Below are 144,179 nucleotides of genomic sequence, written 5' to 3' on the forward strand. Positions count from 1 at the left end.
ACCTCCAACAAAACATCAGCACAGATCTCAGAGCTGCAGTGAATATACACCCTTTCAGCTCATCACAAGGTGATTATAACACTTTATCTTTAATTGTGTTGTCAATCTGATGCTTTTTATTATAAGGAAACTGAAATGTAAAACTGTATTGTATAATTATATTTATTATTAAATTATAGTATAGTTATAGAATGATGTTAGTTAAGTAAGGGATAATGTAGAGCGAGGCAGTTGTTATAGTGAATACAGCCCCCGACAGGCTGATGTTATTACATGGCTTGGTTGAATTCCAATGTAGAATGTGGTGTGTTATTTCTTGATATCAGCAAACTCAAGACTGCTAAGTGTAACACACCGTTGCCATGAAAAACAAAGCGTTGCTATGGACACAGGATTCTTCTAACCGTAGAGACGGAACAGACTATTTTCTTCAGCGGAAGCAATACAATCGTTCAGAAACATCGTTCTATAACAATAACCTGTATCTCCATATGTTTGCAACAGATATCATGGAAAACAGAATGTAAGAGAAATAAATGCATGGCAGAAGACCTGTGGAGCATCACAAACTGCATACGAACTAAAATATCCAAAAATGGCAAAGAAAGAGGAGGAGACACAAACCACTGATCCAGGAGAGAAACAGACGAGCCTAGTCAGACACAACAGCATTAACAGTGGGAAACCAAACTGTGAGTCTTTATGATCTTTAAGATTAAACACTGTTACACATATTTCATCAACATTTTTCATCTTGATTGATAGTATCTTACTCTTACTAAGTTTGTGAATTCATTATCTATAGTTTCTCGTGAACCAGACAGACATGCAAAGATTGACTCATGATGATTCAGAGACACTCCCTCACCGATCACAGGAAGATGATGAAGAAAGCTCAGTATGGTGCAAGTTATAATGTGTGTGTGTGTGTGTGTGTGTGTGTGTGTGTGTGTGTGTGTGTGTGTGTGTGTCCTATCGTCTAAACCAGCAGACAATTCATCAACATGTTCAGTCAATGATCAAGTAGTGTATATTTTATATTGCTTATATTTTAGTTGTATTAAATATAAACAAATGGCAGTGTTAAAGGGTTAGTTCACCCACAATTCAAAATTGCGCCATCATTTACTCACCCTCATATTGTTCTGAACCTGCATCTGCATGAGGTTTTCATTTTCTGTGGAACTTAAAATAACTTATTTTTTAAAGGATTAGTTCAACTCAAAATGAAAATTTCCTGATAATTTACTATTTCCAAGGAATAGGGCCTTATCTAGCTAAACAATCGGTCATTTTCTAAAAATAAAATAAACTTTTTAACCACAATTGTTTGTCTTGTGCTGGTCTGTGCATTACGTCATCACGCTTTGGATGTGATTTTTCACTGAGCCACTGAAAGTATAGGCCTATATATTGTATGTATATGCATTTTTTATAATAGGCTGTGGTGTTGTGATTTTAAAATGCTTTGTATTATTTTTTCTTTTATCTTATCACAATATATATTTTACTTTGTTACTGTTTATAAGTATACAGCCATTTTATACAGTATTTTATGAATATTGTTCTAAAACTATATAAAAAAAAAAAAAAGTAAATAAATATGTTTTAAAGGGACAATAAGTAGCTTTTTAGGTATTTTATTATCTCAAATCAATATTTTTATTCATAAATATGCCCTCAATGGTGTACAAATACCTATGCCAATGATCAGACTAATCCTCATAAACGAAGAATTTATTATCTTTATATACATGGGACGGGTAGGTCCACAGAGGCTTCCATGTAGTTCCGCCATCTTGAAAAACTATAATAGCAGAGAGGGACAAAAAGTACTAGGCCAACGCGTTTCCACAACGCGTGTTTGTTCAGAACCAGCGTCACGTGACTGAAGCCGAGCAGAAGCAGAGCAGAGAGAGGCGCTTGTCACTGCCGCGGCAAGTTTAACCCTCCTGTTACCCTCAAATCTACCGACATCTTTTACCCACTGGGGTCAATTTGACCCCAGCAATTTAAACCCCCACAATTTGAGTTTTTCCCCAAAGGTTTAAGTCAGGTACTTTATGTTTCTTTGTTGACTACTTAAATAGCCCTTTAAATAAAACACCACCAACCCCCCACCCCCACCCCCACCCCTTATACATCCAGAATACCTATTGCACGACTATGGACAAATTAGCAAATCACTATAAAATGTCACTGATTTATCGAAAATTCAAAAATTATATATATTTTTGGTGTTTTAATAGCTTTTTATTTATTATATTATACAATATATTTTATCAAGGATAGGTTTGGGGTCAATATGACACTCCCATTGATAGTCTCAGGATGCCTCACTGTTGGCACGACACAGGACTCATGGTAGCGTTCACCTTTTCTTCTCTGGACAATCGATTTTCCAGATGTTCTAATCAGATACATTAACTTTGCACCAGTCTTCTGCTGTCCAAATCTTGTACTTCCTGCAGAATTTCAGCCAATATTTGATGTTTTTATTGGAGAGAAGTGGCTTCTTTGCTGCCCTTCTTGACACCAGGTCGTTGTCCAAAAGTCTTGGCCTCGCTGTGTGTGCAGATGCCCTCACACCCACCTGCTGCCAATATTGAGCAGTTCTGCACTGGTGGTGACACGATTCCCTAGCTGATTCCTCAGGAGGAGAAGTTCCTGGTACTTGCTGGACACTCTGGGACATCCTAAAGCCTTCTTCACTGCAGCCGAACCTCTATTCTTGAAGCTCTTGATGATCTGGTAAATGGAGGCCATTTTGATGCAAAGATGATCCTCCATCTTTCTTTGGAGGAAACCATTGCTAACAGAAGAACACAATGATTGGAAGCACTTCTTCCTTCCTTATAGCAATATTGTGCTGATTATATGATTAGTAAAATGATGTTAGCTGATAATTTGGTGCCAAGGACAAAAACAGTGAAATTTGGGGTTTTGTGATAAAGCTTTTTGAAATGATGTAAAATGCCTCTGATCACTCTGCACAATAATCTAGAAAAATGTGAATCAACATCATAACAACTGAAGTTTGAACTGAAACAAATTTCACATTTGGCCACAGCTGTACCCTGTCATTCAAGTGGGAAGTGTCCGGTCGAACAAGGTGATGTTGGTGGCGCATCCGCTGTTCAGCTCCCGCAAAAGGTCCACGTACTCGTAGGAGATGCCCTGTTGTTGTAGAGCGAGCAGTACGGCATTGATCTCTACGCTGTCGAAGGCTTTCTCGTAGTCTACGAAGGCCAGTACCAAGGGCATCTTGTACTTCCGGCAGCATTCGAGCTGTTGGTTCAGCACGTGGATGTGGTCCATTGTGCTGTAGCCAGACCGGAAGCCGGCCTGTTCGGGTGGCTGTTGTTCGTCCAACTGCCTGGCTAGTCGGTTGTACAGCACCTTGGTGAAAACCTTGTACACGGTCGGCAGGAGCCAGATTGGCCGATAATTCCTCAGCTGTTCGCGGTCACCCTTCTGGTACAACAGCACTGTCTTGGCCGTCTTCCATTGATCTGGTGTTCTTCTCTGCGCCATGTAGCGGCTGAAACGGCTGGCCAATGCTGCCCAAAGCATCGGTCCACCCTCTTTGAGCAGCTCGGCCTCGATTCCGTCCAGCCCTGGCGCCCTGTCTTTCTGGATGTTCTGGATCGCATGCCTGACCTCACTGGTCAACACTGACGGCATGGCTGGTATGGCATCGTCCTGCATTTAGGGCGGGTCGACTGGTGTCTTGCTGGCGAACAGGTCCGTATAGAACCCAAAACCCCCCCAAAAAAACTTTGCTAAGAGGTAATTTTCAATTGAGAGAGAGCTCACAAAGCACAAAGAGAAATGGTTTATAAGGCTTCTGTGGAAGCTTTCATACATTTGCTCATCCCCTATATTATGTTTTCCCCTCCCCCACGGCACAAAATATCAAAGTTCTTGCAAGAATTATGTTATCCCTTCCCTGGAAATATATAATTGGCACTGGAAATATCTAATTTCTTGTGAGAATTATGATTCCCCCCTTCATATATCGTGTGAACTATTAGTGGTTCTCGCAATACTTCAAGTAGGCCTATATGGTAATGTCGGGTTAGGGCCCTAAAGCAGAGGGAAGGTTTTTGAAGATCATAAAATCTCAACTTATAATGACCTCAATATCATCCAAAATTAATGTGGGATTTGTGCCTAATCACCAATGTGTGAACAACAAAAAATTTGATATTTCTTATATGTTTTATACAGCAAAATGAGCCTGGGGTCAAATTGACCCCAAAGAACACCGATGCTACAAAAGTACGTACAGAACATTGAAAACCTATCATCATGTTAATTTTATGTTTACCCAGTTGTCCCCATTAAATTAGGAAAAGTCTTTAAATATGAAGCAAAAAAAAAAAAAAATTAAGTATGTATTTAGAGACGTTAAACACTGAATGGGGTCAAATTGACCCCAAAGGTAATAGGAGGGTTAAAAGGCTGCACTGCACGGTTATTTATACTCCGTTCATTCATACATATGAGTCACAGGATAAGGAGTCCTCGTCATCGAAAAAGTCCAAAATAGACCGTAAAAGGAAACGTGACCGGAGATTACAAAAACAAGGGTTAATGTCGGGATAGCTAATGCAGGAGAAAGCTTTCAAAAGAGATGCTGAAGTTGCCTGCTTTCTTCTCGACAGGTAAGTCAATGTTACGGTCTTAATTACAAGCTTATTTTTCATTGCTTGGTTGTGAACTTTATTATATAGATAGTAGAACATTTATAGTTATATCTATTTATCTATTCACAGTAAGTTAAACAGGCTCTTTGATGAATAGCAGCTATTGAGTAAAGTAACGTTAGAGAAGGCACGGATGATGATGATATCTAACAATGCACGTACTTCAAAAATATAACGAATAAAGGCGGCATTACTACTAACTACCATAGTTCATGTTTTTCACAGTCAGTAATTTATACTGTAACATTCTTTTTTTCGTTGATTCAAGTTTCAGTTTGTTTTAAATAACAAACCTGTTCACCCGAAGAAAAACTTGAAGTGCTATTATAAGACTGTCATGATCCTGTTTCTTTCTCACACACACTCACACGTTAGCGCTATTTCCTCATTTACGCACACACCTCCTCATTCATTCACACACTCACACGTTAGCGCTATTTCCTCATTTACGCACACACCTCCTCATTCATTCACACACTCACACGTTAGCGCTATTTCCTCATTTACGCACACACCTCCTCATTCATTCTCACAGCTGTCTATCCTTTACCATTTGCCATCGCTCATTTCCCTCACCTGAATCCCCTTTTCCTCTGATTAGCGTTCCTATTTCTCTTCCCTGTCTATACCTGTCTTTGCCTGAGTATTGCATAATCTCCCTACTGCAGAACGTCGATTTAATCTCTGTTTCTATAATGTCGTGTCGTGTCGTGTCGTGTCCTGTCATAGTCTTGTCAGGTCAGAAGCTGTTTGTGGAGCCGATAGCCTTTGAGAAAGATCAACTGAGTCAGAGATTCGCCGCTTGCCTCTTCTCTCCCACGGGAAACTTCAGCCTGCACCTTTCCTGTTACGGAGCTATCTTCTGAGAATCCCATTTCACCCAGGCTGACTGCTGTTTATGTTTTTTCAACAAGCCGAGACCTTATTTGAACATTTTACTACTGCTTGTAGTTCTAAGTTTCCCTTTGAGAACCCATTCTGTTTATTGAACTCTCTGGCAAGTTTTGCTTCTAATTAAAGTGACTGTTTCTCCGCATCTGCTGTCTGATCCTCTTACCTTCATGACATAAGACATCCTGTCTTTTTGGTACATAACATCTACCGTAGATGCAACGCGCATTTGGAAAAGTGAGGCGCTGGAGAGCATTATTCGTTTGAATGCAAAATACAGTTTCACCACTAGATGGGAGAAATTCCTACTTAGTGTCCCTTTAAATGACATTTCACTATAATAAACATGCACTGCCCCAGAAGAGAATAAACCTGACACTTTAAGAAATGTTTTTAGCGCAATTTTCCACAGGACAAAATTGCGCTTGTTAACTCATGATTTCTGTTCTGTGCGTCTGTGCGCACCAATCTTGCACTTCTATCTACTCCTCAACCAGACCACCTAGAGACTTCGGGTTTTCGGCATTATGTTAAGGAAGGTCTAATCTCGGGAACGCACAAAAAAAAAAATCCAGGAAAAGATTTACTATCTCTTAGTGTTGTGATCCCATGAGGTGAGAAAATTGCGCTAAAACACTCACTGAGTTTTTATTACTTGTTTTAGCTTTTGATTCAATTGTAAAAATAGATATAAGATTTTAAGGTTTTGCACTGTATTTATTGGTATTTATAGAAGGGCATTATGGTGTGATTGAATTTGTACTGTGCTCTATGAAAAAAGGCTTCGTTGAGTTAAACTGCTTTATTTCAAGTTTATCACTAAATCTGGAAAACCGATACAAAACAAACTCTGTAGAGATCTGGGCAAGATCAGACATGCTGATCAGATGTTTACAACACGTCTGCTATGTTGAAAGCCTGATTAACTTTGCTTCTACTTTCAAAAAAAATACATAGAAATGCACTGTCCTGCTGAATCATCCGGTGATGAAACAAGTGAAGTACGTATGAGAGTGTAAAAAATAATTTAAATTGATTTAAACATTTTAAATAGACTATATCAATGACCATTTTGTCATAACCTCTAGTAGGCCTAAATTACATTTTATTTTGTTTAGTTGTCTGTTAAAAAAATAAATAAAAATAAAAATAAAAATTCATGATTCTCAATTTATCCAGAATCATGCATCTGTAGTCTTCCTTTGCCAATTAAATGCTTTTCTTTAAATGGTCAAATTAAATGGCATTAAAAAAGTTTTAGATATAAGATTTTAGGTTTTGTACTGTATCTATTTAGCCTGGCTAACGTCAGACCAAGTCTCAGTTGCTGAATGTCACGCAACAACGTTACAGCCCTCTTACAATTCTACGTTGTTACATTGTTGCGAGCACGTAGACAGCGACGTTGCCATAGCAGAAATGCAACGTGCCAGAGACGTTGCCACAACGTAAATGTGTTTGCTGTGTGACAAGTACATTATGTAGTCCAGTGGTTGTCAAGACACCGTTGGCACAACCTTAAGCAATGGCCCTGAACAATGGTTTAATGTCAACATTTTGACAACACTGTAACAACCTTCACCACACAACGTATTTATAGCAACCTTTTGGCCATGTTGATAAAACGTTGTTAGAAGGTTGGCTACGTTGTGCCAACGTTCTGTGTTTGCTGGGCACCGCATCAAAACGGTACAAAACGTACAAAATTTCGTTTGAAGGAGTATTTCTGTGCCAAAAATTGTCCTTCCGGTTTGTCACAAGTTTCGGAAAGTTTTTTTCGAGTATGGGTCTGTGTGACGTCAGCTGGGGCGGAATTTCCATAGACAGTATAAGAAGGGAATTTCCTTATATGGGTCCTAAGGGCACTTCTCCCGGAAGGTCGCGGGCGCACGCGCAACCGTAGACCAGAGCAAGAGAGCGAAAGCAGTACCTCATCAAAGCGCTGTGCTCGGCTTTAGGGAAGTCAATGTCACCAAAGAAGTGTGTTTTTGGTTGCCAGGGCAAGACAACCCTGCACAGATTCCCAAAGAACCCAGCGTTAAGGGACCAGTGGATGGAGTTTGTTTTTTCAGAGACTGTTTGTTTTTGTGCAAGACTGTTTGTTCCCTGCATTTCGACGATGATTGTTTTATAAACAAAGCCCAGATCGACGGATTTGCAGATCGTCTAATGCTTAAGGATGGAGCAGTCACAATGATAAAGGTTCGCGGTCGCAGGCGGTGAGTAAAACTGCTTCAAATGTCTCTGTGTGTTGTTAGCTCGGCGCGTTAGCACAGCTTTAGCTCCGCCCACACGGCCCGCCTCCAGCCGCTCGTTTTTTTCCGGAAAGACTCGGTACAGCCTATCTTTCTTTTATAAATATAATAAAACTAAAGACGTTTTGGAGATATGAAGGATGCAATACTACTCTATAGGTACTCAAGATTAACCCATTTGTGCCCAAATTTTTCTGAATGGTTTCATGCATATAATCCTGTTAATAGTCCTATGTGAACATGTTCTGCATTTATTTTCCCCAGGTTTTTTTTTTCTTTCTTGAAAATCATATTTGAATGTGCGGCAACTATAGTTGCCGGTGGGCAAATATGTTGTATGCACCCCCTCAATGTAAAATATGAATAGGAGGAGAACATTTGGCATTTATCTCAAAATAACTGCTTTCAACAGATCAATCTTAATTCATAAACAAATTTATTATAAAAGTCGAAGAACATTTGATGCAGACCCAAAAAAATGTATCTAGCTTATAATCTCTTGAATATGAAAACACAACAAACAACAAATCCATTTGCCTTAACCATTGTGCGCTGTTCAGGGTCTTTTTGACCCACATTTCTAACTTTAATTCATGGGGATAACAGGGATAATTTGACATGGTTAAGTGTAAGATTTTTGCCCATCTTTTGGAAAATGCTGTTTTAAAAGTAAAAAAAATCACTTTAACCAGTAGATGGCTGCAGAGCTCTAAATGTACTAAAAGTTTCAAACTAAAAGACATCTTTTCACAAGTTTTTCCAGTTGTATTCATATCTACATATTATGAAATCACAATTATAATAATAAAAGTTACTTTTTGTCAAAGTTTAGGCACTTTTTGTACTGAAAAAAAAAAATCTGTTTTTCAGTTATGTTATATTATGATTAGAATCAAATAAATTTGATCAATGGACAAAATTCATCCTCAAAATCAGAAACAACACAGAAGACACAGACAGAAATAAAGTGGCACACTTTAAATTTGTAGAATTATATGAAAAACAGATATTTGAAATAAATGATAAACTCTAAAAACTCCAACTTTTCTCTTTGTAACATCCTGATCAGGTTTGATTCTAATCATAATGTAACATTATTGAAAAACTGATTTTTTTTTTTCAGTACAAAAACTGCTAAACTTTGACAAAAAGTAACTTTTATTGTTATAATTGTGATTTCATTATATGTAGATATGAATCTAACTGGAAAAACTTGTGAAAAGATGTCTTTTAGTTTGAAACTTTTAGTACATTTAGAGCTCTGCAGCCATCTACTGGTTAAAGTGATTTTTTTTTACTTTTAAAACAGCATTTTCCAAAATTTGGGCAAAAGTCTTACACTAAACCATGTCAAATTATCCATGTTATCCCCATGAATGAAAGTTAGAAATGTGGGTATTTTATAAGGCACATTTTTTATTTTCTTTTTTTTCTTTTTGGAGAATTTTTCTATTATTTTTTTAAACATTTTGTGGAGTAAAAATGTCCAAATGTAGAGTAAAAATATTCATAAACTGAGTAAAATTACATTTGTTTAAAATATATATATATATATATATTGTTACAAAATTACATTTTGTTGCCTGGAGTCTCTCAGACCCCAAACAGCCTGACTGTAAACCGCAAACAAGCGCACAAGGGTTAAAGTTGTGGAACAGTGCAGAACAAAGTGCAGCCATAACAGGGCATTGTGTATCAAAAAGTTAAATGAAAATAAATAAATACAAATAAATAGAATGAAGAAAAAATTATATCTATATAGAGATGTCATTTAAAGGTTTAAGTTATGTTTATGCACTAAACAAGACCAATAAACTTGATTTATTAACCTATTAACACAGTATACCCCATTTCCCCATGATATATGTACTTACAAGGCATTTGCCCACCGGCAACTATAGTTGCCGCTTGGACTTTTGACTAAGTATACAAAAAAACTATAGATCTCTTGTAAGATTTGTTTTGTTTGGATGATTCTAGAGACCTTCATGATTATGTAGATATATATATGTCAACAAAAAATACTTATTAGTAACATGAAAATGACCTTTATTTGGGAGGGTTTGCCTTCGCTATGCTTCCTGGAAGTAGGGGTAGGAAGTTGACAGGCTCATGTGACAGGGAGGAAGTGAATACCTTTTTTTTTCTTCTTGAAATCCTTTATTTGGTTGTTTGCTTGCATGCCATTGAGAAATAAAACATGGACAACCTCTAGAAAAATACTTATAAAAGGAAAATGACAACTATGCACTGCGGCAACTATAGTTGCCGGTGGGCTTAAATGGGTTAACAGGAGATTGAGTGAAAATGAGCATTTCACCCCCCTTTAAATACAAGTACTCCACAGCGACTCTAGGGGTCGCTGTTTGACAAAAACGGAAAGAAAGATGCATAGTGTGCCTTTAACAAAGAGGAGTGGTAATGTCATAGACAAAGACATTTACTACAGGCTTCAGTTCGTGGGTATTTCTGCTCTGTATTTTTTAAGGTATTTAAAACACTTTTATCTTTGTTTTTATTTATTTTTATTTTTATTTTTTTATACTGGACATTGATGTTTGTTTTATAGTGTGACTGAAATGTAAATCTACAACACAAGAATCATTAACAAGAGTTAAACTCTTACTCTAAACTTTATCTATTTTTATCTCTATAAAGCAAAAACAGAACTGAAGTTAACAGTGTGTAAAATGTTTAATGGCAGAAGATGTGGAGCATCACGAACTGCAGGAGAATTAAACATCAGGACAAGAGAAAAATGACAAAGAAAGAGGACGAGATTCAATCTAATGAATGGAGAGATACACCGATCCGGAGACGCGTCAGACACGACAGCATTAACAGTGGAACACCAAACTGTGAGTTTATGATGTTTAAGATGAGACACTGTTATTGTCGTTCTTCTTCTCTGGTGTCTGAATGTCACATCAGTCCTGAACTGTTATTTCATCTGCTATATAAACTGTGCATGAAGATGATCAGATGCTTGTGTTCTAGTTTCTCATGACGGACCTGAAGACTTTCATTCTGATGTTTCAGATGAAGACCCAGAAGAGGTGAGACACACACACTTCATATACTCATTTATATTTATAGAACTGACGCAGATACGTAACATCATCAGAGAGAGTGTTTAGAAAGGTTAGGTTTGTTCCTCGGTGAAGATGGCACCCATAAACAATCACCAAAACTATAGCTTTATTTTCGGGTACATTCGTTTATTTTGTTTTTGATTTTTTTGTGTGGCACAAATCAGCACAGATGAATGGCATAGTTTTGGGGATTATTTGAAGAATGTTACCTTACTGCAGTGGTTCCCAACTCCAGTCCTCGTGACCCACTGCTCTGCACATTTTGTAGGTCTCTCTTATATGACACACTCAGTTCAGTTCATGGAGTCTCTCCTAACGAGCTGATGATCTGGTTCAGGTGTGTTAAATAAGGGAGACATACAAAATGTGCAGAGCAGTGGGTCACGAGGACTGGAGTTGGGAACCACTGCCTTACTGTATGATATTTTTCATGCATCTGTACATCTGCACTACCACAGGAAAAAATTACTTTGGTTCACACTTTTTATAAAAATAATAAAAATAAATAATATTTGTTTACTGAAACAGTTTGTGTTTATGTTTGTGTTGTACTTTAATAACTTGAGGCACATATGATCACACACTCCTTCACATCTGCAGGAATCGTAATGACTGACGTTTCTTGACTAAATCAAACATGAGATTATTATTCTTCATATTTTTCATCTGTCTGCTTTGACAGCATTGCTGGACGATGACATCACTGTTTTCTCCTGATGATTTTGACAACAGAAATGAATCAATCAAAAACTTAGACAATGACTTTCTTCTAGATCTGCTGTACAGAAGAAACAAACTTAGTTGCATTATTTTCCTGTTATCACTGTAAAGCTGATTTGAAACTACCTCTATTGTAAAAAAGCACAATATATAAATAAATAAAGGTGACTTGAGTTGAGCTCCTCGAAGCTTAAAGTACATTTCTTGAATAAAGTTATTTAAAGATTACTCCACTTTACTTTATTTCTCGTGATCCTCTGGAATTGCAACAAGCTGCTGCTGTTGAAACCCTTTGTTATAACCTTCTGTATTCATACATTATATAACAAGAAGTAAAGTTCCTCTTTAATAAACTACATTTAAAATAATCATTTGTACATACATGTGTGTTTGCATAAAACATTAAGATAATAAATGAGATCAGCAAAGCACAATGCAAATCTTTAAACAGCCTTTGGTCTAATGTGAATTACTGGCATTACCCTTCCTCATGAGTCATGACACTGCTGACTGTGTACTGTAAGTTTGTAGTATTGTAATGTTATAAAATTAGAAACGCAGTTTGATATCTTATGTCTTGTGAACCACATTTAGTGAAGATTGACGTCAAAACATCAAGACAACTGATGGAACCAGCAGAACAAATATAAGTAGTAAAAGCCAGTGCTGTATCGTGTGCACATTCACTAACACATGGACCTGATGCTAATGCTTCATTTGCATCTGTTCAATTCATCACTCATTTGTTTAACATTTGTTTAATATGACCTGCTCTTGCTATGGCTATACTTATCCTGAAATGTACCTCAGGTTCGTGAACCAAAAGCTGAGTTTATCCGCTTACAGGTTAGTCTCATAACCTGCGTTCTGGAATACAAGAGTGTGTGAAGAATCAAACAAACACCATCAGACACACACCAGCATGAAACTACAGATACTTCTTCTATAGTGTGTGTTTGTGTGCAGGACTGACTGAAGATGGAGAACAGAAACACAGCTCCGTCTATTCCTCCTGTTAGTGTATTAGCACCACCTACTGCACATCTACACACACACACACACACACACACACACACACACTTTACCCTAAGTAGAAGAGAGCGGAGTACAACCTAACGCTTTTTGACTTTCTCAGTTTGTGTAAATGCACTTAGGTTTCAGAGTATTTATTTTTTCCTGTATTAATTTCACACACGTCTATTACAATAATGTGGTTTTGTTTTATTAATAAAGTGTATACTTTTTTCTTGATTTACCCTGAAAGAATGAAAGTGAAATGTGACAACATGCCCCATAGTGGAGTTCTACAGAGTGAATTCTGTGCCATAATTAAACAAACAAATCCAGCTTTGCAAAGGAAAACTTTACCTGCAAACAAACAGAAAGCAATGTGGAAGTACAACGGACATTTTGAGCAAAAACGCAGAGTAACAAATATGTATTGTGTTTTACAAATATAAATAAATGAGACTAATATTTCACAAATACAAACCATCCTACAAATTGCATGAAAAAATACCAAACCTAGTGCATACAAATGCATATCTGTCTGTTACGATTGGGAGACTTGGCTTTTTATGAGATCTCTCGGCTTTTTATGAGATCTCTCGATTTTCTCTCCAATGTACAGTAGATGGCGCTAAGAAAAGGGGTCAATTTACAGTTTTTCTCAGTCGCTTTGGTGCATTTCTCACATGACTATTTACATTTGCACAACAGTTAGATCAACCTCCACAACATTCAGTCATTTGTGCACATCATAGTAGCAGTTTCTCATTCCTTCCAACAAACTGCAAATGCTTTTGGACATGCATCAATTGCTTTCACACAACTCTCTGCTGTTTTATAACATTATCATTTGCTTATGTCATGTCAGTCAAAATTAACTATACTTGTGAATGCTGAATAGTCATTCCATATAAAACTAATAGTCCTCATTTCATTGCTTGAGTCATTACATACAAAAATGTTGAACTAGTTGTCAAAATCTGTCAAGCTAATTTTACACTTTTTTTTCTTTCTTTTTTTTTTTTCTGAAAATATCTCCTAAATTGAACAATTTCTCTCAGGTGAATCTCAGCTTTCACTGATGAGGAACGTCTGGATGTGCATGAATGATTACAGTATGTTGTATGTTCCAGTATGTACTGCAGTATTGTGTACAGTTGTGCACAGCTCTACCCAAAGGGAGTTTATGTGTGTTGTAAATACTGTAAGGGTGTATTTGTTCTTTTGCACAATGCTGTGAACAAATTAGAATTGCAAAGAGCATATGCAGTAAAAATGTGAAACATACATATTCAGTGTCTTGTACTCAAGTTACCTCACTAAATACAGTAATGTGGAACTTTACTGTATTTCTCAAATGGCTGTGCCAATAGTATATAGTGCTGTCTCGAGCATGTTCAGGCAGTGTCACCGAGATCTGACTTTTATCATTGGAAAACATTTACAGAGTAAACTGTCATAATGAAAACATGACAAAGCCATTTGACTATCTTGTTCATCAATAATGGTGTCAGGACTTTTCATCTTGATGACACTGACACTTTCATTGACATGAATACTTGGCTATAAGCTGAAAGCTCTGCCATCATATGTTGCTTTTTACATTTTTTCAACATCGGACGCGTGCGAAATGACTAAATGAGTGATTATGTCTACACTGAACGAGTCTATTTCTGTCGTTCTCCAGAAATGAATTAATAAAACATTTCATTTAGTTGAAAGTAGGGTTTCGTTTTTCTGTCCATTAAAGGGGTGGTTGATTATGATTTGACTTTTCTAACTGTAGTTAGTGTGTGATGTTGCTGTTTGAGCATAAACAACATCTGCAAAGTAACAACACTCAAAGTTCAAAGTAAAGGGAGATATTTGCTTTTAAAGAAAAAGTTTTTTAAGGACTACAACAAACGGCTAATAGGGACTACACAACATTCCTCCAGGGTTAGTGACATCACCAACCCTGAAATTTACATAAACCCCGCCCCCGGGTTAGTGACATCACATAGTACTGCATATGCTCTTTGCAATTCTAATTTGTTCACCGCATTGTGCAAAAGAAAAAATACACCCTTATTTACAACACACATAAACTCCCTTTGGGTAGAGCTGTGCACAACTGTACACAATACTGCAGTACATACTGGAACTGGACATACATACATAGTACTGTAATCATTCATGCACATCCAGACGTTCCTCTCTGTCTGGCCACATAATTTCATCTACATCCCAGCGAATATCATCTCTTGCTCAATTGCAAATTGTTCAATTTAGGGACATTTTCAGGATTTTTTTTGTTGTTGTTTTTTTTAATGACAGATTCTGACAACTAGTTCAACATTTTTGTATGTAATGACTCAAGCAATGAAATGAGGACTATTAGTTTTATATGGAATGACTATTCAGCATTCACAAGTATAGTTAATTTTGACTGACATGACATAAGCAAATGATAATGTTATAAAACAGCAGAGAGTTGTATGAAAGCAACTGATGCATGTCCAAAAGCATTTGCAGTTTGTTGGAAGGAATGAGAAACTGCTACTATGATGTGCACACATGACTAAATGTTGTGGAGGTTGAACTAACTGTTGTGCAAATGTAAATAGTGATGTGAGAAATGCACCAAAGCCACTGAGAAACACTGTAAAGGGGTGGTTGATTATGATTTGACTTTTCTAACTTTAGTTAGTGTGTAATGTTGCTGTTTGAGCATAAACAACATCTGCAAAGTTATGACGCTCAAAGTTCAGAGCAAAGGGAGATATTTGCTTTTAAAGAAATCGCTTTTTAAGGACTACAACAAACGGCTGGTAGAGACTACACCACATTCCTCCCGGGTTAGTGACATCACCAACCCTAAAATTTACATAAATCCCGCACCCGGGTTAGTGACATCACCAACCCTAAAATTTACATAAACCCCGCCCCCGGAACAGGATTTATAGATTATCATGACAGAATATGCTAATCAATGACTAGAAGACAGTTAAGTCTACATAAGCTACATAAATTCATCAACTAGCATTCAGAAATGTCCTGTTGCTTCTACATGTTGTCACTTCTTCTCGAGTCTCTCCATCATTGTCTTACTCCGGTTTGAACATAAAAGGCTAAACGTTTTTGAAATGTTCAGTGTGTGTCTGTGTGAGGTAATCAGACCTGCTAACACACAAACACACACACACACACACACTAGGGATGAGCACATCGATGCTGCAGTATCGATTTATCGATACTCACAATCTACTTACTTGGTATTGATACCTCTATTGATATTAAAATTATATTAATGATTTCTGCATCACTAAGTGTTTTTGATTCTTTTTTTTTTATGTTTGTGTTCAATGGAAACCACCCCTCCCTGAAATATTTATGAGAAAAGCGAGCGACGTGCCCTACCCACACGTACACGTCATGAACACGACTCGCACCCATCTCACAGTTTCACACCTCTGCATGAACGGAATGGCACTACGGCGGAAAGAAAGCGAAGCGTGGTGTGGTGCTACTTTTCAACGGCAGACAAAAATACTGCAAGATGCAGTAAAGTTTCACACAGCAGCAACACAAGCCACCGCTTTATACATTTGAAACCAACACATCCTGAAACGTATAAAAAGGCTGAACAAAAACAAGTGCATGAATATATCCACATAAAACAACTGACCCTCAATGCATCTTGTAAGGATGGACTTTTACTAAGACTGAATTCAAGAATCCTAACCTGCAATAAAACAATAAAACTCACTAATCTGAAGAAGAGATCTATGGGACAGGGAGCACAACACAACTTCTCCAATCTCGTCTCTTCCCCCCATGCTGAGTTCCTGACTCCTCACACTGTCTTCTCCCCTACAGGTCTCATTCAGTCATGCAAAACACACACACACCTACTGTCTCCAGTTGTTTTATGAGAGGTCAAAATAAATACTTCTGGTGCGAATGATAAAGAAGTTTAATTCCCGCAGCAGCAGAACAGTCAGAACAAAGAAAACAATGCCGGTTCTTCTGATGTGGGAGATGCCCCAATAAAGATAATAGATAACCATTTGTGTTTATCCCCCAATCTCAGGCGTGACCACTTGGGCACGAGAAAGGGTCCAGCAAAAGCTGAATAAATATTTGGGTGCTAGATGTTTATTGTTCTTTTGTTCCACTTGGGTATAAAGGGGATTGGCAAACCACTCAAGGAAGCGTCTGTAGACAGAACTTCCCACACTGTTGCTGTGTGTCTCTATTGCCAGGTATGCTGACTCTTTGAAACTATTTTTGATATTGCATTTTGAATTATGTTTGTATTTTATGCTGATCAGTTATGTATTGTGTATTCTGTTTAATCCTTTTTAATTGATGCTTAATCCTGCCTGGCAAAATAAATGTTACATCTTGATTTATTCTGAAGTATTCTGAAATCATTATTTTAGTAAATTAAAGCAACAACATGGAACTTTTCCTCTGCGGTCGCCCTACAGGTTGGAAGCGGAATTGTCCATTACCGCTGTCGTAAAATGATGTACGGTTACTGTCAACGCATTCTCATCCCCAAATCGTCACTTTTAAACATTCTTCAATATCCGACGCACAAAGCACCCTTAGCGTCAATATGAGACGCTTCGGTTATGGGTAGGTTTAGGTCTGTGGTCGGGTTATGCGTCTCATATGGACGCTAAAGGGTGCTTTGTGCGTCAGATATTGAAGAAATTTTGAAAGCGTCAGTATATGACGACTTGGGATGAGAACGGGCTGTTACTGTATATGAAGCATGCAGGTTTTTTTCATATGGGCATTGATAATATTATTAATCTTCCTCCTTTCATAATTTATACATGTTTAGTAGACTAAACATTTTAACTCAAACATTTGCGATTTGCATGTCGATTGCAATGCTCAAATCTGAACGAGAATGATAGCGATAGCATCCTAACCATTCTAAAACTAGCATGTTAGTGTTTACTAGCTACCAGATTGATAATTCGCTCATCTACTAACGTTAGCTGATTCATGAAGATAAATGGAGGACCAGATAGTTTCCGTAACGTAGCCAGGCAGACAACAGATTAGAAAAACTAAAGATAGTATGCAAGCAATGTACTTACTAGTTCAACAGCATGACGGCCAAGTCAGCATCGGTCTGAGGATAAGCTCACGCCAGCGAGCAAACGCTCGACCAATATTGATCCTCGTCCTGCCTTTCAGTTTATCACTCTCCCTTTTCCTCTTCCGACTCTACTCCGACAAAACCTTGGACTTCTTACGTTTCGCTGCTGCTTCAGCCATGACGAAAACAAACGCGCTGGTTGGCCTGTCACGGCCGAATTTGAGGAAGTGGTGGGCGAAGTGACGTATGCCGTAAAGCAGTCGAATTTTGTAGTTCTTTTTGAGCTCTGGTTACTACCCGCTCCCCGAAGTTACATAGTGCCAGTAAAAGCGATACAGACCCCGTCAGGCTCTGGCAGACGTGTCATTCAACCTATTGTAAGTCGATGTACCATCACAAGGGTCTTGGAAATATATTATGAAGGTTGAAAAACTACATGTTGTTACTTTAAGGAGGCTGGTGCTACCGCAAATCTTAGTTAAGGTAGGTCAAACTAAAGGCGCATGTATGAGCGGAGCAGTAGGCACGTCATCTGAAGACCTTTTGATTTCTCTCTATCACTGATTTAGCAAGTTGTATTGAAATGGCTAAAATAAACTACACTTTTTTGTACAAGTGAGCAGTAGGCAACTGACTTTAGAGGTATTAGCTAACCTTACATCCTCTGACTCAAATCAGAATTAGCAAGTTTGTGTCCGTGAGAAACACGATCCGGCCGACGTGATCTCTATGCAGCATTGGGTCCATAATTAATTAATAACTGAAAGTATGGAAGGTCAAGAATAATAAAAGATCTAAATTAAATCACAATTCATCTTTTGATCAGCTGTTAAGAGAGAAAATCAATAAAAACAAAGAGTCACTTAAAATTTGGAGTCAGATTAAATTATTCATGGAGTCAGAATTAAAATTGGAAATCAACTGTTTAATAAATGAAATTGAATTTCCAGAAGCGCCTGAAAAGACATACACACTGCATTGCCTTCGACCAAGACACCGGACACCGTCGTTGGGCCGGTGATTGGAGCTTACAATCTCAAATTAAAACATAGTAGATTTTATAGAGCTAATCAATATAAATATTGATTTAATAATTATAAAATAATTATTAATAACCGCCATTTTACAGGAATAGTGTTAAAATATTGGTATTTCTAGCTTCACGCTCATAGTTTGGATTATAATACATCACATAGTCATAGTCATAGTCAACTTTATTGTCATTCTACTGTATACATGTATACAGTTGAACGAAATTTCGTTCCGTACAGACCGAGGTGCAACCAATACAAGAATAAACAACAACAACAACATCTGATACACACAATACATAGCAATAGTGAACAATTACAGTAAACAATAAAATAGTGCAATTCAAACATAGCAGAAAGTCATAAAGTCATTAAAGTGACTAATGGTACATTTTTTAATGCCCATTTCATTTAGGTGACAGTCCACAGTCATTTATGGGCTCTTAGTCCTTCATTGGGGGGTGGGGGGTGGGCAGACGACAAATTATGGCAATGAGATGATGAATGGCACCCTGGTATTCATGGCTCTGACAGCTTGAGGGAAAAAACTATTACAATAATAGTTATTACGATAATCTTGCAGTGCGGGTCGTGATGCTGCATAACCTCCTACCAGATGGTAAAGGGACAAACACACTGTGTGAGGGATGGGAGGGGTCCTTTATAATGGCAGAAGCTCTGTGCACAGTCGCACACAGCGTGACTGAAAGATGTCTTGGGTGGGTGTTTTTGGATCTTGGATCCTGTGTTTTATCCACATTAAGAGATAAGTTGTTGTTGTGGCACTAACCTAACAGTAGTTCCACCTCCTCTCTGTATCGTGCTTTGTTGTCACCGCTGATGAGGCCAACTACCGTTGTGTCATCGGCGAACTTAATAATAAGGTTGGATTCAAACTTGGTGGTGCAGTCATGGGTGAGTAGAGTGAACAGCAGTGGGCTCAGTACGCAACCTTGAGGGGCACCTGTGCTCAGCGTGATGGGACCTGATGTTCTGCTGCCGATGCACACGGACTGTGCTCTCTCTGTCAGGAAGTCCAGAATCCAGTTGCAGCTGGGGGTGGGGGTGCTGAGGCCCAGTAGTGAGAGTTTCCTTACTAGCTGCTGGGGGATGATGGTATTAAATGCGGAGCTGAAATCGATGAACAGCATTCTGATATATGCGTCCTTAGTGTCCAGATGTGATAAAGCAGAGTGCAGAGTGTAGGAGATGGCATCATCAGGAGTGTGGTGGGGACGGTATGCGAACTGCAGAGGGTCCAGTGAGGTGGGGAGTATAGATTGAATATGTCTCTTGACCAGACGCTCGAAGCACTTCATCGTGATGGGAGTCAGCGCTACAGGGCGTTAGTCATTGAGACATGTCGCTGCTGACTTCTTCGGCACCGGAATGATGATGGTCTTTTTGAAGCTCGCAGGGACCACAGCCTGGCTCAGGGAGATGTTATAGATGTCTGTAAGAACACCTGTTAGCTGGTCAGCACAGTCCCTGGTATGTTATCCGGACCTGCGGCTTTGCGTGGGTCGACTCTGGATAGTGTCCTCCTCACGTCAGCTGGGTCCAGATACAGCGCCTGCTCTTCAGGGGTGGGTATGGACTTGTATGCCTGCATGCTGTTCATGGCTTCAAACCGTGCATAGAAGTTGTTTAACTTATCTGGAAGGTGGGCATCATTGTCATTGACCTGTGTTGTAACTTTGTAGTCTGTTAGGGCCTGGATACCCTGCCACATACGTCTGGGGTCCTTGGCATCACAGAAGTGGTTGTGTATCTTCTGCGCATACATATGTTTCGCTTTCCTGATGGCCTTGGAGAGCTGAGCCCTTGCTGATCGGAGGAGCCTTCCATCTCCTGACCTGAAGACAGCATCTCTTGCCCTAAGTAGGGCACGGGTCTCTGCTGTCAGCCACAGCTTCTGATTGGCGCGTGTAGTAACAGTCTTTCAACAGTGACATCCTCGATACACTTCTCAATGTACCCAGTCACAGAGTCTGTGTATTCGTCCAAGCTTGTTTGCTGATCGTAGGTGGCTGCTTCCTTAAACATGTCCCAATCTGTGCACTCGAAGCAGTCCTGCAGGGCTGCAACGGCTCCTTCCGGGCCAGACTCTGATGGTCTTTTGTACTGGCCTGGAGCGTTTCAGCACTGGCCTGTACGCTGGAATGAGCAGTACACAGAGGTGGTCTGAGTATCCTAGATGGGGGCGAGGGCTGGCTTTGTATGAGTCTCGGATGTTGGTGTAACATAAGTCCAGCATGTTTTTACCTCTCGTGGCAAAGTTCACATGTTGATAAAACTTTGGTGCTACAGTTTTCAGGTTGGCATGATTGAAATCCCCAGCAACAATAAAAAAAATGTCCGTTTGTTGCCCACTGATGGTGTAATATAGCTCACGCAGCGCCTCGTTAGCATTCGCACTGGGAGGGATAAACACTGCCACTACCATAATAACGGTGAGTGCCCTGGGTAAATAAAACGGCCGGCATTTCACCACTAAAAACTCTAGCTGTGGTGAGCAGTGGGCAGCGACTACAGAGGCATTTACACACCAGTCATTGTTAATATAAACACAGAGCCAGCCACCGCGGGTCTTCCCGGAGGTCCCAGTGTTCCTGTCTGCACAGAACGATGTTCGCCCCTGTAGCTGGATAGCTGTGTCGGGGACGTTGTTTTGCAGCCACGTTTCTGTGAAGATAAACACACTGCAGTTCCTTGTTTCAGACTGAGTAATCAGTCAAAGTCAAAATATCAACACTTACATGTTTAACGTGCTTACCACAGTGAATCAGGGTAAGATAAAACATGTTTCGGAAGAAGGATTGATGATGTATTGACTCATTATTTAAATAGTTCATTTTGAACCAAAAATATGATTTCTGAATTGTGATTTGATTATTAACCCGAATTTTTGTTTCCACTTTATATGATATCAGAAAAATAATCGTGATTTTAACAGTAAAAGACTGTAAAAATGCTACAGTGAAAAACTGTTAATTGGTTAAAAGAAAGTTTCCTTACTATATACGGTAAATAACTGTGATAGATCTAATGGTACATTTAATGTCATTTTACTGTAAAATTGTAAACTGTAAAAAAAATTGCAGACCATAAACTTTTGAACAGTGTATATTGTTGGATAAGTAAAAAATCCTAGATCATAAAAGCATTACAAGTAGTTTCACACAATGGCAACTCTTTACAGTAAGCATGTTCATGTCTGCTCATGTTAACATTACATTAGTTCTCTCATCTCCAGGTCCAAATACTACAATAAAACCATCTGAAAATATGACAGCCAAACAAAATACAGCCTTCCTTATAATGTTTAGGAAACACCTTTTCAAATCCAAAGTAAAAAAAAAAGAAAGAAAAAAAAAAGAGAAAAGAAAAGAAGGGCACACACACAATACACTGGCATTCGTCTCTCTACAAAAGAAATGTTCCACTATATATAATTTAAGGATATTCAAGAAAGCGCTTGTTAGTTCAGTAACTCTCCTAATAACACACACTTTCAACAACACACAATTCAACAACACTGTTCAGTGTGACATTCACCAGCAAGACAGAACTCTCTCTGATGTGGTGTGGAGAAACTCGTGTGTTACATGAGCAAATCACAGCTGAGTCTCTGCAGTGTGGAGAACATGTGCCTTTCCACATGAGCGAATCACAGCAGATCAACATCATGTGACATGTGTTGATGAACTGGGATAAACCAAAGTTCAAAACATCAAGCACATGGCATACTGTATCTCACTCACACACCACATGTAAGCAAAATAAGATATACATCCCGACGCAACAGATTATTAAATGCTGAAGTATAGTTCATGTTAACTAATAACTATTGTTGATGAATGGAACCTTTAGTAAAGTGTAACCCATTATTATTATTTAAAAAGTGTGAATGCTACAAATTTCGACATTTAAAAGAAAAATTAAAAAAATTGTGAGATGTTTTTGACGTGATAATGATGTGAACTATGAAATTATATGTAATAAAATGACTTATTTGTGTCACATTATTGACTCTATTAGCATCTGGTTATATCTTAAAACAGGAGAAATAAATGAATATTTACTGTAGATCAGTTAGTTATGATACACACAACTACAAACACACTAAAGATGAACAACTGAGTAAATACAAAGCATGGATATGAATAAAATAAATAAAGCGAAATACTAAATACAAACACAGCACAGACAAAATACTGTAAATTAACTGTAATTTTTACATTTATTAATTTAGCAGATGCTTTTATCAACAAATGAGAAATATGACAAGTAATTTGCCACAAAGCCACAATATTTATAGTATATAATAGCATGTTTATTAGAACACTATTAGGAGACAAGCAAGAAAAGGAGAAATATAGAGATTTATTTGTTGTTGTTTTAAGCGCCTTGCTGGTTTAATGTGGTGTTGTTCAGTGAAGAGTTTTCAGCATTAACTGGAGTTTTTGAAACTTGTGATCATGGCCTGGGCAGATAATGATGAGAAGTTCTTTTAAATAGCAATATAAGAAAAGAAACAAACAGATTCTTCACTGTCAGTTAAAAACAGGAAGTATTGATGTGGGAGTGTGTGGGCTGAATCACTGTGACTGTGACTGTGACTGAGTTTATTCCATTGTTTATGCAGGACTGGTACTGATCCTGCATCAGAGACTACAGCAGGAGCCAGTGTAGACGGGTTATATATCTCTCAGAGCTGCCGGATATGCTTCCTCTCTTCTGCTCATCACATGGTAATTAAAACACTTTATATTTAATTGTTTTGTAAAGACATTTTTACTAACTCATTTATTTAAATCCAGCCATTTATGTCTCTATTATAGTGAAGCTGAAATGTAAACCTGTATTGCTCAACAATCATTAACTGATGTCAAACTTCACTCTGAACTGAACTACTGTATTCTCTTGAACAGATATTACCAAAGTCAGAATATATGAGAAATTACAGCATGGAGAACATGTGTTGAGCTTCACAAACTACAGGAGAATTACACATGTGGACAAGAGAGAGAGAGAAGAATGGGGAATAAAAAAGGACAAACGTTACAATCTAATGAACCAAAACAGAAAAAGACGCCGAGTCTAGTCAGACGAAACAGCATTAATAGCGGAAAACCAAACTGTGAGTATTTATGTTTAATATTTAATAATGTTTTATATTTAATATTCTGCCGAGCTCCCCTACAACATGTGTGATCAAGTGTAGGCTACACTAATTCATGTTTGCTTCAGCCCCCTTTAAAACATATGAAATTTGTTTAATTTGTCATAATTTCTCCATTTGAACTGAACTTTTTTTTAACTTTGTGTAATGTAATAATTAGTTTACGGTCATTGTGAGGGGACAAGAAACATTAAGAAAGCCGTTTTCATCATATTAGGCACAAGAAGATTAATAGTGAATATGTACATATTGAGAATTAATATAATACAATGTGTAGCTTCAGTAAATAAAAAAAAGCTCAGCTTTAAGAGGGGAAGAGACAGAGCAAGAGAAAAACAAAGAGAAAAAGAGAGTGATGGAGAGAAATAATCACGTCCCACTGACATGGTTTAAATCTTTGTCTGAAAGCTATTGTTATCCAATTATTTGGGGCCTTCAAAAACATGTTAAAATGCACATATGTAGATCAGAAAAATCTACATTCTCTTGGGGAACCCCTGAACTCCCCGACTACCTCACATTGGGGACCTCGGGGATTATAAAACTCTCCCATATGCTAATATGCAGGTTAAAATTAGACCATAAACTAAAATGTTACTTTTTTTTTTTTTTTTTTTTTTTTAAATCATAGCCCTCATTGGGGACTGAGGCACACAAAAATAAAAAAATCACCCCTGCGTATTTCTTATTAAGTTTGTTAAAAATACTCACATTTTGTAGTTTCTGAAACTTGTAAAGTTTTAGCCAATGGCGGCCGCCGGGGGTGGTACGGAAATCGAGAGATGGACACAACACACGTGGAGTGTTGCCTTGACAACAGCTGACGGTATATTTTGAAGAATGGCAGCGGAGTCTCTGAGGACACTGTGCAACCGAACAAGATGACGGCCCCGAAGAAGTTCGACAATTAAGGCTCGAACAGGACGTTTCTGAATGGTTAACGTAATGTCACTTAGATCTATCTTTGTATGTACTGGCAGGGTAGAGTAGTGAGATACGAACGTTATGTGTATACTGATGTATACGATGTGTGATATTCGTGAGAATACGGTATTTTGGGGGAGGAGCATCAGGTGGTGCGAAATGTGAGTGAGGTGAGAGACGGCTGGAGGTTGAGATGAATAAAATGTAAGTTCCTGCAAGTGATGGACTCACGTGTGATTTTCTACAAAGAAAACACGACATGCGATAGTTCATTAAAAAGCAAATAAGTGATCAGATAACATAACTTATTCCGGCGTAATATTGAAAAACATTAGATTATTTATTGTCTTGAATCATATGCATTTGCAGGATGTAAACAGTATTTTATAGGTATTGTGTTACCATTCATCTTCATGCAGTTATAACTATTTATTTTTTTCAGTAACTGTTTTTTCTTCTTAATCAGTAACAGACACCGTTATAAACCATCTACAAAAGTAAGCTAGTATTACCACGTTAACTTTAACACCTGTGTACACAGTTCGTAATAACACAATAACCATAGCGCATTGTTCATTATAAACGTGGGATTATGAATTATATTGAGAACGTCATACATAGAAAACATGCCGTAATGTACTCTGAGTGTAAACCTTAGATGCATTCATCGTGAAGCGTGCCAGCGATTTGCAAAGATTAATATAAAGATTAATATAAAGGTTAATAAAACGTTACACTCACTTCAGTTCTTCTGGAGGTGCAGCAGGAACACGAATAGTTGGTACAGATCCTTTTTTCAGGAGCAGCTTCTTAGCAAAACCAGCTTTACTGACCCTCGTGTGTAAAGCAGTCTGGTGTGTGAAATGATTCGCGCAAACATGAGAGCATTGACGTTGATCGTGGGGAATATTCCCTTCGAAAACAAACTCAGCCACTGCGTCTTCAGCGGTTCGGATTGAGGAACATCAAAATGATGCTGTGTTCCTTATTACACCCGAGAACAGAAGAACACAATCGCTTAGACACTATTCTGCTCATAGACAGTGCTCAAGCGGATCAACAATGGCGGACTATGATTGACAGCTCGCTCACGAGCGAGGGTGGGTCTGTGTTGAAACGCTGCGGTCAATCAACAATCTTGTGACGTCACAAGATCGAACAGCTTGATTTGAGACAGAGGAAAACATATAAGGAGATTTAAAAAAAAAAAAAACACTGAATGTATGTAAATGTATATCCACAACTGTGAGCATTTGGCAGATCTTTCCATCAGTGACACTGATTTATTAATTGTCGCTGTTTGAGCAGGAATTGCTATAATCTGATGTTTGTGTTCTTCATTCACAGTTTCTCATGTTTCACCGATTCATTGTGATGTTTTAGTCACAGAAATGGTGAGAGACACACATCATATACAGAGAAATATTGAAAACTGAAGCAGAAATATGATGTTATATTGATCTTTGTGTTATATTTCTGTATTTCTCCTTTCAGAAAGCATCAGTGTGATTCATCTAACCTGATAAATATTCTCCATCATGTTCCTTTCTCAACATATAATAAGTTCACGGTTCAGACATGCACTGTTACTGTATATAAGATGAATGTGTATGAATGGATTTTATATTTATATAGTACATGTTTGGATTTCATGAATATAGGACATGCTTTCCTGAACACATCTGACCTGAATCTGTGTTTTACAGTAACCTTGATTGTAACCTGACAGAAACTGCTGGTTGTGTGTTAATATGGTCATATAATGCCATTTTTGTACAAGCTAATATGATTCATAGGGTCTAAATTAAAAGTTTGTAATATACTTTAATTAAAAATTCTCATTAGTATTGTAAGAAAACACAAATTTTACCTGGTCAAAAACAGCTCTGTTTTCAGCACGCCGTTTAAGTGCATGTGTCTTTAAATGATAATGAGCTTTGCTCACCCCGCCCCTCTGTTCTGTGGGGCGTTTTGACCTGACACAACCATAGACAGTATATAAACTGGACACAGGAACCCCATAGTTTTCAATGGAGAAAAGTGAAGCAAATTAGAAGCACTTCTTCCTGATGGCTGAGCGACTGCGCAGACTCAAACTGAGCTTGACGACGTGGATGTGACGTGAGCAACCCGTCTGACAGTTGTAAGTCTTCAACTAGCTGTGCCAAGAGAAATCTGAATCATTCCCTTGAGACGGAGAGTGTGAGTAGGAAGTGTCCATGAGCTAGGAGCAGGAGCAACTTTATGACTCTCTATGGGCTTCTCCCTTGACTTTATCGGACTTTATGACTCCACGTCCCCCCGATTGACTGCGAGCTTCTCCTCCTGTCCATACGATAATTTCCAGAGAGTCGCGTGGTTATGACGCAATCGTTAGCCTATTTTTACAAAAACTGCTTCCACGGGGCCATAACGGAAGATACAAGGTAATGGAGCATTTTATACATTGTCGTGTTTTTTAGAAATAAATAATGGACAAATGGAGTCTTCAAACGCCTCAGATGTAAAGTTATTCGCTGTCAAAGTGACGCCAAAATGAATGGGAGTCAATGGGATGCCAACAGCAGGTGAAGGCTTGATAGCCAATGGCGGCCGCCGGGGGTGGTACGGAAATCGAGAGATGGACACAACACACGTGGAGTGTTGCCTTGACAACAGCTGAGGGTATATTTTGAAGAATGGCAGCGGAGTCTCTGAGGACACTGTGCAACCGAACAAGATGACGGCCCCGAAGAAGTTCGACAATTAAGGCTCGAACAGGACGTTTCTGAATGGTTAACGTAATGACACTTAGATCTATCTTTGTATGTACTGGCAGGGTAGAGTAGTGAGATACGAACGTTATGTGTATACTGATGTATACGATGTGTGATATTCGTGAGAATACGGTATTTTGGGGGAGGAGCATCAGGTGGTGCGAAATGTGAGTGAGGTGAGAGACGGCTGGAGGTTGAGATGAATAAAATGTAAGTTCCTGCAAGTGATGGACTCACGTGTGATTTTCTACAAAGAAAACACGACATGCGATAGTTCATTAAAAAGCAAATAAGTGATCAGATAACATAACTTATTCCGGCGTAATATTGAAAAACATTAGATTATTTATTGTCTTGAATCATATGCATTTACAGGATGTAAACAGTATTTTATAGGTATTGTGTTACCATTCATCTTCATGCAGTTATAACTGTTTTTTTTTTTTCAGTAACTGTTTTTTCTTCTTAATCAGTAACAGACACCGTTATAAACCATCTACAAAAGTAAGCTAGTATTACCACGTTAACTTTAACACCTGTGTACACAGTTCGTAATAACACAATAACCATAACGCATTGTTCATTATAAACGTGGGATTATGAATTATATTGAGAACGTCATACATAGAAAACATGCCGTAATGTACTCTGAGTGTAAACCGAATTCATCGTGAAGCGTGCAGCAAGCGATTTGCAAAGATTAATATAAATATTAATATAAAGGTTAATAAAACGTTACACTCACTTCTTCTTCTGGAGGTGCAGCAGGAACACGAGTAGTTGGTACCGTTCCTTTTTTCAGGAGCAGCTTCTTAGCAAAACCAGCTTTATACTGACCCTCGTGTGTAAAGCAGTCTGGTGTGTGAAATGATTCGCGCAAACATGAAAGCATTGACGTTGATCGTGGGGAATATTCCCTTCGAAAACAAACTCAGCCACTGCGTCTTCAGCGGTTCGGATTTAGGAACATCAACATGATGCTGTGTTCCTTATTACACCCAAGAACAGAACACCACACTTGCTTAGACGTCATTCTGCTCATAGACAGTGCTCCAGTATCAACAATGGTGGACTATGATGATTGACAGCTCGCTCACGAGCGAGGGCGGGTCTGTGTTGAAACGCTGCTGTCAATCAACAATCGTGGGAGGGGCGTCCGACCTCTCACTCAAAGTGCAAAACTACATGCCAAATCTTCAAAACCATAAGCTATTTCTCAGCCTTTGACTCAGTTTTCAATTGCATAAAACACTTTTTTCAAAACACTACACACAATTCTCTACCTAAAACACAAAGATCTATCAGGAAGTGACTTGCTTTCCTTTTCCAAACACAACCAATCAAAATGCTACACATATTCACCAGGTCACACAGACATACTCCTCACATGTGCAAACACTAATTGCTTAAATGATTACTAACCAATCACTGCTTTACTGTAGTATAGGCCTAAATAGGTCAAAGGTCAGATTACCTGTTTTGAACAATGGATGCTAACAATGAACAGAGAGCAAGAGGAGTAGGAGGAAGAGGCAGGGGACAACGAGGACAAATACCAAGAAGAGGAGGAGGAGGAGGAGGAGGAGGAAGAGGAAGAGGAAGAAGAGGACGAGGGCAAATAAGAGAAGGAAGGAGAGCCATCTCTGATGAGATTAGAGCAACACTTGTTGATCATGTAATCAACCACGGTTTGACCATGAGAGAGTTTTGACCAACTTGAGTCGATTTACAGTGGCGTCCATAATTCGAACCTTCAGAAATGAGAACAGGTATGCAACTATCTAATGACTATTTTAGCATTATAGTAATGTACTGTAAAATACGTATGACTGCATAGTATTGCATAAACATTTGTAACTCTAAGCCATCCATTTACTGCACTGCATTGAATGAATGAGGCTGGTTATCATGCTGTACTACATTTTTTTTGTAAATGGTTTACAGTTCCTATGCTGAACACATACTGTGTTTGAATTCTGTACAGAGTGGAAAGCCAAAGACATCATCGAGGACGAGGATGCTTGTTTACAGATGTACAAGAGACTGCAATTATAAATATGATTTTGACCAACAATGCAATTAGGATTTGAGAGATAAGAGAGCATATCTTGAATAATGACACCATATTCAACAACATCAATGCTGTAAGCCTGTTGACCATACAACGCATCCTCCAACGGCATCAAGTGACGATGAAACAACTTTACAAGGTGCCATTTGAGAGAAACTCTGAAAGAGTCAAGAATCTGCGACATGACTTTGTAGAGGTATGTATGCAACTCTACAGTACTTCCAATACTTCAGACATACCATATTTACTCATCTGTAAATAATTTTGTCTGTTACAGAGAGTATTGGAGATGGATGCCCATGTAATTCGCCACGAATTTATTTATGTGGATGAGGTTGGCTTCAACCTCACCAAAACCAGGCGCCGTGGACGAAATGTAATAGGACAGAGGGCAATTACCAATGCCCCTGGACAGCGTGGGGGTAATATAACCATGTGTGCTGCCATCACTCAAAACGGGTCCTCCATCACAATGCCACACTGGGTCCATACAACACCGGCCATATACTCACTTTTCTGGATGCAATTCACACAATGCTTGTCCCTGATCCAGATCAGGCGCCTGCTAGATTTGTGGTTATATGGGACAATGTTAGTTTTCACCGGGCTGTTCTGGTCCTAAACTGGTTTGCCACCCATCCACAATTTGTAGTTTTGTACCTACCCCCCATATTCACCTTTTCTAAATCCCATAGAGGAATTCTTCTCAGCCTGGCGCTGGAAAGTGTATGATCGCCAACCCTATGCCCGCATGCCGCTTCTCCAGGCAATGGAGGATGCATGTGGGGACATAGAGGTTGCCTCTGTCCAAGGTTGGATACGCCATGCTAGGAGATACTTCCCTCGATGTTTGGCAAGAGAAAACATATCTTGTGATGTGAACGAAGTATTGTGGCCAGACCCAGCTAGGAGAAGAGATGAAGCTTAGCACTGGGGACTGCCAAGATCAAGAGAGGGAAAGTGTATTTAACATTTTCTCCTCAATTCTTGTTTGAGCAATTATAATACTTTTTAATCTCTATTAAATGAGCTGTAGCAACTATAGCACAATCTCCTTCACTGATGTAGGGTTCTTTTAAAACTGACATGAGCTTTCTGCCATTTCTAGATAAGATCAGACATGAGCAGCTTGTAACACCTCTGGTATGTTATAACCCTGATGAAGAAGTTTACTTCTACACTCAAGAGAAATAATTTTATAAATGTTTAAATATTTAAATATTTTAAAAAGAAATCTATGATGGACTATCACAGCGCTTTGTCTACCATGTCACACCATCTTCAACATTTGTATTCTGTGCCATATTTAGTGCAAGGGACCAGTTACCAGTACAAGAGATTAATACCGGACGACTGAAAGGTCATGTAAGACAAAGACAGATTGAACTTAAATAGTAAAGGTCAAATAAATAAACAAACACTACCAACTGTATATCTATATGTATAGATGAACCAATGCAAATGTTCTGGTGGTAAAAGTGATACAACAAGAAGCAAACACATTTTTAGAAAAGAATAGTGAACTATCTATAATGTCAAATTTCACCACAGATCTTTGAGGAAACAGATTACAGCAGTTTACAGACTCACATTACTTTCTGAAAGAAAAGCACACCTTTAGAGTGATATAAACCCCAATAAACAAATACAAATAAATGGATTCCTCATGAACTTTTAAGCAATTAATAAGACAGTTTGATCATTTTTGTGCCATTGGTTTTAAGTGAATTGTAATCAAACACACCTGATTCAACCCGTGTGATAATGAGCTGATGAGTTGAATCAGGTGTGTTTGATTAGGGAGACAAAGAAAACGTGCAGTGTTGGGGGTACTCCAGGAGCAGGGTTGAAGAACACTGCTCTATTGACACTGCTTTCCAAACAAAAAGTGAAACTGCTTTAGAAATAAATCATCTGAAATGTTTGGGGGAAACCCTGTTGAGCAACCCCTTTTAACCCCTTTTAGCAAGGAAACCCCCACATTAATGATTATGGAAGTCTAAGGAACACCGGAAGTTTCCTTTTCAAATATTTACTGTCCTTTAGGGATGGGGAAATGAAGCCTCATGAATCACTGAGGCTTTCCCCTAACTGTTCCGGGAAAAGATTCAAAGCTTCGAGAGTGTCGAGAACAGCACTGAGAACAGCGCCATCTGGTGCTTATTTAAAATAAAGCAGCCAGAAGCCTGTGTTAGAAGCTCTGGCAGATGAAGCAACCACAACACACTCCATAGTTTCAATGTTATGTGTACAAATAAAAACCTTACATGTTTGTGTTTGTTTTGTTCATTAAATAAATTATTTTACCCATTAAAGTGTGACAATTAAAATATAAAATGAGCTTATATGATTCAATAAGATCTAATGTAGGCCTCCCTCTCTCTCTCTCTCTCTCTCTCTCTCTCTCTCTCTCTCTATACACACATACACAGACACACACACACACACACACACACACACAATTAATAAGGACATTGTCTGATAAAGGATCATCCATTATTAAATGTGCTTATGACACTTGTTACTGATAGTGCTTAACTGTAGGAATGACAGAAAGTTGATAGTTTTAAATTTTTTGTATGATTTTTGACTGTTGCCATTGCCCTTCACCAAACACCAACACCCTCTCCCCTAATCCCACCCTAAATCCAAATACCAACACCAAATTACCTAAAATCACCAAAAAGTGCAAAGATTTTACAAAAACAAAAAGACACAACAACAAAAATAATAGCCTAAGTAGCGAAAAATAAATTTTGCTCATTTAAATGTAATATATTGATTAACTTTCAAAGTACAGCACTCTCCTCACAAACCCATCAACCAGACTGAGGCAACAATGACTCGTTAAATACGATCTGGAGTTCGAGCCTTCTGACACCCAAAGCGAAACGCGCACGTGACTGGAGAGAAAGTGAGGCTTCGTTTGTCATCGATCACATGACTCTAGTAAACCAATACACACCCCGATACGGGGCTTCACTACAAATTGTTTCGCTTGTGTGATACGCGCATCGAAGCTTCAGTGTCATATGTAACATCACTACTGTCCTTTGTAAGGAACCAAAAGTGAAAGCTGGTTACAGCTTTATTGAAAAGCAGATAAAGGTCAAAATAGTCTGTCTGCTGGTCACCAGCCGTCAAGGTGGATGCAGAACTGGATAAAGAAACTGAAATGGACCAGGCTGCACCAGGCGGGGTGAAAGGCAAGGGTATTTGCTTTCAGAAAGTGCACACTGGGAACGACAAGCACTGACTCCACTTGGCAGAAACAGCAGCACAGACTAGCAGGCTTGACACAGGATAACAGGTGATAATTCTCGTCTGACACACACACACACACACACACACAGGACGAAACAGGACAAGATTAAGCAGTGGTAAATCACAATGAAGAGGCGTCTGTAACGGGCATGAACGAACAAACAATAAACCGAAAAGAGGGGAGAAGAACACGAGATCTAAATAGCAAGAGGATCAGGGCAAAGGGGAAACAGGCGATCAGCCCTATACACACACTACGCAAATAACTCAAGGCCCCGCCTCCCCCTCGTGTCAAAGCGCGTCAATCAATGTTTACAATATCGATGAGAAAATGAAGCGGAACTATCCTTCTGGTCACGAAAAGAGAGAGAAAAACACCATAAGAGTTCATTGTGGGAACAGTGATCAGGCAGACTTGTGTTCTCTCCTCTCTCAGTTTGATGTCAGCAAAGAACAGTTAAGTTGATGTGCGTCTCTCTCTAGTCTGTGTCTTGCTTGCTAACACCGGCCACTTCCAGGGCTGTGCTCTGTGACTTTGTGCCTGACAAAAAATTGAGAACGGTATACAACTAGACTATTTATTACGTTTCATAAACGATAAAGGACAACAGTGTTTGTTTATAAACTGCAGCTCGGAAAAGAACCACATTGTGCGTTAACGTGTTCATATGCGCATGCACGAAATTAAACGCGCACTTTCCAGCAGAAACATCTGTGGGGACCAGTACAATATGGCCGTGATGGCACTCCTCATAGTTTTAAAACAAGACGATGATTATAGTCTCTCAGTCAAGGTTTAGTTACAACTCTGCACTAATGCCAGATGGAAAGATAGTTTGTGAACATCTTGTCAACTGGGGCATCGACACAGCGCAGTTTGCTCACTGAATACGGGTTCCTCCATGCCTTTTCGATCTGATTGTATAGATCGGGCAGGAATGGAAGGCTCACGAGAGCTGGAGCGTTATGGCTGGAAAGAAACAAGTCTGCCATGAGTGGTCTCTTCCCTTGCGTGCTCCTACAGCAGCTGAAGCCTCGCTGAGCGCGTTACATAACACTCAACAACTCATCATCCGCGGGGCAGGGAGGCTGTGGGGGATCGGGGATCGTGAGAGATTAACAACTCTCTCAAACTCCTCGGCGAGAAACTCCCTCTGAAACCCTACGGCTCCAGACTGGTACAGATGTCTGTCCCTGTTTTCAAGAACTGATCGTGAAGAAAGTACGTGCTCTGAGCTCAAACAGTAAACGCACAAGCTGTGTGTGTCATCAGGTGTCAAATATCTTAGCTTATCTTATCTCATCAAATAGCCATGAATACCATTTGAAGTTTTAGGTTGAAGCTACAAACAAAACCGTCCCTGAAGAAGAAAAGCTGGTGACGTGTTCTCCAAATTCCCCTTATTTACTTCCGGGTCACACTAGTAGTGACGTCATAGGCTGTCGCCGGCCAATATGATTAGTCGTGATTAGATAAGCGTTTCAGACACCGGTTCACCCGAGGCGTTCCCCAAAGAGTCATCGACGGAGTGTGAGTTCCCTTTCGAAGGGGAACTCCAAAACACAAATCACATGGGGCGTAACGCTTGTGTTTTTGTCTAATAAGAAAAGGTCAAACATATTTATGTATCCATTATGCCATAGTTGGTGTAAAGGCTAGGTCAGAGTGACTGGTCAAAAGTCAAAAATAGATGAAAATAGATATATGAGGTGACAGCTTTAAGAGCTTTAAGAGAATATAGCAGATCTTGCATTATCTCATGTCTGTAGAGATGGACACAGACATATTTTGATACAAAAGTACACCACGTAATCAATTAAAATACACTTCAATCTTACAGCACAGAAGAAATAATCAAACATATCAGAGCATATAGTAGACAATATATGATTAAAGAAATCAATAACATCTAAAATAATAATAATATATTAAGTATAACTAATAAAATAAATAATATGAATAAAGACATTATCATAAACATTGACATTGAAGTGTCATCATTTCCTGGACTTCATGAAGGTTGTGATGGACAGATATGAAAAAAAGTTTTTTAGTGATATTCTGTGGAGGAACTTCAGATAAGAAAAAGAGATTATGCTCTTTTAGAATAGAAATAAAAATATAAATCATAGTATAAAACAGTTAGTATTGAGGTGGGAGTGTGTTGCTTGAATAACTTTGACTTGTGACTGTGACTGTGTATGAGTTTCCAGATATTCCAGTGATTATAATAACTCATGCTGATACTGACATTGAAAGTGAAACTGCATCAGTGTCTATAGTAGAAGCCAGAGGAGGAGTGTAACCTTCACACTGTATAAAAGCTGAGCTGTCTGAGTGGTCTGATCTCAGATCTGCACTGGATGTGTCCTCTCTTCTGCTCATCGCAAGGTAACTAAAACACTTTATATTTAATTGTTTTGTAAAGAGATTTTTATTAATTTATTTAAATCCAGACATTAATGTCTCTATTATAGTGAAACTGAAATGTAAACCTGTATTGCTCAACAATCATTAACTGATGTCAAACTTCACTCTGAACTGAACTACTGTATTCTCTTGAACAGATATTACCAAAGGCAGAATATATGAGGAATTACAGCATGGGAAAATATGTGTTGAGCTTCACAAACTACAGAATAATTAAACGTGACAAGAGAGAAAGAGAAGAATGGGGAACCAAAAGGACAAAACGTTACAATCTAATGAACCAAAACAGAAAAAGACGCCGAGTCAGAAAAAGCAGCATTAATAGCGGAAAACCAAACTGTGAGTATTTATTTCATCATCTTCAGTGTTTCATCTTGTCTGAATGTCTGAATGTGTCACATCAATATATATAATTTCTATATTGGAAAAGCAAGAAGCAAATTACAGTTGTGGTCATGAGTTTATATAGTTATTTTGTTTATTTCACCATATATATATTAAAACATCTTTTAGCAGCCCTCGTGAAATTAAGTTAAGGTCTCTTATGCTTATTTATTTTGTTAATAATACCCACATTTTGTAGATTCTGCAACTTGTAAGTAAATGTATATCCACAACTGTAAGCTTTTGGCAGATCTTTCCATCAGTGACACTGATTTATTAATTGTCGCTGTTTGAGGAATTGCTATAATCTGATGTTTGTGTTCTTCATTCACAGTTTCTCATGTTTCACCGATTCATTGTGATGTTTTAGTCACAGAAAAGGTGAGACACACACAAATACAGAGAAACTGAAGCAGAAATCTGATGTTATATTGATCTTTGTGTTATATTTATATATATTTCTGTGTTTCTCCTTTCAGAAAGCAGCAGTGTGATTCATCTAACCTGATAAATATTCTCCATCATGTTCCTTTTTCAACAAATAATAAGTTCATGGTTCAGACATGCACTGTTACTGTATATAAGATGAATGTGTATGAATGGATTTTATATTTATATAGTACATGTTTGGATTTCATGAATATAGGACATGCTTTCCTGAACACATCTGACCTGAATCTGCGTTTTACAGTAATCTTGATTGTAACCTGACAGAAACTGCTGGTTGTGTGTGTTAATAATCTTTCCTGTAGCTCAAACAGTAGAGTGTTAGCATTAGCGTTAGCGCTTGCGACGCCAAGATCATGGGTTCGATTCCCAGAGAACGCAAGAAATGATAAGAATGAATGTCCTCGCCGGAGGTGATACGAAAAAAAAGTACCTGGAAGCAGGTGCAGGTACAGCTTTTACACAGTGGTAAACCAAACAAAGTGGTAAATGGTATAAATGAGAACATTGGTGCATTGTGGTTTGGCCAAAAGTTTCTCCTAAACCAGGCTCTACAGCCCAAATCAATCACAGGGAGATTAAGCCCTACTGAAACCCCTATAAATAATTGGGGAGGGCAGCAAATAAGAGATGCATAAGTTTATTTGTAATTGCCAGAAAGAAAGAAAGAAAGAAAGAAAGAAAGAAAGAAAGAAAGAAAGAAAGAAAGAAAGAAAGAAAGAAAGAAAGAAAGAAAGAAAGAAAGAAAGAAAGAGATGTGGGTAGGAATGATAAGTCAGTAGGCCTGTGTATTTTCTTCATTCACTGTGACCTATACTGCACTGGATGGCCAATTTCACATGTTTTGTGTATTTTCAAAATACTGTATTTGTATTTAAATAAAAAAAATTTCACACAGTATTTTGTATTTGTATTTTAAATACATTTCCATGTATTTATGCCCATCTCTTCATATAGGGATATTATAATACACTGTAAAAAATGGCTGTGAAATCTACAGTTATTTACTGTAGATTTCACAGTAACATTACTGTATAAGATTTTTACAGTAGAATATTGTAAAGTTTACAGTAAGACCTTAAAAATCACAGTGGTCCAAGCATTACAGTTGAAATCACAGTAGTCAAAGCATTACTGTAAAAAAAAAAAAAAAATCACAATTTAGCCACTATAGTACTGTAAATAGTAAAGTAAACTACTGTAATTTTCCTGTATCTTTCTTTGTACCCCTTTCACATGGACGGCCCCAGCTTATTGTTGTTCAGAATTCATTACCGGAATATGATATAAATACTCGATGGTGAGCTTTAAGTAAAAGTGTAATATTAATAAATTTTATTTTTAAGTGAATACACAAAATACTGTAAATGTAAGTACAGTACCCTTACTGTAAAACCTATTCACAGTAACTTACTGGCAACAATTAGGCAGTAAGTTACTGTAAATAGAACTAAAATCACAGTATTTAATTGTTTTTGATTTCACAGTGTATACATAAAATACTGTAAATGGAAGTACAGTACCCTTACTGTAAAAATTATTCACAGTAACTTACTGGCTAATTGTTGCCAGTAAGTTACTGTAAATTTTACGGTAAATTTTTTACAGTGTAATCATGTAATATAAAGAAAGATATTAAGGCACTGTTACATTATTATATAATACTATATAAATGTTAAAATGTTCACATCTCTCCACATCTAATTCCTAACAACTAGAAAAGACACATTTTCAAAACACAGTTTAACCAATCCTAATCAAACACACCTAAACCAGCGAATCATCTCTTCATGATGACCAGAATCCCGTGTGTTGAGGTGTGGAGATGAACACTGCGTGACTGATCCTTCATCAGCAGAACTGGACACCACTGGCCGACACACTTCTCATGTCTATGCAGTTTTGTGGAAATATAAAAAAATTGCTGAGATACAGTATTCACTCATTTTTCCACTGACATTGTTGAATTTGTAAGGTTGCAGCTCAGTAATGGTTATGAAAATCAAAAGCTCCTTTGATCAGATCTGTGCGCTCTGAGGATGTGAGCTATAATGAAGACTGACATCAAAATGACACTGATGGCACCAGCAGAACATTCACAGCCACAAACACACAGAGCTGTTGAACCTGAGTGTGAAAACACGTCACTTTAGCCCCTTCACACACACAGTCTTTATGGTAAATTACCGCTAGATCATGTGTGTACCAGTAAGGGGAGTTGTAACATTACCGGTTAATTACCAGTGCTCTGTAGATTACCAGTATGATCATGTATGAATCAGATCACGCTGATGTAATCATAAAGCACACTAGGTACCCCTTAAAAAGACTTAGACTCAAGTCCCTTCCGTTGTAAATTGGCCGTAAATGTGGAGCTTTAAGTGATCTCGATCTTGATCATATGATTTACTGAAGTTGTGAGTCGGAAGATGTGCAGAATGTTTCTGTACCTTGAAACTGGAGATCAGCTTTAGGAGCTGAAGCCGTCCTGAGCCGAGATATTAATATTGAGGTTTCCATAAACGTGTTGTGCACCAGATGACCCCTGTGGTGAAACCAAGGAGACTTGTTTTATTTAAAGCAATTGTATTTTTTAATTAAAAACTATATTATAGTATTGAGAATTAAATAGAAATCAATAATGTGTGTGTGTATGATCTTCTTTCATATATATATATGGTATTATTGCATATTAAATATGCAAAATATATATTAATGGTATTAAAAACATGTTAAATATGCTAAATATAATTTGCTATTTTTCTGAGGTTAATTAAACCTGTCGTGTTTTCCTGAGACTGATCTCTGTGTTTAACAAATGGCAAGTGTATATTTAAAAATGACAGTGTTTTAAAGAGTTAGTTCACCCACAGTTCAAAATTGCGCATCATTTACTCACCCTCATATTGTTCTGAACCTGCATCTGGATGAAGTTTTCATTTTCTGTGGAACTTAAAATAACTTAAGAAGAATGTGGATAACCAAACATTTTCTGAACCCTATTGACTTGCAAAGTATAGGCTATAGTAAAAAAAAAAAAAAAAAACACTATGGAAGTCAATGGGGACCAGAATATGTTTGGTTATCCATATTCTTCAAAATAACTTAATTTATGTTCAAAAGAAGAAAGAAACTCGTACAGGTTCAGAACAACTTAATTGAGTAAATGATGACAATTAAAAATTTCGGGTGAACTATAACTTTAAGGCCCATTCATGATAACGATAAAGATATAGCTCTAAAAATGGTTATAAAGACATCACTTTTTCTTTCCAGCTGTTGAACGATGAAAACATTGACAGCCAATCACTTGAGCATTTAAAGTGAAAGACGACAAAACTGCAGAGCTTATAATAAACAGAACAATATTATCATGCTTTGGTGTGGACGCTAGCATAGTTAGGCTTTTACTGTGTATGATGAATGAATTTGATATTTTTAAGTATACTACATCACAGAGAGGCGCAAAATCACTTTCCAGAACCTTCACGTTCACAATTCCTCATTGGTGAATGATCTTCCTAACTATACCAGGAAAGCGAAACTCTGACAGCATTTAAGAAACAGCTGAAAACTCATCTTCGTGAGCACTCATGCTGTGAGCACTCACCGGCGTCCTGCTGATGATGACTTTATTCATTTTTAAATCTTATATGCTTTCTATGTCTTGTATTCCTCCTTGCTCAAGCCTGTACTCTTCTAGTCAGTGTTTGAAACGTTGTATTTAGTCCTGCTGCGAAGTTCGTATTTACGAGGTGGGAAGTCGTGTTTACGACGACAGGTGCGTTCAGGTCATTTTCGCCAGAGTAAGGTTGAGGTGAATACAACAAGACTTATTGTTTAAGATTAAGTGCAGAGGGTGAGCGATGCAGGGAAGGAATGCAGAAGCGGTAATATCTGATTGTGGATATGGTGAAGACTTAGCTGAACAGAAATGATGAATAGCAGGCAGATGACGAAGAGAAAAACCAAGATGAAGATTGCCGATGACGGGAAGAACGGGTACTTCAGGAAGTAGACAGGACTGACAGTACCTCAGGTGAGTAGTCTGTAGCACTTGTCATAGATGAGATCAGACACCGATGAACTGACGATGGAAGTGTTAAATAGTGCTGGATGATGATCAGAGATGATTAGTGACAGGTGACTGTGATCGGTGATTGGGAAGTGCGTACAGGTGAGGGTCAGGGAGGATGATGGGAAATGTAGTGAGGAGGTGGATTAACTGGAAACTGTGACAACTCTATAGCTCTAGAAAATAAAGAACAAATAAAATGTGCATCAGGTGTACTTTTTTTATTTAATTTTATTAATTAATGAAGCCACTGACAACTTTATTGTTACATATTACAATGTTATAATGTCATCATATTCTGTGCAGGCAATAGCTTACTGCGCTGTGAATAGAAAAGCCTGACAACAGCACCTTTAAGTATTGTGGTATTCTGCCATGTTTCTCACTGACACCCCACAACTCGAAAAGATCGGGGCTTAAAGTAAATCCAGAGCTCCCCATGGTATTACGACATTGTCAACTCGTACGATCTATACGAGATGACTTGAACGCACCATATGTCCTCTAGAACACGTCCTCTCATGATGCCACAGCACATTAAAATAAATCGCTTGCTGCATTTCTCATTAAGTCGATATGGACAAAAACATCTCATGAATGAATCTGCTGGAAATGTAAATGTAATGCACATGTTTTTCTAAATAAATCTGATAGTTTTACAGTAAACACAGATATATTCACTGCTTTAATGTTGGATTCTTACATTTTTGGATGCGATTTTTCACTGAGCCACTGAAAGTATATATATTGGGCCCTATTTTAACGATCTGAAACGCAAGTGTCAAAGCGCAAAGCGCAAGTAACTTTGTGGGCGGGTCTCGGGCGCTGTTGCTATTTTCCCGGCGGGATAAATGACTCTTGCGCCTGACGCAAATCTAAAATGTGTTGGTCTGAAGTCGCTTCATTACTCATAGGTGTGGTTTGGGCGTAACGTGAAATAAACCAATCAGAGCGTCATTTCACATTCCCTTTAAGAGCAGGCATGCTTGTTCCATGGCGGATTCCTATCATAACGGCGGATTCGCCAGGCGCACGCCAGGAGCGGTTCACAGCCGAGGAGAGCAACGCTCTCGTCAGGGACGTTGGGGATGGAGAAACACACCCAAATTAACTTCGGTTAAAAAGGCGTATGATAATTTGGGTAAATGTGTAAGCTAGATGTATGCTTTTATAATAAATTGTATATCTATCTATCTATCTATCTATCTATCTATCTATCTATCTATCTATCTATCTATCTATCTATCTATCTATCTATCGTAATAATGTATGATTTGCAAAAATGAAAACTGCTGCTTCTGTGTAGATGAGAGAATCAAAGTGTATGCGCGTTGTGCACACGCTACATTGATTATGGCCAAGCATGCGCCCTTAAAATAGCATATGAATAACATGCACAACGCGCCACTGACTTTAAACTATTTTTTCCTGGTTAGAGGCGCAACTGTTTTCTAAACCTGCAAAATAGCATGAAGGAACGTTTGCGCCGGAACACGCCTCCTTTTTTGCGCTGAACCGCCCCGGGAGCGCAAGTTCATTCCCTAGTTTAGCGACGTGCTTCTGTGGAGGGAAAAGCGCGCTGTGCGCGGGTGCAAAATAGGAATGATACATGCGTCGGTGTACAAAGTCAATTGCGCTGGGTGCAAGATAGGGCCCATTGTATGAATATGTGTATGTATATGTATTTTTATATAATGTGGTGTTGTGATTTTGATATGCTTTGTATTATTATTTTTTTTCTTTCCTTTTAATACATTTCTTATCACAATATAATTTTTTATTTGTTACTGTTTGTAAGTATTCAGCCATTTTAGACAGTATTTTCTAAAATTATAGCAAAAAATAATTGTAAATAAATATGTTTTAAATGACATTTCACTATAATAAATATGCACTGCTCCAGAAGAGAATAAACCTTGACACTTTAAGAAAAAAATCTTTAGCTTTTGAATCAATTGTAAATATAGATATAAGATTTTAGGTTTTGTATACTGTATTTATTGGTATTTATAGAAGGGTATTATTGTGATTGAATTTGTACTGTAAAGCACTTTGGTTCAACTCCTGTTGTTTTCACATGTGCTCTATGAAAAAAGGTTGAGCTGAGTTAAACTGCTTTATTTCATGTTGTAGCCTATCTGTCAATGTGTTTTGATTGAACATGTTTATCACTAAAGCCTCCTGAAAACCGATAGACACAGTCTCTGTAGAAATCTGGACAAGATCAGACATGCAGACCAAATGATGACAACACGTCTGCTATGTTGAAAGTCACCACCATGGAATCTCTTTCTTTTCCCAAATCTTCACTCGCGTCTCACCCATTTTCTAAGGGGATTATAAGCGTTTCTTCCTGGTTCACTTTTAATTAGGCTGATTATATTCGCATCCTTTACTGTGGTAAAGTAGAAAAACACTGTAGGACAGATAGCCTACATTTGTACTTGCATGTCAAATTCTTTTTAACACCGTTTGTCCTTGTTGGTAAAGCATGTTTCACACGCAAGGGTGATTTTAGTTTCACTTTCTCTGGCAGCGCATAATCACACACAGATGGTATCAGTGATTTCAGGCCCAAAAATATTTTATCACATTCATCTAATCTTTCCTAACGATCCGCTAGATGCCGGCCCATAAGCATGCCGTTCAGAGCAACAGTTTGAGCATTTATAAGAATATTAGTAAATCAGAGAGAAGAGCAGATGAACTTTATAAAATATTACTACTAGATTATTAAGGTACCAAGTGTTTTACAGAAATCAAACACAGCTGTATGAATGGAAGCTTGTTTCTGTAGAATAAAAAAAAAGGTACAGTGATTTTTTAATCTAAAAATTTCTTTATTTTTTTCCAACAATTGAATTTTTTCTCTCACTTTTTACATTTTTCTTGGAATTCTGAATTTATATTGCATGCATAGGGGCCGATTTATGTTTCTGCCGGTGGGTGCCCAGTGCCCACACTACATATGTATTTATATATATATCTCGTATATGTTTGCAGGAATTTGAATTAAATTTGCTTAACAAACAGGAGTGGTAATGTCATAGACAAAGACTACAGGCTTCAGTTCGTGGGTATTTCTGCTCGGAGAATCATGAACTGCAGGAGAATTAAACATCAGGAAAAGAGAAAAATGTCAAAGAAAGAGGACGAGATTCAATCTAATGAATGGAGAGATACACCGATCCTGAGACGAGTCAGACGCGACAGCATTAACAGTGGAACACCAAACTGTGAGTTTATGATGTTTAAGATGAGACACTGTTATTGTCGTTCTTCTTCTCTGGTGTCTGAATGTCACATCAGTCCTGAACTATTATTTCATAAACTGTACATGAAGATGATCAGATGTTTGTGTTCTAGTTTCTCATGATGGACCTGAAGACTTTCATTCTGATGTTTCAGATGAAGACCCAGAAGAGGTGAGACACACACACTTCATATACTCATTTATATTAATAGAACTGACGCAGACACGTAATATAATCAGAGAGTGTGCTTTCTCTTTAGAAAGGTTATGTTTGTTCCTCGGTGAAGAAGATGGCACCCATAAAACTAAACAATCACCAAAACTATAGCTTTATTTTCTGATACATTCGTTTATTTTATTGGAATTTTTTTGTGTGGCACAAATCAGCACAGACGAATGGAACAGTTTTGGGGATTCTTTGAAGAATGTTACCTTACAGAATGATACTTTTCATGCATCTGTACATCTGCACTATCACAGGAAAAAATAACATTGGTTCACACTTTTTATAAAAATAAATATAAATAATATTTGTTTACTGAAACAGTTTGTGTTTATGTTTGTGTTGTACTTTAATAACTTGAGGCACATATGATCACACACTCCTTCACATCTGTAGGAATCAGTTATGACTGACGTTTCTTGACTAAATCAAACATGAGCTTATTATTCTTCATATTTTTCATCTGCCTGCTTTGACAGCATTGCTGGACGATGACATCACTGTTTTCTCCTGATGATTTTGACAACAGAAATGAATCAATCGAAAACTTAGACAATGACTTTCTTCTAGATCTGTCAGATGAAATCGTTGTCTGTCTCTCAGAAGAAACAAACTTAGTTGCATTATTTTCCTGTTATCACTGTAAAGCTGCTTTGAAACTATATCTCTATTGTAAAAAGTGCAATATATAAATAAATAAAGGTGACTTGAGTTGAGCTCCTCAAAAGCTTAAAGTACATTTCTTGAATAAAGTTATTTAAAGATTACTCCCATCTCTTTACTTTATTTCTCGTGATCCTCTGGAATTGCAACTAGCTGCTGTTAAAACCCTTTGTTATAACCTTCTGTATTCATACATTATATAACAAGAAGAAGTAAAGTTCCTCTTTAATAAAGTACTTTTAAAATAATCATTTGTACATACATGTGTGTTTGCATAAAACATTAAGGTAATAAATGAGATCAGCAAAGCACAATGCATATCTTTAAACAGCCTTTGCTCTAATGTAAATGACTGGCGTTACCCTTCCTCATGAGTCATGACACTGCTGACTGTGTACTGTAAGTTTGTAGTATTGTAATGTTATAAAATTAGAAACGCAGTTTGAGAACTTCTGTCTTGTGAACCACATTTAGTGAAGACTGACGTCAAATCATCCTGACAACTGATGAACCAGCAGAACAGATATTAGTAGTAATAGCAAGTGCTTTATTGTGTTCACATTCACTCACACATGAACCTGATGCTAATGCTTCATTTGCATCTGTTCGATTCATCACTCATTTGTTTAACATTTGTATAATATGACCTGCTCTTGCTATGGCTGCTTATCCTGAAATGTACCTCAGGTTCGTAAACCGAAAGCTGAGTTTATCCGCTTACAGGTTAGTCTCATAACCTGCGTTCTGGAATACAAGAGTGTGTGAAGAATCAAACAAACACCATCAGACAAACTACAGATACTTCTTCTATAGTGTGTGTTTGTGTGCAGGACTGACTGAAGATGGAGAACAGAAACACAGCTCCGTCTATTCCTCCTGTTAGTGTATTAGCACCACCTACTGTACATCTACACACACACACACACACACACACACACACACTTTACCCTAAGTAGAAGAGAGCGGAGTACAACCTAACGCTTTTTGACTTTCTCGTTTGTGTAAATGCACTTAGGGTTCAGAGTATTTATTTTTTCCTGTATTAATTTCACACACGTCTATTACAATAATGTGGTTTTGTTTTATTAATAAAGTGTATACTTTTTTCTTGATTTACCCTGAAAGAATGAAAGTGAAATGTGACAACATGCCCCATAGTGGAGTTCTACAGAGTGAATTTTGTGCCATAATTAAACAAACAAATCCAGCTTTGCAAAGGAAAACTTTACCTGCAAACAAACAGAAAGCAATGTGGAAGTACAACGGACATTTTGAGCAAAAACGCAGAGTAACAAATATGTATTGTGTTTTACAAATATAAATAAATGAGACTAATATTTCACAAATACAAACCATCCTACAAATTGCATGAAAAAATACCAAACCTAGTGCATACAAATGCATATCTGTCTGTTACGATTGGGAGACTTGGCTTTTTATGAGATCTCTCGGCTTTTTATGAGATCTCTCGGCTCGATTTTCTCTCCAATGTACAGTAGATGGCGCTAAGAAAAGGGGTCAATTTACAGTTTTTCTCAGTCGCTTTGGTGCATTTCTCACATGACTATTTACATTTGCACAACAGTTAGATCAACCTCCACAACATTTAGTCATTTGTGCACATCATAGCAGCAGTTTCTCATTCCTTCCAATAAACTGCAAATGCTTTTGGACATGCATCAATTGCTTTCACACAACTCTCTGCTGTTTTATAACATTATCATTTGCTTATGTCATGTCAGTCAAAATTAACTATACTTCTGAATGCTGAATAGTCACTCCATATAAAACTAATAGTCCTCATTTCATTGCTTGAGTCATTACATACAAAAATGTTGAACTAGTTGTCAGAATCTGTCAAGCAAATTTTACACATTTTTTTAAATCTTTTTTTTTTTCTGAAAATATCTCCTAAATTGAACAATTTCTCTCAGGTGAATCTCAGCTTTCACTGATGAGGAACGTCTGGATGTGCATGAATGATTACAGTACTATGTATGTTGTATGTTCAGTTCCAGTATGTACTGCAGTATTGTGTACAGTTGTGCACAGCTCTACCCAAAGGGAGTTTATGTTTGTTGTAAATAAGGGTGTATTTTTTCTTTTGCACAATGCGGTGAACAAATTAGAATTGCAAAGAGCATATGCAGTAAAAATGTGAAACTTAGATATTCAGTGTCTTGTACTCAGTTACCTCACTAAATACAGTAATGTGTAACTTTACTGTATTTTTCAAATGGCTGTGCAAATAGTATATAGTGCTGTCTCGAGCATGTTCAGGCAGTGTCACCAAGATCTGACTTTTATCATTGGAAAACATTTACAGAGTAAACTGTCATAATGAAAACATGACAAAGCCATTTGACTATCTTGTTCATAAACAATGGTGTCAGGACTTTTCATCTTGATGACACTGACACTTTCATTGACATGAATACTTGCTTTTGAGGAATGAGCTCTCCATTTTGAGCAAGTGACACGCTTTTGCAGGTTATCAACTAGGTTTTGCAGTTTGTACTAATTGTTTTGAGAACTGCATTAACTGTTGTGCAAATGTAAATAGTGATGTGAGAAATGCACCAAAGCGACTGAGAAAAACTGTAATGGACAGAAAAACGAAACCCTCCTATCAACTAAATGAAATGTTCTCATTAATTTCTGGAGAACGACAGAAATAGACTCGTTCAGTGTAGACATAATCACTCATTTAGTCCTTTTGCACGCGTCCGATGTAGAAAAAATGTAAAAAGCAACATGATGGCAGAGCTTTCAGCTTATAGCCAAGTATTCATGTCAATGAAAGTGTCAGTGTCATCAAGATGAAAAGTCCTGACACCATTGTTTATGAACAAGATAGTCAAATGGCTTTGTCATGTTTTCATTATGACAGTTTACTCTGTAAATGTTTTCCAATGCAAAAAAGTCAGATCTTGGTGACACCACCTGAAAATGCTCAAGACAGCACTATACTATTGGCACAGCCATTTGAAAAAGAGGTAACTGGGCACAAGACACTGAATATCTATGTTTCACATTTTTACTGCATATGCTCTTTGCAATTCTAATTTGTTCACAGCATTGTGCAAAAGAAAAAATACACCCTTATTTACAACACACATAAACTCCCTTTGGGTAGAGCTGTGCACAACTGTACACAATACTGCAGTACATACTGGAACTGAACATACAACATACAGTACTGTAATCATTCATGCACATCCAGACGTTCCTCTCTGTCTGGCCACATAATTTCATCTAGCCTACATCACAGCGAATATCATCTCTAGCTCAATTGCAAATTGTTAAATTTAGGGACATTTTCATGAAAAAAAAAACATTTAAAGGTGCTGTATGTAGGATCCAGCGTCCTCTAGCGGTGATGTTTCAGATTGCAACAACAGCGCTCGTGCTCGTGAAAAGCAATAAAGTTACAACTGTAGTCTTTCACATCAGATAACGTTCGCAAATGGTCGGAGTTAGCTGGCGAACTAATGATGTCTAACTTGAGCCAACTAAAGCACAAAATCACAATATATTTTACATGCTTTGAAGTATTGTTAGCTTACCTGTCCAAAAGGATGAAAGCCAACTCAGGGTCTGTTTAAACAAAGCGGAGGTCTCTCCATAATTCAAACGCTCTGCCAATGTTGATCCGTGTTTTCGTGCTGAGTCGATCCGATTGACGTTTGGTCTGACGAGCTTCAGCAGATAATTTTTATTTTTTTTTATTTTTTTTTTTGGGAGTTTGTGTTGTGCTGGAGGCAGGTCGTTTTTTGGTGTTATCAGACTCCATGTCGTTAGCTGCAGTGCCGTCGCAATAGACTGTATATAAAACGGAGAGGCTCGGGAGCGCGCATGCACGTCACATCCGGTGGATTTCGCAGAAAATCCGACCCGGAGACTTCACATAAAAATAGGAATACTGGCCTTCAGAGGTAATAGCAAAACGCGAAAAGTGGATCATTGTAATGTGTGATTACAACCCCTTCACAGACGGGCAATAAAAAAGGATTCATTTTATAAAAAAAGTTACATACAGCACCTTTAAAAAAATGTGTAACATTTGCTTGACAGATTTTGACAACTAATTCAACATTTTTGCATGTAATGACTCAAGCAATGAAATGAGGACTATTAGTTTTATATGGAATGACTATTCGGCATTCACAAGTATAGTTAATTTTGACTGACATAAGCAAATGATAATGTTATAAAACAGCAGAGAGTTGTATGAAAGCAACTGATGCATGTCCAAAAGCATTTGCAGTTTGTTGGAAGGAATGAGAAACTGCTACTATGATGTGCACAAATGACTGAAGGTTCTTAAAATAACATTTATTGGGGTTTCTTCAAAGGTAGCGTGTTTTTTACAGTGACTGGGTGATCATTGTCTACGACAGTGTCCTATACGGAGTCTGGTTATCAGACACATCATCTGGAGCATCTTTATTTATGAATATGACGAGACACACACGGGCGAGTGACGAAAGCTATACACTATTCCCCCGTGAAAACCATCTTGTCAGGTCAAAATATAAACACTTACATGTATAATGTGCTTACCACAGTGAATCAGGGTAAGATAAAACATGTTTCGGAAGAAGGATTGATGATGTATTGACTCATTATTTAAATAGTTCATTTTGAACCAAAAATATGATTTCTGAATTGTGATTTGATTATTAACCCCAATTGCAAAGTTTTTGTTTCCCCTTTATATGATATCAGAGGCCATATGGATTTTCCATTATGTGGTAATGAAACTGTTGACAGATCATTTTTTTCTGTCTATTGACAGTTCCTAAAACCACACATATGAAGTTTATTTTACAAATGTCACTAAAGGTGAAAGATAAACGGCTGATTACTGTAGATTTTCCATAAAACTTATGAATTAATATCTATAAAGTCATTTTTTTTCCAGTATTTTAATAAATTCTGGTTATGGAATTCTTAAAAACAGTAGTGAAATATTATTACAATTTAAAATAATGTTTCATATACAGTAAAGTGTCATTTATTCCTGTGATCAAAGCTGAATTTTCAGCATCATTACTCCAGTCTTCAGTGTCACATGATCCTTCAGAAATCACTCTAATATGGTGATTTATTATCAATGGATACAGTTACAGTTGTGCTGCTTAATATTTTTATTTTTTTTAAACTGTGATACTTTTTTCAGGATTCACTGATGAATAAAAAGAAAAGAAAGAAGAAAAAAAGAACAGCATTCATTCAAAATATAAATCTTTTCTAACTGTCAAGACCACTTGGCTCAATGTAGAATTGACATAGGGGTGACTACATATTTAATTAGAATGCTGGTTTATTAACAAATCATTTACAAAAGTCAGTAAGTGGGAAGCATAAAGGAGAACGGGCAAAGAGCGCCGACCGAAGCCAGCCTCTCGTCGTCAGGCCAGAATAGCAGAAAGAGAGCGCGAGCCACCTGGAAGGCAGGGATTTTAAAGACTCTCTCATCGGTCCACCAATTAGCACGGCACGGCCCACCGCAACAGCTCCACCTAAGCAGCAGTAGGCAATGCAGGCTTGATTACTCACACCGGGTCAAGCCAGGGAGAGACACACCCAGCACTGCATAGCCGGGCGTGACACTAACAATATAAATCTTTACACTTCTTATCAATTTAACACATTCTTGCTGAATAAAAGTATTCTTCTTTCTTCTTTATTTATTTATAAAGCACTATTCCAACAACAATAAGTTGTACCAAAGTGCTGTAGAAACAATTCTAAAATAAAAAACAAAAAAACAAAAAACAAAAAATAAAAATAAAACCCAATAAAACAACATCACAATAAAATCCACATAGTAAAACATAGATGCACAAGAGCTCATCCCTCTACACCTAAAGAGGACATATGAAATAAGTGAATTTTCAAAAGGCTTTTAAAAGAGCCTATAGTCGGAGCAGACCTAATATAAAGTGGTAGCATATTCCACAGCTCAGGGGCAACTACAGCAAAGGCCCTATCACCCCGTTGGTTGTATTTTGTGCGTGGTACAGACAGCACAATCCCTTTCTCAGCAGATCTTAAAGATCTAGAGGGCTTATGGACCTCAAGAAGTTCGGAAAGATATGATGGAGCTAGTCCATTTAAGCTCTTATAGGCATAGACTAGCATTTTAAAATCAACTCTACCTCGAATGGTCAACCAGCCCAGGGAGGCCAAAACAGGAGAGATATGATCATATTTACGGGTCCCTGTCAAAAGTCTGGCTGCAGCATTTTGTACCGCTTGCAGCCGACGTAAAGATGGCTGGGAGACACCAATGTATAATGAATTACAATAATCAAGTCTTGAAAACACAAAAGCATGGATCAACATCTCTAAATCTTTTTTAGTTAGAAACGGCTTCACCTTTGCCACGAGTCTTAAATGAAAGAAAGCAGATTTCACCACTGAGTTTATCTGTTTTTCAAACTTTAAGGAGGAATCCAACATTACCCCAAGATCTTTTACCACTGATGTACAATAGGGGTACAGTTCTCCTAAAATAGGAAGATCACTCAAGGCAGGACCTCCAGCCAGACAAGCTCAGTTTTGCTTTCATTTAAGTGTAGAAAATTATTTGACAACCAAGTTTTTACCTCCTGTAAGCAGACTTTAAGGGAATCCAATGATGATTTAAGGTTTTTACTCATAGGCAAATAAATTTGAGTATCATCTGCAAAAAAGTGAAAGGAAATACCATACTTGCGAAAAATAGACCCTAGTGGTAGCATGTATATATAGGGAAAATAACATTGGCGCAAGAATGGATCCCTGCGGAACACCACAGTCCAATGAAGTAGATGACGAAAAGGTATGTCCTAGATTAACTGAAAACCTTCTGTTTGTCAGAAATGACCTAAACCATTTTAATGCAATACCATGGATGCCTACCACAGTCTCGAGATCGCGAGATTAAGACCCCATGGTCTATAGTATCAAAGGCTGAAGTAAGATCTAATAATAACAGAACAACAGAATGGCCAGAATCCCTAAATAAAAAAAAATATCATTTAAGACTCTTAGGGGGGCAGATTCTGTATTATGCTTGGTTTTAAAGCCAGATTGAAACATTTCAAGTGCCACATTTTGGTCCAAAAAACTCTGCATTTGGTTAAAAACAGATTTTTCCAAAACTTTTGCTAAAAATGGCAACTTAGAAATTGGACGAAAATTAGACAAAACCTCTTGTCCTAAATTTGGCTTTTTGAGAAGAGGCTGGACAACAGCATGTTTCAATGAAAGGGCCACCGTACCGGTAGACAAACTTGTGTTTATAACAGAAAGAATACTAGGCCCAATAATATCAAATGTTTTTTTTTAAAGCCAAGACGGAATCCTATCACCAGGACAGTTTGAGGGTTTCATCTGACCCACAATATCTGTCAATGTGGCAAGGGATAATGGTTCAAAGTATATGAGGTAGTCAGAGCACAGCGGGACGACCAGCGAATCTTGGTTGAGCTTAGCAGTGTCAGACCTAATAGTTTTAATCTTGTCACAGAATTTTTTTTGAAAATGTTCACATAATTCAAAAGATTCCTCAATAAGACCACTCTTAGGGGAATTTATAACAGAATTAACAGTGTTGAATAAAAACTTGGGATTGTGATGATTGTGAGCAATGGCATCTTTTTCTCTTCTATGACTAAGCTTTGATAAGTAGACAAGGATTGTTTAAAAATGTCTAAAGACACTTGAAGACCATCCTTTTTCCACCTTCTCTCCGCCTTTCTACACTCCCGCCTGGAGGCCCGAGTTACTTCATTAAACCAGGGCTGGGGTTTAGGCCTGACAGAGATCTTTCTAATGGGGGCAACCCAAAAAAAAAAAAAAAAAAATGCGGACCATAAACTTTTGGACGGTGTATATTGTTGGATAAGATCTTAATCTTTAAAGTAAAAATCCCAGATCATAAATGCATTACAAGTAGTTTCACACAATGGCAACTCTTTACAGTAAGCATGTTCATGTCTGCTCATGTTAACATTACATTAGTTCTCTCATCTCCAGGTCCAAATACTACAATAAAACCATCTGAAAATATGACAGCCAAACAAAATACAGCCTTCCTTATAATATTTAGAAACACCTTTTCAAATCAAAAGTACAAAAAAAAAAAAAAAAAAGATAAAAGAAGGGCACACACAATAAACTGGCATTCATCTCTCTACAAAAGAAATGTTCCACTAAATATAATTTAAAGATATTCAAGAAAGCGCTTGTTAGTTCAGTAACTCTCTTAACAACACACACTTTTACAGCAGTAATATCTCAACAATACTGTTCAGTGTGACATTCACACCAGCAAGACAGAACGTCCCTCTGAGTCTGCAGTGTGAAGAAACTTGAACCTTTTTATATCTTACATGAGCGAACCACAGCTGAGTCTCTGCAGTGTGAAGAACTTGTGCTTTTCCACATGAGCAGATCACCATCATGTCACATGTGTTGATGAACGGGGATGAACCAAAGTTCAAAACATCAAGCACATGGCATACTGTATCTCACTCACACACCACATGTACATAAGCAAAATAAGATATACGTCCCGACGCAACAGATTATTAAATGCTGAAGTATAGTTCAACTAATAACTATTGTTGATGAATGATTACAGTAAAGTGTAACCCATTATTCTTATTTAAAAAGTGTGAATGTTACAAATTTCAACATTTAAAAGGAAAATGAAATAAAAAATGTACAAAAAAATTGTTTTTGACATGATAATGATCTGAACTATGAAATTATATGGAATAAATTGACTTATTTGTGTCACATTATTGACTCTATTAGCATCTGGTAATATATTAAAACAGGAGAAATAAATCAATATTTACTGTAGATCAGTTAGTTATGATACACAAAATTACGAACACACTAAAGATGAACAACTGAGTAAATACAAAGCATGGATATGAATAAAATAAATACAGCAAAATACTAAATACAAACACAGCACAGACAAAATACTGTAAATTTACTGTAAGATTTACATTTATTAATTTACCAGATGCTTTTATCCACTTACAAATGAGGAATATCACAAGTAATTTTCCACAATATTTATAGTATATAATATCAGGTTTATTAGAAAGCTATTAGGAGACCCGCAAGAGCAGAGGAGAAATATAGAGAGATTTATTTGTTGTTGTTGTAAGTGCTTTTTTGGTTTAATATTGTGTTGTTCAGTAAAGAGTGTCTTCAGCATTTACAGGAGTTTTGGAAACTTGTGATGATCTCAGCAGAGCAGATAATGGTGGCAAGTTCTTTATAAAGAGGAATATGAGAAAAGAAACAAACAGATTCTGCACTTTCAAGGTCATAATAACAGGAAGTATTGTGGGAGTGTGTGGGCTGAATCACTGTGACTGTGACTCTGAGTTATTCCATTGTTTATGCAGGACTGAAACTGATCCAGCATCAGAGACTACAGCAGGAGCCAGTGCTGACGGGTTATGCGGTTTATATCTCTCAGATCTGCCGGATATGCTTCCTCTCCTCTGCTCATCACATGGTAATTAAAACACTTTATATTTAACTGTTTTTTAAAGAGATTTTTATTCCTTAATTAATTTAAATCCAGACATTAATGTCTCTATTATAGTGAAACTGAAATGTAAACCTGTATTGCTCAACAATCATTAACTGATGTCAAACTTCACTCTGAACTGAACTACTGTATTCTCTTGAACAGATATTACCAAAGTCAGAATATATGAGGAATTACAGCATGGAGAACATGTGTTGAGCTTCACAAACTACAGGAGAATTACACATGTGGACAAGAGAGAAAGAGAAGAATGGGGAATAAAAAGGACAAAACGTTACGATCTAATGAACCAAAACAGAAAAAGACACTGAGTCTAGTCAGAAAAAACAGCATTAATAGCGGAAAACCAAACTGTGAGTAATCAGTATTTATGATGTTTAATATTATTATTATTATTATTATTATAACTGTCATATTTCTTCATCAACAGTGTTTCATCTTCTCTGGTGTCTGAATGTGTCACATCAATTCTAAACACTAACTTTTCATTCACTATACAGTATATATATATAGGAAAAGCAACAACTTTGTGGCCATAAGTTTATATGTTGTTTCCCCTTTAAAACATATGAAATTTGTTTAATTTGTCATAATTTCTCCATTTGAACTGAACTTTCTTTGAACTTCGTGTAATGTAATAATTAGTTTACGGTCATTGTGAGGGGACAAAAAACATTAACAAAACCGTTTTCATCATATTAGGCACAAGAAGATTAATAGTGAATATGTACATATTGATAATTAATATAATATAATGTGTAGCTTCGGTAAATTAAAAAAGCTCAGCTTTAAGAGGGGAAGAGACAGAGCAAGAGAAAAACAAAGAGAAAAAGAGTGATGGAGAGAAATAATCTTCGTCCCACTGACATGGTTTAAATCTTTGTTTGAAAGCTATTGTTATCCAATGTTTTGGGCCTTCAAAAATATCTCAAAATGCACATTTGTAGATCAGAAAAATCTACATTCTCTTGGAGAACCCCTGAACTCCCCGAGTACCTCACATTCGGGACCTCAGGGATTATAAAACTCTCCCATATGCTAATATGCAGGTTAAAATTAGATCCTAAACTAAAATGTTACCCTTTTTTTTTTTCTTCTTTTTAATCATAGCCCTCAATGGGGACTGAGGCGCACAAAAATAAAAATCACCCCTGCGTATTCTTATTAATTTCATAAAAAATACTCACATTTTGTAGATTCTGGAACTTGTATGTAAATGTATATCCACAACTGTAAGCTTTTGTCAGATCTTTCCATCGCAGTGACACTGATTTATTAACTGTCGCTGTTTGAGCAGGAATTGCTATAATCTGATGTTTGTGTTCTTCATTCACAGTTTCTCATGTTTCACCGATTCATTGTGATGTTTTAGAGACACAGAAAAGGTGAGACACACAGAGAAATACAGAGAAATGGAGAGAAACTGAAGCAGAAATCTGATGTTATATTGATCTTTTTGTTATATTTCTGTATTTCTCCTTTCAGAAAGCAGCAGTGTGATTCATCTAACCTGATAAATATTCTCCATCATGTTCCTTTCTCAACATATAATAAGTTCATGGTTCAGACACTGTTACTGTATATAAGATGAATGTGTATGAATGGATTTTATATTATATAGTACATGTTTGGATTTCATGAATATAGTACATGCTTCCCTGAACACATCTGACCTGAATCTGAGTTTTACAGTAATCTTGATTGGGGGGGGGGCGCTAATTGGGCTTAAGCCCCGAATGTTTTGTCAAAAGCCCCGAATCTTTTAAGTTTTTTAAAATAACTTCAACTTTGTTTCATTTCCATTGTCTTTCTGACTGGAGCGGCAAAAAATGAAACAAAAGCTCTATTACCGTGCGTGGTGGCAGACGGTAATGCATCGCGCATCACTCAGCTTGTTTGCCAACTGCCAATAAAAACTAACGAAGAAGAATATAAATTTTCTTCTTCGTCGTTGTCATCAGGGGCTGGCGGGCTGTTGTATGTTTCACCGGCGTCGTAGCGAGCTTACTGGCTAACCGGCTGAAGTTAATATGGACGTAACCGAGGGGAGGGGAGTGGGGCTCGTAAAACCAAAACACACATCTTGTATCAAATGGTAAGTTATCTCAGGGCATGTTTTAGAGCTAATCTCGGCACATTATTGGGATAATTGATAATATAGTGATAAAGAAGATTAGAAAGACATGAGAAAGTATATTTCCTCCTCCTGATGACAACAATTCCAAGTACAGATGCATCAATATCGTGGAAAAGTAATTTTTTTCCCCCCATACTTTAATTTAAAAAGCAATTTTTAAATATATTCTACATTCATTACATACAAAGTAAAATATTTCAAGCCTTTTATTGTTTTAATCTTGATGATAAGGGCTTACAGCTCATGGAAATCAAAACTCCAGTACGCCTATATCAAAATGTAGTATTAGAATTTTAGAACAAAGATTTTTTTATACGACCTGACAGCTAATCAGCTAATCAACTCAAAACACCTGCAAAGGTTTCCTGATAATTTAATATGTCATTTTTGTTCTGGTGGTGCAGCACAATGACCTTTTCCACAATATTCAAAATTTGAGATGCGCCTGTAATAATGTAATACACGTATTAGTATTTACGTAATTAAAGGAATTGTTATGGTGAACAGTAATAATGAATAAATAGTAGCAGCAGAGTATTGCTAATTTAATACATTTAATAATAAGTTTTACACGCCACCAGATACCACTGTGTTTATTTTCCCAGACAGTGTATAGATTTTTAGGCATTCTATTGTCTCAAACAGCCTGAAAAATAGTGCATTTAGCTGACGTAAATGGGGAAAAAATCTTCCCGGGGGAGTATGTCCCCGGACCCCCCTAGGTTTGGGCTAAGCCCCGAATGTTTGCATCGTCTGGCTCCGCCCCTGATTGTAACCTGACAGAAACTGCTGGTTGTGTGTTAATATGCTTTCCTGTAGCTCTGACAGTAGAGCGGTACAATGGGTTTCATGGGTTCGATTCCCAGGGAAAGCAAGAACTGATAAAAATGTAAATGTGTACCTTGAAATGCAATGTAAGTCGCTTTGGATAAAAGCGTCTGCCAAATGTGTAAATGTAAATATATTTGACCTGCAACTTTAACAACACAACAGCAATGTTGAAATGTTTTGTATAGTACACTTGTGTATTCAGAGCTTATGACACTATTGGATGAGACCCGGACTGAGCTGATGATGACATCACTGTTTTCTCCAGAGCTGATTTGAACTATTGAACTATAATTGATGATCTTTACACGTTATTAAACCAAACTGAATCAACACTGAACTGAATTCAACTAAAATATTGTATGTCTAAAGCTGATCTACAGCAGATTTGAATTGTGTTTGCATCATTGATCATTGCTGTTTATGACTGTGAAGCTTTAAAACGATCTGTATCTTGTCCTGCAAAGGTGCCAAAACTTTTTAATACAAAGAGACAAAAATCTTTTGTAATTACTTTGTAATTAAAGTAAATGTTGCATCATTTCCAACTATATGATGTGCTATGGGGAACACCATCAGCATAACTGGTGTCTAAAGCAAGTGTAAACACACACAAATAATCATTGGAGTGAGGAAAAGGGGGAGACGCGGTGGCGTACGGCAAAGACTGAAGCAACAAGGCCATCGTCGGATGCCTCTTCCTTCAATCATCCTCGCCAACGTCCCGTCTCTTCGTAATAAAGTGGACAAGCTCCAGGCAAAAGTAAAGTTCCTTGCGGAATATAGAAATGCCTGTCTCCTCGCCCTGACAGAGACGTGGCTTAAAGAACAGGATCCACTCTCTGATCTTGAGCTGGACGGGTTTGGGGAACCTGTCCGTCTTGACAGAGACTCAACAGTGACGGGAAAATCACTCGGTGGAGGCTTATGTCTTATAAATAAGAAATATGCAATACGGTGATCATTAGAGAAACATTGTGTACCTCTGATATAGAACTTTTGTCTGTGTCTTCTTTACGCCCCTTTTATCTGCCCAGGGAATTCCCACAGATATTCGTCACACTTCTTTACATTCACCCGAAGGCTAATGCAGATTTAGCAACTCGGGCTATGGCGAAGTGCGTGCAGCGGCTTCAGTGGATTTCACCTGAAGCACCAAATTTCATCATGGGCGATTTTAATAACGGTAAACCAGGGAAGTCCCTGTGTAACTTTTATCAATATGTCACCTGCACAACACGACGGACCGAAAGTTTGGACCTCTGATAGGGATCCGTCAAAGGTGCTTATAAATCCTACAGCAGAGCTCCACTCGGCATGTATGACCATAACTCTGTTTATTTGGATCCGTCTTACAAACCGGTACTGAAGAGAAACAAGCAGGAACGGAAGTGGGTTCCGGTTTGGTCAGAGGATGCAATCCAGTGTCTACAGGAATGTTACGGCTGCACTGACTGGGATCTATTCAAAAATGAATGTAAGGACATTGATGAGCTCACAGAGACTGTTTCCGCATACATCACCTTCTGTGAGGACTTAGTCATCCCTCGTAAACCCACTTCCATATATCCAAATAATAAACCATGGGTCTCCAAATCTGTCAAAAGCATAATTAATCATCGAAATATTAGTTTCAGTCAAGGTAACATGACTCAATACAAAGTACTTCAAAAACAAGCTAAAAAGGCAAAACTTAATTATAAGGACACAGTTGAGAACATGCTGAGCACAGGTAACTCACGTCCTGCATGGGAGGGGGTGAAAGCCATGATGGGGATGCAGCCTAAGAAGTGTCCGATTTCCCTAAATGACATGTCAGACCTTGCCTCAGCTCAAATGAACTGAACATTTTTTATAATCGTTTTAATATTCAAGATTTTAGTGAGGAGTTGTCAGTTTTTAATAACGTTGCCCCTGGGCAAGGTAAAGTCCAGGTTGACAGAAACAAGGTCCTGACACTCTTCAGAGGTACAGTATAAAGGAAAGGAAAAGTCCCGGCCCCGATGGCATTGGAGGCCGTATATTAAAGAACTGTGCTGAACATCTGGTAGACATTTTTTGTTTTATTTTCAAAATGTCCGTACATCTCCACACTGTTCCTCGCATTTGGAAAGACTCAATTATTGTCCCGGTCCCTAAAAATAAAGCTCCAGAGTCTCTTGATGACTTCAGGCCGGTGGCGCTCACGTCCCTCACTATGAAGACGTTAGAGAAGATTGTGAAGGAAGAACTTTTGAACTCTGTCCAGGATCTACTAGATCCGTTTCAATTTGCCTACAGACCGAACCGGGGAGTGGAAGACGCAGTATGTACTCTTTTTAACCTGATCTATCTTGAGGTTGCAAAGAGCTTTGTGCCGCTGCTTTTTATTGACTTTTCTTCAGTTTTTAATTGCATCCAACCACATATCTTAGCAGGGATTTTAAAGAGTAGCCTACCTTTAATATCAATCCTTGTCTTATCTGTTGGTTGATGAACTTTTTAACTAACAGGTCTCAACGCGTGAGAGTGAATAGTGTTTTATCCGATGTCCTCTTTTCCTCCACTGGTTCCCCACAGGGCTGCGTCCTCTCCGCGATCTTATTTATTTTATATACAAACGCATGCCAAAGCCAGCACACTAGGAGTCATATCATTAAGTTTGCTGACGACTCGGTAATAGTGTCGCTGCTGACACACAAGGACCCTGAGCATGGCGCTATTTTAAATGATTTTACAGAGTGGTGTAACTTAAGTCATCTTTTATTAACATTAACGTGGCAAAAACTAAAGAAATGTTGATCGATTTCAGTCTGCCTAAATGCAGGACAAATAGACAAAAACTCTTTTGTCCCTGCTAGTTTTAATAAGTCAATGTGAGTTGTGGACTTCTGTGTAGTATGTATTTATAGTTTTTTACTGATTGTATGGTTGCTGTTTTGTATAATATGTGTGTTACTTATGTCACATGCTGCTGCACATTGAATCACCCCTCGGGGATAATAAAGACTCCTTGAACCTTGAAACACACACAAATAATCATTGGCGATGCAACCTAAGACGTCACATGTACACTACGCCACGCTGAAGAAAAAGCCCTACTAGACAGAGAATGGAGTGAGCAGCACTTAATTAACTGAATACAGATCCAGACCCAAATTAAAGGCAGGGTAGGTAGGATTTATTAAAAATTAAAGATCCAAATTTGTTAAAACTTTCTATATATATCAATACATAATTAAAATGTAAGAACTCTTAAAAAAAAGAGTATAAAAATCAAGTGACTCTAGACCGTTTAATCTGTATTAAACACAGCTCATTATTTCGATTCGGGACGAATCAAAGGATTGGCTTAGGCGACTGTCACTCTCTCGCAACCATGCCAACCACCCTTTTGCCACACAGCACCTGCCCACTTGCGCGCGACCGTTTGATTTGAGGAGTGCGAAAGGGCACGGAACCTGATCACACCTCCGTCCAGTAGATGGCGGTAATGCACTATGTTTGCAAGCTGCCAATAAAATCTATCGAAGAAGAAGAAGAAGAAGGCACTGAACCTAGGAATACCAAAACAATGGCAGAGAAAGAGCAATCTAAATTTACAGTACCGGCATATGCAGTTAGTGAAGGCAAACCAGGCAAAAAAATGCCCCTTCCCCTCCGCTTGTCTCAGGTAAATAATGCGTCCTCTAGCTCAGCGGTCGGAGTCGCGCGTTCATGTGTTTTGGGGGCGTGGCTTTGGAAGAAGCACAGAAATGAGGGGGTGGAGTGAATGGAAATAATGAGATGTCTTTAAAACAGTCGTGAGAGGTCTACAGACACTCGATTTTGATACTTTCTTTTTCAGAGTACTTACATTTTAATTATGTATTGATATGTACATAAAGTTTAAACAAATTTGAAAAATAAAATTTTTAGACCATTTCTACCTACCCTGCCTTTAATAGAGTGAGAGAAATTAATAGAAAGAAATTAATAGAAAGAGTGAGAAAAAATAATAGAAAGAGTGTCCAGGTTATAATTTACCCTAAAAACCAAAAGGAATAATAATAATAATAATAATAATAATAATAAATGCATTTTTTTTTTGCATTATGACATAGTGATGACCCCTACATTTTATTTTTGTAATGTTCTTTTTTTTTATTTTATTTTTTTTATATCATGGCATTATTTATTGTACTGCGTTTATGCATATTTTTCAAAAATAAAAACGTGCAAGTAAAACATCCAAATGTAACAGGTAAAATAAATTTGTAATGAATTGTGCCAAAATGTTTGTTCATGTTGTAGAATAATCCTAAAATATTCATTAAATATAATGTATTAAGTGCATCTAAAAGAAAGGGATATGGAGACACCTACAGGCGACTAGGGTCAGCTAAGAGTGGAGTCGGCCATTTTCTCCTCAGTCTTACACAAGCTGTCGAGGAGAATGGTGGGTGGAAAATCTCTCTCCAGTCGAACAGAAATAAAATGTTGTCTGGGATGATTTTATTTCTCTTTAAGGTCAAAATTGTTCTTTTAAAATTATTTTATTTCATATTTGAGTCATAAGAGAGATAGAGTTGATGGATAATTGATGTTTTATACCGAACTCACTGTTGAGTACATTAGGAGCACACGGTATCCGTTGTATCTCTCGTTGCTTATTTTCACAAGAAACTTACTGTATATTTATTTTTGACAGTTACATGACCAGATGATGTAATTCATGTCTGTTTGGTGTCATTTCACATATTCCCAGGTATGATGCACTAATGTTTATATGATGTTACGTTTTCTGTGTTCAGAAAAAAAACTGAAAAAAGAAACTGAGCTCTTAATTGTGAAAAAACGTGATTTATTGTTTGTTGAACTGGTGAAAGAGTCTTACGCAAGCTGTTGAGGAGAATGTTACATGACCGGATGAGCTGTATTTCATGTCTGTTTGGTGTCATTTCACATATTCCCAGTAAACACGCGATGGGTGAGCTCAGCCTACGTCTCTGTGTGGTCGTTTCCAGAAGGGTCGACAGAAGGAATCAGTGAGGGGTTAACCAGACATATTAGAATGATGTTGAAATATTAATGGCATGGAAAACATTCTTCATTTTAATACAAGATTTTCTGATGATATTAGACCTGGATCTCTGTGCTTGATCAGAGCCGTGCTTTCCTTCTTGCAGCAGGGGTTGGAGTGAAGGCTGTCTTCCTCCGCCCTGAAGTCGATGCTGCCGCCATCTTTACTCACCATGACTTGGTGGAGGGTAAGTCAGTTGGGAAGCATGACCTGGTCATCAGGTTCCTCAGGGGGGCGAGGAGATTAAATCCACCCCGTCCTCCTTCTTTACCCTCTTGGGATTTGTCACTGATGCTCAGAGCACTCCAGAATGCCCCATTTGAGCCCTTTCAATCAGTAGACTTGAACATCTTGTCTCTAAAGACGTTGGGACCAGCAAGTGCTGCCCGTGGAGGAGGCAGACCCAGCCCTGGCTTTACTCTGTCCCGTCCGCACTCTGCGTCTGTATGTGGACAGAACTCAAAGCCTCAGGACCTCAGACCAGCTCTTCGTCTGTTGCGGAGGCCAGCAGAGGATGGTGGATCTGGGTAGTGGATGCCATCACCTTGGCTTACCAAGCACAGGGTGTGCCTTGCCCGCTCAGGTTGCACGCTCACTCTACTAGGAGTATTGCATCCTCTGACAGATATATGTAGAGCTGTGGGCTGGGCGACACCTAACACGTTCGCTAGATATTATAGCCTACATGTCGAGTCGGTCTCCTCCTGTGTTCTCGCCTCATACGGGCAGAAGACACTGAGTGGACCCGGCTTGTGTCGGCTTGCTGCGCTAAGACGTGCATTGGGCGCTGGAAGAGGGCAGCAGCTGTGGTGCTTTGATAGGGATTCCCTCAGTCGTCATCGATGTACGTAGAGAGTGAAAGTATTATTATTTTTTCATAAATTAATTCATACAGTTGTTTGTTCATACATTGTGTAAGAACTACATCAACACTAACACTTGAATTATGAGGATTAATTGTATTGCTTTGTGGTTTACAGAGCAGAAAGGTCTTCTGGGACAGAAAGGCAGCTTTTCCACCTTTTGATCAAAAGATGTCGTTAGTGTGCAACGTGTTGAAAAGCTTCGAGTAATGAACCATTTTATGATACAGTCGAGGGGGAAATCCCCAGTGCTTCACAAAGCTTCATTTCACCATCACTAATAGCAGGTTCGTGGAACGGGATCGGAAGACAAGGATGGCAGGTAAGTGGAACAGGTAAAGATCAAGGTAGAGTCTGTGTGTCCGAGATCAGACAATGAAGAGTAGGGTAGAGTGGGGGAAAACTCCCCCCACCTGTTTTTCCCAAAATAACCACTAAAAGTAGTCAAGATACATTTTTACTGTTGCTATGCACTACGTTGATAACGGGGATATACACATCTCTATGGAGAAGCTGACACCAGCGACACATTTGAAGAGAAGAGGATTACAGGGTAAATGCTATAATTTTCAGATATTAGTAAATAAGTGTTTAAGAGAATATTGTTCTGCAGGATATCACAGTGATGTATGATAGATGAATAGTGAAGTCTGTAGTTTGAGATCATATATATTATTTATAAGGAATATAATTATATTTTAAAAATTAAAAAAAAATTTTTAAAACTCATAGCTTGTGGGGTAAAACGCCCCCTACGCTGAGGGGTAAAACGCCCCCTTTGTACAAAAATATTTGCAGTGAAAATACTAATTAATTATGAAGGCTGAGCAATTTTAATATTTGGTGAATAACTCCTGCCATAGTCACTCAAAACAGGGATGGCAATTCTAGTCACATTTATGTTTTGTTTCTCTGTAATGTCACATTTTCCTTAAGGGGGGCGTTTTCCCCCACTCTACCCTATATATAGTGAACAGGTGACGAGGTACAGGTGTGGTGATTAGTAATCAGGGGAGAGTTAACGAGTGGGTGGAGTCTGTAGATCTGGTGGAGCCGTGACACCTTTAGAGTGATATAAACCCCAATAAACAAATAAAAATTAAATGGATTCCTCATGAACTTTTAAGCAATTAATAAGACAGTTTGATCATTTTTGTGGCATTGGTTTTAAGTAAATTGTGACTTTATCATTATATTCTTCTATCTTTTCATGTATTTTTGTCATATTTTGTATCGTTGCTATTATTGGGAGAAGTTTTTGCCTGATTTGATCTGCCCTCTGCAGTGTATCTCTTGTAGTTAAGTAAGAAGATTATGTTTATCTTTAGCGATATGTCTTATAAAAGCACTTTCAAACTCTATTGACACTGCTTTCCAAACAAGGAGTGAAACCACTTTAGAAATGAATCATCTGAAATGTTTGCAGTATGACTCTTTGGGGAAACCCTGTTGAACCTTTTGGTGTTTTAGCAAGGAAACCCCCACATTAATGATTATGGAAGTCTAAGGAACACCGGAAGTTTCCCTTTCAAATATTTAGTCCTCTCAAGGCCCCGCCTCCCCCTCGTGTCAAAGCGTGTCAATCAATGTTTACAATATCGATGAGAAAATTAAGCGGAACTATCCTTCTGGTCACGAAAAGAGAGAGAAAAAAACACCATAAGAGTTCATTGTGGGAACAGTGATCAGGCAGACTTGTGTTCTCTCCTCTCCAAGTTTGATGTCAGTAAAGAACAGTTAATTTGATGTGCATCTCTCTCTAGTCTGTCTGTGTCTTGCTTGTTAACGCCGGCCACTTCCAGGGCTGTGCTCTGTGACTTTGTGTCTGACAAAAAATTGAGAATGGTATACAACTATAGAATATTTATTATGTTTGATAAATGACAACAGTGGACAACGGTGTTTGTTTATAAACTGAAGCTCGGAAAAGAACCGCGTCGCGCATTAACATGCATTCATATGCACATGCACGGAATGAAACGCACTTTCCAGCAGAAACATCTGTGGGGACCAGTACAATATGGCCGTGATGGCACTCCTCATAAAACAAGACGATGATTATCTAGTCTCTCAGTCAAGGGTTAGTTACAACTCTGCAAGATGGAAAGATAGTTTGTGAACATCTTGTCAACTGGGGCATCGACACAGCATAGTTTGCTCACTGAATATGAGTTCTTCCATGCCTTTTCGATCTGATTGTATAGATCGGGCAGGAATGGAAGGCTCACGAGAGCTGGAGCGTTATGGCTGGAAAGAAACAAGTCTGCCACGAGCGGTCTCTTCCTTTACGTGCTCCTACAGCAGCTGAAGCCTCGCTGAAGCGCGTTACATAACACTCAATAACTCATCATCCGCGGGGCAGGGAGGCTGTGGGGGATCGGGTTATGAATCCTCTTCACCCTCATCATCATCTCCTATTCTCCTGGACTGGTTGTTCTAATATCCAGCAGAGCACTCTCTGTCAGATCAGAGGATGTTAGTGACAACACTTACTCATCCAGCAGCTCAAACTCGTAAGATTAACAACCCTCTGAAACCCCACGGCTCTCCTCAGCGCGAGCGGGACCTGAATCGACTGGTACAGATGTCTGTCCCTGTTCCCTCGAGAAGAGAGCAGACGAGAGCGGAGTTTTCTCAAGGGAAAAACCCACAGTGGCACATCAGCTCCCTCAAGAACTGATCGTATGTGCTCTGAGCCCCAACAGTAAACGCACAAGCTGTGTGTGTCATCAGGTGTCAAATATCTTAGACACAGATCCACACACGTTTTTCACATAGCCATGAATACCATTTAAAGTTTCAGGTTGAAGCGTAAAGACAAAACCGTCCCTGAAGAAGAAAAGCTGGTGACGTGTTCTCCAAATTCCCCTTATTTACTTCCGGGTCGCACTAGTAATGACTCATAGGCTGTCGCCGGCCAATAGGATTAGTCATGATTAGATAAGCGTTTCAGACACCGGTTCACGCGAGGCGTTCCCCAAAGAGTCATCAACGGAGTGATTTTGTGTTTTTGGCCTTATAAGAAAAGGTCAAACAGATTTATCCATTATGTAGAGATGGACACAGACATATTTTGATACAAATGTACACCACGTAATCAATTAAAATACACATCAATCTTACAGCACAGAAGAAATAATCAAACATATCACAGCATATAGTAGACAATATATGATAAAAGAAATCAATAATATCTAAAATAATAATAATATATAAAGTATAACTAATAAAATTAATTATATGAATAAAGATATTATCATAAACATTGACCATTTTGGATACAACAAGTATCATTTTCTGGATGATACGGTTGAAGGTTCATGAAGGTTGTGATGGAAAGATATGAAACAAATTTTTTTTTAGTGATATTCTGTGGAGGAACTTCAGATAAGAAAAAGAGATTATGTTATTTTAGAATATAAATATAAATATAAAGTATAGAATAAAACAGAAAGTATTGAGGTGGGAGTGTGTGGCTTGAATAACTTTGACATACTGTATGACTGAGACTGGGCATGAGTTTCCAGATATTCCAGTGATTATAATAACTCATGCTGACACTATATATAACCAGAGGGAGGAGAGAAACCTTCACACACTATAAAAGCTGATGTTTCTGAGCTGTGTGATCTCTCAGATCTGCACTGGATGTCTCCTCTCTTCTGCTCATCACAAGGTAACTAAAACACTTTATCTTTAATTGTTTTGTAAAGAGATTTTTATTAATTAATTAATTTAAATTGAGACATTTATGTCTCTATTATAGTGAAACTGAAATGTAAACCTGTATTGCTCAATAATCATTAAAGCTGCAGTCCGTAACTTTTTTGTGTTCAAAATTATCCAAAATAATAATAATAATAATAATAATAATAATAAAAAAACATAACCAGCCAGTGTTCAAAACTCTCTGCTTGCCGTAGCTCGATTCAAAACGGTAAGCTTGTAATAATGTTTTAATTCCAGTGGTACTGGTGGATTTCCGAGGGAAATTCGAGCATGTCTTTGCGTCGTTACGTCTCATCTGTACACATAAAGAAGAGTCCCGGCTAGTAGGCTATGAGTGTGAGGATGTTGGAGGAGGAGATTTATAACCTTTTCTCACAGCACTTGAAATAATTAAACTTATGGTGGATCCAGAATGTTTCAAACGACAATCACCAGTGACAACTGGAGATTCACCCGTTGTAAAACCCAAAAGACTTCGGAGTGGCTAGAGAAAAAAAGAGACTGTAAACGGCCCATGCGGACACAAGGATAAACATCGGCAGGGCTTTTGAAGTATCACTGAACTCCGTGTTTTAAAGGGGTTCAAAACGGACGCAGATTCGACTTATTTTTGCTAGACAGGTAAGACATTTCATTAGTTTAATTATGTAATAGTAGCACACTTAATTTACTAGCTTAATTTACACAGGTTACGGAGTTTCCTTTGTTGGGCCTTTCTCGTTTTGCTATTATGGTAAATATGAATTATTTTGTGCTAGCTATGAGAGAGAGCAATGCACCTTTACTCCAAGAAAATCAAACTCGCCTCCTCCGTTGTCAAGTACTGGATCTGAATCAGATCGGTAAAATGAACATTTTCCTGTCGTAAGATGTTTATATTATGTTATATTATAAAACGTTTATGCATAACAGGGATTCCGTTCATACACCGTTTATTTCATAGCACTATGATTGCACAAAATAACTGCTTCTATGATTTGCACGGTTTGACATGATATAAGCGATCGTTAGATTTAATCAGCGCGATTTACTGCAATGCTTTTTCCCCTTAGTTGGTCAGAACAAAAGTGGATGTTACTTACTTGTTCAGAACATTTTCCAATTCTAATATTGATCATACTTCCAAAAAGTATATTCTGTGATTCTGAAAGCCCGTATCCACACCGGCGCGGTGATTGACAGCCGCACATTCTCCTCAAAACATTGGATTCATCCGCGCTGTTTCATGCCGATGCACAAGTTGATAATACCGCAAATAACTGCAATTGCAGATTTCGAACAGAGATGGCGACAAAGAGGAAAAGCTACGGACTGCACGTTTAAATAATGTTAAACTTCACTCTGAACTGATACTGTATTCTTTTGAACAGATAAACTACAGCATGGGAGGACATGTATTGAGCTTCACAAACTACAGAATAATTACACACAACAGAGAAAGAGAAGAATGGGGAACCAAAAGGACAAAATGTTACAATCTAATGAACCAAAACAGAAAAAGACGCCGAGTCTAGACAGACAAAGCAGCATTAATAGCGGAAAACCAAACTGTGAGTATTTATGATGTTTAATATAAAACTGTCATATTTCATCATCAACAGTTTTCATTTTCTCTGGTGTCTAAAATGTGTAAAATCAATTCTAAACTATGAATTTTCTATATTGGAAAAGCAAGAAGCAAATTACAGTTGTGGTCATAAGTTTATATAGTTATTTTTTTTTATTTTACCATATTTATTAAAACATCTTTTAGCAGCACACGTGAAATTAAGTTAAGGTCTCTTATGCTTATTCTTATTCATTTCGTTAAAAATACCCACATTTTGTAGATTCTGCAACTTGTAAGTAGATGTATATCCACAACTGTAAGCTTTTGGCAGATATTTCCATCAGTGACACTGATTTATTAATTATCGCTGTTTGAGTATGAATAATCTGATGTTTGTGTTCTTCATTCACAGTTTCTCATGTTTCACTGATTCATTGTGATGTTTTATTCACAGAAATGGTGAGACACACACATCATATACAGAGAAATATTGAAAACTGAAGCAGAAATCTGATGTTATATTGATCTTTGTGTTATATTTATATATATTTCTGTGTTTCTCCTTTCAGAAAGCAGCAGTGTGATTCATCTAACCTGATAAATATTCTCCATCATGTTCCTTTCTCAACAAATAATAAGTTCATGGTTCAGACACTGTTACAGTATATAAGATGAATGTGTATGAATGGATTTTATATTTATATAGTACATGTTTGGATTGCATGAATATAGGACATGCTTTCCTGTAGCTCTGACAGTAGAGCGGTACGATGGGTTTCATGGGTTCGATTCCCAGGGAAAGCAAGAACTGACAAGAATGTAAATGTGTAGCTTGAAATGCAGTGTAAGTCGCTTTGGATAAAAGTGTCTGCCAAATGCATAAATGTGAACATATTTGATCAAAATCAGCAAGCGAGGTAAATGAGTTTTGACTGAATAATGCAGCAGTTAACAACACTACAGCAATGTTTTGTATAGTACACGTGTATATTCAGAGCTGATGACACTATTGGATGAGACTCGGACTGAGCTGATGATGACATCACTGTTTTCTCCACTGTTTGATTTATTGTGGAATTGAACTCTTTTCGTAATTGATGATTTTACACATTATTAAACCGAACTGAAACAACACTGAACTGAATTCAACTAAAATATTGTATGTCTAAAGCTGATTTACAGGTGAATTGTGGTTTGCCCAAAAGTTTCTCCTAAACCAGGCTCAATAGCCCAAAACAATCACAGGGAGATTAAGTCCTACTTAAACCCATATGGTGAGGGCAGCAAATAAGAGATGGATAAGATTATTTGTAAGTGCCAGAAAGAAAGAAAGAAAGAAAGAAAGAAAGAAAGAAAGAAAGAAAGAAAGAAAGAAAGAAAGAAAGAAAGAAAGAAAGAAAGACAGAAAGAAAGAAAGAAAGAAAGAAAGAAAGAAAGAAAGAAAGAAAGAAAGAAAGAAAGAGAGGGCAGAGATGTGATTAGGAATAAGTCAGTAGGCCTGTGTAGTTTCTTCATTCACTGTGACCTATACTGCACTGGATGGACTATTTCACATGTATTTTGTGTATTTTCTAAATACTGTATTTGTATTTAAATAAATTTCCATGTATTTATGCCCATCTCTGCATATAGGGATATTATAATAATCATGTAATATCAAGAAAGATCAAGTTCATGGTTAAGGCACTGTTACATTATTATGTAATACTATATAAATGTTTATTAAATGTTCACATCTCTCCACATCTAATTCCTAACAACTAGAAAAGACACATTTTCACAACACAGCTTAACCGATCCTAATCAAACACACCTAAACCAGCGAATCAAGCTCTTCATGATGACCAGAAACCCGTGTGTTGAGGTGTGGAGATGAACACTGCATGACTGATCCTTCATCAGCAGAACTGGACACCGCTGACCAACACACTTTCCATATCTGTGCAGTTTTATGGAAATATGAGAATTTGCTGAGATATTCACTAATTTTTCCATTGACATTGTTGAATTTGTAAGGTTGCAGCTCAGTAATGGCTATGAAAATCAAAAGCTCATTTGATCAGATCTGTGCGCTCTGAGGATGTGAGCTATATTTAATGAAGACTGACATCAACATGACACTGATGGCACCAGCAGAACATTCACAGCCACAAACACACAGAGCTGTTGAATCTACACAAGTGTGAAAACACGTCACTTTAACCCCTTCACACACACAGTCTTTATGGTAAATTACCGCTAGGAGATCATGTGTGTACCAGTAAAGAAGTTGTAACATTACCAGTGCTCTGTAGATTACCAGTATGATCACGTATGAATCAGATCGCGCTGATGTAATCATAAAGCACACTAGGTACCCCTTAAAAAGACTTAGACTCAAGTCCCTTCTGTTGTAAATTGGCCGTAAATGTGGAGCTTTAAGCGATCTTGATCTTGATCATATGATTTACTGAAGTTGTAAGTCGGAAGATGTGCAGAATGTTTCTGTACCTTGAAACTGGAGATCAGCTTTAGGAGCTGAAGCCGTCCTGAGCCGAGATATTAATATTGAGGTTTCCATAAACGTGTTGTGCACCAGATGACCCCTGTGGTGAAACCAATGAGACTTATTTTATTTAAAGAAATTGTATTTTTTAATTAAAAACTATATTATAGTATTGAGAATTAAATAGAAATCAATAATGTGTGTGTGTATGATCTTCTTTCATATATATATATATATATATATATATATATATATATATATATATATATATATATATATATATATTAATGGTATTAAAAAAATGTTAAATATGCTAAATATAATTGATTATTTCTCTGGGGTTAATTAAACCTGCCGTGTTTTCCTGAGACTGATCTCTGTGTTTATGAATCCATATCTCACACTGTCCTGTATATACTGTGATGAAGAAGGACTGCAGTGTGTGTCATATCTCAGTGTTTATGATGAGCTGTTCTTCAGTGTTTCTCAGTGTTTGATGATCATGTGTTACAGTGGATCAGGTTCAGTGTCTCGAGGAGAATTCAGTGTTCGTTTCTCCAGCAGAAGTGGAGCAGGATTCATCAGAGCTGAAGAGTGAGAGAAGATTCACACACACACATAAGCCGCGTTTCCACCGCAGGAACTTTCCCCAGGAACTAGGAACTTTGGGCTGGTACTCGATGTGTTTACACCGCAGGAACCAGGGTCTAAATGAAGTTCCGGGTAAATATTTCCCCCTCCGATAGTCCCTGCTCATGAGGTAGTACTTTTTCAAAGTTCAGGAACTTTCAGGGGTGGGACTTGTGCGCTGCACAAGCTGATTGGTTGTGTTCACGCCGCATTTTGGTTGGATGACTCCACGCAGCATTTTCTTTATTTTTAACCTCCCTTTTAAAAAGTGGCTTCATGCAGTAAAGTTGTCTGTCTGCAAATATGGAATTTAATAAAAAAAACTGGGGGACTGGCGACGAGTTTCAGGCTTTATTATTTGGGTATTTGTGGAAGAGGAAACTTTCTGCGCGTTCGTCACAGCCATCTCACGGCCAATGTCCGCAATAGCTGATAACATACAATTTTATATCTAACGTTAGCATTACGAGCTCTGAACACGCTTTATCAGTGCTCGTCTCTTTTCTGCCACAGCTTTTAATATTAAGTCATTATGTTTGCACATTGTCATCTATTGCAAGGCAAACCATGTTACAAATTTACTATAACAGGATTGAAATAGCGCTTTGAGGTTGGTAACAAACAACTATTTACAAGACTGCCACTATTTATGATTGATAGACGGGGTTCAGGCTTTTTTTAAGAGTATTTGTGCAAAAGGAAATTTTTGCGCGTTCGTCCCAGTCATCTCACAACGTACCTTGTCTAATTTTATACGCACACGAGCTTTCTGAACACGCTTTAGTATCAGTGCTCATCTATTTTGTTATGTTAATTACCTCGTTAGTAAACCAATAACTGCAGCACAGTTTGAATCTCCTCCATACTTATAAATGTGGCGCTCAAAACTGATTACTGTCCGTCGCAGACTGGGAGGAGCAGTTGCGCGCAGTTTACCTTCCCGGTACTTTAGACCGCGGTGTAAACGCAGAAAGCAACCGGTCTGGGGCAAAAAAGGTTCCTGGGAAAAAAGTTCCTGGGACAAATTGTTCCGGGTAATTTCGGTGGAAAAGCGGCTATACACACACACACACTCACACTCACACACACACACACACACACACACACACACACACACACACACACACACATGTCTGGTTCACTATCTTTGTGGGGACTCTCCATAGACGTAATGGTTTTTATACCGTACAAACTGTATATTCTGTCCCCTTACACTAACCCTACCCCTAAACCTACCCATCACACACACACACACACACACACACACACACACACACTAACCCTACCCCTAAACCTACCCATCACAGGAAACATTCTGCATTTTTACTTTCTCAAAACAACTCATCCTGTGTGATTTATAAGCCTTTTGAAAAGTGGGGACCGCTGGCTGGTCCCCACAATGTAATATAAACAAGGGCACACTCACACACACACACACACACACACTCACACACACACACTCACACACTCACACACACACACACACACACACACACACACACACACTCACACTCACACTCACACACACACACACACACACACACACACTCACACTCACACACGCACACGCACACGCACACTCACACTCACACACACACACACACACACTCACACTCACACTCACACACACACACACACACACTCACACTCACACACACACACACACACACACACACACACACACACACACACACACACACTCACACTCACACACACACACACACACACACACACACACACACACACACTCACACTCACACACACACACACACACACACACACACACACACACACACACACTCACACACACTCACACTCACACACACACCTGCAGGAAACCACAGATGTGCAGGGCTGCAGTCAGATACACAAACCCCGCCCACATGAACAGAGGCTCCGCCCACTCATCATTATTAGTGCATTACCGCCCCCTACTGCTGAACTCACACACTACACCCATTATTACATTAAATATAACTGTCTTTTTATTATGATGATTTTTACAGTATTTTATATCCTATTAATTACCTCTCTATTACTGACACTGAAACATAAATAAATATATAAAACTGCTCTGTAGCTGCTGTAACCCAATGCCTTTTCGACTCACACAAACATAACTATATATATAAAAAAGAAACTCTATTATTAGAGTATATGTACATTCACTCTTTCTGTTCAACTGCCAAAACAATGAGGTCAAATTTAACAAGTTATAGGACATTATACAGGGGATATCATAAACTCTTCTGTGGAGAAACTAGTGTTGTTGTTTTAATTAGGGCTCTAATGAGAGAGAGAGAGAGAGAGAGAGAGAGAGAGAGAGAGAGAGAGAGAGAGAGAGAGAGAGAGAGAGAGAGAGAGAGAGAGAGAGAGAGAGGATACTCTTCAATTCCATATGAAACTTAGTGTTATTTGAAACCTATAGTTATTAAACATTGGCCTCTTCTGAAGACTGGTTTCATTTGAGACTGCAAAATACCAATTGCATTAAACAGAATTAAGGCATTAAAATATAAAAAAGTAAAAAAGGCATTAGGTCTAAGTGTCAGTGAATGTCTGTAAATTGTATCTGTATTGTTACTCCACAGAAGATTGATGTTAAAACCACTTCTGTCCTCTAGATGGCGCCACTAGATTCACAAACTCAAAGGCCTTTAGTTTCAGGATCAGAGACAGTGAAGAGAAATCAGAGAATCTGATCTGAAGCTCAATGAGGATCATCATGTGTCTCATATGAAGCAGAAAGAGACTCTCATCTGATCAGATTATATTACAGGATCATCATGTGTCTCATATGAAGCAGAAACACATTTGATTTCTATATGATCAGTATGTCTATAATGAGGATAAAACTATCGACTCTGTAATGTAAAAGTCCCGGTGATAGCACTGATACAACGAGAAGCTCCAGATATATAATCAGAAATAGAGAAATATGTGAAATAGGATAAAGAAATATAAACTAACAGTAACATCTGTAGAAGCACTTACATCTTTCTCTAAAGAATTAGATCACGACACATTATAAAAGACTCACACTGTTCATGCAATGGTTTCCTCATCAGATATTCCTCCTTTCTGGACATTCTCACTTACACCTTATCTAAACTTTGGGTAACATTATAAGTTATCATTAGTTAATTACATTAGTTTACATGAGCTAAGAATGAACAATACTTATACAGCATATCAATCTTAGTAAATGTTAATTTCAACATATACATTATTAAGATCAAAAGTTGGTAACATTAGTTGATGTACACACAATAAATAATTGCATTTTTAATTAACTAACATTGACAAAAGTTATTAAATGTTGTAAAAAAAAAACACTGTTTAGTTCATGTTAGTTAACACATGTTAAGAAATGAGATGTTGACAATCATGAAGATTTGGGGAAAGAATGAAATCAGTAAGACTGTGTTACATGTTATGACGGTCTGTTACATTGTGTTTCTGGGTTTAGTCTGTGATGCGTTTCCTCAGTCTGTTGTCATTCACCTTTGCCCTGTTCATTTAATATTAAAGTTCCTTGTTTTTTTTTTTTTTTTGCTCTGTATATTTAAACCCTCAGTTCTCCTTTAGTCTGTGTCCGTTCTCGTTAATGTTCATGTGGTTTTCTCCTTTTTCCGGGTGTTTGAGATTAAAGTCTGTTTGCTGGAATTATTCCTCTTTATACGAGTTTATATTGTACCACGTTACTTAACACTTTATTGCTCAGAAAATGAATATTAGTTCAAATGAGCACTATAAAACAATGTGGTTTTTTTTATCATTATTATTTTTTCAGACAGTGGACAGTGTTGAATAAAATGTTTTGGACAGTATAAAAGCATTTAAACACATTTGCATGGCAAAACCATCCAATAAGCACAATATAAATCATGTGATTGAGTATCATGTGCACATGAAATGTCCTGGAGTATAAAAAGAAAATAGGAACAGAGTAGTTTCTGTCATGTTTGTGTTTCTGGGAAACTTCTCCACTTCTCCGCATGAGTCATGGTGTTTTCCACCCCTGAACACTAAACCAGTCCCTGGGGTTTTTCCAGTAAGATATGCTGGGGGAAGGTTCACTCTGAGTCCAGTACGAGTAAGTGTGAGCAGGGCGAAAACCAAATGTGCACGCCCCATTTCTCTATAAGCGTATCAGATAAACCTATCATAATAATGTGCCCGCCCCATTTGGGCTGTATCTCATTGCCATCACATAAATAAGAGAAACTATTTCTAGAACTGTTCTAAGTGTTCCAGGGTGCTGTGATGGAGCAGCTGCTGTTCAGACTGTAAGTACAAATATCACCAAAGATCCAAACAGTGAATGTTTTTGGGATTGCTTTGCTGAATGAAAAGTCAAAGAACTGAATTGTTTTAAGGAATGATAAAAGATGTTCATATTTGACAATTATTTTTGTTTGTTTTTTCTCTCTAGACACGAACAGCATTGAAGAGGAAATAAGAGAAAGAGGATCTGATTCGTTGTTGGATCGGTTATGTGATTTTGGTACATAATATTTATGACTACAGTGATGGGAATTACGGCGTTATAAATAAAACACGTTACTAACGGCGTTATTTGTTTATGTAACGAGTATAATCAAACGAATGACTGTTCCCGTGTTACAACGCCGTTACCGTTACTGACAATAAACTTCAGCGTTAATCTCACTGAAGCGGTTTTCATCCGAGTCTCAGCCATAGGACCTGCAAAGTTTTTTCTCTGGTGTGTGTGTGTGTGTGTGTGTGTGTTTATGAGGCGCCGGACTGGACAAAAGCGAGGCGAACGCCGCGAGAGACCGAGTGTGTCTAAGCGCGAGCGAGTTGTGGCCAGTTGTGGCCTGTGCAATAAATATTAAAAGTTCTAAATCATCTATTGTGTTTTATTGTTCAGATAGTATTGACAATATTTACAATAATATATTGAATTTAATAGGCGTCTCTCACATTGTCCAATAGCAACATTCAAATAGTGTAGATTAGTGTACAATGTTTTATACTAGTAATTTATTCTATTTAGTCATTTCATTCATTTAACATTTAATATTGAGGGCATCCAAGTTATTTGAAATATTGGATTTTTTTTTAAACGTTTTTTTAGTAACGCAATAGTTACTTTCCCTGGTAATTAGTACTTTTATAAGGATGTAACTTGTAACTGTAATTTGTGAGAAGTATAGTAACTATAATTACTTCAAATAACATGCCCAACACTGACTATATATATTTTTTTTTCAGTAAAACTTATTTTCCAGTATTTTTAAGTAGCCTACCGTTTGTGTAAATCTTGCACAAAGTTTCCTGTTGCCAGTACAGAAAGGCTGGTGTCTTTTATATTTTTTTATTTTATTAAAAAAAAATGTTCACGATCAGTTTTGTTTATGTGTCATTTTGTTCACTTAATGAAACCATAAATGTCAGAATCCACACAGACACAGAAATGTGTGAATCTGGTGAAAACAGATGAAGGGTGTGGCCATGTGATCATGTGATCATGAAACCCGGTCTGACAGTTTCCAGTAATGCCCATGTCCCGCCCATCAAACCAAGCAATCCCAAAGTTTCACTAAACACACAAGTCCAGATTCTGAAGAAAACTTCTCCTCAGACGTTCACTGCGAGTGTGTGACTTTATCATATTCAGTGATTATAAACATGAACGCTGGATAATCCTATATTTCCTCTCATCACAGGTGATATATTTGAACATCATTTTAAAATATGAATGTGTGTTTTTAAGGCAGAAATTGATTTAATTATGCGTACTCTACTGAGGAACTTTGTAATCAAACATTTTTATATGGATTTAATCACTGCATTATTTGATCTTTAAATGAAATACTTTAATTGATGTCATTTGTGATTTATTATTTGCTGTTCTGCTACAGTGTCACTCCAGAGAAGAGATTAATGAATGAATAATAAATGAGTAAACGCATGAAGACAGGAGAGAGAGAGATGAAAACACACACCAGTGAAAATGTAAACCTCATCAGATGGAGAAGCTTGTATGATTTAAGACCGAACTGTGAGTAAAACTATATCAGCCGGTCACAATCCAAACCGTGGATCTTCTGATCATCAACACTAATCAACACTAATACTCTGAGACATGTTGCAAAGTTAGTTTAGACTACCAGAATAAAGTGTTACCGTAAAGTGCTTAACGTTGTGATTAACCCTTTCATTCTTCTGTGAGGACACAGATCCATTACACTCATTCGACATTCATTTCATGGTATTCTGAATAATTAAACCCATCTAAATATTATTAAACCCATCTAAATATAATATTATATCCAATACTGATATTTTATTATTAGCGTATGAAAGTCTTTATCAACTGCACAGTAAAACAGTAGCATATCTCCTGGAAAGACATCAGACTCTTTCTTACTGTACATTACACAGTTATTTCCTTGTTCTGATGTTGTCTGTGGATGTGCTTGATTTGTAGAATGAATTAATCTGCTGTATTAAACTATGAAGATAACCAGATGTGTGTGTATCCTCAGTCTCCACTGTAAAGTGTCCTTCTGATGTGTCAGAGAAGACCAAATATCAGGTGAGATATTGATACATCATAAGCAGAGAGGAAACAAAGTAACATTGCTGCAAAAAAATGATATATTTTCTTTTGTACTTTTGTCTTGTTTTATAAAACAAGATTATTTTTAAATCAATATACATTTACTGGAGAAGCAAAATGACTGAAGATATTAAGTCTTGATTGTAATGGATTAAACAATGGATTTCTTTTTCTGCCCACTTTGGCAGAGATTTGTTCTTGTTTTAATCATAAACTCACTTCATTTGAATGAATGTTTCGATATATGTACTGGAAAACAAGACAAAAATACTGAGCAAGAACATCATTTTTGTAGTGGAAATCATCAATATTTCAATAGTAATATTTACTTGATCATGTATGAAAAAAAATGTCTGGACAAAGAAAAATGACATATCGTTTGGTAACACTTTACAATAAGGTTCATTAGTTAACATTAGTTTATGTATTAACTAACATGAACTAACAATGAGCAATACATTTATTTATTAATCTTTGTTAATGTTAGTTACAGCTGTTCATTGTTTGTTCATGTTAGTTCACAGTGCATTAACTAATGATAACAAATTCAACCTTTGATTTTAATAACGTATTAGTAAACGTTGAAATTAATATTAACTAAGATTCAATCTTAAGATTAAGATTATGAAACAAGTGCTATATAAATAAAGGAGACTTGACTAATAAATGCTGTAGTAGTATTGTTCATCTTTAGTTTATGTTAACTAATGAACCTTGTGAAGTGTTACCCATCATTTTAACATGTAGTAGGCTAATATTTAAAAATGATTCAATAATATTTAAGATGATGAATGTGATTTGAGTATTAATAATAATTTCACACGGGCATCTATGATGCTTCAGTTGCTACAGTTTTTCAGTTATGACTTTATTATTAATGTATCTTGTTATTATTTTCAGAAACAGCCACTAAAGTCTGGTCTGGACTCTCCGGCTCCTGACGGCATCTTCACTCGTGATGTCAAAGGATAAAAACAGGGACTCATCCTTTACTTTTCCGTTCTTTCCACGTTTACTGAGCCTTCGTTGCCCATATTGCTGTTTGCATATTGCTGTTGTATTATATTTTTCTTCTAGATCTAAAGTGTTATTTAAATTCATATTTTGCATTACATTGCTTCCATTCATTTAACATTCTTACAAAAAGCAATCTGCATTTTACATGTTAAAACAAGTATTTTTCATGGTGAACTGAGAAGCATGTTGTTGCTGCTGTTTTCTGTATTTAAAAAAAAAAAATCAGCATTTCTATAATATATGTTTTCTATAATAATCTTTATAATGATTTATGTTTTTCGCGTGCATATGATATGCACTTTATTGCATGTAATACACACTCACCCCACACACCACGACTAAACCCACACATGCGTATCATATGCACTTAAAAACTCATTTTCGCGTATAAATTGCACGATAAACACAATGCGTGTTATAGAGATGTATTTAGTGTGACCGTTCAGAATTACACACACCATAGACCCTTTCTGTTACACTTCCAGGTTTCTCAGAAGCATACAGTAAGTTGTCATAGTTGGGTAAACTTCTGTAAAGACTACATTTAATATATATTTTTGTGTTCCGATTTGCTCAAATAGCAAAAGAAACTCCACAATATTCAAGAAACTTTCAGAAATAGAAGAAAAAAAATGTATAATAATAGAGAGAGATTGATAAAGCCAGTCAATAGAAAGAAATACCCTCCCAACGTTAACTAGTTTCTTGTAATTTGATACAAATTTAATAAAGTATAGTGTTATAAACGTACATGTTTTGAAAATGAAAAGGATTTATGATTCTGATGACCGTTAAACTGTGTAAATGTTCTGTTTCCACAGTTTCCATTAAAACTGTATCCTGGAGATGCAGAAACACTGTTATTCAAATAAAAGCTGTGAAACAATTCTCAGATGTGTGTCTGTGTTGATGTGCAACTAAACACACTCTCACACTCAACACATGTCACACACTCTCACACTCAACACAGCAGAGGATTCAGAGTGGAAATGAAAATGAGTTTGAGTTGAAAGGTCGATACACTGATGTTGATCAGAACTGCAGGAATCTGAGCCGCTGCATGTAAACAGATTCTCATACATGTTATTATGAATGTTGATATCTCTGATCCTAGAGCTGAATGCAGACTCTCTTATAGCAGATCAATGGTGTGAGGACTGACCTGTGATCAGTGTTCGTCTGAATCTTTATCCATCTAATCCTTTTCACTAAAATTCATAACAGAAATAGATTTTCAACAGTCAATAATCAGCAACAATAACAACAAAAAACACTGATTTTTATTAGAAAGCCTGCAATTTTGATATGACACCCACACACACACACATATATCCAACATAATTAATCTAGAATAGTTTACACATAATACATGATCATTGATAAAGTAAAAGAAGAAAAGATAAAGAGCCAGGGAAGAAAAGAATCACAGGTTAAACAAGTAACTTCAGTAGAGCAACAGCTGAAGCGGACACACACACACACACACACACACACACACACACTTTGAGGTGCAAGTTATACTGTAAAGGAATGATCTGTTAACTTGTTGTAACGCGTTGTGTCCAGAGGGAAATATGGAAAGCTCAGTGAGTTATCAGAGGCCAGCCAGACTCTCAGAGGCGATTGACTTTTCACAACACACACTTTATTCTCCAGTGGATCTCCTGGAACTGTCTGTCACACACTCTACCGTTCACAGCGTTACTGAATCAACAAAATAAATAAAAAATGAGCATCAAACAGAAATAACCCACATACATTGTGTGCTCGAGGCGCGCACACAGTTTAACAGGGAGCGCGCAGCTCTTAAAGGGGCCACACCTTATTTCCACTCGTCACATTGTATAGCCCATAGATATCCATAATGGCTAGGGGTGCTTCTCAATATCCCTCCTCGTCTCCTCTCTCCTCCGTCCTCCATCCTATGACCCGGAAACCGATCGAGCACAGCCATCTTTAAGGACATCTCAATTCTCTAATTGCACCGCGAGGAGTCGAGGATCGAGGACTGAGGAGCTTCCTGAGGAGTCATGAGCGAGGATACACAGGTGTATCCTATACAGAAGAGTTGTATCAACTAAACGTGACGCATGTATAAATTCTCCTCCCCCTTCACATCGGTCACAATCATTTTAATTTATACTTTACTTTTGCAGTTTATATAAACCACACATCTCACATATTTCAACAGGGTATCTTGCTTTATTATTATTTATTATGAATTTCTTAAATAAACAAACTTCAACAACATAAGGGCAGATCCATTGAGCGCTGCTGATGACGCGATGAAGTGACGCTCGAGTGATCAAGGATTCCAATGTATAAAAAAAGCTTTCATTCGATCTCTCCGTCCTCGAGGAAAGGAAAGGAAAGGCGAGGAAAGGAAACGAGGATGCACAAATAAGAATTGAGAAGCACCCTAGATGTCTTACGGCGGAGTCTCGAACGGCATCACCGGCGGCCATCTTGTCACAGGCAGGCTTTCTGGCGAGCTCTGTACCTGATGTAAGATGAGTGATCTGCACGAACACTAATACTCTTATCTCGCTGAAATGTTGACGGATTTACAAACGGTTTGGTTTCTTACAAACGTTATTAACGTGGCTATAATTCTGGCTGCTTGAATATGTTGAAATTGCAGATTTTCTTTTCGAAAAACGACTTAATCGTGCAACATAGTTTTGTATCACGGCTACTTGCGCAAGTTAAGGCTGAGACCACAATCGAGCTGTTCAATTATAGGTTTTACTGACACCAATAACAATTTTATGACAACTAATCTTTTGTCCAAATTACAATCTTTGTGGATGTGGTTGTACTAGTTATTTGCTGGCTAATAACAAGAAGCTGTGAGTGAGTAGCAGCTAACGTTACAGTTTAGTTGCTACCCAGCAATTTTACATCAGTGGGAAACAGAGGTGTCAAAAGTATTCACATTCATTACTCAGGTAAAAGTATAGATACTAGGGTTTAAAAAGACTTCTGTAGAAGTAGAAGTATCAACTCAAGCTTTTTACTCAAGTAAAAGTATAAAAAATAATTATGTCAAAACTACTTAAAGTCTCTCTCTCTCTCTCTCTCTCTCTCTCTCTCTCTCTCTCTCTCTCTCTCTCTCGTTACTTGACACCTCTGGTGGGAAAGGCATAATTGCTCTTTCTTTTATTTACTTTCAAGCCTAGAAAATGGCCCAACCCTGAAGAAGTTCAAGTTATGGTTATGGTTATTTAAACTGATATTTAAATGATATTAAACCCATGATTTACTCACCCTCAAGCCGTTCGAGATGCATATGTCAATCATTTTTCAGACAAACACATTTTCAGTTATTTTAGAAAATGTCTTAGATCTTTCAGTGGTTATAGTGTGAAGTAATGGGGTCCACCTCCTTCAAGTCCCAAAAATGAGCATGCATCCTTCACAAAAGTAATCCATCCGGCTCCAGGGGGATAAACGAAGGCCTTCTGAGGGTAGGCTAATCCGTGCGGTTTTGTCGTAAAAATATACATGTTTAAAACTTTATAAATGAAAATAACTGGCTTCCGGCAACGGTCGACGCACGTTCACGGGAGATGGATGCCGGCGTATGACGTAGCGTAGGAAGCGTCGTGACGTAGAACGAACGCGACAGCGCAGCCAGAGAGCAGAGCAAAACAAAACTCCACTCAGGATTTCCGCGATTTAAAAAACGTGTATTTAAAAGAATTTAAAAGAAAATGTCAGAGGATTTTGATATTAGAGAAGAGGATATTGAGGATATTCGTTCTACGTCACGACGCTTCCTACGCTACGTCATACGCCGGCATCCATCTCCCGTGAACGTGTGTCGACCGTTGCTGGAAGCCAGTTATTTTCATTTATAAAGTTTTAAATATGTATATTTTTACGACAAAACCGCACGGATTACCCTCAGAAGGCCTTCGTTTTCAAAACAATGAAAAAATCTAAGTAAATGTCTGACTCTTAAAAGACAATCATACTCTGCTTTGACATTTAATGAAATATGTGTTTATTTATGGAACAATTTGAAAATGTCACTCTGAAACCCAAGCATTTGCACTAAAGTCCAGCATATCTTTAGTCTTACAACTGTGCATGCATGATCTCAGACAAACTCTCTTCAACAACAGTCCTGTCCAGAAGAAGAGGATGATATCTGAGCTATTATGAGAGAGGACACATCTGAGCTCTGACTGAACACATGAAGACAGGAGAAGTGGAGCTTTAGAGGATTACAGACACAGTTCAGTGGATCAGTGTCTCTCTCTACTGGAGATATTCAGTATTACAGCAACATATGATCTTCATATCACACTTCATAAGACATGTCTGCTTTACACTTTACTTCACTGCAACTTTTACATACAGCGAGTTCCCGGAGTAACTTTACATTCTGATCAGCCTCAATATTGTGATGAAATTAAAACATTACTAAAAATGTCCTTAGATTATATATTAGCGCTAATAAAGAGATGAAGAGATGTGGTTTAATTATCAGAGAAATTGATTTCACGCATTATTAACTAAAGCATAGACATATGTTGCTTTTTTTTCCATATAGTCAATGAATGTGTATACTGGTTAATATTAATGTAGCATCATATGTGTATCAAATAGATTTATGTTATGAAAAACAAGAAATGCAAGTTTGCAACTGAAACAATGACTAGTTTGTGAGTGAATTTAAAAAAAAAAAACTCTTAAAGGGATAGTTCACTTTGAAATTAATTTTTGATATGTTTTAGCTTACCTCAAGGGCATCCAAGATGTAGGTGTCTTTGTTTCCGCAGTAGTTTCAATTTTGATATTTTTAGGTCAAACCGTTCTTGTCTGTCAGTCATATAATGCAGGTCGATGGTCACTGGCTCAAAACACAAGCACAGAGTCCAAATTAAAACAATTCCCCATCGTAAGTACACATTGATGGCCTAAGACACGAAACGAGCGGTTTGTGTGAGAAAACGAACAGTATTTATATCGTTGTTATCTCTTGAAAACAGCACACGTCCAAATGATCTGACGGCGCGGGCGGGTATAGATATATACATAGATGTCGCCTTGGCTACGGTTTCGTTCCAATGAACTGCAGTAGCGAAGGCGACATCTAGTGTATATATCTATACCGCCCGCGCCGTCAGATCATTTGGACGTGTGCTGTTTTCAAGAGATAACAACGATATAAATACTGTTCGTTTTCTCACACAAACCGCTCGTTTCGTGTCTTAGGCCATCAATGTGTACTTACGATGGGGAATTGTTTCATTTGGACTCTGTGCATGCTCTTTGAGCCAGTGACCATCGACCTGCATTATATGACTGACAGACAAGAACGGTTTGACCTAAAAATATCCAAATTGAAACTACTGCGGAAACAAAGACACCTACATCTTGGATGCCCTTGAGGTAAGCTAAAACATATCAAAAATTAATTTCAAAGTGAACTATCCCTTTAAGAACATGTCCAAGTTATAATTTACCCCAAAACTAAAGAAATAATAAAAAAGATCAATATTTTGCATTATAAAATGAAGCCTGTAAGGATAAAGGGTTTTTCTTGCATTTACTTTTTTTTTAACACGCACAAAAATATATAAAACATAATAATTTATTTTTACATTTTTTTTTTTTTACATTATACTGATATTAATTGTACTATCTTTATTTAGTAAAAAAAAACATAAATTATAAAAAAAAATTTTTTACTGTGAAAATGAAATGAAATGAAATTTCAATGAGACTCAAATAAAAATCACCAATTGAGAAAAAAAAAAAAAAAAAAAAAAACTTACAAATAAAATATCCAGACACATTAGAGTAATAAGAATATGCACATACACTTTAATTATCATAGGAATATTAATAAAATAATACCAAAAATATGCTTAATTTTCATGCAAAATTGAATTTACATTTTTTGGGGGATTTGAGGTGAATTAAACCTGCCGTGTTTTCCTGAGACTGATCTCTGTGTTTATGAATTCATATCTCACACTATATATACTGTGATGAAGAATGACTGCAGTGTTTGTCATATCTCAGTGTTTATGATGAGCTGTTCTTCAGTGTTTTTATGATCATGTGTTACGGTGGATCAGTGTTCAGTCTCCTACTGATGAACACAGACACTATTATCCAATTATTAAATCGTTACTAGCCTTTTTTACAGTCACTGATTAATTATAACTTCAGTTTAGAACAGTATTCTTCTAAATATTACATTTTAGATTTCACTTTGTGTTGTACCAACATATGTAACATATAAGTTTATATACATATTACTAAACATTATATTTTATAAATCCTAATGTCCTCTTTATTACCTTTTAACATTTCTGACATTGAATCATCAGTGATGTTTTGAAGCTGCGGTAACCCAATGCCTTTCAAACACACACACACTCACACACACACACACACACACACACACACACACACACACACACACACACACACACACACACACACACACACACACACACACACACACAACAGGTGCATTATACAATATTTTCTGCTGTTCATAATTCACTGCAGTTTATTACATGGTCCATGTTTATATTAAAGTGTACAAATTATTTCTGTTTCCTTTGTTGTGCAGATGATGATGAACTGAAATATGATTATCTGTGTAAGTTTCATCTAATTGTTTTGAAAGTATTTGATTTTTTAGATTCAGAATATCTTTCATTACAATATTACTGTAAAAAACATGGCAAATTTCTGTCTTATGCATTATGTTTCTGAGAAAATAATGAATGTTAATTTGAATGAGTTTGTGCCAAAGCAAAGATAAATGATCCTCAGTTTAGCTCACAGAGACTGACTGACCAAAGTACTGAGAAATGTGTTCAAGCGATTGTAAAAACTGTAATTTGAGAAATGGAAGATGAAAGTGTGTCACCGTGTGTGACCACTAGATGCTGCAACTACTGTAGATGTTCACTGCAAACTCAAAAGCTTCAGTTCAGATCAGAGACAGCATGAGGAGAAATGTAGATCTGACATGAAGATGAGGAATCTAGTGAATTTAGGAGGATCTGCTGCTCACGTCACGGTGACGTCAGTAACCGAATATTCTCCACTGGGAAATAGATTTTTAATGATAACTTAGACACCTTTAAACACAATCCTACTGTGAGCTACGAGGTTGTAGTCGTCGATAGTATTTGCTTCTGTTGAAGCTGTTAGCCTGCATTATTTCAATTTAGTTTTGAAATAATTGACGCAGAAACCGCCTGTTCATTGACCCTGATTTATGAAATACTGTCCAAAGAATGAAAACATCCTTCTCTTAATGTTTGTATTTAATTTGTTTTAGGGTTTCAAAAGTTTTCAATGAAGTTTCTAAAGCAAAACAATTACGAAACACAAAGAGACTGTAGTTTATGCATTTCATTATGGTTTTAGTGTGGTTTGTGTTCATTTGTTACTCAACAGATATTACAAAAAACATGATTGATTTTTAGTTTAGTTCACACAAAACTCTTTTGCATGTAAATCTCAGTTATTTCTTATAACAGGAAATAAAGCAGAATGAATAATAGGAACTGGAAACTCAAGAGAGTATTGTATAACCATTATGAAACTGCTGAGCATACAATTACAGGTGTGTTCTTAAGCATGAAAAACATACCAGATCAAAACATTTCTGACCTTTCAACAAGTGTTTGGCTGAGACTACAATAGGCGAACCTGTCACGATTTGAGTTTGTTTGTTATGGCTTTGTTTGTTATGGTATTTTGATTGGCTCCTGATTTCATTTGTTTTGTTTCCCGCCACTCCTTTGTTATTGTTTCTGATTGTGTCTGTTTCAGTTCAGTGTTCATTCATTATCTTGTTGTTAGTCTTGTTTCTTCAAGTCCCTGTTAGCCCTTTGTTTTGTCCTGTTTGGTGTCTGTCGTCGTTGCACTATGTTAGCTTGTTCTGTTTCATGTCAAGAATGTATTTTCTGAGTGTTTGGTTTCTTTTATGTTCTTTGAAAATAAAGTTTAGCTGCTGCAAGTAGATCCTGCATCCTCTCTGCTTCAACCTGTGTGACAGAAATAGTGCAGACAGTGGCAACGTGCATATTTTTTCATTACATTAATCATATTCAATTTCATATTGTTGTCTGTCCCTCCATAAGATCATAATATGACCATAATTCTATATCATGACAAAAAATATATAAGCTCATGATCCATAACATTATCTGAGTGTTTCATAGAAATCATCCAAAAAATATTTTGCTATTATATTTTAGAAAGCATTATGAAAGTCAAGTCCTGCTGCTTCAGCCCAGCAGCTGCTTTCATATTTATTAAGGATTTTAATATTTTATTAAAGGTTTGAACATCCTAACATATAGTTTTGGTTTTGGCCCAGAAATCTTTCATGTTTCTTCAGTTAGTAGAAAAGTAAGCGGATGTCTCATATGAAGCAAATCTCCACGATCTCCTAAGAAAATACATACTTGCATTTATGATTTTATGTTCCATGAATCGTGTTTTCCTTACCATGAAATATGCAGCATGTCATGGCCTGTTCTCTGCATCTGTTCATTGTTCATGGAAAATGTTGCTGTACAAATAAAGTGCTATAGAAATAACCAGAGGAGTGCGTGACATTTACTCATAAACAGGACTCGTTATCCTTTTTTGCTTCTTAGCAAAACCAGCTTTATACTGACCCTCGTTTGTAAAGCAGTCTGGTGTGTGAAATGACCGCGCAGGCTATGATTGACAGCTCGCTCACGAGCGAGGGTGGGTCTGTGTTGAAACACTGCTGTCAATCAACAATCGTGGGAGGGGCGTCCGACCGTGATCGAACAGCTTGATTTGAGAGACGGGAAAACATATAAGAAGATTAAAAAAAAAACACTGGATGGATTTTTATCATTATATGATGGTTGTGTACAGGCACTGCCAACACACATTTCAGTACAATCAACTTTTAAAAATTCATGTACCATTATATGACCCCTTTAAAAAAGCGTGAGGATACGCAACAACTAGGGATGCACCGATACCGATACTGAGCTCATGTACTCGTACTCGTACTCGTAAAAATGCTCTGATACCAACAACCGATACCAGGCAGCGTTTACACTTGTGTCCAGACAAAGAAACATGGAAAATTATACAGAAAGTATAATTTGGATAAAAAAGAAGGCTGTCTATGAAGTAAGACAATATAAAAACGAGAAGCAGAAGGTGATTGTAGTGTAAATAGTGACTGTATATGAAGCAATTAATGAAATTTGGCCATTCACAATATAGACAATGTCAGTATGTACTTAGGGGACAATACACATTTTTGTGATTTTTATTTTTATTTTTTATAAAAGAAAAGAAAGAAGGAAGACCTTTGTAAAATAGATAAGTTATCATACATTATGATACATTTTGCTAATTAAATAAAAAGTTTGCTTATTTGCAGATCAATATATAGCCTAGTAAATGTCTGCACTTATCTTTCTTATTAGTGCTGAAGAATGACTAAAACTGGCTAGAAAATAAAATAAAAAACATTGATCAGTGCTTTTTACTTTTTCAAGTAATTACCTTTGTACTTTTACTAAGGCAATTTTGAAAATGAATAGGCCAATAGTTTATCATTTTACTGGAGTAATATTTTATTGGCTTATCTGTACTTTTACTTAAGTACTTGATTTGTGTACTTCATCCACCACTCCACTGCTAAAATAAAACGGTTTATTGTAGTAACCACTGTGTATGACTGTTAATTAGTAGTTACTTCTTAGTTATTTTTCTTGCACATTAATTAATAGATAATTAATAATAGTTCTTCAAGAGTTATGACATAATTCAATAGTTATTGATTAACTAACTGAAACTTAACACAATCATACAATTATATTACATACTAATTAGTTAACACATCTTCCTTAATAGTTAACAGTAGTGACTTAAGTGTTAATAAATAATTATCTATTAGTTCCTCAATAATTCCTTATTAGTTATGCAGTAAGTAAGATACAGTATTCTAAAGTGTTACCGTTTCATTATCCTGTAGTTTGTGAAGCTCCACACATGTCCTCCCATTTCTCATATATTCTGACTTTGGTCATTTCTGTTCAAGAGAATACAGTAGTTCAGTTCAGAGTGAAGTTTGACATCAGTTAATGATTGTTGAGCAATACAGGTTTACATTTCAGTTTCACTATAATAGAGACATTAATGTCTGGATATCTGTCTATGGAAAAATCAGTAACACTTTATTTTACAGTGTCCTTTTTACATGACATGTACTTACCATAGTAATAACAGTAAATTATGCATAATTACATGCAACTAACCCTCAACCAAACCCTAACCCTATAGTAGATATACATGTAGTTGCTTAATATTACACAGCACTTAAAAAGATCTAAAACTAGACAGATTGGTGTCTATTGGTGAATTTAAAGGCATCATAAAGACAGTGGTAATGAAGGCTTGTGATGGTTTTTGTTGAGAGGATACTGTGTTCGAATATAGTATTAGTATTATTATTAATAATAATGTTGTCTTCCTGTATGGCTGCTACCTTGGCCAGGTCTCTCTTGTAAAACATATATTACTTCAAGTTCCTGGTAAAATAAAGGCAAATAAAATAATAAATATATAATTACACTGTAACAATGACACCTTAAAATATAGAGTAACCGAAAAATCTCTTTACAAAACAATTAAAGATAAAGTGCTTTAGTCACCTTGTGATGAGCAGAAGAGAGTAAGCATCCAGTGCAGAACTGAGAGATCAGAAAGATCAGCTTTTATATAGTGTGAAGGTTAAACTCCTCCTCTGCTTACTCCTACTCTCCCAGGCTGAGAATTATACTAACACAGTCAGTACTGAAATGAACCACAAACTTCACCTCAATACTTGAATGTTCTGTAAAACAAACACTACTTACTATGTAACAATACGAAACAACACTATTTGCACAGTAATTACAGAGAAAGGTACTCTTATTAAGAAAACAAAACAATTTTTTTTTTAATTACACAGTATATTTGCCCTGACACAGGGCCGGCTCTAGCCCTTTGGTTGCCCTAGGCAAGACTGAGTTTTTGCGCGCCCCCCCCCCTCTTTATAAGAAAATAAGAAAATTGATAAGTGTCAAGCCTTTATTTGTTATAATTTTGATGATTATGGCTTACAGCTTATGAAAACCCCAAATCAAAATCACAGAAAATTTGAATTGATATGATTTGATATGTCATAAGCTGTAAGCCATAACAAAGTCTTGAAATATCTCACTTTGCATGTAATGAGTCTATATAATATATTAGTTTCACCTTATAAGTTGAATAATTGAAATAAATGACCTTTTGCACGATATTCTAATTTTTCGAGTTTCACCTGTAGTCACTCCAACACTTCAACAAGCAAAATATTACTTAAATGATACACTCTAATAAATTGCACATACAAAAATGCTACAAAGAATGTTCATTGATGAACAAACAAAAATGCTCTAATAGTCACTCCAACACTTCAACAAGCAAATTATGACTTGAAGAATCAACTGTTAATTGTTTATACACAAATTCTACAAAGAATGTTCAAGGATATTTACCAAATTGGATTAATTTAAGCAAATTATGACCATTAAACTAGTTTAACTATACCTTCTACAAACAAATGTGCTATTATGGATAATGTATGTACCACTACAAAATTAAAATATTTAAGTTATTTTAGTTCTATCTCAAATAATAAAATATTAACAGTTGTTTCTGCCATTTCTATTCACCTTCAAAGTAACTAGCTAGCAAACTATAGCTTAGTGACAGCAATGAAACGTCCAATATTAGGTGATGTAGGCTACAATACTAAGTAAATTTATCTCATTGGACACCTTAATAGCTAAGATGAGAAGACTTACTCTATACTGAGCTTTATTTTTTATCTTCTTCCTTTCTCCGTTTTCGTCCCTGTGCACCAGAGGTTTAGACCGCTTCATTTTCGATCAACGCGCCAGCAGCTGAGCACTTCCCTAACGTAACGCAACGCAACCCTCCCGCCCCCCGCCAATCCAGAAATGGTCGACAAAAATCATAAATTCAATCTAATAAGTAATTAAACGTGTGGTTGAGGGGCGCCCTTTGATCATGTTTAATAAACATGTTTTATTTCGCGTTTCGTTCTAATTTTATGATTAATATGGGAAGTAGATAGGGCGACACTAGAGTGCGTGCGCGCCCCCAACACATTTGTCGCCCTAGGCAACCGCCTAGTTCGCCTATAGCAATCGCCGGCCCTGCCCTGACATTTAAGTGTCATTGCAATACAATGTGATAAGGTAAGTAGTACTAAGTACTACATGGTACGTTTTAAATTAAAAACATAGCAAAAACTATTTTTTTTGGCTTAACGTTAAGTAGTTTAGTAAGAAAAGCCAATAAATAGCATTGCCAAAAAGTTTAATTTACAACCCACAGATGTCAAAATTACCCTGTAACTACATTGCACAAGAACATATTTTGCCAGAAATGTGATAAAAACGTTTATATACAACAGACGTACAATTTTTGCCTGGAATATATACAGAATAGGTACCTGTTAGTTTTAAAATAATTACATTATAAATAATTTGCTTGTATATCTGGTTGTACACCTTTATTACCCAAAACTTAACATATTGTTCCCTTATACCTACACGGAGGTACACTATAATTACAGAAACATACACTGTAATTTCGGTTTACTTACGAAGTTCTTTGCAGGTTGTATATTTGCTTGTTACCCCTTTATTACCCAAAACTTAACATATTGTTCCCTTATACCTACACGGAGGTACACTATAATTACAGAAACGTACACCGTAATTTCTGTTTACTTACGCAGTTGTTTGCGGGTCGTAATATAAAGTGTTACCGAGAAAGATCTACTGAACAGATTCAAATGGAGTTTATAAATGAAATCACACATCCAGAAAACTGGAGCCTCAGAAATCACAGATCAGCAGAAAACAAGAAGACTGAGAGAAAAATGGAGGACAGAAATGAGAGACAAACCAGAGAATCACCAGAGGAAAGAGGAGAGAGATGTGATAGATGTGAGAGTATGAAGAGAAGAAAGCCAAGATGTGAGTGTTTGATTGAACTTAATTTAATCTTTCATCACATTTTAGTCTGTTTTAAATTATCACATACATTTATAGAACAAAATCCCATAAACTCCAAACAGCATATATGATGATAATCTAATATGTATATTTCTAGTCTCCTGTGATCCAGACGAGCCTGTAAAGTTTGATTCTGATGTCAAAACTGAGGAGAGATTCTCATCAAACCCTTCATCATGTTCTCAAGATCACACAACATCATCATCATCATCACTGACATCCATCAGCAGCTGAAGACCTTCATCTTCATCTTCTCTTCATCACACACTGACTCGATTCACACAATATTTTGTTGCTCATATATTTAAGACTGAATAATTCTGCATTTATTTTATTATTAATTATTAATTATTTTAATTCAATAGTGCTCATTGTCGACAGCACTGTTTTCCAGCATGTTTGTGGCGAGCAGGACGAGGCCGAGGGCCGTGAGAGAGCGGCGTGAGGCCGGTGGTGTGATCACTGATGAGCGACTCCTGTATCTCTCACGGAGGAGCGACGACAGTGGAGATCGAGAGAGGACAGGCCTGGACTTATGTTGTGTTTTATTATGTGACTGCACTCGTCTGTGAGAGGCTGCTCTCTTTTACTTTCGTTTTCTATTTGTTTAATTTATTGTATTAAAGTCTTTGAATGTGCGCCGGTTCCCACCTCCTTCTTCCCACAATAATGAAGTGGAGACAAACATTTCCAATAGTCTTTTGATGAGGTGTATTTTCTTGCATGAAAAGGTCAGCAGAGACACAGAGACACAGAGAGATTATAGAGTGACGGTGATATGAATCCTTCCTCTTTTATAGTCTCTCTGTTATCTCTATAGACCTTATGCACCAGAGAAACGAGGGCGCCGCCATCTTTAGAATATTGTCTTTTAACTTCCGTTTTGCGGTCACTCTGTATATTTCTATGGCATCGCTGTCCAGGAGTAATTAGCTTTTGAAGTGGATTTACTTAATGTAAAGTTAACGAAAGTTATCATGAGGACTGTAATGTTTAAAGCAGATGACTAAACAAATGTCAGCCGACCGGGAAGATTTTAAAACGAGCCGGTCATTAATAAACATGCAAAATCGCTGTGAAAATGCAGACAGGAAGTCAAAAGACAACGAGCGCAGCGCTGAAAAGGGGCGGGGCTACATAAGGTCTATAGGGGCCAATGATGGTATTTACAACCATATCTGGAACATTCTTAGACTTAATATACATAATATACGTAGTTAATATCATATACTTCATTCTTACATAATCATATTGTATCCTCGAGTGGAGGCTCGTACCAACACTCCAATACAATTCCATATTAGAATAAGGTGTGTGTGTGTGTGTGTGTGTGTGTGTGTGTGTTTGCTCTTTTACTATATGATGGTCACACACATCTTAAAGATAACATGTCTTCCACAATCACAAAATGTAAAAATATTATACAACAGAATTAAATGTATTTAAAACTAAAATTAAAGATCAGCTGTGAATACAAAAGTATGCAATCCTTGAGATATTTATTTGAAGAAAAATCATTCAGTCTTTATATTGACTGTGAAAGTTTGTTTAAATAAGACAAAGTGTGTCTGAGAAGTGCTTCTGTTTTTAACCTGTTAATGACCTTTCTAGATTTATTTTTTTGTATATTGTTTTTTTGGTGATTTTTGCCTTTTATTGTGACAGGACAGTAGAGAGTTGACAGGAAGCAAGGTGGGAGAGAGACGGGATGGGATCGGGAAAGGTTCTGGAAACTGGGTTTGCTTTGAGCTCATACTTGCAGATGTGTTCAGACATATTCACAAAAAAAAAAAAAAAAAGACACAGGGAATGTTGCAGATCTTTCTTTAACAGAGGAGAACTGGAGAGAGATGAGGAGTTGAGTCAGGAGTTTTACATCTGTTGTTTCATACAGTTTTCCTGCTAACCTTCCTCTCGACTGCAAACACGTATTTAGAAAATGCAGCTCAAATATCTGTTATGTCTTCATGACAAGAAGCACAAGCAAGTCGAATTCTCTCAGGAAACTTTTTAATAACGTCTGCACAAGCAGGATAACATGCAAGCACATGTTCAGCATTTACTCTCACTCTCACTCTCTTACTTCACATGTATCTTATACCTAAGGAGCTTGAGTGCCATCTAGTGGAGTATTAATGTAAGGACATCACATTTTCCCCTCTTAGTTAAATGAATTCTTTCTGTAGCCAACAATTGACATGAAATAGAAATAAAGAACATAAAATCCTTAACATATCAACAATTTCACATGTATAAGAATACACAAAGCAACATATTACATGAATGCAAAGGAGCATCTAAAACAATCAACAAAACTACTCAATTGCAATTCAGTACTGGAATGTTTATGTGAAAGTGTATGCAAAAGTCCATGTCAGTTTCTGTGACTAATAAACATAGTCCTTTAGCCAACCTGGCTCACGTCTTTGACGTGTCTCACGTGAACAAGCATCAGAAGACACTGAATTTCCAGACAGTGGAACTTGAGAGGAATCAGGTTTTCTGCATTTGTGGTCAGTCTATTATCCAGTGCATTAGTCGGCACAGATGCGAGACACGATGCATGCCACTTCTTTCCATCGTCTAAGAGGTAGGTGAAAGGGCCAACTTTTTCTCTAACCTCAACTGGAGGAGTGAATTTTGGGTGTCCTTTTGGTACATGTACTGACTTTTTTATGCGCACTTTATCCCCTTTTCGGAAAGAAGAATGACGCACTCGATGCTTGTTATCAAAGTGAGATTTCATGACATCCTGACGTGCTGAAACGCTTCTGCAGTTGGTTAGGTTCATGACCAGAAGGTGAGGGTTTTAGGACATTGAGGCGTGTACGCATTTTCCTCCCATGAAGCAATTCGAAGGGGGAAACACCTGTCACAGCATGAGGTGTAGCACGATAGATCTGCAGGAAGTCAGTCACTGTTGCTTTCCATGGTGCTGATTGTAGGATTGCAGATTGAATTGTACTTTTCAGTACTCTGTGGAAGCGTTCAATAGCTCCATTTGCAGCCGGATGATACACTGATGTGCGAATGTGCTTAATGTCTCTGTCTTTCAGGAAAGCAGCGAACTCTGGTGAAGTAAACTGAGGCCCATTATCACTCACCAGAGTGGTAGGGTTGCCATGTCTACTGAAGACGGAGGTAAGAAAAGCAGTCACCTGTTTTGTTGCAATAGATGCAGTAAAGGCTACCTCGGGCCATTTACTATAGTAGTCAGTGAGTGTTAGAGCGTATCGACAGTCCCAGACAGCAGTCTCGAAAGGGCCCACAATGTCTATTGCCAGTTTTTCCCAAGGTGCAGATGGTAAAGGAACAGGCTGGAGTGGCACAGCAGAGATTTTCGCAGTTTTGTCCAGAGAAAGGCATGACAGGCGGTAATCTTTTGTTCCACAAGTGTGTCCATTCTGGGCCACCAATACATTTCACGCAGGCATTGCTTTGTCCTCACAATCCCCTGATGGCCCTCATGTGCAATGCGGATCAGTGACTCACGCAGTTCTCTAGGTACCACCAGTCGAGACCCTCTAAACACAAAATCAGCTTGCACACTGAACTCATGTCTCAGTTTGTAATATGGGCGTAGAACAGGATCCAGAGCAGCAGGAGATGGAGGCCAGCCACGGACAATTTGTGTGCGAAGTGCAGAGAGTTCAGAACAACTAGCAGAGGCAGCAGCGAATTCATCCTGAGATATGGCAGTCGGACCAGTGGACAGTAAAGCAACAAATTCGGGCTCTGTATCTGACTCAGCATCTGAAGTCAGAGGCAGGGGCAGGCGGGACAAACAGTCTGCAGTGTAATTTTGAGATCCAGCACGATACTCAACAGTGTAATTAAAACAGAGCAACCGAGCAGCCCACCGAGCTATGTGCATACCAGCTCTATCAGTCCCTTTTGTGGTCAGCAGCGTCGTCAAGGCTTGATGGTCAGTCCGCAGAGTAAATCTGCGACCCCACAAGTATGTCCTCCACTTCTCCACTGCCCAAACGCACGCCAGAGCCTCCTTTTCGACAGTGGAGTATTTTTGTTCAGCTGGGGTGAGTGTTCTGGATGCGAAAGCGACAGTACGTTCTTGACCATCAGTGCTTATTTGTGCGAAGACAGCACCTAGTCCGTAAGCAGACGCATCAGTAGAAATTACCACTGGCAGCTCCGGGTCAAATAGTGCAAGAGCAGGACTGTGTACAAGTAGCTTTTTGACTTCAGCTAAGCTTTGTTGAGCTTCATCGGACCAGTGAAATCCACTCTCATCTCTCAGGCACGCACGCAGAGGCATCACTACGGAAGCGAAATTAGGAATAAATTTGTTATACCATGAGAGGAGACCCAGCAGAGAACGTAGCTGAACAGCATCCGATGGCGCAGGTGCATTGATTATTGCAGAGAGATGTTCCTGATCCAGCTGAATACCCTGTGATGTCACCATGTGTCCTAAGAACTTCAAGCTCTGCTTTCTGAATTGGCATTTAGACTCATTCAACACCAATCCAGCATCTTTGAGACGTTGCAGCACATTCTCTAGCGCTTGATCATGCTCCTGTAGTGAGCGTCCCCACACGATGATGTCGTCTAGATAGTTTGCAACATTCTGGAGTCCTTTTAGAATGACAACCATCATTTTTTGGAATGCAGATGGAGCAGATGCCAAGCCATAAGGTACCCTGCGGAACCTGAAGAGGCCCTCGTGTGTAATGAATGCAGTTAGGTCCCGACTGTCGTCATGAAGAGGTACCTGATGATATGCACTTTCTAAGTCTATAGTTGAAAATACAGTTGCACCTTGAAGTAATGTCATCATCTCCTCCATGTGTGGCAATGGGTAGCTGTCTACTATAACTGCCTTGTTGGGCCCTCGGAGATCCACACACATGCGGATCCCCCCTGTTTTCTTTTGGACCACAACAATTGGGGAAACCCATGGAGAGGAGTCAATTCTTTCAATGACACCAGCATGCAAGAGTCGTTCCAGTTCGGCGGAAACAGCATCTCTGACAGAAAAAGGTAAGCGACGCAATTTGTGTCTTACAGGAGGTACAGAGTCAGAAATGTTAACCTTGTGTGTAACATTTTTTACACAGCCCAAAGCAGTACGCTGTGATGGGGGAGTGGAGAGGGCACAAACTGAAGCGGATTGTGGCGGCGGCAGCACAGTGTTTCCATCAAATCGAAGCTGGAGTCCCTTAATCAGGTCCATGCCTAACAAAGCTGTGCCATTGTCAACAATGAAGAAGTGTGCAGGACAGGTAAGGCCATATTTAGACACAGTTGCAGGTAAACATCCAAGCACTGAAATTGGCTCTTGCAAGTAAGTGACTAAACGGGCAGATGGAGCTTGTAACGGCACAGTGCGAAAGTGCTGCTCATACACTTGTTTTGGCAGAATGGACACTGATGAACCAGAGTCGACTGTGAGTTGAAGAGACACAGGTGTAACAGCAGACGTAGCATTTATAGTCACATCACACATCAAACGATCAGATGTTCCAGGTAGATAGAGAATACAAACCTCTGGTAATTCAACTGAATGCACTGAACGAGTAGGAGCAGAACGGCAGACTCGTGCAAAATGTCCAGTCTTATTACAATTTTTACATTTAGCAGATGCAGCAGGGCAGTTCTGTGCGTTTGCAAGATGTCCAGTGGAGCCACAGCGAAAGCATGTCCGAGCTGAAGAAGCAGAATGAGGTTTTGATGAGGTACGTGCTTTGAATTTGGCCTTAGGATGCTGTCGTCCAGTCGCAGGAGTGGCATGTACGGCTTGTACTGGAGCAGAACTGCTTGTAGTCATAGATTTTGCCTGTGCATCAGCGGCCTCTAGCTGCGTGGAAATTGTAATTGCAGTCTCTAGTGTCAATTTAGATTCCACTAATAATCTTTCACGAATGCGAGGGTTAGAAATATTTTCCACTAGCTGGTCACGCAGCATATCATCAAGATTGTCATTAAATTCACAAGTAGTCGCCAAATCTCTCAATGCAGCAATGTATTGCAGTACCGTTTCATCTGTCCTCTGCACTCGTTTCCTGAAGGCATGTCTTTCCACGACCACATTTCGTTTTGGAATGAAATGCTCCTCCAAAGCTTTAACAGCAGCTGCAAGATTGTCACCGGTATCGGGCAATGTATAAAATAGTCTCTGACCTTCAGTTCCGAGGCAGTGAAGAAGTAAAGCCCGTTTTCTGGCTTCTGGCCAGGAATCTCCAGTAGCATTGATGACGAGCATGTAATTCTCAAACATTCTCAGCCATGTTACAAGCGGTATAGCGGGCTCACCGGGACAAGGCAAAAATGGACTGGGAAACGGAGCACTTACTGATGCCATCCTCAGGAAATCTTGTGAAAAAAAATCGTCCTCGTCGCCAATTTTGTTATGTCTTCATGACAAGAAGCACAAGCAAGTCGAATTCTCTCAGGAAACTTTTTAATAACGTCTGCACAAGCAGGATAACATGCAAGCACATGTTCAGCATTTACTCTCACTCTCACTCTCTTACTTCACATGTATCTTATACCTAAGGAGCTTGAGTGCCATCTAGTGGAGTATTAATGTAAGGACATCACAATATCCAATACACCCTCATTAACATATGTAACTAATAAAAAAACACATAAAGATACATGTAAATATAATTAGACATAATAAATGAATAAAATAACTGGATATCTTTATGACTCAAACTCATCAAAAGGTCAAACACACACAACAACAACATAATGCTCAGACATGGACAACATTTCTGTAGTTCTTATTATTAAACACATGCCTTAATCTAACTGTACGTTCACACCGCCGCCGACTTGAGCTGCAAAGAAGCTCTGGCCGCTCTCTAGCTCTAGCAGCATTCTATGTTCGATCATGGGAGAAGAGAAGTGTCACACCATGAAATGTAAACAAAAAACAAGCAATATATTGACACTAGAAACCTTTTATAATGACAGCATTTTTATAACCGTTTTGGTCACATTTGGTCAAAAAAAAAAAAAAAAGAGCTATTATTATTATTAATAGTGAGTGCGCGCGCGCGGCCGGGGCGCTCTCTCTCTCTGCTCGTTCTTATGCCCTGTCAAGCGCGCCCTGTTAAACTGATAGGACTTAAAAACACATACAAATGCTAAACTTTCACTCTATGATGGTTAAACTGTGCAATTAATCCGATAATGATAGGAAACCCAGCAACGGCGATGATCAGCTTCTCCTCCATTTTCTCGGAACTAATGTTTTGGTAGGAATGAAAGTGTAAGGGTGGAATTCCTGCAGTGGTTCAAGCTGCAAGAACTGCCGAATGACTAAAGAAACGTTATTGGCAAGATGGTAGAAAACTGCACATTTCTTGTCTTTAACCACCCACTGCCACTTATACCAACGACGGAAATAAGTGCAGTTACAATAGCTTAATATTTGTGGGAGAGCGTTGCTATAGATAGCGACGATATTGTATTGCAATATGTAGCACTTCAAATTCAATACCAAAACAAAACTAGTTAGCACATTAGTTGTAATTGAAAATGTTTAATGACAAAATATGGTTATGGTTACACTTAAAATAGTTACAAAATAAATGTTTGAAATGATGATAACTTATATTATTAAATGTACCCAGCATATGTGACAAATGTTACCTGAGAGAGAGAGAGAGAGAGAGAGAGAGAGAGAGAGAGAGAGAGAGAGAGCGAGCCCCCAAGAAAGGGACCCAGAGCATCAAAGAGGCAGAGCAACAGTTACAATCTTCTTTTATCCTTTCCTTGACCATGTGACTAAAACCCAAATGTGAGACATTCAAACTGACCAATCAGATAATTACACTTCCACCACTGTACTAAAGGTGTGAAATTCATCTACCCCCAAAGTACAAACATTTGGCCTGCAAGCCGAGATCACTATCAGCCCCTCTGTGCCTTAGGAACTCCAAATGGTCATTGTGGTAGAAAGAGGGGGTAGAAAAACAGTCAAGCAAATATCTTTTTTCATTTAAAATATTTTGGATTATTTTCAATCCTACAATTTCCCCCCTTGGCACCGTTGGCCACACACATGGAGTCCAAAGGTGACACAATCCATAAAGACATGCTTTCTGTTGCGTTTAGTTGTATCTTCAGACTTTTCGTCCAAGCTTGTTGCAATCTCAGTTGGTTAATGTTCAGTCTTTGTTCTCCTTCAGCCCTGCATGAGGAGGGCTCCAACAAATGGTGTTGCACTGTTCATAGATATGCAAATCATCCATCGAACACTTCACACCTGCACAAGAACAGGCACTGACTCTGGGAACGCTGGTTCTTCTTTATAAGACGGGTCACAGGATGTGAACTTTGCTTGCAGGGATCCTGTTATCTTAAAAGAGCATATAGCACAACAAACAGCAAAAGCAGACACATGGCATTTGACATTGGTCAGAGGTTTGATATGGTCAGATTAAAATTAGTCTCTGGCAAAAAGCCCTTAAATTGATGTACTTAAAAATATGGTCAAGGGAGAATAAAAGAAGATCTTACAAGCTCTTACACTGTTTCTGGAAACATTTAAATAAATTGCATTTCAACAAAACAACAAATGCTGGTTAAAAACCCCATTCTATGAAGAGTATCAGCAAAATATTCAGTATTTTGAACACAGAGATTCAATTGAATGAATGTCCAACAACATTGTTGCAAGTAAAATGGACAAAATACACATAAGCAGAAATCGTCTCAAAAGCATTAATGACAATACAAATATTTGTACTTGGGTAAAAATGAGAAATACTGACATACAATTTAAAATTTAACTTGGTGAGACAAATTATTACTTAAGTGATAAAGTAAATCCAAAGAAAAAAAAAAAACAATTACTGGATGTAATTCACAGTTATAATTCAGTCTAGATGTAAAGATTTAAATAACATTGTATGCATTAATTTTGTGAGGCAGAATCAGATAGATGCAGATTTGACTTTGTGTGGGGATCAAATGGTGGCTGCATTTAGCTGTGGCTATGCACTGTAAAAAATGATTGATGCAAAAAGTTGTACAAATGAGGAAATACATGTTGGCTCAACATAATGGTTGTGACAAAAGCGAAAAATATGTTTGGCCAATGATTGCATGATTTCCATGACTGAACTACAAAATATTCATCAAGAGAAAATAAATAATTGTGTTCACAGAATGTTTAACGTTGCACAAAAAATATTATGTTGGCCGAGCAAGAGGGAACAGCGTCAATCGTCTGAGCATGCGCAAAGAAGTTCTACCACACAGCAAAATCTCTGGTGTTAAGGACTCTTAGAGTAAAGAGTTAATTTTCTGGTGTTGAATTTCAAGGGATTAACACTGCTAGTGTAAACCGCACCCTCTGGCTGGTGTAAATATGTAGAGTTACTAAATTTACACTGAGAGAGTGTTATTAGTTACATCCGGGACATTTACGCGCTGGGCGCGACTAAACGACCTGAAACTTTTTTCACAGGCGCCATTTTCTTTGATTCGCGAAGCAAGGCATACGAGGAGGGAAAACGCAGATATTAAGTGTTTTATCGCATTTATATATGCATTTTATTACACTATATTGTTTTTATTACAATATTTATGTGCTGTGAACGGCTAAACCGTTCTCAGAGAGGCATTTTTGTTGATGCGCGATGCTGAGCAGACCAGACCAGACCAGGATGAGGTTGCTTTTAAACAGAGAAACGACGAAAGTAAGTGTTTTATCTAATTTACAATATGTATTTTACAACATATTGATTTATAGATGAATTGAAATGCTCTGCGTGCTTAAACGAGCCGAAACCTTTCTCAAAGGAGACATCTTTGACTCAATACGGAGCTGACGACGAGAAGGTTTTCTTGAAACGTTAACAGGGAAAACACCGAAAGTGAGTTAAGAGTTTTTAACCTAATTTACAACATGTATTTCATGGCATTATATTGTTTTATAACAATATTTATGTGATGTGCGTGCCTAAACCTTTCTCACAGACTAACTTAACTGCCCTGCATCTTCTTTGACTCGTGACGCAGTGCAGACACGGAGTTTGCTTTTAAAGGTGAAAACAGAGTAAGTGTTTTAACTCATTTACAATACGTATTTTACAATGTTATTTTGTTTTATGACAATATTTGTGATGTGCAAATATCATAATGTATTCATCCTCAAACTATCTTTTACTCTCGTTTGCCAGCACACCTATGTTATCTTAACTGAAACCTAACGTTAACTGAAAAAACTAATTTTCTTAGAATGTGTAACTTAAGTAGCAGTAATTCTTTAAGATTAAATGTTTATGAAAATGTATTTATCAGATTCAATTTTGGTTGATGTTTGGATTCTTTCATGTTTAAATGTATTGATTTTGCTATTTGTGTTTGCTGGTGAGGGTCAGATTTTACAGATAATATATGAGATAATGTGCATACATAAAAAATAATCATAGCTTTGTTGCTATTTGGTATAACTAGATTTTTTGTGTTTCATACCACTCATTTTGAATTTGTCCAGTCAAATTACTTTACAAAAGTATTAGTGAGATTTCTTAAGGTGCGTGTCTAAATTTATTCCTAAAGGGTTAGTTCACCTACAAATGGAAATTATGTCATTACTTACCCTCATCTCGTTCCAAACATGTAAGACTTTCTTTCATCTTCACAACACAAATGAGGATATTTTTAATGAAATCTGAGAGCTTCCTGTCCCTCCATTGACAGTCCACGCAAATACCACTTTCAAGCCCCAGAAAGGTGTAAAGGTACATCATTAAAGTACTCCATGTGACTCCAGTGGTTTAACATACATTTTATTAAACTACACAAGTGCTGTGTTTGCAGCAACAAAACATTTACCACTTAATTTATAAAATATTAATTTCCAACATGCGTTGTTAAGTGAGCGTGCATCGAAGATTAATAATTTGTAAAAAAAAAGTTGAGTTTTTTTGTTTTTTTTCGTGCAAACAAAGCACTCTCTAAAAAAATTGAGGTTAAACCACTAAGTCACATGGATTACTTATGGTTTCCTTTATACCTTTCTGTGGCTTTGGAGGTGATAGTTGAATAGGCTGTCGATGAAGGGACAGAAATTTCTTAGATTTTATAAAAAAAAATATCTTAAGTGTTCCGAAGATGAGCAAAACTCTTACTGGTTTGGAACAACATAAGGGTGAATAATTAATGACAGAATTACATTTTTGGATGAATTTAGTCTTTAATTTACTTAGAAATCAGTAAATTCAAGTCTTAATCTAACCAAAATAGTTTATTGTTTGAGTCACGAAAGTCTAAGATGATTGAACTTTTTCCACCATAAACTTGCTGTATTTATAAAACACAAATAGTATTAATTGTAATTGGTCTGGCTTTGTGTTGTCTAGGGAACCAGCAGTCCAGGATTTTGAGAAAGTTGGATCTGCACAGCCTTTCCTGCTCTGTGAAACAACTAGGCACAACTTTACTGTTAGCAACTGGACACAACTGATCCACTCATATCCTGCAACTGTTTTTCATCTGTTGAATGTTGTTGCTGTACTGTTGCAAAGTCGAAGGTATTGACTCAACTTCACTGACACAGGACTTACATTCACTGACATGTACAGGACTTGAAGTATTAGATAGACCATTTGATGAGCAGCTTTCATATAATTCTGATGACAGAAATGGCTTTGCCTTCATTTATTTTAAAAGTTATCCTATGATGTAAAGGGACTTGTTCGTTAATAAAAACTAGTTTGTTAAAACAACTGTTTGCATTTTGCCTTTATTTTTAACTTTATAATGAACAGAATTCAACTATGATCCCAGACTAAGGTTACATTTTAACTTTCTGGATTGTTTTGATGTGCATTCAATGTTATCAATAGGTTAAATGCTTTGCTTTTATTTCTGAAAAGATTCCTTTTGTCAAAAAGCACCTCTTATAAATACAAACTCAATTTGAGTCAAATTTAACAGTCCTGAAATGTATAAATTGATTCCCAATAGTATTACAAATCAATACAGATCAATTCTACAAGAGTTGCATTTTATGTTAAACTTTACATCTTATGTAGTGTTAATATGGCAACAACTCGGTAGTGTTCAAAGAAAAACACATTTGGTGTTCAATTTTGACACTACACACTGGTATTGGGTAAATTCAACACTAACAAGCAGAATCACTGAAGGAGAAAATCACAAATTGTAAGTTACCATTATGGTGATGGGTGTTTGCTTTTGTTGGGCTCTTGACCATGTTTGACTGAGTTTCATTTTGTAAAGCAGATATTTGTTTTTCCAGTACAGCTATTGACTAAGAGTGATATGCCATGCTATTTTATTAGCATGACAGGCAAGTTCATATGGATTTCAATAAATACATAAAATGTACTTAATCAGAGCATAGTGTGTAATTTATTTGAAATAACGAAAAATAGACTTTTAGGCCAACATGAAATATTTAATTAATACAACATTTTATTTCAATTTGAGTCTGCTTGTTGGCCCAACAAGCTATGTTTAGTCAACAGAAAATGTTTAATTGACACAACATTCTATTTCAAGTTCAGTCTACATGCAGGGGTAGTCAGCACAACACAAAAAAGTTGGTTTCTGCAACTTAAATTGGGCCAACTAAAAATTTTAGGTGCAACGGGTCACTAGAAATTTTTATGTTGGAGAGGCATATTTTTTTTTACAGTGTGTGTAAATTCATCATGCCCCAAAACAAACGTGAGGAGGTTTTACAATTGTGATGCAAATTTGGTCCTGTTGTTGTAACAGGGAGCCAGTCTGAGAATGTGAGTATGAGGTGTGTTCTGGCTCAAAATCTTCCAACACCAATGTTTCAGTTGAGAAGCATGATAAAAGTGCAAAGTACAGAGTTACTGAATCCTGTTGTGAGGAAAGCATTTTCATGGTTAATGCAAATCGTGATTAACATTGTGGCCACATGGCAATTCTGTGCTCCTTTACATGGTTTCACTGCAGCTATATGGAAAAATAGCAGAGTTTTCCACTAAGGAGACAAACAAATTCAACATAGTCACACATGCAACTTGAAATCGCTATGCAATTCCAGTACAACAATTATTCAGTTTACACAAGATTCATGGCCTAGAATTCTTAGCATCTACAGCCTTTTAACCTAAGTGTTTCATACAACACTTACAGTAAAGCTATCATGTGTTTTAAAGAATAAACTTAATTAGCCTATGTGCACATGTAGCACAAACAACTATAAAGTGTGTTCTATGAGCACAATGTGTTACGCACAATTACACATTTGAAAATACAAACAGGATCATTGCAATTTGGATGTTTAACTATTTAACTTGTTGCTATTGGGCTACCAACCCACTAGCAAGTGAAGTTAATAGTTGAAGGCCTTGCATGAACAAAGCAGTTAACTCACTAAGAGTTTTACCTGTGTGTGCAGATCGCTGATTTTTGCTCTTAGAAAGTGGTTTACTATTTTTCTGAAAATAAGGAGGAGGTCTACCCCTTCCCAGTGACCAGCATTTTCCCTCTTTATGGCCTATTTTCTGACAGGAACTGCAAAACCTGCTTTCTTTACCATAGGGATGTTTGCTACATTCTCCTGGAGTTAGAGGGTTTTCGCGACTCTCGAATGCTTGTACACCATGCGTTCTGGTACATGACTCTGCGCTATAACGGTGTTGCATCACCTTAAGAACTGAAATAGGCACACTTTCTTGGTCAGTTACACATGCATTTTCTGAACTAAACGTTTCAGATTCATTTTCTGAACTAAACGTTTCAGATTCATTAGAGCAAGTCACCTCCTCTAAGAAGTGAACATGCCTCTTAGTCCCATCGCTGTTAAGCATTTTGGGAGACAATTTAGCATTTAGCTTAGCCTTGAGATCTGCAATGGTCTCTTTGTGATTTGTACACTTTTCAGTCAGGGCAAACTGCTCAGCTAGTAATTTATCTAGCTGTGTTTGAAGATCTTGAATCTTTGCCTCAGACTTTTGTGCCTCTGCATTTTTAGATTGCACTTCTTTACATTTAGCATCTATACTTGAAGATAGACATGTTGTTAACTCACGTAGATGTGTAAAACTTATGAAGTTTAAAGCCTCAATTATTTCAGCATGTTTTGATTTCTTTTGATGTTTGCCTATTGTGTCCCACCATTGGAGCATTTCCTTATCTGGACATTTAATTCCAATGTACTCTTTCTTGAGTTTACTCAAGGTAGGCTCAACTTTTTTGCTCCATAAAGCAAACAATACATCACTATTATCAGATTTTTTCCCTTCCATCCCCGAGGAGTTCTGAATATTCACAATATTTACAGTAATTTATACAGTAATGGGACTATTAAAGCTATTCAAAACCTTCTAAATTCTGTTTCATTCAATTCATGCAAATGGAGACATTTCCTATCATACCATTAAACAATGAAAATAGACTTACCCATTCCATGGTCAGAAGATCAGCTTTAGTCCATTCACAAAATTAACTGTGAAAAAATTTCCTCATTCTGATCAAAGTGAATTTCAGAAAACACACTGCAAGGGATCCCGGGTTTCGGCACCATCTGTAAGGGTGGAATTCCTGCAGTGGTTCAAGCTGCAAGAACTGCCGAATGACTAAAGAAACGTTATTGGCAAGATGGTAGAAAACTGCACATTTCTAGTCTATTCCACCCACTGCCACTTATACCAACGACGGAAATAAGTGCAGTTACAATAGCTTAATATTTGTGGGAGAGCGTTGCTATAGATAGCGACGATATTGTATTGCAATATGTAGCACTTCAAAGTCAATACCAAAACAAAACTAGTTAGCACATTAGTTGTAATTGAAAATGTTTAATGACAAAATATGGTTATGGTTACACTTAAAATAGTTACAAAATAAATGTTTGAAATGATGATAACTTATATTATTAAATGTACCCAGCATATGTGACAAATGTTACCTGAGAGAGAGAGAGAGAGAGAGAGAGAGAGAGAGAGAGAGAGAGAGAGAGCGAGCCCCCAAGAAAGGGACCCAGAGCATCAAAGAGGCAGAGCAACAGTTACAATCTTCTTTTATCCTTTCCTTGACCATGTGACTAAAACCCAAATGTGAGACATTCAAACTGACCAATCAGATAATTACACTTCCACCACTGTACTAAAGGTGTGAAATTCATCTACCCCCAAAGTACAAACATTTGGCCTGCAAGCCGAGATCACTATCAGCCCCTCTGTGCCTTAGGAACTCCAAATGGTCATTGTGGTAGAAAGAGGGGGTAGAAAAACAGTCAAGCAAATATCTTTTTTCATTTAAAATATTTTGGATTATTTTCAATCCTACAAAAGTTTACATCGTATATTTCTCCGGAATCAGCCAGCGCGAAGGACGTCTATATTCCGATTGGTTGCTGGCGTTTGCCGCTGCTTGCCGCTGAACCGCGTCATAGCTCATTACCATAAAGTTGAGCTACTTTCAACTTTCTGATTGACGCTCAAAACGCAACGCCGATGGATTTGACGCTCCTTGCAGCTGAGAGAAGCCAGCTTCCATTGAAAATAAATGACTTCCGGTAACTTTGGAAGCTCAAGTCGGCGGCAGTGTGAACGTACAGTAACTTAATGGTACACACACACACACACACACACACACACACACACACACACACACACACACACACACAGGCTGAGAATCAGAATTTGGTACAGAGGAATATCAGGTAAGGAAGCTGCTCTTCCAGTGACGTAAAACACTTTATAGGATATAAGTTTGTGTGGTTTAAATGACAATGACCACACACACACACACACACACACACACACACACAGGCTGAGAATCAGAATTTGGTACAGAGGAATATCAGATAAGGAAGCTGCTCTTACAGTGACGTAAAACACTTTATAGAAAAGTTTGTGTGGTTTAAATGACAATGACCACACACACACACACACACACACACAGGTTGAGAATCAGAATTTGGTACAGAGGAATATCAGATAAGGAAGCTGCTCTTACAGTGACGTAAAACACTTTATAGGATTTAAGCTTGGTGGTTTAAATGACAATGACCACACACACACACACACACACACACACACACACAGGCTGAGAATTCGGTACAGAGGAATATAAGGAAGCTGCTCTTCCAGTGACGTAAAACACTTTATAGGATTTAAGTTTGGGTGGTTTAAATGACAATGACCGCTTTGTAATTCATGAAACTCTAACAAGCTGGGTGTCTGAAAAACATGACACACAACAAACAGACAACAACAAGATAGCAAATAGTTTACATTTAGCTTATTAAATCTTTGTCCAACTGTAATCACTTGACATCAACACAAAATATATGGAGGAACTCGATGCAGAGACCCTGCACACCTCATCCTAAGAGGGGTGATTTGACCACTGTCTCGAATTTAGAGACGTATACTGCCTTATAGGGCTATGGGGAGCAGGGACTTTAACAGAGAGACTCTGAGAAGAGGAGACCTGCCATACTCACACCCAACTGGTCTTAAACTAGTTTTTCTACTTGTGAGAAACATCTATGTTAGATAAATCCAGCTCAGAGCCCGAGAGGCGAAGGGCCAAAAAACCTCATTTAAGAGAGTGACCCTATACTGTACCTGCAGCAGGGCCGGCTGCCAGCATGGGGCTCTCAGTATGATGACTCTCGCATGAGAGGAGACCTGAAAGAATCAGCAAGTGGATTCAAATTTATAGACACTCTGTTGAGCTCTAGAGAGCGGAGGCCTCAGCAGATAACTCTCTGGAGGGAGAGGAAGCCTAACCACGCCTCTAAGCCCACAGGGAGGCAAACCTGCCACCTGCGCTTATCACTACTCCAATATTAGCCGACTTCAGATCTGGGCTACCAGAGACTCAGTGAACAAGTAGCGACAGAGTCCCTGTAGCAAATAACCCAGTAGATAAAACATATATTATTCTTTTTTTTTTTTTTTTTTGGGAACAGCCTGTCTATGTTCGTTTTAACTGGAGGGGACACCTAGTGCCAGCTACTCTGCTAACAGCGCTGTGAGGCTACAGGGGATGTTTCTCCTATCATCGGTTGGTCTTAGGTTGGTCACACAAAAAAGGCCTGAGCCAGACCGTCAGAATAGATTATCATCATTGGTCCAGCTCATTGGGCCTGATGTTATGGGTGAAGGGGGAAAGAGGAAGAGGAGGGTGTGCACAGGGAAGGAGACGATTACCTGCCTCTGCTTGTGCCAAGGCGCCTTTGCCTCCCTGAACTTTCTGACCACCGACCCAACGGAGGTCCCAAAAAGCTCAGAGGGCGAAACCGGGGCATCGAGGAGAAAAGCCTTCTCTTTCTCCCCGATGCCTGCCAAGTTCACCCACAGATGCCTCTCTGTGGCCACCATGGCCGCCAACAATTGTCCGATCGTGGCAGCCGTCTGTTTGGTGGCCCGGAGACCCAGGTCTATGGTGCGGCGCAACTCAGCCACCGCATCTGGGGTTAGACCCTGACCCTGGTCCCTCAGCAGGTCAGCCTGGTACGCCTGCAACACTGCCATTGTGTGCAGCACAGCACCAGCCTGACCTGCCGCCATATATGCCCTGCCATTTAGACGAGTCAAGTCAAGTCAAGTCAAGTCAAGTATATTTGTATAGCGCTTTTCACAATACAGATTGTATCAAAGCAGCTTCACAGTGTTAAATTAAAATAATACAACAAGGTTTGTTTCAAGTGGAATTTATTGATTGATAAAATTAAATTAAATATCCCCAAAATATCCCCAACTGAGCAAGCCAAAGGCAACAGTGGCAAGGAACCGAGATGTGGTCTGAAGTGGTCTAGATCAGTGGTTCCCAATTCCAGTCCTCATGACCCACTGCTCTGCACATTTTGTATGTCTCCCTTATTTAACACACCTGAACCAGATCATCAGCTCATTAGGAGAGACTCCATGAACTGAACTGAGTGTGTCATATAAGAGAGACCTACAAAATGTGCAGAGCAGTGGGTCACGAGGACTGGAATTGGGAACCACTGGTCTAGCTCTTAGTGTCGATGGGAGGCATTGACACATACCCCTGCTCTCGCATTCCCTCCACATTCGAATAGTTGGAATGTTGGAAGCGGTGAACGGGAGAAGAGTACGGGCTCACCGGGGCTGGTGGGGTGTGGCCAGAGAGAAAGCGCTCGTCAAGCCTTCCACGCGCGGCTTCCCCTCTGACGCGCTGCCATGGCAACTCAAGCCTGGCGGTGGTGCTCCATCACCTCCACCAGCTCCGCATACGCGGGGCAGGGGGGCTGGGCAGGTTCAGCCATTTCGGTATCTTCACCTGCTTCTGTCCCATCCTGCTCATCCGGGCTCGAAGCCTACACTGTAAAAAATTATCGTAATTTTAACGGTAAAAGACTGTAAAAATGCTACAGTGAAAAACTGTTAATTGGTTAACAGAAAGTTTCCGTACTATATACGGTAAATAACTGTGATAGATCTAACGGTACATTTAATGTAATTTTACTGTAACATACCGTTAAATTTACAGTTTTTGAAAGTGAAAAAACAACTCATTGTATCATTTACAGTGAAAAAACGTAAATTGACATTCCCACAATTCCCTGTGACACTTCACATTTGATGTATTTTTGTTGAAATAACTATGTTTGTTTCTTCATAGTTTTCTTCGTTTTTTCTAATCAGTTATGTACATTAGGGGTTTATGTTACATTTAATGTTGTTAAATTAATGTTTATTGCATTTTTAAAATTTCATGTGTTACCATGATGGTGTTTAATGTTTGTGTGAATGAGACTGTGCAGCTTCTAAATATATTAGTATTAACTCTCTTGTGGAAGAACTGCTTATGTTGAGCATTGATTGATCATGTGACTCTCATCACTGCTGTGATTGGTGGTTATCAGTGTAAAAAACAGATATTAATACTTCAATAGGATGGTAAATTAACATTATATCATATTACCGAAATCCAATGTTAAATATACATTTTTTTTCCGTAAAAACAACAGGAAGAAAGACCATTTTTTACAGTATTTTTCCGTTTTTTAACAGGAATTTTCTGGCGCCCCAGCTGCCAGAAAATTACGGTTTTTTTACGGGTTTTTTTTTTACAGTGTATAGAGCACTGGCTGTTGGACCAGAGGACGCCTCAGAGAGCGCATCCCCGCCCAACAGCTCATTCTCGTCACCCGCCGACGAGTATGAGAGATTCACTCATTCAAGCTCCCTCTTACCCCTTTTCCACCAAGGCAGTGCTGGTGTTGGTTTGGAGCCGGTGCCTACTCGCGAACCAGTTCTTTGTGTTTCGACAGCCAAAGAACCGGTTTTCGGCCAGGAAAATTGGTTCCAAAGCGGCACCAACTCTTTGCTGGACTAGAGCCGTTCTTTTACCACGTAATGCTTACATTGTGGGCTGGTGGTGGGGTTATTGTCGAACTTCTTCTCGAGCGTAACCTCCGTCTATAGTAATACAGACGAGCAGCACAAATGTGTTCGAAGCATCTTCTTCTGACCCCAATATAGGATCGCAAAGCCAGGAGAAACATTTGCAGAAAAACGATGTAGTCCGCCATTGTAATTGTTATGCTTGAAGTTGGCGCAAGCATTTCTGGGAAAGCTAAGACGTATGGCAACGTACACAGTGACGTAACAACGTCGTTCGCTGGGCTCTCTAGTCAGTGGAAAAACAAACAGGTTCTGGGAGGGTTCGCAAGTTGAACCAACTTTGAACCAGCACCAGTTCCAAACCAGTTCTTTTTTGGTGGAAAAGGGGTATAAGAGATCCCCACGATCTGAGTCTCCTCTCGGCCTCGGCACGAGCAGGACCCGAAACCTCGGGGCAAAGATGACCGTCACAGAAGTCTTGGTCTGACTCCTCTATCAAGTGACAACGACAGATTCAGAAAATAGCCAAGAACCCACGCATAATACTCGGTAAGCACGGATTCCTCAAGACTCGCAAATCCGAGTATTACACGTGTAATGATTTGTCTGTCCCCTCGGGGGGCGACAATGTCCTTGTTTGTGCTTGTGCTTGTAGCGCTTTTCACAATACAGATTGTATCAAAGCAGCTTCACAGTATTAAATTAAAATAATACAACAAGGTTTGTTTTTAGTGGAATTTATTGGTTGATAAAATCAAATTAAATATCCCCAAAATATCCCCAACTGAGCAAGCCAAAGGCAACAGGCAACAAAGTTTGTGTCTTTGTCTTATTAGGAACTGATTGCCTGCACCTGTGGATCGTGTAGGTTTGGCTTAAGAAGTCTAAGCGGCCAAATCTGTGCGACAGGCGGTGTGTTCTGTGTGCTCTCTTGTTGTTTGTGTTTACCCCGATTCATTTTCCTTCTACAATTATGTTTATAATCTTTTTGTAATAAATCCCCTATTGAACAAGCTGTGTTGTGATGTCCTCAATTGTGTTATGGCTGTGGTCGTAACACTCCAACATAACAGGGCGGTTCTATACATCCTTACAAAAATTAAATAAACCACATTTCTTCCCCATTCTGTACAAATGTCTGTACAAATCTGTGCGTGTTTTGAATAACAGAATATATGAAATATATGAAACAGGTTTGGCAGGACTGATATGTGTCTAAATGTGGCTCAGATCCAGTGTTATTCTCTACATGATCAACTTCATGAGGATAAAATGAGTAAAATGATTTTAGAGCAGAGGAAGAGCTGATGACACAAATCTGACTAAATAATAAAAGATTCATGAAACCTGATTAATACAGTAACAACTTACAACTTTACTGTGATGTGTAAATATTTACTGCTGATAAAGATTGAGCAGAAAGAAGAGCTTGTGTTTGAGTGTAAAGTGTTATTGTGTGTCAAATGTGGGTCTGTAAAATTATTAGAAAACAGGAGATTAGTTTCCACTGTTATATAATCAACTATTTCTTACAGACTAAATGACATTTGTATTCAAGTTGCCAGAGTGTGTTAAAGATATGGATGACCAGTAATGTTCTTATAATAAATGATGATAATCATAAATAACATGATATTATTGATTGTCCATAATCCTGTACACAGAATCTCTTGTAAACAATCTGCATCAGTGTGTGTTTCTTCATCATGTCCAGTTAAAGATCTGGCTGATCCTTCAGCGTTATTCACCTCAGAAACACCAAAATACAGAACATGTTTCTGATGCAGAAAAGCTCTTACCAGATCAAGAAAATATCATCATATAACACATAATTTACCATCTCCACACTGGTTATCTGTTACTGACTTAATTATGTGTGAAATAAGTTGATTTACAGATAAAGACAATGCTCAATTAACACAGAGAACGAAACACAGGGAATGTCTGTGATGCTCCATTGGCAGAGGAGGCCCTGCCTAACAGTGCTTTGTTCCTCCTACATCTGTAGGTCTTATATAAACGAGTGTGAGATCAGCAGTGTGTTCTCTGTATTCAGTTTCTCTCTGTATCTACTGTTGTCACTTCATGACTTTATCTTTATAGTCTTCTCTCTTCTTCTCACAGGTGAGAAACATGTTTCTAAACACATGATTTAATTATTCATTCAAGCTTTACTGAGGAGCTTTATTTTCTGACTGGATTATTTGCTATTTTACCATAAATGCTTTGATCGCTGCCACTTGTAAATTACTGAATGTTTGTAATACTATAACAGTGTAATCATCATGTCTCTCTATATTCATTGTCATTGTTTAAATTAGATGTAAACCAGGAAGAAACACATGAAGACAAAGGGTATGGAAGTAAAATAATGGCAAATGTTTTTGAAACAAAAAAAGCCTGTTGAATTGCACTGCTAAAAAAAAAATAAATAAAAAAAAAAACCATTGCATTAGCCATGCTTGCATTTTAATGCATCGTATTTTTAGGGCTTGCATTTTTATGGGATGAAATTCAGCATGGTTGAATATTTAACCTGTGAATATTTCAATTCAAAACATTTCAAACACATTTTCATCATTAAAATTTAAATCATCCATATTCATCTTTCATATTTCACTTCCAAAATATTCAGACTGTTTAAAAATACAACCTATAATATTCAACAGGCAATTTTCGGTCCATTTTATTTCTCTTTGCAAATACGCTTGCACAAATTTAATGGTTCAAATTGCTGTTAGTCTCACCAGCAGGAGGTGCAAGCGTGTGTTGACGCATTCCCCCGATGCGGATGTACAGATCCAATGTTACATTTGAGGTTGACATATATTTTTCTTGGTTGTTTAGTTGCCTTAACTTTATATTGTGGCGCTGTGCTGCATGCAGTAGGCTATAGGATTTCCCTCAATACTTCAGGACAAATAAAAGCTTAACGTAGGTTAATGGACTAATACAGTGATATAAAATACCAAACTCGCAGGCAAGCAGATGGACTCAGAATAACTTAACGCGCAAAGTTTAATGCTGAGCGTTTCCCAGTGATATACTGGCATAAAGTTGACTTGACGTTTGCACATAACTTTAAAGACGGTCCCTAAATGTGCAAACGTCAAGCCAATTTTACATTTACATTTAGCAGACGCTTCTATCCAAAGCGACTTACAGTTAAACTAACAATAAGAGGACAACAATATGCAATTGCTATGACCCTTCCCAGTTTAATCTAATGCAGTACATGTAGGCATACTATATATATACTGTATATACTGTATATATATATATATATATATATATATATATATAGAATAGAATAGAAGAGAAAGTGTTAGTAATTGATCAAGTGTTGATTTTATGCCAGTATATCACCGGGAAACGCTGAGCATGAAACTTTGCGTGTTAAAGGTATAGTGGAGGATTTTCCCGAATTTTAGAAAAGAACCGCCCTCTCCACTTTTTGAAAAAATGCACACGCGCAACACTCTACCTGCTCCCGAGAGGGAACGCCTATTAAACGTGTGCACAAGAGAGCATGCACGAGCCTAGTTCTCCTCGTGCACGCTCTGTTTACAAGTTGCTGCGTGACTTGTGCCAGGGCTAGCATCGCTAATCATAGCCTACATTAACTTTTACTAGCAGTGAATTGGATTTCTCCAAATAGCATGCCAAACTTTACTTTGGGCATCAGTGGGAAGCCCAACCTGTGCTTTTAGTGTGAAATATTCTCCCAAAAACACTCTGGTCTTGTTTCTTTCTTCAGAGACCTTTCTCTTCTTGTCATACAATTCGTAGACACTTTTTCTCTTGCGACCCTCAGACATTTAGAAAAAACCCGGTGAGAACGGCGAGCTTCAATGAATGGCTGAAACCGTAGCTCACCACACACATACACCTGAAAGTGCGCATGCGCAGAAAGCGAAAACTACCTAGGGACGAGCACGTACGACGGCCTTACGTAAACATATCACCAGAATGATTGACAACTAGGAGGACCAATAGTCTTGATGATCCACCCGGAAAAAGAAAATCCTCCACTATACCTTTAAATTCATATTCTGAGTCCATCTGCTTGCCTGTAGCCTATATAGTACAGTCTACATCACCAATAACGTGCGAGTTTGGTCTTTTATATTAGTCCATTAAGCTACGTTAAGCGTTTTGTCCCGACGGAAGGGGAATCCTTGAGTATGATGAGGTATTGAGGGAAACCGATTACAATCCTGTTCATGGTAGAGAAAGCTGATAACATGTAGGCTACACAGGGAAAGTAACAATGAAGTTATTGAATGAAACATAAACACAGCTTTTGTGTCTTTTATCATCTTTTCTGCATACATACTGACCCAGATAATCATCACAAAAACTTAATGCATGCTCAATTGCTGTAAATGAGCTTGCTCTAACTGTTGCTATGATCTTCGTCAACAACACGTGCTTGCACCTCCTGCTGGTGAGGGCGACTAACAGCAGATGGAGAGGACGACTAACAGCAGATGGAGAGTATGCTCGGCAATCTACTGCTTTTCCTGCAGTTCCTGGATGTCAATGTTTAAGTTACCTGAACCACTGAATTTGTGGAAGTGAATTTGCGCAAAGCGAAGATTATTTGAATATTATAGGTTGTATTTTTAAACAGTGTGAATATTTTGGAAGTGAAATATTAAAGGTGAATATGGCTTATTGAATTTTTAATAATTAAAATGAGATGAAATGTTTTGAATTGAAATATTCACAGCTTAAATATTCAACCATGCTGAATTTCAGCCCATAAAAATGCAAGCCCTAAAAATACTATGCATTAAAATGCAAGCATGGCTAATGCAATGACATTTTTTTTTTCCAAGTAGTGCAATTCAACAGGCTTTTTTGTTTCAAAAATATTTGGCATTATTTTACTTCCATAAAAGGGCCCTATGTTGCACCCAGCGCAATTGACTTTGTACCCCGACGCATGTATCATTCCTATTTTGCACCCGCGCACAGCAGACTTTTCCCTCCACAGACGCACGTCGGTAAATTAGGGAATGAACTTGCGCTCCTGGGGGCGGTTCAGCGCAAAGAGGAGGCGTGTTCCGGCGCAAACGTTCCCTGGTGCTATTTTGCAGTTTCAGAAAACAATTCCACCACAGACCAGGAAAAACCTCGTCTAAAGTCAGTGACGCGTTATTCAGATGCTATATTTTAAGGGCGCATGCTTGGCCATAATGTAGCGTGTGCACAACGCACACACACTTTGCTTCTCTCATCTACACACACGCAGGCAGCAGTTCCAATTTTTGCAAACCATACATAATCACATGGAAAAATATTCCACACGAGGGAAATCATTGTGGTGTCCATGAAGATGTGAAAAAATAGGCATAAATCTAGCTTACACATTTACCCAAATTATACACCTGTTTAACCGAAGCTAATTTGACAATGTCACTTCTCTGTGTTTTACGGCCCTGACAGAAACGTTGGTCTCCTCGGCTGTGAACCGCTCCTGGCAAATCCGCCGTTATAATAGCAATCCACCATGGAACAAGCACGCCTGCTCTTAAAGGGAATGTGAGATGACGCTCTGATTGTTTTATTTCACGTTACGCCCAAACCACACCTATGAGTAATGAAGCTACTTCAGACCAACACATTTTAGATTTGCGATCCCGAGATCCGCCCACAAAGTTGCGTTTTAGATCGTTAAAATAGGGCCCAAAGAGTGAAAACATAGAGAAGACGGAGCAGCAGGAGTGAAAGCAGATTAGTGAGACTAATATAGTAGACTAATATCTGTATAATTTAACCATGTGGAAACCATCTTCAGCTATTTATTCATGAATATTCTGCATGAAAGGCTTTATAAACTGACATACATAACATTTTACAGCTATAACACGAGTGAATCTATTATCTGAATCTAAAGCATCAGTTCAGTCACTGTATTATAATTATGATGATAACGGGTTGTTTTCTTCATTTCCAGTCTCTGTTGATCCAGTCGGAGCTGTAAAGTGTCGTTCTGATGAATCAAATATGATCAAACATGAGGTGAGAAGAGCAAGGACTCACATAAAATCACATTTATATATTTGTCATTTATCATCAACATATACTTATCTTTATTAAGAAAGAATATTGTAGTGTTAATATCAGATGTTGTAATAACACTGAGCTCATTGATCTGGAGTTGATCTGATGTCGTGATATAATGTTATATCGCTTTAATTAAACTGTGATTGATCTCTGAATTCAAATGGAGTGTAGAAAGAAAATCTCATATCCAGAAAACTGCTGGAGCTTCAGAAACACAGAGCAACAAAAAACAAGAAGACCGAGAGAAAAATGGAGGACAGAAATGAGACACAAACCAGTGAATCACCAGAGGAAAGAGGAGAGAGACTTGATAGACGGGAGAGTATAGAAATAAAGCCAAACTGTGAGTGTTTGATCATTTTGGAACTTCAATCCTTCATCATAGTTTTACTGTTAGATTTACTGTTGTTCCCTTTCAGTCGTTCTCTCGACGTTACGGTGGACCAACGAATAGGAATCTCGCCAGAGAGCCAATCTACTTCGAGTGTAACTTAACGAGCCAATGGACATTGGCATGCAATGATTTGCAGCGGCTGCTCTGCCACTCAGCGTGGGTATGATGAGCAGCAGGTGCAACTGCATTTTTAGGCTTTCGCTGAGGAGCCGATCATCTGTTGCTCCTGCTTCTGAAAAATCTAATCATTTCGAGCCAAGGGAAGAAGCTTCTGATCGCGGTGTTTTGGCGTTACGGTGCTTGCAGCGGTGGTCACACTCAGAGCAGTTCATTCCCCCTGCGGAGAATAGCTGGGATGATCTTTTAATTCATAGCAGTTATTGTGGCATTTTGTTTTCTTTGTGGCATACATTTTGTTTTTATACTTTGTTTTGTGGCATTATATATTTTATATATATATTTTATATTTTGCATTATATTATTGTCATTATATATATATATATATATATATATATATATATATTTTTTTTATTTTTTTTTTCCTGGAAAGCACTTTGATTCACCTTGAGTGTTGTAAAGGGCTGTATAAATAAATGTTGATTGATTGATTGATTGATTGATTGATTGATTGATCTCAAGATTTCGGTGAGGGGATCTTCGGAAAGCCCCTCCCTCTTCCACACCGCAGCCAGTTGAGCTTCCGAGGGAGCGTGCCGGACCGTCTAAGCGATGTGCACCAGTCGTTTCCTTCGGGGCTCCAGCTAATGACCGGATGTCAATCGCAGCATTGGAGGGTGAGCTTAAAGGTTTCTGGGGAAGAAGATTCGGCTGCACTGCCTCCTTTGGGGACAGTAGCGTTGTTCGACTCTGACTCAGAAATGATGGCTTTGCTTTCTCCGGGCCGCTGAGAGCGGGGGTCTCATGTGGAATCCTCCACCGTGTCCCGAACCCTCGAGGCTGGATGATTGGTTTCTGGGGTCGGACCGTGCTGGTTCTCATCGCCTCACCTCAGTATCTTTCTTCCCGGAGGAGCAAGATGAGATTACTAAGTCATGGACGGCACCTTTCACTGCCCGAAACCGGCTTGGTAACTCCCCCCTCGCTACCCTTGATGGCGGGTCCGCTAAGGGGTACACGCAGATTGGACGGGACGCGGAGGTTCTAGGTTACCTACCACATAGGGGTATTGAACACCATCACTTCAGCACAAGCAGAGTCTACGGAGAAGACCCCTGAACTTGCTTGATCAGAGCCGTGCTTTCCTTCTTGCAGCAGGGGTTGGAGCGAAGGCTGTCTCCCTCCACCCTTAAAGTCGATGCTGCTGCCATCTCAACTAACCATGACTTGGTGGAGGGTAAGTCAGTTGAGAAGCATGACCTGGTCATCAGGTTCCTTAGGGGGCAAATGAGATTAAATCCACCCCGCCCTCCTTCTTTACCCTCTTGGGATTTGTCTCTGGTGCTCAGAGCACTCCAGAATGCCCCATTTGAGCCCTTGCAATCAGTAGACTTGAACATCTTGACTCTAAAGACATTGCTCCTGGTTGCACTGGCCTCCATTAAAAGGGTAGGAGACCTGCAGGCTTTTTCGGTCAAAGAATCATGCCTAGGGTTACTCTGAGACCTCAACCTGGCTATGTGCCCAAGGTTCCCACCACTCCCATCAGGGACCAGGTGGTGAACCTGCAAGCGCTGCCCGTGGAGGAGGCAGACCCAGCCCTGGCTTCGCTGTGTCCTGTCCGCGCTCTGCGACGGTAAATGGACCAGATGCGTAGCTTTAGGACCTCAGACCAGCTCTCTGTCTGTTACATAGGCCAGTAGAAGGGAAAGGCTGTCTCAAAGCAGAGCTTTGGCTCGTTTAGTTACACTCGAAGTAGATTGGCTCTCTGGTGAGGTTCCTATTCGTCAGTCCAAAACAATGGTTCTGTTCCTTCCTTCTGGCAAAGAGGGTTACATACAGTACGTAACTGAGACGTTTTCTCACCTGTCATAAAATGGCACATTCAGACAGATTTATCAGATTGACTTTCTGCAGTTATGAAACATTTACATATTATATTTAATTGAGAGATTAGTTACTGATCAAGAACATATTAAATGTATAAATTCAAAGCAATGTTTATAATGATCACCTAATATGTATATGCATATTTCTAGTCTAATGATCCAGACGGGCCTGTAAAGTTCGATTCTGATGTCAAAACTGAAGTGAGATTCTCTCATCAAACCCTTCATCAGTGGGACAATCAGCAGCTGCTGAATCCTCATCCTCATCCTCATCACCATCTTCTTCATCATCATCATCACCACCATCACAATCATTACCATTGGTCTGTTCACTCCTGTCTTCTGGACTCTTCTACACACTCTTCTGAACACAAACACACTCATCAAGAACTTCTTTCTCAGTCCGAACTCTCATTTTTCTCCATCACTAATCTATAGTATTGATCTACTGTAAATATTTTACACACACTGTTTTCTTAGCTCTGATGACAGTGACTGATGAAGCTTTCAGTGTCCTGTATATAAGGCAAAATACTCACAGTCTTTTAAGAGAAACACTCAAAGACATTCAGACTCTAACTCTCTCTCACACACTCACACTCACACACACACACACACACACACACACACACACACACACACAGCATGTGTTTTGATTGTGTGAAACTGAAGCTGCTGCAGAAACCTGAGCTAAAACTCCAGGAGAACAAGCAAACACCACAGAAACATTTCAGGACTCAAACTGGGACTTCCTCAGCGTTATCACCTGTTATTTTATTTTTTTAATGTAGATGGAAACAAATGTCTTTCTTTATTACTTGTGCTCCATTAAACATTATCTCAAAACTTCTTGTAGCTTTTCCTTGTAACAAACACGTACACACAAAGTTCATACCTCGTAGACACAGCACAAGAGTAACTCCTCCAGCACACTACACTGCAGTGCACTCACAAACTGTGTGCTTCCTTATTACCAACCGCTCACACACTTGCACTCAGATTCTCTAATTATACACGGTCACAGCGCCACTCAGTGGACAACAGCAGCCTGCAACACAACAAATGGCTAATGAGTTTAGGTAAAAGGGAGCAGAGCCAGTGGTTGTTCTGTAGGGCAAACGTCAGTGACTTGAATCTGATGCGAGCAGCAACGTGAAACCAGTGCAATTTTGTGAGGAGAGGAGTGACATGTGCTCTCTTCGGCTGGTTAAAGACCACTCTGGCTGCAGCGTTCTGGATCAGTTGCAGAGGTATGACAGAGCAAGCTGAGAGACCGGCCAGGAGAGCATTACAATAGTCCAGTCTGGATAAAACAAGCGCTTGGACAAGGAGTTGTGTAGCATGCTCTGATAGGAAGGGCCTGATCCTCCTAATGTTGTACAAGGCAAATCTACATGACCGGGCAGTTCTAGCAATGTGGTCTGTAAAGTTTAATTGATCATCAATCACAACTCCAAGTTTCCTGGCTGACCTTGATGGAGTTATGGATGACGAGTCTAGCTGAATGGTGAAGTTGTGATGAAGTGTTGGGTTGGCCGGGACCACAAGTAGCTCTGTCTTCGCAAGGTTTAGTTGAAGGTGGTGGTCCTTCATCCAACCAGATGAAAGGTCTGTAAGGCAGGCTGAAATACGATCAGCTACCATCAGATCGTCAGGCTGGAATGAGAGGTAGAGTTGTGTGTCATCAGCGTAGCAGTGATAGGAAAAGCCATGTTTCTGAATCACAGATCCTAGTGATGTCATGTAGATGGAGAAGAGAAGCGGTCCCAGCACTGAGCCCTGAGGCACTCCAGTAGCTAGATGTTGGAGCGCGGTTCCCGAGATGCCCTTCATCTTTAGGATTGACAGGAGGATCTGGTGGTTAACTGTGTCGAAGGCAGCAGATCCAGCCGGATGAGAACTGAGGATTTGGAAGCTGCTCTTGCCAGTCTCAGAGCTTCAATTACTGAAAGCAGGGCCGTCTCAGTTGAGTGTCCGCTTTTGAAACCAGACTGATTGTTGTCCAAGAGGTTGTTCTGTGTAAGGAAAAGCTAATTTAAAGCTAATAAAAGACAGAATAATGCAATTATTTCTGTACAGAAGATGTTAGAAAACGTCAATCTAAGATGAAAATAAATCAACACGTTCACAGTATATATAAAGTACCTTTTTAACAGTTGTGAAGTAATAACTTATTCAAAACAATATCTCCTCTGAATATCTGATGTGAGACGCAGCCGTATTGTTTCCACACACACACACACACACACACACACACACACACACACACACACACACACACACACACACACACCTACCTGTGTCTCATTAACCAAGTGCTCTAATACACCACGCCAGAGCGCCACCCAATGGACAAATATAGCATTGCATAAAATGGCCCCTCCTTAAAGCATTAGTTCACTCCAGAATTAATATTTCCTGATAATTTACTCTCCTCCACGTCATCCAAGATGTTCGTGTCTTTAATCTTCCGTGGAAAAGAAATGAAGTTTTTTGAGGAAAACGTTCCAGGATCTTCAATGGGATCCAACGGGTTGAAGGTCCAACTGTGAGTTTCAGTGCAGCTTTTGTGTATCAGCAGCCCCATGTTTCATTGTTCATGTTTTCATATGTCCATGAGTTCATATTTCTAAATCAAGTCAAACCGAGTCGGTCTTTACTTTGTGTCTGTTCACTTTTGGATTCAATAAATCTGCACTTGGGTTCAGCTCAACTCGCCTACAGGACATTCTTTACTAATATATTCTTGATAACTATTCACTTAAATTGCTTCTTTGTTTATTTTCACATTGTTCTTCATCTTTCAAATGATATAAATCAGCAAAAGAGAGAAATGTGTCTCGACTGAACGCCGAGATCTGTTATGATTGTCATGGTGAGAGTTAAAGATCAGACATGAGCTTTCTGAACACGAATCTGCTGGAAACATGTTGTACAGTGAGCTTTATACTCACGGATTACACCACAGAAGAATCTGAAGACATTAGAAGTATGAAAAGCTGAACATGACACAAAGACAATCAAGACTGAATCTGTATCATGAATGTAAAGCCACACGCGAGTCCCGCTGATATATAGGAATAAGGACATTTAATTCTACAGAACGCTATAGTGCTGAATTACTACATGTGTGATGTGTGAGTTTGTCTGTGTGAGACTAGCAGTGAGCGAGATCAACATTAGCATAACACACTGATCATATTCTAACACTTCATCATGTTGAGCTATATAACATTGATTAGTTTAATGTACATTTGCTCACCTCTACATTTACGCGTCTCTGTCGAGAAGAAGCTAGTCACGGACGCTAGCTCTCGGCATCTCGAAAACGCCACGCTGAACTAGTGAACACAAAGCACATTAAAAGTTTTAATTTATTTTTAATTTTTTAACTGAGACTATTTCTGCGTCTCAATTTGCCTACTTATACTAGGCCTACGCTCTAAAAGTATGTACTCTTTTTGTGAAGAAAAAGTAGATACTGACTGTGTAACAAAAAGTAGACAAGCTTTGGGACATACTATCACGTCTGTAACGATTGCTCTCTGTCGCATCCCGACACAAACTGGCCTGTCAATCATCTTGTCACAGTTAAAATCCTCCACATTTAATTTCATTTTACTTCCTACCGTATTAGAGAGAAATGCAAAGCACGTTGATCTGCCAGTCACGGGTCTTTCATGCAGAGAACTCTCTAATGATGCTTTTTTAAAAGTTAAACAGATCTTTATGAAAGTCCACATTGTTATTGCAGATGAAAAATTACACGGATAACATTTTTTTTTTTTCTATCAGGTTAAACTTTGATTAGTCACTCAAACATTTATCTAAAACTCTCACCGTCAGTCGCACATATCCACCATGTTTTTTTTGTTTTGTTTTTAACTTTTTTTACTCGCGTTTGTAGTTCCTCCTCCAAAGTTGTGGGTAATATTAGCTTTTATATTGAGCACGGATACACACTTCGAAAATCCAGCGGAAATAGTAGACCATCCGGGGACTTCTGGCATAGGCTATACTTTTTAACATAATATGCTTTGGGACACACTTATTCCAATCTCACATGTTTAGGATGGATAGTATGGGCACTGAGACGCAGGGTATGAATCATTCATTAAACTGATTCATTCAATATACTGATGCAAGAACGTTTTTTACATTTACAATTTAAAGGGATAGTTCACCCAAAAATGTCATTTATTACTCTCCCTCATGTCGTTCCAAACACGCAAGACTTTCATTTTATCTTCAGAACACAAATTAAGAACTAACCCTTTAGGGGTTGTGGGGTGGTTGAGTGCTTGCAGAAGAGGTTTCGCTTCAGCTGCTTCTGAAAGATGTGATGATCTCAACAGTTCAGGTGGAGTTAGCAGCTCGTTCCAGCAGAGGGAGTGGAAAGGGACTTGCCTAATTCTTGTTCAGTTACTTTAGCTGCCACAAGGGGAGTGCATTATCAAGGCTGGGTGCACAGATGGAACAAAGAGTTGCTTTAAGGGAAGTGCTTAGTGGGAGACGGATCCAGAGACCGCAGAGGAGAAGTGTGTATAGACCGCAGAGGAGAAGTGTGTATAGAGAGAGACCGCAGAGGTGATAGTAAAAGGAGACCGGAGGAGCTTGTGACTGTTTTATAGTGAGATATTGAATCATTTATTCTGTTGAATTTATTGAAAAGTAACTGATATTTTCTAATTATTCAATTAACCAAGTTTTTTTCGAAACACTTATTCGTTCAATAATGATAGTTGATTCATTAATAATTATTCATTCAATCCATTATAGTCTGTGACAGATATGAGGGAAAGGTGTGGAGCTCAATCCCTGCACCACTGAAACTCATTCATTCATTAAACTAGGTCAGTGAATTGGTCATTTCAAGTTAGGGCAAACAGTTAGAAGAGGTAAGATGTCAAATAAATGCAAGTCTGTTATATATTATATAATGCTGTATATGTAAGACAATTACAAAGCATAATTTTTTCTAGGAAAATGTATATGAGAATTTTTTGAGTGAGGAAACCGACAGAAAGCGGCCACTCATTCAGTTTTGGAGATGCCAGGCCACAGTTGAAGATTTCGAGACACAGAAGAAAAGTTTCCAGAAAACGTCCAAACAAAAAGCTGCAAAAGCGCTAAGTTTCATCCCTAAATTTCACTGTCTGCGAGTCTCTATTTGCCACAATGGAATAAATGCTTTGTGGGATCTCCATATCTCAGCTCTGGAAGGCTCTAGAGCCTCCAATCATGCAATCATGTCTATGTCTCAGCACCCTCTAACAGAATACAAGGTTTCGAGAATATCCAAGAAACCTCATTTTTCGACCCAAAATATCTATAACCTTATAGATTTTATGGGTCGAAAAATAAAGTTTCTCAGATATTCTCAAAACCTTGTATTCTGTTAGAGGTGCTGAGACATAGACATGATTGCATGATTGGAGGAATTTTGGGATGAAACTTTGGGGAAAGTCCTCCATATGCGTCCAATGGCAGCTTATTTGTATGGGCGTTTGTACACGAACCTCCTATATGTAGGCTACTTCTTATATTATTCAACAACATTTTATTGGAATCTACTATTTCTTTTAGATTCTTGACTCAAGGATTGCACAGCTCTGTAAAGCACATGGTGGAAGTGCTTTACAGGTGCACACTTTCGTTCTCTGGTGGCGATCCTTCACTATCAAGAAACGTGTGGATGACACTCACATTTCTTGTCTGAAGGTAAATTAAAATTTATGAAATAAATTTCAGGGGCAGGGGACACATTTACTTATTTACTTAAAAATATTTTAAAGGACCTTGATGAGAATGACACCTTATTCCAAGAAGTGTTGGTGGACAGAGCCCTGAAAAGGGAAACCACTTGATTTTGTGGGTATGTGTGGATACATTTTTTTATTTTTGCTCAACAGTTGTTACTCTGGTTACAGCGATTTCTGTTTATGTTGTAAAGGTCTTGAATGCTTTGTTGAATCATATTCGAGTGTACGACCCCACTGGCAACTACAAGTCAATTTTTTGCGATGGACCTGACTATACTATGGTATTTTGTGCTTTGTAAATGACAAAATTGTTATCTGTATTTACTAATGTACATTTCTTAATTTCTTTTTTCTTTTGTACAAAAGCAATGCCTTCCGAAATACTAGGGACTTTGGGAAAATGGACTGTTGAGTTCCCAGAACAGTGGAGGCTGACTCCACTTGGGTTTGGTTTGTACAGTAAGTTAAAGGACAAGTTCGGTATTTTACACTTAAAGCCCTGTTTACACATCGTTTACAGAGCGAAAGAAACCTAAAATTCTCGGGACAGCAGCATTTGTCCAAAATTTTCATCTTAACCGTTCTATTTCATCAGAAACGATCTGTAAACAGGGCATGGCAGAAATGGAGGTGAGGGACAAACGGACCTCTATGAAAAACGAGGTGATACAGGGAGAAGATCTGTGGCATCTGAGAAGATATCGCGCATCATCTATGTTCAGCATATGACGTATAAAAGGTATGTGTAAAATATGAGTCATTTTGCAGAGTTCCCTCAAGCCAGTCCATGACAACAAGGTTCAGTGAGCTAACTATGTCTGCTGCGTTGTGCCTTCTAGTTTGCCCATCACAGTAAAAACAGTGAGTGATGTTCCATAGCACAACAGACTTCATGAGTGTACAGTTGCACGTGACGTGTTGCAGCATGTGTGTGTGTTTTGCAGAGTTCCACGACCCCTCCATGCCTCGGGACATCTCAACTGACTGCCTCATCTAGGCCTTAAGAATTGACTGCACATACAACATGAATTTACTTCAAACTAAAGATTTGACTTTACACACAGCAAAAGACACTGCATCTATTTGTGTCTCAGCTAATCCAGGATGAACCTAAAAAATACTTTAACTTTACAGCTCATTAAATATTTTAACACACCTAACTCAACATTAATTTTTTTAATCTTCACACTGTATAGCCAGAGGACTATCACAAAAGTATTTTAATACTTAAAGATATACTAGAGTATGTCTGTTTAAAGCTGCTTTGTGTTGTTGTGTATTTTAAAAAGCTCTATAAATGTCCTAAAACGATGTGCATTTTGCTTGTAGTTTTGTGTTAATAAAAAAATAAATATATTACATCTTATAATTCCGTTGAATTCATTATGTAATGTATTGTATAATTTAATTAAGTTTTGGTTCACTTATTATATTACATTAAATGTTATTGTATTGTATGATGTTCTGTTTTAAGAATTAATTATGACATAAATCATATGCATTAGTACACAAATGACATGCTTGTAATAAAGAAAAGTATATTATGCCCTATTGCGTAATAACAAATAACTTCGTCACGAAACATACTTAAAATTTTTATATCTTTCATTAATCAGGATAAAAATAAAAGATTATTATATGAATTAAGGGGTTTGATTGATTACATGAAGATTTGTGATTCTGTAATTTTATTATACTGTTCTTTAGTCAAGGCTAGACAACCAATTAATATTTATGCTAAGTACCCACAAAACAGCTAGCATTCTGCCATGTATTTAAATGTCTAAACTGTTAATAAGAAAAATAGTAATATACACAAATAAACATTATTTTATGGTTCTTTTAATAAAAAATAATGACACAGTTATAATTGCATTACGAATTGCTGTGAATACGGTATGGCAGTATCAGTGCAGTATAAGCTCAGGTAAAGCTCAGCTAGCATGATCATCAGATAACGTTAGCTGTATGCTATGCTACTATCTAAGCTAACTAAAAAACACACTAACAACAAGAAATGTTTAATTTCACAATCTATAGCTTAAACTCTAAGTTAAAATACATTAATGACTCGTTATAACGTAGTGCAAACGTCTTCTATAATAAAGTGATTTTGTATGATTTGTAACCAGGCACTAAAGCGATTACCCATAAAACGTGCTTTGAACCAATCGGATTGCTTGGGTCCTCAGCTCGGACTCATCTCTTCAGTAGGACTCATTTGTTCACCACACCGGGTCCAGCTTTTTAAATAATAGACAGGTCCGGGTCGGTTCTGTGTTGCACAATACGGGCCTCTTCGAGTTCGGGCACGAATTGTTGGACCCGTGTAGACCTCAGTGAAGTTTATCAGCAGAACAACATCAGGAGACTCTGAGAAATCCACTGATTATGAGTCTATAATCTGGTGATGAAGATGATGATGATGATAGTGATGATGATGAAGATGTTCAGGTCTTCAGTTGCTGATGGACGTCAGTGATGATGATGATGAAGATTTTCTTGAGAACATGATGAAGGGTTTGATGAGAATCTCTTCTCAGTTTTGACATCAGAATCAAACTTTACAGGCTCGTCTGGATCACAGGAGACTATAAATCACAAATATATATCAGATTATCCTCATTGCTTTGGATTATGTTCTCAATTTAAAACAGACTAAAATGTGATGAAAGATTAAATTCAAAAAGTCCCATAATAATCAAACACTCACATTTTGGCTTTAGTTTCTCCATACTGTCACATCTAACAAGTCTCTCTCCTCTTTCCTCTGGTGATTCTCTGGTTTGTGTCTCATTTCTGTCCTCCATTTTTCTCTCAGTCTTCTTGTTTTCTGCTGATCTGTGATTTCTGCTGATTTTCTTTCTCCTCTTCATTTGAATCTGTTCAATCACACAGACAGAGTTTCATTAAAGCGATATAACATCATATCACGAGACATCAGATCAACTCCTGATCAACATCTGCATGAGCTCAGTGTTATTACAGCATCTCAGATTAACTCTACAATATTCACAATAATCAATGATGATGAGAAATGACAAATATAGAAATGTGAGTTTATGTGTGAGTCCTGATCATAAACATCTTTCTCTTCTCACCTCATGTTTGATCATATTTGATTCATCAGAACGACACTTTACAGCTCCGACTGGATCAACAGAGACTGAAAATGAAGAAAACAACCCGTTATCATCATAATTATACAGAGACTGAACTGATGATATAGACTCAGATCATAGATTCACTCGTGTTATAGTTTGTGTCAGCTATTAAAGTTAGGTTAAGTCATGCAAAACACATAAAAAATAATTCAAGATTGGTTTCACATTATTTAATTATACTGTACATATATAATGAGTGATCTCACAGTCTGATCTGTTCACTCCTGCTGCTCCGTCTGATGAACTTCACAAGATTCATGTTTTCACTCTTCATGTCTTCATGTGTTTCTTCCTGATTTACATCTAATTTAAACAAGGAATATAGAGACAAACAATGATTACAATTTTACAAACATTCAGTAATTTACAAGTAGCAACTATCAAAGTATTTATTGTAAAATAGCAAATAATCCAGTCAGAGTCCAATAAAGCTCCTCAGTAAAGTAGGCTTGAATGAATAATTAAATCATGCGTTTAGAAACGTGTCTCACCTGTGAGAAGAAGAGAGATGACTATAAAGATAAAGTCATGCAGTGAGAATCCTAGTGTCAACAGTATGGCGGGTAGATCATGCCTTTTCTAAGTCTACCCTGAAGAAGGCGAAGGAGCAGTCTACCCTTCCGTTGCCGTCAGTCCGTGTCTATTTTTGAATGGGATTGATAGAGACGTCAGACGACAGACCGGCGGCGATGTCACGGCGGCGTCACAGTAGTAACGTATACCTTACGGCGACGTGGCACGTGAGAAATGTATAAAAAATCATAACGTCTGAACCAGGCACGTCGCCTAATAAGACGCCTGATACACACGTCGTCCCTCAGTACGTCGCCTAATAAGACGCCTGATACACACGTCGTCCCTCAGTCCGTCGCCTAATAAGATGCCTGATACACACGTCGTCCCTCAGTACGTCGCCTAATAAGACGCCTGATACACACGTCGTCCCTCAGTACGTCGCCTAATAAGATGCCTGATACACACGTCGTCCCTCAGTACGTCGCCTAATAAGATGCCTGATACACACGTCGTCCCTCAGTACGTCGCCTAATAAGATGCCTGATACACACGTCGTCCCTCAGTACGTCGCCTAATAAGACGCCTGATACACACGTCGTCCCTCAGTACGTCGCCTAATAAGACGCCTGATACACACGTCGTCCCTCAGTACGTCGCCTAATAAGACGCCTGATACACACGTCGTCCCTCAGTACGTCGCCTAATAAGACGCCTGATACACACGTCGTCCCTCAGTACGTCGCCTAATAAGACGCCTGATACACACGTCGTCCCTCAGTACGTCGCCTAATAAGACGCCTGATACACACGTCGTCCCTCAGTACGTCGCCTAATAAGACGCCTGATACACACGTCGTCCCTCAGTACGTCGCCTAATAAGACGCCTGATACACACGTCGTCCCTCAGTACGTCGCCTAATAAGACGCCTGATACACACGTCGTCCCTCAGTACGTCGCCTAATAAGACGCCTGATACACACGTCGTCCCTCAGTACGTCGCCTAATAAGACGCCTGATACACACGTCGTCCCTCAGTACGTCGCCTAATAAGACGCCTGATACACACGTCGTCCCTCAGTACGTCGCCTAATAAGACGCCTGATACACACGTCGTCCCTCAGTACGTCGCCTAATAAGACGCCTGATACACACGTCGTCCCTCAGTACGTCGCCTAATAAGACGCCTGATACACACGTCGTCCCTCAGTACGTCGCCTAATAAGACGCCTGATACACACGTCGTCCCTCAGTACGTCGCCTAATAAGACGCCTGATACACACGTCGTCCCTCAGTACGTCGCCTAATAAGACGCCTGATACACACGTCGTCCCTCAGTACGTCGCCTAATAAGACGCCTGATACACACGTCGTCCCTCAGTACGTCGCCTAATAAGACGCCTGATACACACGTCGTCCCTCAGTACGTCGCCTAATAAGACGCCTGATACACACGTCGTCCCTCAGTACGTCGCCTAATAAGACGCCTGATACACACGTCGTCCCTCAGTACGTCGCCTAATAAGACGCCTGATACACACGTCGTCCCTCAGTACGTCGCCTAATAAGACGCCTGATACACACGTCGTCCCAATATAATGTTATTTTTCCCATGTTGATAACGAAAAGTGAATAGCATGAGTAAGATTGGATTTGCAATAGGCTATAGGCCTATCGGGAGACATGATTTTTGTTTTGTTTTGTAGGAAGCTTTTCTTTAAAGTGAATTTTTGTTTAATATTAAAGCCTATCTTAATTTTAAATTTGTCATCAAAAAAGAAGCGAATATTCCATAAACAGGCTCTAACTTGTTGGTCTTTCTACAACAGTGTTTCAATAAATGGTCTATCTTTTCTAGACAGAAAAGTTAACAACAAAGTAATAAAAAATATTTTATTTGCAAAATCTATCCCTGAATTGGAATAGAGCATGGAGTAACCCACATACATTTTTAATTACAAACAAAGTAAAAGAAATATCATTATTTACCATTATTACCCCTGTAACAAGATTATCTCTAAATTTATACCGTAGACGAAAAATGCAGCTTTTGCTTTATGGAAACGGAAACGTTAGACCATTTATTCTATAATTGCTCACATAGCTCTTCTCTGTGGAATGATATAGCCAATGTTTCATTAATGGACAACATGGCTCAAACATAGCCTACATTTATCTAATTTTGATATCTTCTTTTAATTTTCTGACTCAAATTTCTCTGTACAATATATAGTCAACTTAATAATTTTGCTTGGAAAATTCTTTATTCATAAATCGAAGTTTATGAAAAACTACGGTGACGCATTGCTGCCACATACATATAATTTTTTCCACTCAAGTGTGTAGTCATGTAGGCTACAAAATATGCCTTTATCCACATAAAATTGATAGCCAATCATGTCTTTATCATAAGTTCAAAAAGCTGAAGAAATAACAGCCCCCAACGGACATTCATGTTAAATGATCAAATTCTGTACACACCTTATTAATAGCAGATGAGCCCAGAATACGAACATTGTGTTTAATTGCATATTAGGCTAAGCATTTTCCTCCCATAGAAAACCCTTATAATAAAGAAAAAGTTTAATGTGGCTTAATAGGCTACTTCAGTGATAAAGATCAAATGCTATAGCCTACACTCCTTATTAATAAACCATACTATCCTACAGAAAAGCAGATGAGCCCAGAATATGAACGCAATGCATTTAATTATGCGTTAAGCGTTTTCCGATAGAAACCCTTTATTATAAAGAAAATAAAGGTGGCTCTTAACGTGGCTTTCTATGGGAGGATGGCATTGCGGTGCACAGCAAATCCTTTAAATGGTATTCAATGCAAAACAAAAATGAAAAATATAAGTAGCCAATAAAATAAACAAATTATTGTGGCATTAATTAGCCCACAAACAATATTTATTTTAAAGCCTAAACGAATTTGTTTAAAGAAAAACACCAGCGTTGGGCGTTTATCTGTATAGGCTAAGTGTTTCAGTCGTCCTTTTCAAACTGGCGCAATAAAATAAAACAGAATTTGATTTGTTAAACATGAAGAGGACTTATCAGTCTGGCATGGCCGCTCGCTCTAACGTTAACCTAGATAAATGTTCGCTATTATTAAGCGCATATCCGAGTGTTTGTGCGGAGTGTGGAGCGCGCACTATGACATGGATGGAGGCGCCGGTGCCATTACTCGCATTTTCCTATCAACAGTGGAAACAACTTAAATACTCCATCATTTCTGGTCATACAGAAAAGAATAATACATCAGTCGCAACTACTTTTATTTGTGTAAACTCTCAACAACAAGAAAACGTTGTGCTTTTGTAAAATAAAATAAAACGAACAGGGCGCGCTTTCATGATCTCTGTGAATTCGAGCGCGTCTCAAAAATGAACCGAAAAACAGTGTATAGACAAGCCTCACAGACATGAGAAATATAACTATCTATATAAAGTAAGAAAAAAAATCTGATTATGTGATCCTGTCCGTATGAAAGGCGCATCTCTAGAGGCTACATTACAGCGAAGATGTAGATAAGTTTGCAGGCAGCCTACACTGATTTAGAAAAGACTAGTTCATTAATAAACAATTAAAATGCTTCATTATTTTTTTCAGACACATTTATTATATCATTAGCCTACTTTTGCCGGTGCTTTGCGGCAAGTTTTATGCGCTTGAGCGCGGAATAGCCATACACCCAGGATTGAATTTAAACGTGTGATTAGTCCTAATTGCTTAAATAAATTACTACTAGTTTAGAAAAATCCTTCAGTCTATGGCAACTCTAATCAATAGCCTACATTTAATATTTGACATTATTTAATTAGTAATTAGTATCCAGCTCTTTACATTAAATTAGTTGAGTTAGCATAATTAGTTAATGAACAAATAAAATAATAAAATAAAGTTTAAATTATACTACCGGTAACCATATATTTCTATATAGCATTGCTTATTCCACCACACAAAGGACTGTTTATAAGGTGACTGTCCGTTATACATGTGAAGATTGTATATGGCTGTATCTTGAAGATTTTTGTATTGTATCTTCTGTTATAAAGATGAAGATTGACATTTCGTTAATTAAACAAAATAAGAACACAATGTTGTAAAAAATAAACAACTTAGGCTATGTTCTGTTAGATGTGTTTTGACTACTTTTTGTTTAATTATATCTCTAGGTAATGAAGATATAGCCTATTAACAAAAATAAATCTTAGGCTATATATAATATATTATATAAAAAAAGCTTAAGCTTTTTTAACGTATAAAGTGTGATAAAGGCGCTATAGGCTGTCAATGTTATGTGGATAAAGGCATATTTTGTACATGACTACACATGTCTTTATAAAGGCAAAAAAAGATGTCGGTTTTAACGACATCTCGTTATTACGAGAAAAAGATGTCGTTTTAACGACATAAGATCACGTTATTACGAGAAAAGATGACGTTAAAACGACACAAGATCTCGTTATTACAACATAATTGAGGGGAAAAAATAATATGTATGTGGCAGCAGCTATGCGTCACCGTAGTACTGCTCTTGATGTAAAGTGTAACAATTATCGTCAGCCCTCTTGCGCCCTCTGTTGGCATTTGTACATAATATACATATGTTCATTGTTTATATATTTCTTCATGTATTTTAATAGTGTTGTTAAATAAAATAAAATAATTAATTACTTTTAATACCCTACTTTATTTGAACCAATTATATTGCCTCATTTGTAATATGTATTTAAGTCATAAAGGCTATTGTTCACTTCAGATCTATCTTTATGACCAAAAAATATATAAATAAAATAGTCGACACTGACAGCCCTAGTTTTGAACATTTGAACATGAACCTACATTGTTTTGCATTTTGTGACTAAAAGACTATTTCCCTGTCTTATATTTTTTCATTGTTGATTTCTTGAAAATAATAGGCTATTAAAATACTTTCTTGTCACTTTCTCCTGTAAACAATATCGTGAATAGTTTCATATTGTGTATTCGCCCATTATGGTCAACTGTGTAAATTAAAATTATTACCACCTTCAAAAGTAAAAACTCAGAATGACACATTCCAGAATATTATGTTTATAGATTACAATTAATGAATTTATCTGTTCAACTTTAAAGTTGTTGTTAATAATTGTGCAAAAAGTTGTGACTTTGATGGTGTATAATTTGCATAGTCCTCATATCCAGTAGAAAGTGAGTGAATTATTTAAAAAAAATATACTATGTTTGTAAACCATTCAGAGATGACATTAATGACATACACAACTTTGTATACAATACAAAATTTGTATCAGTGATATTTTCAATGTCATCAGAATACAAGAAAAGAATGATTGATTAGAAAGATAACAAAGGAAAGATAAGCAAAGCTAGGGGGAAAAATAGATATTATTTTATTGTGATGCGACGTTGGAGTCACACGTTGGTGTCACGCGTCTGTGGTGCGGCGTACCCCTTCTGTCACGTAAAAGTACACGACTGTCGACTTCGGTAAGTTATCCGTGGCACTATCCACTCGTCATACTTAGAGTTTTAACTCTGGGCTACTCTGTTGTGTCATACCTATGGCGCTTAACTACTCGCTACTCCAACTGCGTTACATGAAAACTCATCCTCGACGCGACTACATACAGGCTCTGCACGGAGCTCGGGATTGCTAGGCGACCGCGCTATGTCCATCGTTCCTGTCGCCTCCATTTCTCATCGCACTGCCCGTCGTCTTCAGCCATTCCTTCCATCTGGTCGAACCGCTCGGATACCCGCTATTCTATGCTGCCGTCTACTCACCGTGGAATAAATCTTACCTCATTAAAAACTGTTTCCTGTGATCTGTCTCTGACTAATCTACTTACACGCAATGTCTGCGCGTTTCATCCTGCAGTTGCGCTGTTTAACTGTTGGTTTCTCACAGATAAGGCTACTGTGCTTTGTGCTCTAGGCTACTAACTGAGAAAAACTTCGACTTATTGCTCCTCACTGAAACATGGCAAACTCCTAATGACTATTTCTACCAAAATCTTCTCACTCCCTCTGGATACAGCTACCTGGCCAAACCTCGTTTGACATCAAGGGGTGGTGGCCTGGCTGCTGTTTACCGCTGCAGCATTCCAGTCAAAACTATTGACTTTCATGTGACTTCAACCTTTGAATATTTAATTCTCAAAGTTTCTGGTACATCTCCAATGCTCTTGATTCTCCTCTATCGTCCACCTAAATCTTTCTCAAATTTCTTCAGTGAACTGCATGAACTGTTAACCCTCTGCCTTATCCCCTTGTGTTATACAGTGCTATGCATAAGTTTAGACACCCATGCTAAAGTTGACTAAAAAGAGGAATAAAAAATCATCTTTTGGAAATTGAACTTAATGCCTTAATTAAAAAAAATTGGAAATATCCAACCTTTAAGGACCTTTAAGCCTATCGTAAATAAATAAATGTTCTTCCTTAAAATACAGGGTGCATAAGTGTGGAGTACTTTCCATAAGATCATCTCTCAATGCAAATCAAACCAGCTATTAGGCTAACTGAAATAAAACCATGCCAATCTCTAGGTATGGTGAAGGCTGTGTGATGATGTGGGGCTATTTTAATTCCAAAGGCCAAGGGAACTTTATCATGATGCATAATATCCTGGATCCATGAAGTAACTGGCCTTTAAAAATAAAAATCTGCCTGCCTCTATGGGAATTTAACATAGGGGTGTCCACACTTATGCACCCTGTATTTTAAGGAAGAACATTTATTTATTTACGATACATTATTCATTCACAAAGAAAATTGGTGTCCTTAAAGGTTGGCTTTTTCCTAATTTTTTTAATTAAGGCATTAATTTCAATTTCCAAAAGATGATTTTTTTTATTCCTCTTTTTAGTCAACTTTAGCATGGGTGTCTAAACTTATGCATAGCACTGTATTACTTGGTGATTTCAACATACATGTTGATACTGTTTGTGCAGAATCATGTGAACTCTTGTCAGTGTTTGAATATTTCAATCTTGTACAACATGTCGATTTTGCTACACACTCAAAAGGTCACACACTGGATCTGGTCTGCACTGCTGGTCTACTCAATGTTTTCGTGCTTGGTTCTCAAATTGGACTGTCTGATCCAGTGGCGGATACAAGTCAAGTCAAGTCAAGTCAAGTATATTTGTATAGCGCTTTTCACAATACAGATTGTATCAAAGCAGCTTCACAGTATTAAATTACAGAACGTCATTAATAGGTGGGCCTGGTGAATATACGGAGGGGCCTCGGTTTTTTAATCTTATATACACGCCGAGTGGCGTAACTTTGCTAAATCAGATATATGTACAATAACATTACCATGTCCAGCAATCGATTTAAATAGGCTACATGGTTTAATTTTTCATTTAATGAGATGTAGCCTAATATATGTTGTCAGTGCCGAGAATTTTCGTGTGAATAAATACATAGATCCGCCTCTTTGAACAATGTATACCTTAAAGGTCCAGTGGTAGAACCTTCGCCAACCGTGTCAGAGTTTCTGGGTTCTAATCCGCACACGTATAGTTTTTTTTTTCTCATCAAAACCAATTATGTTCATCAGTGGTTGTATATCAAGCAGGGACACGTTTGTGTGTATTATGTTTTGCGATTTCATCAGAACGACTAGAGAGTATCCGCAACGCAACGGATTGAAGCGCGCGTCCGAGTGAAGACAGTGCGGCGTGTGTGCGAGCCACACGAGAAAACACTGTATCCGTGCCACTGATCGTAGTGGCAACGAGCACTTTGATCACTTGATTTAAAAAACACATTTCAGCACTAGATCGTCTCTTATTTAAAAAACGAACGAAATGAATGCTCTGCCAGTTAACTGGAGATGTTTAATATATTTGTAGAATTGGGACATTCGTGCCGCGAGATGTTTTAAAAAGTGGAGCACCTCTTATAAGTAGAGTTGTACCTTCTACAAGGTTGTACCTTCTACAGCTGGTCGTCGTCTTGAACGCCTTTACAAGAAAACTGGTTTGACTGTTCACCTTACTGCTTACACTGACCATATCCAGTTGTACAAATCTGCTATAAACACTGCACGCTCTAGTTACTACTCTACTATTATTAATAATGCATCTTCTCGACCCAAAGCATTTTTCTCTTTAGTCAATAAACTCACCAACTCTCCAGCACCTGTCATAAGTAACTCAGCAGACCTATCCTGGTTCACCTGGTTTACCTCCTACCTGTCTGGTCGCCAGCATTACATCTCTATCCGCCAGGCTAAGTCCACTCCTGCCTCTGTCCCACACGGTGTTCCCCAGGGTTCTGTTCTTGGGCCTCTCCTCTTCATCATCTACATGCTCCCACTAGGTAACATCATCCGTCATCATGGCTTTAACTTCCATTGCTCCTTTCCTCAGTAATTCCATATCAGCTTGTATTGATCATATAAATGCTTGGATGACCAGTAATTTTCTCAAACTCAACACTGATAAAACAGATCTACTTCTTATTAGTTCACCTCAAATTACATCCCGTTTCTGTGTTGACAATGTTAACATTGCTGGAGTTTTGGTTCAAACTTCCACCACTGTCAAAAACCTTGGTATAATCTTTGATTCCTCTCTTTCCTTCCTTCCACACATCTCCTCACTCACTAAGTCTTCCTTCTTTCACCTACGCAATATCGCTCGCTTACGTCTATTTCTGAATATCAGTGATGCTGAGACCCTAGTTCACGCTTTCATCACTTCACGGCTTGTCTACTGCAATTCTTTCTTCACTGGCTACCGGTACGCTTCCGTATTCAATACAAGATATTCCTTATCACATTCAAAGCACTCCAGGGCACGAAGCTCCTGTTCCACCACATCCCAAAGATGCTCTATTGGGTTGAGATCTGGTGACTGTGGGGGCCATTTTAGTACAGTGAACTCATTGTCATGTTCAAGAAACCAATTTGAAATGATTCGAGCTTTGTGACATGGTGCATTATCCTGCTGGAAGTAGCCATCAGAGGATGGGTACATGGTGGTCATAAAGGGATGGACATGGTCAGAAACAATGCTCAGGTAGGCCGTGGCATTTAAACGATGCCCAATTGGCACTAAGGGGCCTAAAGTGTGCCAAGAAAACATCCCCCACACCATTACACCACCACCACCAGCCTGCACAGTGGTAACAAGGCATGATGGATCCATGTTCTCATTCTGTTTACGCCAAATTCTGACTCTACCATCTGAATGTCTCAACAGAAATCGAGACTCATCAGACCAGGCAACATTTTCTAGTCTTCAACTGTCCAATTTTGGTGAGCTCGTGCAAATTGTAGCCTCTTTTTCCTATTTGTAGCGGAGATGAGTGGTACCCGGTGGGGTCTTCTGCTGTTGTAGCCCATCCGCCTCAAGGTTGTGCGTGTTGTGGCTTCACAAATGCTTTGCTGCATGCCTCGGTTGTAACGAGTGGTTATTTCAGTCAAAGTTGCTCTTCTATCAGCTTGAATCAGTCGGCCCATTCTCCTCTGACCTCTAGCATTAACAAGGCATTTTCGCCCACAGGACTGCCGCATACTGGATGTTTTTCCCTTTTCACACCATTCTTTGTAAACCCTAGAAATGGTTGTGCGTGAAAATCCCAGTAACTGAGCAGATTGTGAAATACTCAGACCGGCCCGTCTGGCACCAACAACCATGCCACGCTCAAAATTGCTTAAATCACCTTTCTTTCCCATTCTGACATTCAGTTTGGAGTTCAGGAGATTGTCTTGGCCAGGACCACACCCCTAAATGCATTGAAGCAACTGCCATGTGATTGGTTGATTAGATAATTGCATTAATGAGAAATTGAACAGGTGTTCCTAATAATCCTTTAGGTGAGTGTATATTGTACTTTATTGTAAAGCGACCTTGAGTTTCCTGAAAGGCGCTATATAAAATAAACGCATTATTATTATTATAATTATAATACAGAGACTGAACTGATAATATAGATTCAGATAATAGATTCACTCATGTTATAGTTGTAAAATGTTATATGTGTCAGCTATTAAAGCCCTTCATGCAAAACGCATAAAAAATAATTCAAGCTTGGTTTCACATGATTTAATTATACTGACATTAGGCAAGGCAAGGCAAGTTTATTTATATAGCACATTTCATACACAATGACAATTCAAAGTGCTTTACATAGAAGAAATTAAAATAATAAAAAGAAATAAGAATAATAAAAGTTTAGAAAAAAATATATATACAGTACAGTACAGTCGGACTAACATTGGCACAGTGCTCATTCATTAAATGCATAGCTAAACAGATGTGTTTTGAGTCTGGATTTGAAAGTGACTACTGTAGGAGCACATCTGATCTCCTCTGGAAGCTGGTCCAGCATAATAGCTAAAAGTGGACTCGCCATGTTTAGAGTGAACCCTTGGTATTTCTAGCTGATATGATCCTAGTGATCTGAGTGATCTGTTGGGTTTATATTCAGTGAACATATCTGCGATATATTGAGGTCCTAGACCATTGAATGATTTATATACCAGTAATAATACTTTAAAAGCAATCCTAAATTTAACTGGGAGCCAGTGTAAAGACCTGAGGACTGGTGTGATATGTTCATATTTTCTGGTTCTGCTCAGAATCCTGGCGGCAGCGTTCTGTATGAGCTGCAACTGTCTTATGGTCTTTTTGGGAAGGCCAGTGAGGAGTCCATTACAGTAATCCACCCTGCTGGTGATGAAAGCATGCACAAGTTTCTCTAAGTCTTGTCTGGAAACAAAGCATCTAATTCTTGCAATATTTGTCAGATGATAGTATGCTGATTTAGTTATTGCTTTGACATGACTACTGAAACTGAGGTCTGACTCTAGTGTCACACCAAGATTCCTGACTTGATGTTTAGTTGTTTGACCCCTAGAGTGAAGGTATGCGTTCACCTTGAGAACTTCATCTTTGTTTCCAAACGCAATGACTTCAGTTTTGTCTTTGTTTAACTGAAGAAAGTTTTGACACATCCAACTGTTGACTTCATCGATGCATTGGCACAGGGAGTCAATGGGGCTGTAATCGTTAGGTGATAGGGCTAAGTAGAGCTGTGTGTCGTCTGCAGAGCTGTGGTAAGAGATCTGGTTCTTTCTCATTATTTGGCTCATTGGGAGCATATGCAGGTTGAACAGGAGCGGCGCAAGAATTGAGCCTTGAGGGACTCCGCATGTCATGGATGTCCACTCAGACTTATGGTCTCCTATACTCACATAATAACCTCTCCCATCTAAGTATGACCTGAACCATTTTAGGACTATCCCAGAAAGCCCCACCCAGTTTTCCAGCCTGTCAAGAAGTATGTTATGATCGACAGTGTCAAATGCAGCACTGAGGGTCGAGTAGTACCAGCACTGATAATTTGCCTGAATCAGTATTTAAGCGAATATCGTTTATTATCTTTATGAGCGCTGTCTCTGTGCTGTGGTGCGGTCGGAAACCAGATTGAAAATTGTCAAAGTATCCATTTGAGCATAAGAATTTGTTCAGCTGATTGAAGACAACTTTTTCAATGATCTTGCCTATGAAAGGAAGATTTGAGATCGGTCTATAGTTGCTTAATATGGTCTTATCCAGATTGCTCTTTTTCAGGAGGGGCTTGACAACTGCAGTTTTCAGGGAGTTTGGAAAGCTCCCAGAGAGAAGTGAAGCATTTACCACTTCTAGAAGATCTGCTTCTAGACTGTTTAACACACTTTTGAAAAAAGATGCGGGAAGTGTGTCAAGAGCGCAGGTTGATGTTTTAAGGTGCTGTACGGTTTCTTCCAAAATTTTTCAATTTCTTTGAAATCAGACATAGTAACTACTTTCTCAGGTGGTCTGATCTGTCTGACCCCAGCGTAACTCAAGGATGTGCTGATCACCTTTCTGATATTATTGATTTTCTCAGAGAAGAAAGAAGCAAACTCACTGCACTTATGGCAAGCCGTTTTAACATTTAATCATTTAAACCGACTAGTCTCTATTTTCATGCTACTAGTACTTATTTTTTAGATACTAGTATCTATTCCATTAAGTACTAGTACTTATTCATTAGCTACTAGTGCTTATTCTTTAGGTACTAGTGCCTATTCTTTAGATACTAGTGCTTATTCTTTAGGTACTAGTACTTATTCAATAGATACTAGTACTTATTCATTAGATATTAGTACTTATTCATTAGATACTAGTACCTATTAAATAGATACTAGTACTTATTCATTAGATACTAGTACTTATTCATTAGATACTAGTTCTTATTTATTAGATACTAGTACTTATTCATTAGTTACTAGTACTTATTATTAGATACTAGTACTTATTCATTAGATACTAGTACCTATTAAATATATACTAGTACTTATTCATTAGATACTAGTACTTATTCAATAGATACTAGTACTTATTCATTAGATACTAGTACTTATTCATTAGATACTAGTACCTATTAATTAGATACTAGTACTTATAAATTAGCTACTAGTACTTATTGAATAGATACTAGTAACTATTTATTAGATACTAGTATTTATTCCAAATGTTACTAGTAAGATTTTGGATTTTACTAGTAAGATTTTTAATTGAACTATCCAGTGGCCGTTCTGACTAGTCAAAACATAAGACGAGTAAAAAAGCAGTTGTGACTAGTAAAATAAAAAATCTTACTAGTAACATTCGGAATAAATACTAGTATCTAATAAATAGGTACTAGTATCTATTGAATAAGTACTAGTAGCTAATTTATAAGTACTAGTATCTAATTAATAGGTACTAGTATCTAATGAATAAGTACTAGTATCTATTGAATAAGTACTAGTATCTAATGAATAAGTACTAGTGTTTATTGAATACATACTAGTATCTAGTAATAGTTACTAGTATCTAAAAAATAAGTACTAGTACCTAATAAATAACTACTAGTATCTAATATATATGTACTAGTCACAATTGGAATACATACTAGTCAGAACTGAATAGTTGATATCTGAATGACAGATCCCCATAGAAGTCAATGGCAAAAAAAATTATTTGTTACTAGTAACAAAAGAATAGTTACTAGTCACTATTGGAATAAGTACTAGTATCTAATGAATAAGTACTAGTATCTATTTAATAGGTACTAGTATCTAATGAATAAGTACTAGTATCTATTTAATAGGTACTAGTATCTAATGAATAAGTACTAGTATCTAATAATAAGTACTAGTAACTAATGAATAAGTACTAGTATCTAATGAATAAGTACTAGTATCTAATAAATAAGAACTAGTATCTAATGAATAAGTACTGGTATCTAATGAATAAGTACTAGTATCTATTTAATAGGTACTAGTATCTAATGAATAAGTACTAGTATCTAATGAATAGGCACTAGTACCTAAAGAATAAGCACTAGTATCTAAAGAATAGGCACTAGTACCTAAAGAATAAGCACTAGTAGCTAATGAATAAGTACTAGTACTTAATGGAATAGAGACTAGTATCTAAAAAATAAGTACTAGTAGCATGAAAATAGAGACTAGTCGGTTAAAATGATTAAATGTTAAAACGGCTTGCCATACTCCAGTGGCCGTTCTGACTAGTCATAACATATAAGACGAGTAAAAACGCAGTTGTGACTAGTAAAATAAAAAAAATCTTACTAGTAACATTCGGAATAAATACTAGTATCTAATAAATAGGTACTAGTATCTATTGAATAAGTACTAGTAGCTAATTCATAAGTACTAGTATCTAAAAAATAAGTACTAGTACCTAATTAATAACTACTAGTATCTAATAAATACGTACTAGTCACAATTGGAATACATACTAGTCAGAACTGAATAGTTGATATCTGAATGACAGATCCCCGTAGAAGTCAATGGCAAAAAAAAAAAAAAAAATTACTAGTAACAAAAGAATAGTTACTAGTCACTATTGGAATAAGTACTAGTATCTAATGAATAAGTACTAGTATCTATTTAATAGGTACTAGTATCTAATGAATAAGTATCTAATAATAAGTAGTAACTAATGAATAAGTACTAGTATCTAATAAATAAGAACTAGTATCTAATGAATAAGGACTAGTACTTAATGGAATAGATACTAGTATCTAAAAAATAAATACTAGTAGCATGAAAATAGAGACTAGTCGGTTTAAATGATTAAATGTTAAAACGGCTTGCCATATCCTGACATGTACATGTACACACGCTGGAATTCACTCCAGAAATATATCTCATATTTATAGAAGGTGAAGCTAAAACTGCTGATGTGTGTTAGACTGGCTTGGGGGGTTTGTCAGTCTCTCTACAGTAGCAAAAAGAGTGCGTGTGTTGTTTAAATTGCTGTTTATAATATTTGAGAAGAAAGTCTGTCTAGCTTTGTCCAGTTCCATATTGAAAGCATTAAGGCTGTCTTTGTAGATGTTATAATGGACTACAAATTTTGTCTTCCGCCACATGCGCTCTGCTTTTCTGCATTGTCTTTTCATATTTTGCACTGCATTAGTCTTATACATACATACATACATACATATATATATATAATGACTGATATTAGTCTACTCACAGTCTGATCTGTATTCATGTTTTCACTCTTTATGTCTTCATGTGTTTCTTCCTGATTTACATCTAATTTAAACAATGAAACAAGGAATAGAGACAAACAATAATTACAATTTTACAAACATTCAATAATTTACAAGTACCAGCTATCAAAGTATTTATTGTAAAATAGCACATAATCCAGTCAGAAAATAAAGCTCCTCAGTAAAGTAAGCTTGAATGAATAATTAAATTATGCATTTAGAAACATGTTCCTCACCTGTGAGAAGAAGAGAGATGACTATAAAGATACAGTCATGCAGTGAGAATCCCAGTGTCATCAGTAGATACAAGAGAATACACTGAATACAGAGTCTGCTCTGCTCTTATAGTGGCAGAGACAGGAACAAG

General features: G+C 37.9%; 9 long non-coding RNA genes across 9 annotated transcripts in view; 8 read left to right on the forward strand and 1 right to left on the reverse strand.

Annotated features, from left to right (window-relative positions):
• The window catches only part of LOC311277367, a 1,395-nt gene extending 71 nt beyond the window's left edge, over nt 1-1,324 (forward strand). The window contains exons 1-3 of the long non-coding RNA XR_014625239.1: nt 1-69; nt 505-692; nt 806-1,324. The exon at nt 1-69 is cut by the window's left edge and continues 71 nt beyond it. This is a non-coding gene — a long non-coding RNA (uncharacterized lncRNA). The remainder of the gene's footprint in view (nt 70-504; nt 693-805) is intronic.
• Nucleotides 1,325-10,247: 8,923 nt separating this feature from the next.
• LOC311277373 lies at nt 10,248-11,834 on the forward strand. Its single transcript, XR_014625245.1, has 3 exons — nt 10,248-10,713; nt 10,853-10,911; nt 11,630-11,834. It is a non-coding gene; the product is annotated as an uncharacterized lncRNA (long non-coding RNA).
• An 11,615-nt stretch (nt 11,835-23,449) lies between these two features.
• Nucleotides 23,450-28,006, forward strand: LOC311277781. Its single transcript, XR_014625322.1, has 4 exons — nt 23,450-23,558; nt 23,739-23,947; nt 26,261-26,307; nt 26,408-28,006. It is a non-coding gene; the product is annotated as an uncharacterized lncRNA (long non-coding RNA).
• Nucleotides 28,007-32,721: 4,715 nt separating this feature from the next.
• On the forward strand, nt 32,722-37,166 carry LOC311277782. The gene is made up of 5 exons (XR_014625323.1): nt 32,722-33,050; nt 35,219-35,396; nt 35,573-35,774; nt 36,154-36,200; nt 36,299-37,166. It is a non-coding gene; the product is annotated as an uncharacterized lncRNA (long non-coding RNA).
• Nucleotides 37,167-53,899: 16,733 nt separating this feature from the next.
• Nucleotides 53,900-55,746, forward strand: LOC311277780. Its single transcript, XR_014625321.1, has 4 exons — nt 53,900-54,012; nt 54,193-54,401; nt 55,385-55,433; nt 55,534-55,746. It is a non-coding gene; the product is annotated as an uncharacterized lncRNA (long non-coding RNA).
• Nucleotides 55,747-66,480: 10,734 nt separating this feature from the next.
• Nucleotides 66,481-69,516, forward strand: LOC311277792. Its single transcript, XR_014625328.1, has 4 exons — nt 66,481-66,593; nt 68,017-68,196; nt 68,608-68,654; nt 68,765-69,516. It is a non-coding gene; the product is annotated as an uncharacterized lncRNA (long non-coding RNA).
• Nucleotides 69,517-75,546: 6,030 nt separating this feature from the next.
• Nucleotides 75,547-76,184, forward strand: LOC311276833. The gene is made up of 2 exons (XR_014625133.1): nt 75,547-75,599; nt 75,746-76,184. It is a non-coding gene; the product is annotated as an uncharacterized lncRNA (long non-coding RNA).
• A 725-nt stretch (nt 76,185-76,909) lies between these two features.
• LOC311277372 lies at nt 76,910-79,793 on the forward strand. The gene is made up of 4 exons (XR_014625244.1): nt 76,910-77,003; nt 77,199-77,338; nt 77,826-77,875; nt 78,800-79,793. It is a non-coding gene; the product is annotated as an uncharacterized lncRNA (long non-coding RNA).
• Nucleotides 79,794-86,299: 6,506 nt separating this feature from the next.
• Nucleotides 86,300-89,647, reverse strand: LOC311277897. The gene is made up of 4 exons (XR_014625346.1): nt 89,608-89,647; nt 88,911-88,985; nt 87,410-87,724; nt 86,300-86,943 (listed from the first exon to the last, which is right to left on the reverse strand). It is a non-coding gene; the product is annotated as an uncharacterized lncRNA (long non-coding RNA).
• Between the last annotated feature and the right edge of the window lie 54,532 nt (nt 89,648-144,179).

The sequence above is a fragment of the Rutilus rutilus genome (genome assembly GCF_951802725.1).
Source record: "Rutilus rutilus genome assembly, chromosome: 18".
NCBI classification, from domain to species: Eukaryota; Metazoa; Chordata; class Actinopteri; order Cypriniformes; family Leuciscidae; genus Rutilus; species Rutilus rutilus.